Here is a 140,598-nt window from a genome sequence, read left to right on the forward strand (position 1 = left end):
TGAGAACTTTATGAAAGCTAGCGGCATTCATATCACAGTGGGTGGAGGAGGAATAAAGCTTTAGGAGAGGGTCCATGTGGAGACATTCCAACATGGTGCCAGGGCGGGCAGTGGGTGCAGAGGGTCCGTGTGAAGGCATCCCAATGTGGCCAGGGCGGGCAGTGGGTGCAGAGGGTCCTTGTGGAGACATTCTAACATGGCCAGGGTGGGCAGTGGGGCGCAGAGGGTCCACGTGGAGGCATCCCAACAGGGCGCCAGGGCGGGCAGTGGGCACAGAGGTTCCACGTGGAGGCATCCCAACAGGGCGCCAGGGCGGGCAGTGGGTGCAGAGAGAGTTGTCAGGATAGAGAAGTTGGAGCAGTAAAATGTAGCCTCTGTTTGGTACCTAGAGCCCCTGATGTTCCTGTGCACCCCACTGCTGGGATATGAAAAGGCTGAGTTGACCGGTGGACCAGCAGAAGACTGGGGCAAATGCAAAGAAGTTGGGACTTGGTGACAAGTTGGCAGTAGTCAGAACACCGATGACAGTGGAGGACCAGTCATGCTACAGCTGTCACTGGTCCAGACCCAGACTGGACCCGCTGCTGTACGGCAGAAACCAGTGAGGACCCTGATGACACCACGTGGACAGGAAGTGCCCGCCTCTACTGCTGCCTGACCTCTGCCAACTAGATGCCCGGCGTGCCTCCTAGGGCACAACAGCAGGAAAGCGGGGAAACTGGATTTGCTCAGGTGAGAGAGCACTTCCACCATCTGAGCAAGGCAGCCTGGAGAAGACCGGAGGGGCTTGGGATAATCAACAGCCTCCCGGGGAAAGTGTCTGGCATTCATGATAAAATAACAGCAATTTTCTTACAGACTTTGATGAGATTAAGAGCCCTCATGGGCTGTTAGATTTACTTGAACGGTCTTGTTATGAATCACCGAAATTGCTGACCAGACCAGCAGGCTTGTGCTGAACAGACAAGCCTTTCTTGAACCTAATGTTAACAGCATTATCTAGTCACCTTTCCTGCAATTGAAAGTTTCTATAAAACAGAAATATCTGGATTGGTTTTATTGGATGCCTTGTTCCCCTGCAGCAAGTTTAAAATAAAATTTCATGTGTGCTCATAATGAATTCATACTTGAGAAAGTTGTTTTCACATCGAAAAGAGATTGATTTAATCTAAAGCAGTAGGTTTCAAAGTGTGGGCCCTGGGTCAGCAGCATTAGTATTACCTGAGAACTCATTAAAATTTAAAATTCCCAGCTACACCTCAGGGTTAATGAATCAGAAACATAGCGGGAAGGAAACAGACTTCTGGGTAGGGCCAAGTGAAATGGTTAGCAAATCCTTTCCCCAGGAAGCAACTATAAAGCTAGATAAAATTGACATGAACAACATTAAGGGCTCTCGAAGGTGAACAAACAGGTATAATAGTCTGAGGCGTGTTTATGTTTGAAAACTGCTGAACTTTGGGTAAGGCTAGTGGATACCTGAGGCGTGCCTGTGAGGACTGCTTCCATCTCCTCCAGCCCACTGGGTGTGGAGGCCCTGCCAGTGCTGGCCAGGCCATGGGGACCGACACGGTGCTGTTATTGAAGGGGACTCAATTGATTTGGTGTAGTGGGTAATGCCCACCTCCAGAGGCACTGTTAATAGAAGGGATGACAGCCTTTCCTTTCAAGAAATACTACAGAAACCCCTTCAGATTGAAAGTTAGTGACATCAGATCACAATTTGAACGCACAGGAAGAAATGAAAAGTCCTGAAGATGGTAAATGTGTGGGTAAATATAAAAGACTCTATATTTTCCTCATTTCTTCTCCTGATGTCTTTAAAAGACATAAAATTGTATAAAGCAATAATTGTCACACTATATTGCTGGGTTTATACCACATATAAATGTATATTATATATAACTGCAATAACACAAAGGAGAGGGGAGAGAATGGAGCTACCCTGGAGCAAGGTTTCTGTATTTTACCAGAATTCGGTTCGGTTCAGTCACTCAGTCATGTCCGACTCTTTGCGACCCCATGAATTGCAGGATGCCAGGCTTCTCTGTCTATCACCAACTCCCGGAGTTCACTCAAACTCATGTCCATCGAGTTGGTGATGCCATCCAGCCATCTCATCCTCTGTTGTCCCCTTCTCCTCCTGCCCCGAATCCCTCCTAACATCAGAGTCTTTTCCAATAAGTCAACTCTTCACATGAGGTGGCCAAAGTACTGGAGTTTCAGCCTCAGCATCAGTGCTTCCAATGAACACCCAGAACTGATTTCCTTTAGGATAGACTGGTTGGATCTCCATGTAGTCCAAGGGACTCACAAGAGTCTTCTCCAGCACCACAGTTCAAAAGCATCAATTCTTTGGGGCTCAGCTTTTTTTATAGTCCAACTCTCACATCCATACATGACCACTGGAAAAACCATTGCCTTAACTAGGCAGAACTTTGTTGGCAAAGTAACATCTCTGCTTTTGAATATGCTATCTAGGTTGGTCATAACTTTCCTTCCAAGGAGTAAGCGTCTTTTAATTTCATGGCTGCATTCACCATCTGCAGTGATTTTGGATCAGTATTAATCACAACTGGATTTTGGTAAGTTAAGATGTTGCAGTCTACAGAGTAACCACTAATAAAATAAATTTTAAAATAGTAAAAAAAAATTAACAGAGGAATTTAAATGCTATACTAAAATTTTTTTAACATAAAAGAAAGCAGTAAAAGAAGGACAGAGAAACAAAGAAAATAGGAGACACAGAGGAAACAAATGGCAATTGTAAATCCAAACAGATATTAATTAAATTAAATGTGAACGGTCTACAATCCAATCAAAGAGCAGGGATATACAAAAAGACAAGACAAAAGCAAGAGTCAGTTATGTGCTGTCTGCAAGAGAACACCTTAGATTCTGAGACATAAATACACTGAAACTAAAAAGACTGAAAAAGATATGCCATGAAAACAGTACCATAAGAGAGTTGAAGTAGCTATATGGATAGCAGCTAAAATAGATGTTAAAGCAAAAAAATTCCCATAGACAAAGAGAGATGTTCTAAAATGATAAAAGAGTCACTATAACAGGAAAGCATAACAATTATAAATGTATATGCATCTACTCGCAGAGCCTCAGAGACATGAAACGAAAGGGACAGAATTAAAAGGAAACATAGACACGAATAATAAATGTGGTGAGGTTGTGAAGAAAAGGGAACCCTCCTGCACTGTTGGTGGGAACGTAAAATGCTGCAGCCACTGTGGAGAAAAGCATGGAGGTTCCTTAAAAAACCAAAAATAGAGTTACTGTATGATCCAACAATCCCGCTCCTGGGCCTATATCCAGAGAAAATGCCAATTTGAAAAAGATAAATGCACCTCAATGTTCACGGCAGCACTATTTGCAATACCTAAGACATGGAAGCAACCTAAATGCTCATTGACAGATGAATGGTAAAGATGTGATGTGTGTATGTGTGTGTGTGTATCAGTTCAGTTCAGTCGCTCAGTCGTGTCCGACTCTTTGTGACCCCATAAACCGCAGCACGCCAGGCCTCCCTGTCCATCACCAACTCCCAGAGTTCACCCAAACCCATGTCCATTGAGTTGGTGATGCCATCCAACCATCTCATCCTCTGTCATCCCCTTCTCCTCTCGCCTTCAATTTTTCCCAGCATCAGGGTCTTTTCAAATGAATCAGCTCTTCACATGAGGTGGCCAAAGTATTGGGGTTTCAGCTTCAACATCAGTCCTTCCAGTGAACACCCAGGACTGATCTCCTTTAGGATGGACTGGTTGGATCTCCTTGCAGTCCAAGGGACTCTCAAGAGTCTTCTGCAACACCACAGTTCAAAAGCATCAATTCTTCGGTGCTCAGCTTTCTTTATAGTCCAACTCTCACATCCATACATGACCACTGGACAAACTATAGCCTTGACTAGACGGACCTTATACACACAATGAAATATTACTCAGCCATGAAAAACTGAAATAATGCCATCCGCAGCAACATGGGTGGATCTAGAGATTATCATACTAAGTGAAGTAAGTCAGACAAAGACAAATATCATATGATACAGCTTATATATGGAATCTAAAACATGATACAAATGAACCTATTTATAAAACAGACACAGATTCACAGCCATAGGAAAAAAACTTACAGTTACCAAAGAGGAAAGGGCGAAAGGGCAAGGGTTTGGGGGCAGGGATAAAATAGGACTTTGGGATTAGCAGATATGAAATGCTATACATAAAACAGATAAAACAACAAGGTCATACTGTACAGCATAAGGAACTGCATTTAATATTTTGTAATAAACTATGAAAGAAATGAATCTGAATCACTTTGCCATACATCAGAAACTAACAGAACACTGTAAATCAACTATACTTCTATCATTTATAAAAGGAAATGTAGACAATACAGCAATAGTACTTGGAGATTTCAATATCCCACTCTCAATTACTTATAGAAAAACCAGACAGAAAATCAGCAAAGGTACAGAGAACTTAAGAAACACTATCAACCAATGAAACTTAGTGATATATGTAGAATGTTTCACCAAACAACTGCAGAATACACATTCATTTCAATAGCAGATAGAATATTCCCCAGAATAGATCATATTAGACCATAAAATAAATCTCGATATATTTGAAAGGAATGAAATCATACAAAGTGTATTCTTTCAATTTACTGTGGAATTAAACTAGGATGCAATAACAGAAGGAAATTTGGGGAACCCTAATATTTGGAAGGCAAGCACTATAAAGTAATGCCTGGGTGAAAAAAGAAGTCATGAGAGCAATTAGAGAATATTTCAAATTAAATGAAAATAAAAATGTGACATATCATGTTGTAGGCGTAGCTAACGCAAGGCTTAGAGGGAAATTTATAGTTTTACATAACCACACTAGAAAAGAACAAAGATCTCAAATCAATAAACAATGCTTTCACCTTAAGAAACTAGACAAAAGAAAAGCAAAATAAACCCAAGGTAAGCAGAAGGACAGACATAATAAAGATTAGATTGGAAATCAGTGAGACAGAAAACAGACAAACAGTAGAGAAAATCAATGAAACCGAAAGTCGGTACTTTGGGGGAATTCCTTGGCAGTCCAGTGGTTAGGACCCCACCTGGGGTTTGATTCCTGCCAGGGGAACTAAGATCCCGTAAGCCCTGTGACACAGCCAAGAAACAAAACAAAGACAGAAGCCAGTTCCTTCAAAATGAGTTAACAAAATTGACAACTGCTTAGTTAGACTGAAAAAGAAAATTAGAGAGACAAATAAATAGCCAAAATCAGTAATGAAAGAGGGGACACTATTACTAACCCTATAGAAATTTAAAATTTATAAGAAAATTTCATGAACAGCTCTGTATTAACAAACTACACAACTTAGATGAAGTGGACAAATTCCTTAGAAGACATAAATGACCAAAACTGAATCAAGAAGAAATAGAAAATCTGATGTGAATTCTAATAAGAACCTGAATTAGTAATTAACCATCTTCCCACAAAGAAAAGCCTAAATCGAGATGATTTGTCAACTCATTCAATGACACCAGTATTATCCTGATATCAAATAAAGACAGCACAAGAAAATAACATTATAGATATTAACAAATCAAGTTCAGCAACATATACAAAGGATTATACACTCCATTCAAATGGAATTTATTACAGGAATACACGGTCAATTAAACATCTGAAACTCAACGTAATACACTAGATATATAGAACAAAGGACAAAGACCACATGATCGTGTTAGCAGATGCAGAAACACCATCTGACAAAAGCTAACACCCTTCATGTCAACTAACTAGAAATAGATGGGAACCCACTCCAGTACTCTTGCCTGGAAAATCCCATGGACGGAGGAGCCTGGTAGGCTACAGTCCATGGGGTCGCTGGGAGTCGGACACGACTGAGCAACTTCACTTCACTTCCTCAACCTGGATAAAGGGCGTCTATGAAAAACCTACAACTAATATCACACTTAAGTGCAAGAGACTGAATTCTTCCCCCAGCTATGGAGAACAACCCAAAGATCTCCACCTATTACCACTTCTACAACACTGTGCTGGAGCTTCCAAACAGTGTTATAAGGCCAAAAATGGGAAAAGACCCACAGAGACAATTCATCAAAGAAGATAAACAGCTAATAAGCACATGAATAGATGCTCAGCATCATTAGCTGTTAGGGAGATGCAGATTAAAACCACAATAAGATACTACGTACTCACTGGAATGGCTGTAATTAAAAAAAAAATAATAGCAAGAGTTGGCAAGGATGTGGAGAAAGTGAAATCTTTGCGTCGCTGATGTAGCCCACTGAAATATTGTCTAGCACTTATTTTGAACCAAAGTTAAAAAGCAAATCAAAGAGAAATGAAATTGTATGTCCACAAAGATGTGTATACCAATATTCTCAGCAGCATTATTTATAACATTCAAAACTCGGAAATAATCTTGTATTGGTTTGCTAGGGCTTCTGTAACAAAGTAGCTTAAATAACAGAAATTGATTGGCTCACAGTTCTGGGGACCTGAAGTCTGAGATGAAGGTGTCAGCAGGATGGGTTCCTTCTGGGCTTTGAGAGAGAACTTGTCCCATGTCCCTCCTCTAGCTTCTGGCAATGTTGGGTTTTCCTTGGCTTTGTAGCCTGGTGGGCTGCCGTCTATGGGGTCACACAGAGTTGGACATGACTGAAGCGACTTAGCAGCAGCAGCAGCATCCTCCTGATCTCTGTCTTCATCTTCATATGGTGTTCTCTCTGCCCGTGTCCAAATTTCCTTTTTATAAGGTCACTAATCGTATTGGGTAAGGGGTCCACCCTACTCCATTATGATCTTATATTAACTAATTTAATTTCAAAAATCCTATTTCCAAACTAGGTGACATTTCATGGGGGTTAGGACTTGAACATATGTATTTTGGAGGTTCACAATTCAACAACACATAATAAATCCAAATGTCCACCAATTTGTGACTGGAAAACAACTTATGGTGTTTCCATGCCATGGAATACTCTTTAGACATAAAAAGGAACAAACTACCAACAAAGATTAAGCTCTGAAACATTATGCTGATAAGCCAGATGCAAAAGACTACATACTGTTTCCATTTATTAGAAATGTTCAGAAAAGCAAATTTACAGGGTAAAAAGCAGATTAGTAGTTGCCTAGGGCTTGGAGTGGGAGAAGGGCTTAAGCAAAAACCAGCATGATGAAACTTGCTGGGCTGATGGAAATGTTCTAAAACTGCATTTTGGGAAGGGTTGCTAATTACAAAAATTTACTAAAAATACTGCTGAAGTGTATACTTACAATGGGTGAATTTTTTATAGTACATGAATTATATAGTAATAAGGCTATTTTTTTTTTAAGTTAAAAAAAAAACCCAACAAACCTCTGCGGGTGGACCAGCAATCTGAATTTTAATAAGCCTTCTAGCCAGCTCTAAAGTATACTAACATCTGAGGGACTTCCCTGGCAGTATAGTCGTTAAGACACCATGCTTCCAATGCAGGGGGCACAAGTTCATCTCTGGTTGTGGAACTAAGATCCCACATGCCATGTGGCACGGCCAAAGAAAAAAAACAACCCAGGATATTAACATTTGAGAATCACTGCTCTAAAGAATGTTTTAACCAGATGAACTTGAGAAAATGTCAATGGTTCCTGTGTGTGTATGTGTGTGTGTGTGCTCGGTCCTGTCCAACTCTTTGTGACCCCCACGGACTGTAGCTGAATAGGCTTCTCTGTCCATAGGATTCTCCAGGCAAGAATACTGGAGTGGGTTGCCATTTCCTTCTCCAGGAGATCTTCCCTACTCAGGAACTGAACCTGAGTCTCCTGCATTGGTAGGAGGATTCTTTACCACTGAGCCACCTGGGAAGCTTAAGCCTCACCAGTTTCCTACCCAGTGTGGTAGAGAATCATGATGACAATTATATCCCCTAAAGGGAATAAATGGGCTTCCCCAATGGCTTTGCTAGTAAAGAATCCGCCTGCTAATGCAGAGATGCGAAAGACACGAGTTCAATCCCTGGGTCAGGAAGAACCCCTGGAGGAGGAAATGGCAACCCACTCCAGTATTCTTGTCTGGAGAATTCCATGGACAGAGGAGCCTGGTGGGCTATAGTCCATGAGGTTGCAAAGAGTCAGACATGACTGAGTGTGCACACACACAAAGGGAGTAGGTAACTACATTTTCAATACAAATCTGAATAGCATGTGTACTGGGTCTGATACAGAGCCCACACTTTGGGTGACCCCAAGGTTCACAGTTCAGTTCAGTGCAGTCGCTCAGTCGTGTCCGACTCTCTTTGTGACCCCATGGACTGCAGCCCACCAGGCTTCCCTGTCCATCACCAACTCCCGGAGTTTACTCAAACTCATGTCCATTGAGTTGGTGATCCGGTAGGACCGTGGGCACTGGAACGGCTGTGAGGAGATTCCCCACATCCAAGGGCAAAGGAGAAGCCCCAGCAAGATGGTAGAAGGGGTGAATTCGTGTTTAGAATCAAACCCCATTCCCGCAAGAGACGCTCAGAGCGCTCAAACAAACCTTGTGTGCACCAGGACCCAGGGACCCCACAGAGACAGACAGAACTGTGTGTGAGCGTCTGCTGTGGAGGTGCCGGTCGGCGGTGGTCTGCCGCAGGGCCAGGGGCTCTGGGTGCAGCAGACTTGGGTACGGCATAAGTCCTCTCGGAGGGGGTCATCATTAACCACATCACAGAGCAGCCAGAACTACATAGGACTGGGAAACGGACTCTGGGAGGGCACAAGCAGAACCTTGTGCACCTGGTCCAAGGAGAAAGGAGCAGTGACCCCACAGGAGACTGTCCTGGACTTGCCTCTGTGTATGGGAGTCTCCGGCAGAGGCGTGGGTTGGTGGTGGCCTGCTGCAAGGTTGGGAGCACTGAGTGTGGCAGTACATGCATGGGATCTTTAGAGGGAGGTCACCATTATCTTCATTACTTCCACCATAGTTTGGCCCCAGGTAAATAGCAGGGAAGGAACACAGCTCAACCCATCAACAGAAAATTGGATTAAAGATTTACTGAGCACGGCACCGACCATCAGAACAAGACCCAGTTTCCCCCTCAGTGAGTCTCTCCCATCAGGAAGCTTCCATAAGCCTCTTATCCTTCTCCATCAGAGGGCTGCTGCTGCTAAGTCGCTTCAGTTGTGTCCAACTCTATGCAACCCCTTAGACAGCACCCCACCAGGCTCCCCTGTCCCTGAGATTCTCCAGGCAAGAACAGTGGAGTGGGTTGCCATTTCCTTCTCCAATGCACGAAAGTGAAAAGTGAAAGTGAAGTCACTCAGTCATGTCCGGCTCTTCGCAACCCCATGGACTGCAGCCTACCAGGCTCCTCCGTCCATGGGATTCTCCAGGCAAGAGTACTGGAGTGGGGTGCCATTGCCTTCTCCAAGTAGACAGACTGAAAACCACAATGACAGAAAACTAACCAATCTAATCACATGGACCACAGCCTTGTCTAGCTCAATGAAACTATGAGCCATGCCATGTAGGGCCACCCTGAGGTTCACATCTGTGTTCAAAAGGATACATCCACCTCAGCACTTCCAGCTTCCTCAGGCACCCAGATGCACCCTTGTCCTGAATGAAGGTCTGAATCTGGACCTTTCTTTTCATGGTATCAATAAGTGGCAGCTCTATCCTCCACTCTGGCACCCAATCCCCACATCTGGGAGCTACCCTTTGCCCTGCTTCTCCCTCACGCTGCAGGTTTGGTCAGGTCCTGAGGCTGAAGGTTCCTTTTTCATTCTCTCTGCCCTGTTTTCTAGCAATGGCCTCCGACCAGGACCTTATATCACTACTCCCAAATAGCCTTTCTGCCCTCAGTTTCACTTTACTCTCTTCTGATCTACCCACATGAGTATCTAGGATCCATCTTACTCATGTACATAATCAAGTCCCTTCCTGATAAAACTCCCCTGGTGGCTTCTTCTCTCTTTCAGTTGGAACTTACTTTGAACTGCATGTAACAGAAGCCTGGTTATGCTTGTTTAACCAAATATAAGTTTTATTTATTCGTAGGATACAAAGTGCCAAGGTAAGCAGCCCATTTCCAATGAAGGCCATTACCAGTTTCTTATGTAACTTACAGCAATGTCAAATGCATCTACCATTTAAATAAACACAATTTAAAGATGTGAATGTAATCGGGCCCAAGCACACTGTTTTCAAAAATCTCCTGGGTCCATGGGGTCACAAAGAGCCAGACACAAATGAGCAACTAAGCACATACACAAAAACATATTTTTCATCAGCAAAAGTTTTGGTGATAATCCCTTTGTGATGTGTGATGTGAAGCAGATGAAAAGAAAACTACTTATTTATTAAGCACCATGAAGGTGTAAAGGAGGATCTGCCTTGGGATTTCAGGAGAAAAAAAATGATTTTGGGAAAAAAGGGAGATGAAATAAAGGAGTGCTGTGCTGTGCTTAGTGGCTCAGTTGTGTCTGACTCTTTGCAACCCATGGACTGCAGCCCGCCAGGCTCCTCTGTCCATGGGATTTTCCAGGCAAGAATACTGGAGTGGGCTGCCATGCTCTCCTCCAGGGGATCTTCCCAACCCATAGATCGAACGCAGGTCTCCCGCATTGCAGGCAGATTCTTTATTGTTGGAGCCACCGGGGAAGCCTGAAATAAGGGAGAAAAGGGAGAAATGAACCCTAAGAAAGGAAAAGAAGAGGAAAGGGGTGGAAATGCAAGACTGAACAGCTGGTCTACCTTCTCACTTACTTCTTAACCAAACATTGATCTTCATGCTCAGGAACACCAGAAGGACACACGGTAAACTGCTGAGTCATCTGCACATGAGGCAATCTGTTCCGAGGCACCCAGTCCTCTCCATTCCCTACAAAACTCAAGTCTCTCTGGGTCAACGTGCCTCATCCTGACTGTCAGAGGCCAGCCACATTCCTGGGCTCAAGACAACCCAACCTCCTTTTGGATTCCCTCAACTTCCTGGAGATAATGACTCTCAATGGGATTTGAACTTTTCAAAACCACCTGAGTTCTCTGATCACACACATGACCTTTGGGACTAGATTAGGGGGCAGGAGCACCCCAAAGCCACAGAATCGTGGAATCTCAAGGTTGAAATGAATAGGCCTGCCAAAGAATGCTCAAACTACCGCACAATTACACTCATCTCACATGCTAGTAAAGTAATGTTCAAAATTCTCCAAGCCAGGCTTCAGCAATATGTGAACCGTGAACTTCCTGATGTTCAAGCTGGTTTTAGAAGAGGCAGAGGAACTAGAGATCAAATTGCCAACATCCGCTGGATCATGGAAAAAGCAAGAGAGTTCCAGAAAAACATCTATTTCTGCTTTATTGACTATGCCAAAGCCTTTGACTGTGTGGATCACAATAAACTGTGGAAAATTCTGAAAGAGATGGGAATACCAGACCACCTGACCTGCCTCTTGAGAAACCTGTATGCAGGTCAGGAAGCAACAGTTAGAACTGGACATGGAACAACAGACTGGTTCCAAATAGGAAAAGGAGTATGTCAAGGCTGTATATTATCACCCTGCTTATTTAACTTATATGCAGAGTACATTATGAGAAATGCTGGACTGGAAGAAACACAAACTGGAATCAAGATTGCTGGGAGAAATATGAATAACCTCAGATATGCAGATGACACCACCCTTATGGCAGAAAGTGAAGAGGAACTCAAAAGCCTCTTGATGAAAGTGAAAGAGGAGAGTGTAAAAGTCGGCTTAAAGCTCAACATTCAGAAAATGAAGATCATGGCATCCGGTCCCATCACTTCATGGGAAATAGATGGGGAAACAGTGTCAGACTTTATTTTGGGGTGCTCCAAAATCACTGCAGATGGTGACTGCAGCCATGAAATTAAAAGACACTTACTCCTTGGAAGGAAAGTTATGACCAACCTAGATAGCATATTCAAAAGCAGAGACATTACTTTGCCAACAAAGGTCCATCTAGTCAAGGCTATGTTTTTTCCTGTGGTCATGTATGGATGTGAGAGTTGGACTGTGAAGAAAGCTGAGCACCGAAGAATTGATGCTTTTGAACTGTGGTGTTGGAGAAGACTCTTGAGAGTCCCTTGGACTGCAAGGAGATCCAACCAGTCCATTCTGAAGGAGATCAGCCCTGGGATTTCTTTGGAGGGAATGATGCTAAAGCTGAAAGTCCAGTACTTTGGCCACCTCATGCGAAGAGTTGACTCATTGGAAAAGACTCTGATGTTAGGAGGGATTGGGGGCAGGAGGAGAAGGGGACGACAAAGGATGAGATGGCTGGATGGCATCACTGACTCGATGGACGTGAGTCTGAGTGAACTGCGGGAGTTGGTGATGGACAGGGAGGCCTGGTGTGCTGTGATGCATGGGGTCACAAAGAGTCGGACACGACTGAGCGACTGAACTGAACTGAACTGAACACAGGACAGGGGCAAGGGCATAAAGGGAGGCCTTTGTACCACATGGATCTCCTTCCTACAAAACAACTTAGGAATGTGTGTCAGACATTCATCCTTCAGGGACCTGGGAGCTAGGTAACACTGCTTTGTGGCTGGCTTATGTCTAAATTGCTAGCAGTTCCTCGGTTCAACAGCTAGTCTTTGTTTTTCCATCTTCATGTTTCCTGGTCATTAACTCTTTGAAGTCAGTCCAACGTATTGCGTGGGCTTCCCTGGTGGCTCAGTGGTAAAGAATTCATCTGCTAATGCAGGAGATGGGTTCCATCACTGGGTCGGGAAGATTCCCCAAGAGGAGTGCATGGCAACCCACTCCAGTATTCTTGCCTGGAGAATCCCATGGACAGAGGAACCTGGAGGGCTATAGTCCTTGGGGTTACAAAGAGTCGGACATGACTGAGCGACTAACACACACAACCCTGTTCTAGAGGAAGGGGTAAGACTCTTGTGGGAGCATCTTCTCAGCTCCACACCTCTCCCCAGGGGAAATACTGCCTAACGAGGAACAGAACAGGGCCCTCTGCAGTGTGGAACCCCTTGCCTAGGTGTGAGGGTAGTTCTAGGAATGAACCTCAGGGGTCCTCGAACCCTGCATGACACAGCCCTGGCACTGACCCAGGCTTTGTCTACCTATCTCAAAAGAGGAGGAACTTGGATCCCAGCACCACTGCACATGGGGTAGATTGTTGGCATGTGAACTGAAATCTGATTCCAACTTCCTGGAAGCCAAAGAGACTTTGGCCTTGGGCAAAGGACCTTTGGCTGTGATTTGCACATTTATGCAACTTACAGGCTAACTAGAAAATGCTAGTTGAGTACAACAAGCAAAATTACAAATATGTATACTTTCAAGAGGATGATAAAAAAAAAGTGAACTGTGTACCTGTGATAGATGACGGTATGAGCCCAAAGGTAGAATTAAATAAGTCATGTGCAGCCAAGACGTGGCTGAAGTAGTTTCTGCCTTGTTTCACTCTGACCTTGAACTAGGTCTCACTCAGCATTTCACCATCCCCACAACTGTGTGTGTGTATTACGTCACTTCGGTTGTGTCCGACTCTTTGCTACCCCATGGACTGCAGCCCACCAGTCTCCTCGGTCCATGGGATTCTCCAGGCAAGAATACTGGAGTGGGTTGCCATATCCTTCTCCAGGGGATCTTCACCACCAGGGCATTGGACCCGGGTCTCTCACATCTCCGGCACTGGCAGGCTTTACCACTAGCGCCACAACTAAATCCTCCCTACATTAGACGGAAAGGCAGATTGTGTTGGGAGTTCACTGGGAGAAGCAGAGGATTTCAACAGAAATCCCTAGCAGCCAGATCTCTCCTCCCTTAGGTGTGTCCTTCATCGGCCCCTGTCTGGGTCTCCTTAACTCCCTGTTTCTTTTCAGTATACTTTCCCCATCTCCTCTTTTGAGTCAAGTAGGTCCAGCTCTTGCCCTCAACTTGCCTACTTCACTGGGCATGAAAAACAGCTGCAGGTCAGAATTTCTCAACCTGCCAACATGAAAGCTCCCTGGGAACAAGGGAGGAAGGTAAATTCCAGGTTCCCACCGCAGACCCACTGGGTCAGAAACACAGCAATCTGCAGTTTAACGAGCCTTCTAGATGAGTCGAAAGCGTGCTTCCTGATTGAATTAACCTCATCTCTGAAAACAGTTCACTCATCTTTGTTACTCAGGCAGCCCGCTGAGGAGGGAAGAGGAAGATTCTTCTCTTGATGCCCCCTGGCAATCCCGTGGTTATCAAACTATTTTGCCAAGAAAAGCATGTTTGTGGGGGTGGGGCCAGATGGTGGCGGTGGTGGGGATTCTCCTGAGCCAAACTGTTGCAGACAAATGCACAGTGAAAAGTGTAAAAGTGAAAGCGTCAGTCACTCAGTCCTGTCCGACTCTTTGCGGACCCCACTGGACTGCAGTTGGCCAGGCTCTTCTCTCCATGGAATTCTCCAGAGAAGAATACTGGAGTGGGTAGCCCTTCCCTTCTCCAGGGGATCCTTCTCACTCAGGGAGTGAACCCAGGTCTCCTGCATTGCAGGCAGATTTTTTACCATCTGAGTCAGGAGAGAAGCAAATGCATAGTCACTGTAAAAAAAAAAAATATTTTGAGAGAACATTAGTAAAAGTTAAATTTGCATTTCCCAAAGGAACCCACCCACAGTCTCCTGTACATCTTTCTAGAGATATCTGAGCACACAAGTAAACATGTTTATACTTTTAAATAAAAACCCACAGAAGAAACGCCTTCCTTGAAGGTTAAGAAATGTATGGAGGTATCATTCACCCATTCTCCCCCTCTCCTTGACTGTTGGGGCAGCAGACAAAACACAGAGGGATGTAGAAATCAATCAGTTGGCTTTTTTTTGGGGGGGGGCATTTTCAGGTTTGTGGCCTTGCCACACAGGAAATATTCGAAAAGACGTAATTCTGACAACCAAATACTTAAGTTTTATGGGTTTAGGACTAAGAATTGCGGAGAAGAAAAGGTGAGACCCGGGACGGAGATCCACCGTCTTTACAGACCCTCAGAAAGCCACAACGCAATTAAAAAAAATGGAAATTATCACAAACACCCAGCATGAGCGTCTCAACTTGTGAAACACAAAGGCGACAACGTCAGGACCAAAGTCAGTTATCACTCATTAACATTTGCGGACAAAGGGACTTCATATCTTCCAGGCGTGCCACGTATCTATCTCCCTGTCCCACTTTCGTGTACTGCAATCCGCAGATCACACCCTTTCGAGGAGAAAGCCTGGGTGGAGGTTGTTTTTTTTTTTTCCCACGGATCCAGGTTTTACTGCGCGTTTTCACACAGCCCCAGGGCGGAGGGGGCCGGCGGCGCTTGAGTGACGGGCTCCCCACACCGCCCCTAGGCTCCGCCCCTCCGTCAGGGCCCCCCCGAGGCCACCCCGTTGCGGGGGAGCGCGCTGAGAGCGCGGGCGGCGATTGGTTGAGGGCCAGGTTGGGCGGGGCGCGGCCGTCCGGCCCTATAAAAGTGCGGCGGCGCGCTTGTCTCGGTTTTGCGTCGGCGTGTGTTCTGCGGCGTCGTTTTCTCTACTTGGTTGGGGCGTCCCTAGCGGTCCGGGCCGGAGAGCCTTTCCCCCGAGTCATGGCGACGAAGGCCGTCTGCGTGCTGAAGGGCGACGGCCCGGTGCAAGGCACCATCCACTTCGAGGCAAAGGCAAGGGCTGCCGGGGACGAGAGGGGAGACAAGCGGCGAGCGCGTGAGCGCCAACCTGTGCCCTGGAGCGGGAGGCCGGCCCCGCCGGGCCTCGGGCCGCCCTCGCCACGCCTCCCTCCCCCGGCGCGCGGTTCGGCGGGTCCGCGGTCCACTCCCACCCCCGGGCCGCCCCGCGCGCCCGCAAAGTGCTGAGTCACCGGGCGAGCCCGGGGGCGATGCGAGGCGAGGCCTGGGCGGGGGTGCAGGAAGGGAACACCCGGTCGGCCCCTTTGTGTGTGTGGGGGTGGGGGCGGTGAGGCCGACAACCACGGGCCCGGGAGGGCGGAGAGAAAGCGAGGGAGGAGGAGAACCGGATGCCACGGCGCCCCTTCGACGTCCGCAGGCCCCGACGGACCAGCCCTGCTTTGAGGAGGCCGTGTGGCTATTCCCCCCACCCCCCTACCCCCTTCTTGGCGGGGTCAGTGTCTGGGTCCTGACATGCTGCGGATTCTTGAGTTGCGCAGTCCCGAGGCCTGGCCCGTCCTTGAGATCTCGGGGTTGGCGGGGTGCGGCCGGGCCTTCAGGAATCTCGTGGCATCCGTTATCCTTTTGGGGCTTCCTTTGCAGCTCCAGTGCTCCAGCTCAGGGATCTGCGAACCACGCGCACAGTCTGTGCCGGGTTTGGTGTTTGTACAGCCCTCGAGCTGAGTGGTTCTATCTGTTCAGGTCTTTGTATTTTTATTTTTGTTTTGTTTTAATGTTTGTGTTTAAAGGAAAACACTAGTACGCAACAGTGACCCTTTACAAAAAAGTTTGCTGACACACCCTGCTCTAGGTCATGGTCAGGCTCTGTGGGGACGGAGAAGACGGCCCTGGTCAGAGCTCCAAAAAAACCCAGAGATCTAACAGACTCCCTTGTTTGGGGGGTTTTCTAGAGAGCGATATTAATCCTGGGTTGCACGGCAGATTCAGACTCACCGCGTGCGTGCTAAGTCGCTTCAGTCGTGTCCAGCTCTTTGCGACCCCATGGACTGTAACCCGTTAGGATCCTCTGTCCATGGGATTCTCTAGGCAAGAGGAACCGGAGTGTGTTGACGTTTCCTCCTCCAGGGGATCGTCCCAGTCCAGGGATCGAACCCAGCTCTGCTGCATTGCAGGCAGATTCTTGACCCGCTGAGCCGTTAGGGAAGCCCCAGAGTCACTGGCAGAGCTTTTTAAAATAGAGATTCCAGGGCTCAACTCCGGATCAGTTACGTCAGAACTTGGTGCCGGTGCAGTCTGAGATTCGGTGTTTTTAAAGCCTCCAAAGTGATTCATGGCGGATTGAGAATTCTGTTGATAGAGGGCAGTGGATGAGGTTCGGGAGTCCAGGGAGAGGAGGGCTAGAGTAATTTCCTTTGCACGGAATTGTCATTTCTGTGCTTGGAGTATTCCTGTAAACATTTTCAGTCATGTGACTTTGAAATTTCTCTACCGGTAGGCCTGTTACTGAGAGGGTATTGGACAAACCTCTGCACGAATCATGTAAAACAAAGTGTACAGAAACACAGTGATAATACTGTGAAGCACAGAAGTTGTGAGGAGTGTGAAACATCTTTTCACAGATGTTGTGAAAAGACTGTCCCAGATCTTAGGTTGCCAGTGGGTGGAAAATTGTGCTGGCTTGTTAATCTTGAGGGAGTATTTAAGGTACCAATGAGATTTACAGTGGTTTATGGAAACATGAGAGGATATGCAAAGTGTCCTATGTGAGATTTATACAAGGAGAACTTAAATATTTGAGCTTAATTTTTTCCTTTTGGTGGTTTCCAAATTTTCCGTAAAGGCTTTTTGACATTAGACTAAACTTTGCTCTTTTCATTTGTCAGACTGTCTTGTCTCTCCTCTTGCCTCTCACTAGAGAACCTAAGAAGCCTCTGAGGAATTCTTTCCCTCCTCCACTGAGAGGCAGCTCCTGGTGTCACTTAGATTCAGAAGCCAAACTGTGGAACCTGACGCAACCCGGGCCCCCTTAGTTTTTACGCCTTCCCTGCGCAGCTTGTATGGCTCCCTCTTCTGGGTTCTGAACCTCCGCTTTGGTGGTGCTCTCTGCACCTGATAAAAGACCCTTGGGTATGCAGATGTATTAAACTGTCAGTAAACTATCACCTGTACTTCTTGGCTTATTGAGTGTTTAAAATTTTTGGATTAGTTTCCAGTTTTCAAAAATCGGAAATTTTCACCTTTTAAGTCCAGAGTCTAGCTTGTCTTGAAAATCATCTGGAGAAGGCCCCTGCTGAGCCTTCATTAGCCTAGAGTGACACTGCGGCCCGTTTCCCTTCCTCCTGCTTCCCTGACCTGTTTCACCCATTTGAGAGAATAGCCCAGTTCCCGCAGGATGTACCAGGCTGCTTACCCTTGAACTTCTCCTGTGCATTACCAGTTGAGTGGGCGTGTGGAAGAGCCTGCGTGTTTGCCTCTCTGTGCTCTTGATAACATGGTGCAGAGAGCACCACCAAAATGGAGGTTCAGAACCCAGAAGAGGGAGCCATACAAGCTGCGCAGGAAAGGTCTAAAAACTAAGGGGGCCCGGGTTTGGGGGATAACGGTCACATTTGGCTTTTTCCAGAATGTTCTATTAAATTTCGGATTTTTCTTTACCTAGAGGAATCATAGTGTGTCTGTCTTCAAAAAGAAATACAAGAGGCAGCAGTCGCCACGCTACTTTCCAGGAGCAGTGATACCTAGCCAGTGGAAAATCAGATCTTCAAGGCCTAACACGTCTTGTAACTGTCGGCCCTGTCTTTTTAAAAAAACAGAAACACCATCTGCTATTCCTGTATGGTGTGGTTGCTGTGTTAGGTTTATTTTAGTTGCTAAGATCTCTCTGTGGCTGTGGAAGTAACTTCTTTGACTTGTCTATGTAGCGTGCAGTACCATTACCCATCACCTTTGCTGGGATTGCAGTGTTTTGTTTTTCTTCACCTGCTTCGGTGTTTTATTGTCCCTTCTTTTTGATCTCAGGAGTGGAAAGGTTATCTAGGTTTCAATGCCTGAAAAGCCTCGAGAAAGCAGTACTTCTGGTTAGACTAGGATCAGCTTCCCAGTGGCAATGAGGAGGATATTCTCTGGCTACAAACCAAAAATATCCATGTGGGAAACTGATAAACGTCCCTCTCCTGGGAGGAGTGGAGAAGAGGGACCATGGGATAGCAAGTTGAGTATTTCCAGGAAACCTTTTTTTTTCTTTTTAAGACAATCTGTGTGTTTGATAATACAGCAGTGTCTGCATGAAGAAGATGCTGAAAAGTGTATGACGTGCAAGCAGTTGGGTTCACAAGTTTGATACGTGCACATATACTTAGCCACACACGAGCACAACCTGTTTGAAGTATTTACAAAATAAGCAAGAACTTACTCGTATTACACATGAGTGGTTAAGCAGCTACCTGGGGGTTCATTGCTAGAACGTGGTAGGCCTTTCTAGCCAAAAACCTTGGACACAGGCTTTTGACTCCCGAGTTGCTGTTCTTTTCACTTTTCCTGTGAGTGGTAAAGGTAATTCAGTCGTTTTCTTTGCTCAGAAGCATTTGCCCTCTTTTCAAACTTCTCTCACTTTCCTTTGACTAAAGGGAGATACAGTCGTGGTAACTGGATCCATTACAGGATTGACTGAAGGTGATCATGGATTCCACGTCCATCAGTTTGGAGACAATACACAAGGTGGGTGTTGTCCTGGTGACGAGCGATTCACAGTCACCTCACCTAGTGAGATAAACCTAGTAGTGTGTGTGTGTGTGTATGTGTGTGTGTGTGCTCGCGTGTGCTTAGACGCTCAGTTGTGTCTGATTCTGCAACCCGTGGACTGTAGCCCTCCAGGCTCTCTGTCCATGGGATTTTTCAGGCAAGAGTACTAGAGTGATTGCCATTTCCTTCTCCAGGGGATCTTCCCGACCCAGGGATTGAACCCAGTCTTCTGTGTCTCCTGCATTGCAGGTGGATTGTCTATCTGCTGAGCCATCCAGGAAGCCATCCCCACACATTAAAAACTTGCCAACAATTTTTTAAAAAGTCAATAGGACTACTCAAATCAGCCTCAGGGACAAAAATGACTGACTCATGGAATGGAAGGGGGAATTGATGTTTTTATCTTACTATTGGTTGATTATGTAAGAATCTCAGGTGTTTTTAACAATAGAAAACATTACTGCTACTTTCTGACCTTCTTGGCCTTTGGTCCTTGTGAGCTGGGGGTTGAGGGTGGGTGTGACAGGCAGGGGGTACATTTATCATTACCCTGGAAGAACAGCTCCACAGCTCCAACACAAGAGCCTTAGTTGGGACGGGGTTGGAGGGGAAGGAAGAGACAAACTGATGATGGCCTGTGAAGTGTTGGTGCTGTGGATTGAGTTTGATTTTCTCCATTTGGGATCAGAAGCAAGTTAACAAAATTTATGGATTAAGTTGCTGTATTTGAGTAAACTTAGTCTTTCAACCTTCTGTGATGAGAACTTAATTCATTTTGCTGGAACCTGTTTTTAATGTCCCATAATTTGGTTCCTTTAAATAGTGATTTAAGGGTCAGATGTGATCCACTTCAACAATTATAAAAATTCCTGGGACTAAGAGGTGGTCCAGTGGGTAAGACTCCACCTAGTTCCCAATGCAGGGGGCCTGGGTTGGATGCCTGGTCAGGGAGAGGAGTCCCCACATGCACGCCACAACCCAGAGGCCGCATGCTGCTGCCTAAGGACCCTGCGTGCCTCAACTAGAGACCACGTGTGCAGCAGCTGAGGCCTGGCGCAGCCAAAGGAAAAACATTCCCGCCTCCGGTGGGAGGCGACTGCTGTTTGGCTTCGACTTACTCTGCCACGTCTTGTAACCTGCGTGTCGTCTCCCTGAGTGGGGAGGGTGGGGGCTGTTCACAGCCTTTATCCATCCCCCACTCCACCTGACAGCCATCGAGTGAAGACCCATGTCCCGAAAGAGCCGCCTCCATAGTTGTGGAAATGCTCTTCCCCGGTGCTCAGGAGTGCCATTTTCACAGAGTACAACCTTAAGGCCCAGAGTCGTGCAGGGCAGCAGCCCTTGGACTAGGATGCTGCTTTATATTCCACAAGCACCAAGACCCTGACCGCAGCTGTCTGGCAGTGTGTTGCTGGGGAGACACGTTTTTTGTAGTTGAGGTAACCTGTCGTCTTAGGAAGTAGGATCATAATCATGGGATTTTAATAGAAGGACCATTGAAGTGCAAGTCAGGGCAGAACCACCCAAGCCCAGAGAATGGTGTTACCTTGACTAGTGTCACACAGTAGTTAGAATTTGTCTCTACTCCCTGCCCTCTGTTGCTGTTGTTACTAGCCCAGAAGTCACATTGTGGGTCAGTACTTTTCTCCAGTTGAGGCTTTTAGCAATGACCAGTTTCGTTTTTAGAATTTATTTTGGAATTTTGATTTATAATTCAGCTGCCGTTTTTTTTTTCTTTTGTAAACAGGCTGTACCAGTGCAGGTCCTCACTTTAATCCTCTGTCCAAAAAACACGGTGGGCCAAAAGATGAAGAGAGGTGAGTGACCTTAATTCTTTTTTGAAATATTAGTGCTGGCTTTGGGCAGGGGTGGTCAGTATGGTTTACTACTTGCAGATTGTATGCTAAGATAATTGCACTTCTGCTTTTGAATTTGTTGCTCCACGTAACGCCTTGCCCCCGAGTACTGGAATGGCATTACTCCCTGGGCTAAGGAATTGACAAATGGGGACACTGCAAACGATTTGGGTTTTGTAGCGTTTATTGAATAAAGAACTAATACAAGTGTCAAAGGGAACTAATACAGGAAATGTCATGAATAACAGTACTGTCAACTACTAGCAAAATTAAAACATCATTGTGAAACACTGGGAACTTTGTAGATGAAAATTTAATGTTGAAAATTCACTGAGACTCCCCTTGTATGTGTTCGTTTTCTGAAAGCCTTTCAGGAAAATACTAAATTTTAAGGACAAGGATTAATTTACGTTTATATCAAAGGGCTAGGGGCATAACTCTTTTAGCCATGCCAAGTATTAATAGGCATAACTCAGTAACTTAGAGTTTACCCTCTTAAGTTTACTTTACCTCTGAGGTTAGGGGTGCACCCCAAGTCTTTCCAGAGTGTTGCTTTATAGACTTGAAGCCTTGCTTGAAGAGCTGTGTGTCTGGAACATCTTGTTAGTTGTTTAATTTGTATGTTTTCAAAGTTTTGTCAGTATGGAAAAGTGGATTCTATTTGATAATACCGTATTGCTCTCTCAAGTCACCCTTATATATCTGACTCATCCATTTTTAATTTAGCTTATGAACTAAAGTTAGATAGACAGAAATCAGTCCTAATCCCTCTGCTTTTTCAATGTTAGGCATGTTGGAGACCTGGGCAATGTGACAGCTGACAAAAACGGTGTTGCCGTCGTGGATATTGTAGATTCTCTGATTTCACTCTCAGGAGAATATTCCATCATTGGCCGCACGATGGTGGTAAGTTTTCATATAATAAGGATATGCATGAAATTTCTTCTAACATATGATCATGTATGTTGTCATGACTTCACGATTGTTAATCCTGGCTTCTAAGCTTCCATATAAATTGTACGTTCTGTTCAGATTAGGAAAAGCAATTATTTTGTTGGACACTTAACAGTGAAGGTGAATTAATGGTCAAGGTCGGTTAAGACCAGTTTTGCTAAGATGCAGTAATAAAGCAGATTACCTTTGATCAACCCTGGGATTCTTGAGGCAAGAACACGAGTGGGTTGCCATTTTCTTCTCCAGGATATGAAAGTGGAAAGTGAAAGTGAAGTCGCTCAGTCGTGTCTGACTCTTTGTGATCCCATGGACTGCAGTCCACCAGGCTCCTCCGTCCATGGGATTTCCCAGGCAAGAGCACTGGAGTGGGGTGCCACCGCCTTGTCCAATGGAAACAGAAGCTGTCTTTGGTCTTCAAATGGCCAGGCTTTCTGTCACTACTGGGTTTCCCCCTTGCAGTTAACCAGAGCATTTGAAATCTAAAGTCTGGGGTGGACCTCGGTGCCAGTATTCATTCACGTCTGCAGGTTGTTGTCACTTGCGTAACGTGTGGGAGGCCGTTGCCCCAGGCTATGTAGCCCTGCATCTGGTTCCTACGGAATGCCTCCTGAAGGCTCCCAGAGGACAGCTAACTTTCAGTAGACGCTTCCTATCAGTTCACCCTTTTATCCTTAGAATTAATTTCCTTCTGTAGTTATGAAGCAGAAAAGTCACTTATCAATGTCTGATGTGCTGTGCTTAGTCACTCAGCTGTGTCCGACTCTGTGCCACTGCTGGACTTGCAGCACGCCAGGCTCTGTCCATGGCATTCTCCGGGCAAGAATACTGGGTTGGACTGCCATGCCCTCCTCCAGGGGATCCTCCCAACGCAGGGATCGAACCCAAGTGTCCTGCATTGCAGGCAGATTCTTTACCATCTGAGCCACCAAGTGGTGGCTTAATGTTTTATGAGCAAAATTTAAAAGGCTACTGCTTGAATATTCAAGATATTTTTAGGGCCTCCCTCATAGCTTCAGTTGGTAAAGAATCTGCCTGCAATGCAGGAGACCCGGGTTTGATTCCAGGGTCTGGAAGATCCTCTGGAGAAGGGCATGGCAACCCACTGCAGTATTCTGATTTGAATATTCAAGATATTTTTAGGTTTATCTCTTATTTATGGGTCTGTAGCTAATTAGGCAAAGTTTTTGTAAGTTTATAGTTTTTTTTGGTTCACCTTTCCCCTCAAACCAGTTTGTACTATGAAAGAATGTCTACTGTGATATTACTAAAATTTCTTACGGTAGATTTAGCATGTGGATACTTTGTAACCTAATTCTATGGGTTTCTCGTCTTTTTGAGATAGTACTGCTAACCTAGTGTTTTATGATGTCTGCATCATCAAGAAAAAGCTCTGAATAGTAGTTTCTACTTTTTACTACTAAATATTTATGTATTTTCCTGCTAGTAGGATTATTTTAACATGGTATTTTCTAATATTCAGTGGTTCTTAAAAGTCTTTTGGGTATTGTTGAGGAGATGGTAATTGCTTGATAGCCTGAGTTAATTTGTTGTTAAAACTTTTTAAAGGTCCATGAAAAACCAGATGACTTGGGCAGAGGTGGAAATGAAGAAAGTACAAAGACTGGAAACGCTGGAAGTCGTTTGGCCTGTGGTGTAATTGGAATTGCCAAGTAAACATTCCTTGGGACGTGGTCTGAGTCCTAGTAACTCATCTGTTATCTTGCTAGTTGTAGAAATTTAATTTGATAAGCATTTAACACTGTAAACTTAAAAAGTGTAATTTGTGTGACTTTTTAAAAATTGCTTTAAGTACCTGTAATGAGAACTGACTTATGATCACTTGAAAGATTTGTATAATTTTATAAAACTCATATGCAATTAAAATGTGTTTCATTGATCTCTGTATTTTGCCAGACTTAATCACATGTATATTATTTGTCTGAATTTCTTCGATTCTCTCAAGCCTGCAATAAACATTCTCTGTGGCACTGTATTTTGAGCCTGTTGAAGTATTTAAATTGAAATTCTAAATTAACTTGATATTCATACATAGAGCGTGAATTATTACTAAATCTCTTAGTAATATGTTGACAGGTATTAACTATCTTATAGAACTTTTTTTTGAAAGTGTTTTTAAATGAGATCATTCAAATGTTAAAATTTTAGCGATTGGTAAATTTAGCTAAGACTAAGCTGAACTTTAATCTGAGACAAATAGGCCATTCTTTGTTAGCTTTAGGGAAGTTAAGGTGGTAACTTTATTTTAAAAAGTAGCTGTTTACAATTTAAGAGAGCCCTTTGATAACTTAGTGAAATTGTAAATGGCAAGTTACAGCCTTAGCAGAGTAAGATTAATTTACCTACCTGTCAAAATGGCACATACTCCATTTTTATAGACCCATGGCCACTTATTTTTAATAACAGTCGAGTTTGGCACAACCTGCTTTCAGATATGCCCTTTAAAGAAATACATTATACCCACTGTAAGGTGGAAGCAAAGAAATGACTTAGTTGTGGGTTCTGCCTGTTTAAATACAAGAATTTCTACACCCAATTAGTAATTCAAGTCTGTTTCTCTTAAACACGTATGCCTATAGAAGAATGCTTTAAAATGAAGTGTTGATCTTAACACAGGTTTGACTGTGGGTTATAGTTTATTAATTGAAATTTATAGGATATTTGACAGAGAAGCCAGAAATAAGCAACTGTTTTGGTTGGACTTTAGCCAGTGAAGATCACTTGGAGAGGAAAAGCTAATTTAGAAAAATAAATGTAGTGTATTCAGTTTCAAGTTGGTGATAACAGTATGCTCACAAATTAACATTGGAATTTAAAAACCAACACGAACATTTCATAAGGTAGTTTGTTACATAAATGGACTTGCTTGGGTCTTTAAAGCCTCAAATGTAATTACTACCACTTAATACTTCTGGGGTTTTGTCATGAGCAAATAGGGTGACCTTAATACTTTCAATTGGAAATACTGGACTGTTTCCTTGAAACCCGAACACTAATCAGATGTGTATTTCCAGAAGCGGTTTCAGCTAGGCCTTTTGACACTCAGTGGGCCAACATACACCAGGGTAAGCTTATGACTCAGGTCTACATATGTGAAACGGGATTTTCTCTTTATTTTCCAAACGTTGCCCGGGTACATTTCCCCCCACCACCCATTAAGGATCTTGCTGCAGAAAATCAAAACCAAATAAAGCAGCTTGGCCTCGGGATGAGGGTGAAGAAGCTGTACCAGCACACAAACTAGGACAGTTTAGACACATAATTTAAGGAGAAAAGAGCTTCAAGGCCATAAATACTTGGGTTGTGTTAATGGTTGGTCTTTTCCTTGGCACTAGCTCAGCAGCTTTATGTAACCGCTTCTCTGTACTACTTCAGGTACAGGTTTTCCCTTTAAATATCTTCATGTAACAGTTCTTGGATAACTCACAACTGTTCTTCCTAGTTAATCCAATTATTTTAAAGAAGAGAGAGTACTTTGCAGGGGTGAAAAGCTCAGTTTACCTCTGCTCAGTAGGGGAAAAGAGAGGCAACAGGCAAGGGTTATAGAAACAGTGGGGGCTGCATTTAAGTTCTTAAACAGATGAGACAAAAAGCTATTAAAGCTGCAGACACTAACCTTGATTTTCTTTCACCTTTTTGAAAAATTTAATGGGATGGTAAGACAACCAGCCTTCTAAAGAAGTAATACCCAGGCAATAATTTATAGTACAATTGGCAATGTTGGGGTCCAATGTTCCCTTAGCAAAGAATTTTTTTTACCAATTATTTAGGGCAACATTTACCACAAAGCCAATGGGTGGCGGGTGGGGAGGAGAACACCTTGATTGAATCCCAAAACTCAAGCTTTTCAGTTAACATTAAAACCACTAACTTTTGCCTTAAGATTGAAATGCTAAAAATCAAAAATATTACAGATCAAGTGTTTGAAAATAACTACATAAAGATGTCTGTTTCCATCAAATCAACAAGTCTAATTTAGACTAATACAGCATTAACCACTCAAACTTTGATGAACAGTCCTTTTCCACAATGCAGTGTAGGAAGAATAGCACACATTAAAAGTTTGTTACGAAAATAGAGTTTATTAAAAACATCCCTATTGTTTTTTGAGGAGCTTTCACCGTTACCTTGTCTTAAATTAAAAAAAAAAAAAAAATAGAGAGCACTTCTAATTACGATTTGTAAACTTTTTAAAGTCAAAACTTTTAAAAAGTTACAGCAAAAAGGGTAATATTTATTCATATTTTCAGTATTTTTTTTGTTGTTATTTTGTGACTATTTTTAAATAGAAGGGAAGCAATCAAATTGCTTACAGCTCCCACCAACTACTGCGGGGCTGTGACATAGCAGGAGCAGGTATAATACAGCATCTGTACACCCCAAGCCCTACCCTCCTGTGTTGCTGTCATATCCGACAGATTCCAGTCTCTCTTAACGAGGAGCCTCTGCTGCTGAGCCGGGGTCCTTCTCGGGGTTGACGGATGAGGTAGCCTCAGCAGGTAACTCTTCAGAAGGCTTTGCGACTGCAGGCCCAGGCTCCCCCTTAGGAAGTTCTGAAACAGTGTCTACGTTTCCCGCTTGGCTAATGGGAGGTTCCACGGTCTTGTTACTGCCTGCCCTGTCTGCCACCTCGGGCTTCTCCTTGCCTCGGTTTTCTTCCTTCTCTCTACGAGACTCTCTATCTCTAGAATCTCTCTCTCTGTCTCGATGCCCACTAGAACGTCTATTCCTGTCTTCCAAGTCTCTGTGCCTGTCCCGGTCGGGGCTCCTCCTTCCCCACTCTCTCCTCTCACGGTTACTATTCTCTCGATCATCGTTACGGTTCCCGTACCGTTCCCGGTCATTCTCCACCCTATTTCCAAAGGATCTTCTTCCAAACCTTTCTTGGTCTCTACCTGAATTGAACTGCTGCTGCCTGCTGTCATTTCTGAACGGCTGTGGCTGCTGCTGAGCCGGCGGCGGCTGCTGGGCTGGCGGCGGCTGCTGCGGCGGCGGCTGTGCAGGTGGCTGCTGCTGTTGCTGCTGTTGCTGCTGTGGCGGCGGCTGCCTTCCGTCTCGGTCCTCAGGACCCCCCGGGCCCGGCCCCGGGCCCCCGAGCCCTGGCATCCCGCCAGGCCTGACGAAGGGGCCGTGGGGTGGGAATGGGCCTTTCATTCCATGAGGCGGAGGCATTCCGAAGCCCCCAGGGCCTGGTGGTGGGCCTCGGTGCATCATGTGTGGAGGCATGGGCCGAGGTGGCATCAAGGGAAACCGCTGTAAGTGAGGTGGAGGCATTCCTGGCGGGCGCTGGAGTGGGATCAGGCCAGGTCGGGCACCGAGGAGACCAGTGGACGGGGCCTGGAGCCCAATGACGGGACCTGGTGCAACTCCTTGGGTACCTGATGAGGCAATAAAAATGAGACTGTAAATAAAGCAACACAGAAGACGGCATATTCTATTTTCAGCTGTTTCCTGTGGTGCTTGGAGCAAAATGAAATTCACAATCTTCCAGTGTCATACTGTTTGACAGTCTACCCAGGAGAAACTCAATGTGAAGTCCCAGCAACAATCCATGGCAAGCAGTCCTAAAGATACATCATACAGTTATGTACACACACCTACCTAATACAGGTTGAGGTCCAAATATGTCACATAAGGAGACTAATATACCACATTTTGGAAAAAGTATATCAAAACGTCCTTCCGCACAGCCTTGATTAGCAGCTGTTTTACCACTCAAAATGCTTGAGAAACACAATGTACTATGTCCTAATGAGATAAAGAAATGAACTAGCTGAGCCAACTGAAACTTATTTCAGGTGTACTCTTAGAAATTTTTTACTCTAAGTCTTACTTTGACTTTCTATTAGGAAAAAAATGGGGTCAATGACCCAGAAAATCCAGTGAAGAGGGAGGTTTCTTTGAGTCTATGACACTAAAATGCTTTACGTAGTTAACGTGCAGTCATGTGCTCAGTTGCTCAGCCGCTTTGTGACCCCATGGACTATAGCCTGCCAGGCTCCTCTTAGAAGTTTTCAGGCAAGAATACTGGTGGTGGTCCATGAACTGTATAGCCCACTAGGCCCCTCTGTCCATGGGATTTTCCAGTCAAGAATACTGGAGTGGGTTGCCATATCCTTCTCCAGGGGATCTTCCGGACCCCGGAACTGAACCCCAGTCTCGTGCACTGCAGGCAGACTCTTTGTCAACTGGAGTGGGTTGCCATTTTCCTTCTCCAGGGGATCTTCCCAACCCATGGATCGAAAACACTAATGCTTGTAAAACAAAGATCAACACAAGAACGGAGAGTTTGTTTTCACAAGTCTCTTTTTAAAGCACAGCCTAACATGTAAACTGCTATGCCAAAATGACTGCTGAACTATGCTGAGTGCTCAGCTATTCACCTTCTATTCATTTTCCCAAAGATGGCAAGACTGATAAAAGTTAGTGCTGCTGAAAGTGACAATGACTACCAGTCTTATTTCCTACTTACAGGAGGCATTTTGTTTATGCTTTATTGTAACAGTCAAATTCAACCCATCATGTATGATACAGAAAAGGAGGATTTGTTTCACAACTTAATTAAGTAACAGGTATCATCACCTCTCTCATTTCTCTGCAAATATTAACAATACAACAAGTTACTCGAAAAAGGAAAACGTTCAGGTATTATCAGAAGGTGCCGTCTACTCACATACTGCAGAGATGTCTTTGGCAAGTTGTAGGTTATGACTATCAAGTGTCCATGGTGAGAGAAATGCTTGTGCAACACTGACAGAAAAATAACCTGGAAGCAAACCCAATACTTTTTCATCTTCCCCCCATCCCCAACATCATGTTATTTTATGTTTACAGTTTCAATCACTTCCTCCCACTCACTTTAGCAAACATTTAAGGAAGTCCTACTAAATCCTAACAATAGGTTTTCTGTATACACAAGTATTACTAATATGGAAGACAAGAATTTCTACTTCAGTTTTTGCTCCTCCGAACATATGGTCCAATACTACTCTGTCAGACTTGGGAACTAAAAAGAGTGGACTGAAAATGTACGTGTATCAGTTATAACTCTTAACATGAAGTTGTAACTCTTATCACTTTACTTAGAGTACCTTCTTTTAAATGCTTAAAGAGAAACATTTGGTGAAAAAAACCTCACACAGGAGTGACCCTGGACACATGCCTCAGAAATACGGATAATAATACCTGCTTTTTGCTGATATTAAATGGGATAAAACACTTAAGCATGAGCTCAGAGCTTGGCACATCGCTAAGTGCTGCAGTTATTATTCTACACATCTATTTTGACAAATGGTAAATATCTTAACACTAAGTATTTCACTTTGCAAAAACACTATGTTTTGTATTTCTGATCATTAAGATCTTATTAGCCTCTCCTGGTTCCCCAATATCCACCACAGTTTAGAGTCAAGCAGTTTGGTAATTGAAAGAAATTAAGCTTCCATATATCAGGCCTAAGAAAATGTTAATTACCATAATGAAAACCCACAAATGATGAACTGGATGAATGAGGCAAAGACCTCAGCCCTTCATACACTGTTCACACTCTTAAGAAAATCCCAGACAATGAGCATAACACAGAACTTATACTCTACCTCAGAATGATATGAAATTCACAGCAAACTTTCTTGATGCCACTTATTGTACATTTACTGAGACTGGACCATATAGTGAGACAACCTGGCATCTAAGGTTATTTCCTTGCTCCCACTTTTTAAAGAAATCATACAGTACCAACACTTGTGGACTTTAACTCAAAACAAGCAACATCAAGTGTATGTACCCATGTACAGTCTCTTTCAATAGTTAATCATATACAGAAGCACCTAAATAAAATTTTCATTTCCCACCAGCTTTTACTCAAGGATAAAAATGATAAATGTTTACTCTGTTAAAAGACTTGGTGTGGCACATTCTAGGACCTAACTATAAGCTCAAGGGGCCAATACCAAGTTTTAAATTACACTACAAAAAAATAAATAAATAAATTACACTACAGGGATGGGGAAGGGATTAAAAGTATCTTATTATAACAAAAGAATTAAGTTCAGATGAATCTTTAAGAGGAAACAGACCTTTGCAGGACAATGGGAATACTGACGGCTTCCTCAACTGCCAATTTGACAGCTGCCAAAAGCCAACCTCTATCTTTGTACAGAGATCACATGGGCAATGATTCTTTGTAAACCCATCTCTAGGAACGCATTTCTAAGTTCTTTGTAACATGCATCTGAGGGTACATACAGACGGACTTAACAGGGTTAACTTTTACAGTACATGCATATATATATATATATATTTATTTTGTCAAACCAGGTCTTTAGTTGTGGCATGTGGGATCTAGTACCCTGACCAGGGACTGAACCCCAAGCCCCTGCACTGGGAGAGTGAAGTCTTAGCCACTGGACCACCAGGGAAGTCCCATATAATGAAACCTCCTACAAACAAATTTTTATTTATTTTTAATTTTTGGCCACGACATGAAGCTTTTGGGATCTTAGTTCCCCAACAAGGTACTGAACCAGAGCCCATGGCAGTGAATGCAGGGTCCTAACAACTGGACCACCAGGGAATTCCCCAAAGCATATTTTTATAAAGAAAAAAACCCATTGCCTAATTTATCTATCTAACATATGTGGATATTTAGGATTTACTTAAAATATTATACACTCAAATAATTTTTCTCTTTCATAAATAAGCTGATTTCCCTTTAACCCTTTATGGGCCAACAAAGTACAGACTCCCCTGACAGTATTTCCATAGTTTCAAATGTTGGCCTTCAAAATACACAAGTGGTAGAATTACTGATTTTTTTGCTCCTCTGTTGTTCTGCAGTGAACAAAAAAGTACTGCTTTTAATTAAAGTTACATTTGATTAAAAAAATATATCAGGTGGTGTAAGTTCCTGGTAGGGATAACAGCTGAATTTCATTTTCATTAGGAAAGCTGATGTTACACACACACCAGTGGATATGTAGTGAGTTCCCCAGGTCTAAAGGACATTCAATGTAATTATTCATTTTATTTCAAAGTTTGATGTGCAATATACCATGGACAAGTTTTCCAGAGTTACAAACTTCAAAAAAAAAAAAAAAAAATTCACCCATACGTATGTTGAACATCGAAGCTTTTTTTTACATTGTTACCACATTTACTGTGCTGGGGATGTTGTTCTTTAGTGGCTGTGTCCCAACCTGTGTCTACCCTGTGGACTGTTGCCTGCCAGGCTCCTCTGTCCATGGGATTTCTCAGGCAAGAAAACTGGAGTGGGTTGCCATTTCGTTCTCCAGGGGAATTTTCCGACCCAGGGATCAAACCTGCATTGGCAGGTGGATTCTTTAACACTGAGCCACCAGGGAAGCATGTGCTGGGGATATAAGGACTAAAAATAATAATCTTTTCCTTCAAACAGAATACAGCCTAGTAGAAACAAATGTTAACTGCTCTAAGAGATGGCACACACTAGGATGATGACAAAAGTAAAACTGATACAAGTCGGTGTGTGTGAAAATGAGCAGGAGTCCCATGAGATGTCTGAATTAGGTGTCAGCAGAAGAGAAAAACATTCAGGCCAACATTAGGAATGAAGAATGTTACTATCAAGAGGATGGCACTGCTGAAAAGGCCTATTAGCAAGCTGAAGCAGTAAAGTGTGCTGTTACTGCAGCAGAATGTCTTTTGAATGAAAATCGAGGAGAGAAGGTGAGGTTTATTATTGAAGCAGCTACAATCTGTACAAATACAAATCGCTATCAATTACAAATTAGAAAAAGAAAAAAGATGAGATGTGTGAGGCTGAACAAGGTAGGTCGGGGCATCCAGGTCTTGCATGCGTGATAAGGAACTTGGACTGATCTAGAGAGGTGGGAAAACCACACAGGGATTTTTAGCAGGGATGGTCCTATGTTTGTTTTCAGAAGATCCCTCTTTCAGGAAAGCAAGACGGGGGGAGGAGGGAGGATACTAGAGAGTAGTGAGGCTCTTGTTTCAAGAATCCAGGGGACAGAGGTGAGAGACAACTGAAAGAGGTGCTAGAGAAGGAGGAACATTTAAGCTTTTCAACAGCAGGACTGGAAGAATCCAAGGCTGGAGGAACACAGCTCTCTGCTTTGAACGAGGATGGAGGCATCTGTGCAATGCAGAAATTTAATAACAGAAGCAATTTTTGGAGACAGACGACAAACTTCACATGGTAACACTGAGGGTTGGAGAGGCCTGGGCTACACCTGATGGAAATGTGCTCAAGAGATTGATTAAATGTATAGAGCTCAGAAGATTAAGAGTCATGGTGTTAACTTATCCAGAATATGGATGAAAACAAAAAAGGGAGGAATTCAGACCTGGGGAGACAGCACAGTAGATAGAAAACTCCAAATTTTCTAATGCAGCAAGATTTTAAGGCAGACAAATTATTTAAATTCAAGGAGTAGAAGAAACTTGTGCATGTGTGCTAAGTCACTTCAGTCATGTCGGACTCTTTGCGACCCCATGAATTGTAGCCCACCAGGCTCTCCTGTCCATGGAATTCTCCAGGCAAGAATACTGGAGTGGGTTGCCATACCCTCCTCCAGGGGGTCCTGCTGACCCAGAGATCAAACTTGGGTCTCCTGCATTGCAGGTGGATTCTTTACCGTCCAAGCCACTGGGCAAGAAACTCATTGGAGTTTAAATAGCCAAGGCTATTTCCTATGAGTCAAAAAGCCCTCAACTGTTCCACAACTAAAAAACAAGTATCAAGATTAGAGAGATGCCACTGCTTTCTATAGCAAAGATGTTGGTGATCATGGGAAATAAGAAACAAGTATGTTAAAAGGCTAAAGGGGTGGTGTGGGAGGGGAAGGTTGATATGGTTAGAGACCAGTGTGGACCTTGAAATCTCAGAAGAATAAAGCTTGACTTATTTACTGTGGTGGAGACCAGCTGAATGTGTTAGTTGTATTCTTTCACAGATGATGTAAATTTAAGTTGGATTTTTTTTTTTTTTAAAGCAAGGATCTGCTATGTGAAGAAGGAAAGGGGGGAAAGCAAGGGGAGGAAGGGCAGAGGGAACATCTGAAAAGGCCAATCAGCAGAAAGGATGGTTCTTCTGCCTCTTCTCCACCAATCATCATGTCTTTCATTCTACCACAGCCAATGCCTCTGGGAAGTCCTGGACTTTTCATCAGAAGCAACTTCGTTACTTCAAAATTCTCATTTTCAAGTGCCCCAAACAACTGTCAATCCCACTAGGATCATGTTCCCCATGCCCGCAACGTCTTTCCTTTCCTCCTTACCTGTTTTGGGAGTCCATGGTTCTCCCTCACCATGCTGCTCAGAAATTGGTTTTAAATGCAACACTTCTACCTAATCTGCACCTGAATACGGCTGGGCACCACCCCCAACATGCTGACTGGCCTCATTTTGTTTGTAACTACAACCACAAATTCTCCCTTAATCCTGGCCACCAATTCTAATTTCGTGAGTCAATTCACATTCATATGCTTCTAGGTATCTGTTTCAAATGTTCATTTTTCCTTAATTGTCTGCTCTTACCTGGTTGGTTTTATATAGCTTTTGAGAGGTAAAATTCATATAGCCTACAATTCACCCATGTAAAGGGTGTAGTTCAATGTTTTTAAATATATTCAGTTGGGCAACCATCAAAATAAATTTTAGAACAATTTTTATCATCTCAAAAAGAAACCCTGTATTCATTAACTACCATTCCCCATTTCCCCCCAACCTCCAGGCAACCATACATCCCATTTCCTGTCTCTATGGACTCGGCTATTCTGGACATTTCATGTAAGTGGAATCATACAATACACGACCCTCTGTGACTAGATTCTTTGACTTAGCGTATCCTTTCAAGGCCCATCCAAAGTACTTCATTTCATTACCAAGTAATGTTAAATGGAAGTAAGTTTTATTTATCCTAGTTGGTATAGCATTAAAAGAAGGCATTTATTAAGACTTTTTCATCCACCCACCTACCACCAAACCTACCCTTTACCTGCACCTGTATCCGTATTGCTCCTTCCGTCTGTGAACATCTGTTTGGAACATGTGTTCCAAAGGCTAAATGAAGCCCCACACTCAAACCCCAAATCTAGGCCCCCCTCTCATCTACCTAAGAATATCAACCTAGCAAATCTTTTTTGCTGCATCAAAAATTTCCCCTCTCCCGGGTTTTCCAGTAATAACATGCTGGAGTTTTGTCTATCTTTTAGAAATAAAAACAAAAAAACCCTCCCTCACTGTGGATCTTCCTTCAGCTCTCACCCCCATTTTATTGTTCCCCCATATGGCAAATCTCCTCAGAGTAGGATGTCCAGAATTACTGTACCATTGCCTCCTCTCTCTCATTCTCTCCTATATATATATATATATACACACACACACACACTTATACAGGCTTTTGAACCCATCACTCCAATAAAACCACGTTTCCCAAAGTCACCCAGAAGCTTTCATTTTGCTAAATCCAGTTGGCAAGTCTCAGCGCTCCTCTTTGACCCAACAATGGCCTCTGGTGGTTGCCGTCTCCCTCCTCCCTAGGAACTTTTCTTTACTCAGCTTCCAGAGTACCTCCCTCTACTGTTTCCTAGCTCCCTGGCTGCGCCTTTGCTGGATGGAACAGCACAGGACAGTGGCTAAAAGCATGGGTGTTGGAACGAGGATACCTTGAATTCTAGGCACTACCACTTGGAGCTGTGACCTTGGGCAGGTTATTTCATCTCTTTATGCCTCTTACACTCTATCTACAAAATGGGGATAACTGTGTCGACTTCAAAGAATTGTAAGGCTTAAATGATTGATATACACAAACTCTTAGTTCTCCATACTGTATTTTCAACTGCTAAGTGCTGCAGTATTCCTGGGCTCATCCCTCGCACTACATCCCCTCCCTAGGTAATTTCACGACTGGTGGCTGTAAATGTCGTTTATATTTGCTGACAACACCAGAACTTATCTTTACCAGATGTTTAGCTGACATCTGCACCTAAATGTCAAAACATCCAACATATTTAACTTGACATCCTCACCCTAAACCCACACCTCTTTGAGATTTTCCCATTTCAGGAATGGCGATTACACTACCAAATGCTCAGGTTAAAAAAAAAACAAACAACAAAACGTAGTCATTCTTGGCTCTTCTCTCACGTATGTAAGTTAGGAGAGTCACTTTGAAGGCTCTATCTTCATCCAAAATAGTCCCCTCATTCCACTCTTACCAACTCTTGCAGTTTGCTTTCTCCAGAACTGCCATATACAATCCTTTGAAAAATGGAAACTAGTTCACAACAGTGTTCAAATCTACACTTCCTGTTGCACTCCTGACTGACCCTTGGTAACTAGCTCTGAACTCATCACGGCTGCTCTTATGTTCACCTTGTTCCAGCCCTACAGCCCTCTGTAGTTTGTTCTCAGTCCAGGCTCCCCTTCTGTCTTCTCTAAATGAGATGTTCTTCCTCTGTATCTACACGACTCTTTCCTCTTATTATTTCTCTCTATATTACCTCCTCAGAAGCCTTCTCCAGCCATTTTATTCAAAACAGTACACTTTACACGACATTCCTCCAATCCCATTCTCTGCTTTACTCTCTTCACAGGAATATCTTCATGTGAAATTATTAGTTTACTTATTTATCTAAGTCCCTGCTAGAATGTAAGCTCCAGGAAGACAGGCCTTCTCTTGTCATTCAGGTATCTCTAGTACCCAGAACGCTGCCTGGTCCACAGTAGGTATTGGGAGTAAACATGTAGAACATATGAATGTATGGTGGTGGCATAAACCGACAACTAAACTCATAGACAAGATACCTCTCAGGGGGCAAAAACAGTCTCTCCCCAGGGTGGTCTCTTTCCTTACCTATGAAGACCTGAAATTTATTTTGAGAAAAGCTGCAATGTTCTTTCACAACCTCCTTTTCCGCTCCCAGTTGCAGTTCCACCTTTTTTGATTCCAAAAGAATGCCACTGTGGCACTGTGCATGAACCTAATTCGAAATCTGTTCACACAAGGAAAAAGATATACCAGCCACTCTTATCTCTCCCATCAACGCCCTGAGAGCCTCTAGGCATACAGATATATGGTTGTTGAACCATTGAAAGCTGTCTTTTTTCTTTTAAACTACAGACCTTCAGGAAATTGAAATAATAGTACAACCCAAACATGTATTTCCTTTGCCTAGATTCACCAATTAATAACAATTAGGGCATAATTATTCTGAAGAGACTCCCAGGTGATTCTTCTAGCAGGTACTGTGTTGGGAGCTGGGGAGAATGAAAAAAATGAGCTAGTTTTCAAAGAATGAGAGAGAGAGCACATGTTAGATTGCATTATACATTACTACACCAAAAAAAAAATGTATGTTAGCAAAAACTTAAAAGAAATTTGAGTTTCAATAATATAGTGTAAGTACACTAAGCCGTGTATCTATTTTTAGCATGGCATAGGACATGAAAACCCTAATTTTAAATGAAAAAAACAGAAACCATTATCTCTTAAAAATGACTTCTTGTTTTTTTTTTTTTGCAAAACAATCTACAATAAGGTTTGGTCAATTTTCCTATAGATCTTTTATAGTTGTTTTTTAGAATTTGAGTTTGTATACAGAGGCATAACAGGTGTGACTTGGAGTTAAGAGTTGTACTACTGGAGTCAAGAAGTCTGGGATATACTGGTAATCCATCACTGAATGAGATCATCCATAATTCTCAGTGTTATCTGGAAAAAATCTTACCTGCAGTTCTTCATAGCATTATACTTGTCTACCAAAAATCAATCTAGAGCCCAGAGTTTCTGTCCCTCCTACCTTCCTTAGGCCCCAAAAGCTGTCAGGTTTCAATTAAAAAGAGACTCTTTAGGCTGGAGTTCTGCAGCCTAGAAGGTGCAGACAGAGATGGAGACAATGTGATAAGCACCTTTCACGTTTTTGTGCAAGACTTTGCCAAGGTTTTGTTTGAAGTGCTTCACCTTCTGAGAAAATACAGTATATTCATGTATAAATTCATACCCAAAGTAAGTATTTGTTGTGGATTGATCACTATTAGTCATTCATTGAACAATGTTTTTTATACAAAGTTGAAAGAAGCACTGTGGTGAGTATTTTGGAAGCATTTCTAAGTATAAAACACTAGTGGAATAATAAAACGCAATATTTAGAGTACCAATTCAAATATTTTAAAGCTTTCAAAGAACACTTTTACAGGACAAAGGAACATTTGGTAGACCCCTCTAGGTTATAATTTAATATAACCAACATCACAACCAAGTCTACAATAAGAAAAAAATTAAAATGTAAGAAGTGTTTTAAAAATTAGACATTACCATTAAAAAAATATTGAGAATTTTCTTCAGAATTCCTTTAAATGTTATTCACACTATTAGATTGGTGCTCTAATGTTCTAATTTACAATATTAAAAATTATCAAAAAATCAAAATTCTGGGGAGAAAACTGTAAAGCTAAGTGAAATCACAACTTAAAATATCAATTTTAAAGCACAGTTGACCCTTGAAAAACAGATTTGAACTGTACAGACCCACTTACACAGACTGCTTTCCCAGTAAATACATACTACAGGGTATGTAGTTGGTTGAATCTACAGATGTGGGACCTCGGTTACTGAGGGCCAAGTATAAAATTAAAAGTGGATTTTCAACTGCACGGGAGTTGAAGCCCCTAATCCCAGCACTGTTCAAGAATCAAGTGGAATTACAGAAGTTGACAATAAAATTGTTCATCTTCAAGACAGTATTAAGGTCACAGCTATGGCATAAAAGCAAATATAACTGTTTAATTTACAAACCAATTTGGTCTACATAATTCTTGACATGTTCAAATTATGGAAAATCAAACGCCAGGCAAGGAAGTGTGAAAAATCAAGCTCGAAATACATCATACTACTGTCTAGCAATTCAGCTTGTAGGCCACTCATCTGTGACTTGTGCTTTAAATCTTTGGTAACAAATATTATCAAAAAGAAGCAATCTAACACATACCCAATTCTTACTTATGAAGTTTACCATCATTTATAGCACTGTGACAAAACCGGGGAGAATCTCTGTATAATAATAATTAATGAATGTATGTACCTGACAAGAGAAGAGACTTTAATTTTGCACAATAGGAATGAGTCTGACTTAGCTTAATTTCTTCCTTGAAAAGATATTTTGGATATGCTGGTAACACAATAGATATGTAACACAAACAAACATTTTTTTGTGTATTTTTTTATTGTTTGGAACACCAAAGTAACCCAAATTTCACATTACAATGAAATTTTAAATAAGAATATGTTGTACATTGTATTAGAGATACATGTTATACATAAATTTGGAAAAGTAATAAATACATACACTTACACAGTAAAGAGAATGTACTGAATTGCTATCATCTTTAATATTCCTTCTCTTCTAAATGGTCAACAACTATAAATTATTAACTTTAATGAAATGACCACTGCTCTAGCAAGCTACTTGGGAGTGTGAGGTATTAAGCACAGATTCCTTTAAAATCAAGTAATGAATTATTATTGTGCATCAAATAGTTTTTACGTTTTCAGATTATCGGTTACTAAAACAATAAAAATCTCTAGAAGATGGAGGTGGTTCTCTACAAATCTGGTGGTGTGGGCTACTTCAGCCCAATTCCAGAGAGTCATCACTTCCAAACTAACACCTAAACTTAAGTCTGATCATTCAGAAAACTCTTTAAACCAAACCATCCTTAAAGCACCCCACTGCCTCCTTCATAACCAAGGCCCACAACAGAATTTTGGAAGATCTGTTGAACATTTTACTGGCCCCTCTAGTTTAAAAATATCATTGCCACATTTCAGAAATTAAGATCCAAGAACTCAGTTAACTCTCAAGGATATATTTACCTTTCATTTTAAGAAAACAATTTGAGTATCACTAATAGGATAAATACAGATACCATATCATGCTATTTAAATGAAATGCCATTACTATATAACCAATACACATTTTATCACTAAGCCATGATGGAACTTCTATATATGTGAACTTATCACCTGGTTTAATATACTGTAAAAATATCTGAGGCAACCATGCCAAGATACATACTTTCCTAAAAAAGCTACTTCTACTGCTGACAATTAGAACAATTTAAAATAAATTATAGGTACAGTAATATAATTTTAGAATTTCCAAGTATAAATACTCTTTATTCTAAATATTGTCTATGATATTTCTTACCTGTAATAAGCACCCACTATTCACTGAGTGCCTACTTTGTGACAGGCCCCATGTCAGCTGTTTATATATGTTTATGTTAGTCCAACTGAATCACCCCAACACCCTGGTTTAACATTTTTATTTCTTGTCTCACAGATGAAGAAGCTGAAGTTTAAGTATCACCTCCTAGGCTTAAAATTTTCTGTATAGTGTAATGTTGGTTTTTATTATCTTAAGAGAAAACATTAGAGCACCAAGAGAAAACATGAAAGCATCTTAGCTCTAGTCTTCTGTTTCATGGTTGACATCAACAGTATCCAACCTACTTAATTGATCCTTTAGTACTACAATACTGCATGTGATTACTATATTCCTTTATCAAAATGATGGAATTGTGATCAGTCTTTTGGATAAATCCTCCTTTATTTGCATATACATTAAAAAGTCTCACTTCTATAAAAGGTCAAAATTCATGGGATACTCTTTTCAAGATTTCTAATCGAAGGGAAACAAGTGTATTTTTTTCATGATTCAAATAAAACTACTGCATTTTACTTAAAAGTGCTTATTTTAACAAAACTGTTCTTATTTTTATGCTATATCAGATTTTAATGTTTCCAGATCTGGAACAACCTTTATTCCCTAAATTTTTTGTTTTAAAAGTTAAGGACAAAGATCATCGTCAGAGGTGAAGTATAAACAGCCCTACACTGAAAAGCATCCATCCATCCACTTACATAATAAATGTTCCTCTCTCATGGAGCTTCCAGTCTGGTGGGTAGGAGGAGATGGACATCTAAGCAGGTATGTTACATAACAAAAAATGCTAAGACATTTGATTATTTTTCTAGCACTGACTAGCTTTGATATGTTTTGTTTCACATGTTGGCTGAGAGTTTAAATTATACATTTCAGTAGTGATGAGAAATTAAGGGCAGAGTTTCCAAAGCCTAAATGTTAAATAAAAGGTAGGCTGTTTATTCTTATTTGTTTTTGGCTGTGCCATGTGGCTTGCAGGATCTTGGTTCCCAGCCCAGGGACTGAACCTAAGCCACGGCAGTGAAAGCCTGGAATCCTAACCATCAGGCCACCAGGGGAACTCCCTGGGTTATTTATTCTTGAAGGTTGTTCAAAAGTAGTGGTTATCAAAGTCTTAGAGATGATGAAATCTTTTCACTGATTTAATGAATTTACTAAACCCAGAAAAAAAGCACAAATGCAAGCAAACAGTCTCAGGTGATTAATATCTATGGACACCAGAGTAGGAAATTTCATTTCAGTGAGAATTCATAATCAGGGGCATGGGTGTGGGGTAAAGGAAAGAGGGTGATCAGAAAATTCTACCCAACTTAGATTCACTATGATTCTTGTATAATCATCTTATTACAAATATTGGGGGGGAGGGGGTTTGTAACAAAACTGAGATCCAAAGATACTGAGGCTTCCTGGCTCCCAGTCTACTGCTGTTCCTTCTACTTTGACTTCCATCAGGGCATAGACCTCTTAAGCAACTTCCCCATCAAACAAATCATTTTGCATCATTACAATGACTACTGTACACTACTTGTGACAAATTTTAACCATAAATCCTCTTTTACTATTACTCAGTCTGTGTACTAAAATAAAAATCAAGTTTATTATTAACCTAACCTCAGTCTTGGAGAGGGCAGAAGACAGCATGCCATTTAAAAACAAATTAATTTTTATTATAAATGTAGTACACGCAACAAAGTAAAATTTCCAACAGTCCTGAAAACTGCAGGTGAAAAGTAAAAGTCCTACATCACAAACCAATGTCCCACAGCCCTATATCCCAGGAGTATAGGGCTCTTTCCTTAAAAAATCTAAGATTAGGAAAACAAACATTTGTGCACAAACACACACCTTTAAAAAATACAATGAGTTCACAGGATTGAAACATTACAATAGTAAGGATAAATTAACTACCCATTATCAGAATCAAGTGTTAATTATAGTTAGCAATACCACTTCAAATGTAATAATTTGTTATTAACACTTGAAACAAGTATATGGCATATCATTTAAATTCAAGCAAGCAAGGGTAAGGCCTCTTAAAGATGTGAACAATCTAAACCACACTTTCTTGGACCTTAGAAGTTGAGTTGTGGGTAAAGAATACAACAGGTTAAGTCTTATAAGAAACTGAGGGGTCAGTGGGAAAGCACTGCCTCAGGCTGTGCAACTGTCACTCAGGTAACAAAGCCATTTTATTGCAATGTATCAAAGATAGTCTCTTTGCCAGCCTACAGAGAATGGTATCAAAGTCCAGGAATTTTAAATATATAAAAATTCATCCAGACAGAAAAAAAACCTATGTTGCTTAAAAAAAAAGTCTGTATCTTACTATGCCAGGATGTCTGGGGTTCTGTTAATCATGGACTATGTACCAATTCCTGTTCATAGAGATTAGTCTGATCACTTTTTTATACCAAATTAAGATGTGCAAATCCAAAGTTTTATTTAAGACAGAAACAAATAAGATTTCATTTTTGAGGCTGTCTCTTAAGGGTAGACTTGGTGAAGACCATGTACACATATTTAAAAGAAAGGTCTTCCTCCAAGGAAAATAGCCTCAGAGAATAATTTACCAAAATGAACACTGTTTCTAAAAAGCCTAACTTGGGAAGGGGAAAGAAAACTAATGATAAAAAAAATGAACTTACCAAGAAGTGAAACAGGCTGGGTTACAGGAGGGGTAGGCAGATTCGTGGGTGCAGCAGGTGGCACAGCAGAGCCATACATTTTCACACTGTCACCAGACTCGGCGTTTCCTCTAGCCCCAGACACCACTGTTGGAATGGGATTTCCAATAGATAAGTCTTTTGTAGTGTCTTCATTTATACCAGCGATAGTAGCTAAGGAATATAATTACATCAACATGTGAAGCTGAATAATTAATTATCACCCCGGTTAACATGCTTTTGCCATACTACAGAACCTATTACTGGTCCATTCTCCCTCCTACTCCCAACTCCAAGAGGACAAGTGAACACAAAGGAAAAACATGCTTACAGTTTGGGATGCTTATTGGTGGAGTGTGAGGAGGAGGAATGGATACTGGTGGAGTTATAGGAGGTGGGGGTCCAGGGGGAAGAAAACCTAGAATAAGAAAAACAATGCCAACTTAAGTTGTGTCACTTTATTTCAGGCTCTTAAAAGAGAGTATCTTCTCAAATAACTTAGTGTACCTGGTGGCAGATGCATTGGGTTGAATCCTGGGCGCAAAAACGGTGGCGGAGGTGGAGGAGGAGGAACACCAGGCCCAAAGCCTGGAGGTGGAATTCCCAAAGGAGGCGTGAAAGCAGGTGGCTGGAGAGCACCAACTACAGGAGGTCCTGGCTGATGTGGTGGGACCTAGAAAGAAAGAAAGGAAAATGAAGCCACGTATCTAGCCACCCTCTCACTCATATAGTGGGTAGAGACAAAGAAAATACCTTGCTGAAAAAAACCAGTATCTCTAAATTGGGCTTATTATGTGAATACATTTATTAGATAACAGTGGTAATCTGTACCCACTCCAAAACAATGGAAACTACATACTTTTCCCCTTTTCTAAAAATTCTGGGCTGCTTGCTCCATGTGGCTTGCAGGATCTTTGTTCCCCCACCAGGGATTGAAGCTGCAACTCTGCAGTGGGAGCATGGAGTTCTAACCACTGAGCTACCAAGGAATTTCCAGAAATCAGTTTGCCCTATACTTATCAAAGCAAATACCACACTGTGATTCACCATCACCTACACTGGTGTTCTGCCAGAATATTGTTAAAAAAATGTCTCACGGTCAGGTCAATTAAGTTTGAGGAATACAACTCTAAGAAAAGCTACCAGGTAATTTGCACTTAACTGTGATTAAGATCACAGTTCCTGGGGTCAAACTGCCTGTTCCCCCTTTTAAGTCATTTTGTGACCCTGAGAAAGCGACTTACATTACACTCTGCAGACCTCAGTCTACTCATCTGTAAGATGAAAAAGTGCCAACCTCACATAATTATGGAGATTAGAGAATAAATAAATGTGGAGTGCTAATGCCTGACATTTAATACATACCCAACACTTTAGTTATTGCTTAAAAAAAAAAAAAGTATCAATCTTAACAGATTAGTCAAATTTCTTTAAGTGAGCGCTGACATACACTGAAACCTGCACTGGAAGTCATATCCAAAAGGTTGCGTAAGGAGTGCCAATTTGGGGAATCCATTTATAAAATGTCACCGCTAAGAATGTACCAAAGCATGTATTTTTCTCCTAACATTGAGGAAAATCAAGAAGCTAGGCAACCCAGCCCTGAGATAGCTTAGATTTACTTATTCAGTTTTAATGTGAGAAACTGAGGAAAGAAGGTACTGAAAGAAGAGAAAAATCTAGTGAATCACACATGAAAGTATGGATCAAGTACTTCTAATTCTTACCAACACGTTAGTTACTTAGCTCTTAACATGTAGCAGGAAAATCACATTTCAAGTCAAAAAGTTTATGAGGTAATAAGATACTGAATAATCTGGGCAGATGTAAGGCAAAATGAAATTTACTCTGGTTTTTGAAAGCATTTATAAATATTAGGTCTGACATACCAATATATAAGAAATTAATACGCACGTCTATGTACTCACATCTTTTGACTATGAATCTAGACATACATCACCAGTAAGATTTAGAAAGGTATCTTTTAGATGCTTGAAAGCTTCAACAATGCCCCAAGTACTCTTACCTGTGGAGGCGGTACTGTTATCGGTGCGGGAACAGGAATAGGAGGCACAGGCACAGGCAGAGGCTTAGGTGTGGGTGACACTGGCTCTGTGTGTGAGGTTTCAGCTCCTCCATTTTGAGCAACTTCGTTTTCATGCTTCTTGGGAATTCCCTTCCAATCTATGAAGAGTTAAAGAAATATAATCAGAAAGCTCTCTGATTTTAATATCATCAACATTAAAAAAAATCATTTCTGCGTTTAAAATTATAAACTGAAAATGTAAGCCTTTGTTACATACATACATACATACATATATACACAGATGTAATAGTTCTATTTATTATTATTCCCATTTTATGAGAGGAAAACAAAGTCACACACGCTTGGCAGAGGCAGAGATGGGATTCAACCCAGATACATCTGGCTCTTAAGTCTCTGTTCTTAACCACAATGGTGGAGGAGGATGTCTTTGGATCAAAGACCCTGGGAAGGAGGAGCAGAGTTCTTTTTATCCTGGACCAGAGACGCCCAGAACACCTAGAGCACAGACCTTCAACACCTGTCTGCCTGAACAGAAACGCCTAGCTCTATCCGTAAGTGAAGGCGCTGTGCACGCGCAGGGAGGAGGTGGTATGTGGGGCAAGTCCAGCTCCGCACTCCTGACTGAAGTTCTGTAATGTGTGAAATATTTACTCTATTTTGCCATGCCATCCTGTGCTCCTCTTTGTCCTGCTATCTCTCTTTCTCCAGGTCATGTCCCCACAGGCTGGCATTTTCCCCAATGAAAATTCCACTATCAACCTGGCATTTTTAATATCCAGGCTTCAAATAACTGCATCTCCTCATCTTACATGTTTACTTTTGATGGCTTCTCTGGACATTTAAACATTTTCAAAGAAATTATTATGAGGCAGTGGATCTTACTAACAATGTTCAGTTTAAGACTCATCTGATCTGTTAGTTTTTTACACTGAAAAAGTCTACTTAAGATCCACTTAATATTATAATGAATAACGAACCCCACAATCAGTAATTATTTGTGTCTGCATCTCTCCCACTAAATGTAAGTTGCATAAGGGCAAAGGCCACATTTGTCTTATTCACCATTGCTCCCTTAGTTTATAATGGAGAGACTAGCACCCACATATTGGGTATTTGAAAAATCTCAAAAAACAGTTCCTAAGGCAAAGAATAAACATTTGTCATAGTACTACCAAGGAAATAAATACATTAAAAAAAATTAAATACTACTTTACCTGGATTAAGTGTATCACTGTCCAACATTCCTCCTTCACAGAAACTCTCCAGTTCTTCAGGCTTGACTTTGTCCCATGGAATATAAGTAACACCAAGTTCTACATCCCAATACTGCTTATAATCTGCTTTTATTCCTTTGTTTAGGGCCCAGGCAATCTAGTTCAACATTTGTTAAAATATAAAAAGGAAAGGAGAAGAATGTCATAAACTGTTTCCCATGATTCCAATCACTCAGACTTGGTCAGCAAGGGAACAATCTGGCCTGGCTACCCATGGGGCTCACTCAAAGCATCTTTGGCGCCAGGAATCTGGTTACCCTTTCATCCCACTCTTGTTTGTCCTAGAAGGAAATCTGACTGTCAATGACCTTCTTTCTCACTCTTCCAATCACCCCTACTCAGACAGCATAAAACTAAGAGAAAAGGGAAAATTTTATCAGGGACTGGCTGATTGGGCATAAGAAAGTAGGGAACACTTTTAAAAGTCTTGGGTACATCAGAATTACTCAACATTAGACAAAATCCTTTTGCAGTGAAATCCAAGTGTGGAACAGGGTATTGGGACTTTAAGGAAACACTGACTCTGACCCCTCAGAGGAAGAACACCCATGTACCTATATCTTTCCCTCTATCTTTAGTGATTATTTTTCATAGTTCTGAGATGGCAAACTTAAAAAAAAAAAAAAAAAAAAAAAGACAAAATTCTACCATATACCTAGCGTTTAAAATTGTAACCCTTAGGAGATAACCTCTTAAAAAAAAGATGCACATGTAATAATACCCCAGTGTCCAAAACTACAGTTTTTAAAAGTCTCATAATATATGTTACATTTTTTAAAAAATGAATTATAAATGATAAAACAGTACCTTTATGGATTTCTGGTTCACTTTGTAGTTCCCTCGGCTCAGTTTTTGCAGGGCACGATAAGCATCTTGCCTATGAACCATAACAATATAGGCACAACCTCTGGGAGGAATCATCTGCTCAAAAAGATTTTAATATTATAAAACATGATAACAAAACCAAAAAGCAACAAGACATAATATTAAGCAGTCAGTTCCAACAACCTCAATTCCAATCCCCTACACACTCCAGAGCCCTGTGTTCTATAACTGGAGTTTAAAAAAATCTGAAAACTGGTGGCTCCAGTTTAGTCTCAACTGCCAATCATCAACAATCTACAGCCCCAAGCTTTGTTATATAAAGTCATTTTTAGAAAAAGATTTTAGATTAAATTTGGTTATCCAAAAAATGTACTTAAATGCTAAACAAAAACTTAGAACAAACACCTCAACTCCAGCCACATCTTCTACAAACCTAGACCAATTTTAACTTAGGTCTCAAGTCCTTAATTTCGCAAAATAACATTAACCACTTCTATCTACTGTGGTTAAGAAATTTAATAAATACTCACATTAATTGATTCAATTGGACCAAACTCTTCTAAAAGACTGGCAACATCCTGCTGAGTAGTCCTTTTGTCCAGCTGTCCCACCCAGAGTGTAGTACTACAAACTTAAAATAAAATTATAATCATAAAAATATACACATTCCATACTGAGCAGCTCTGTACTTTACATGAAAAAAATCATTACAGAAAACATGCATGAGTTACATTATGATATCCACAAGTTTAAGTATAAAGCACCATATGTGCTACGGCTCAATTGCTCAGTCCCGTACGACTCTTTTGGATCCCATGGACTGTTGCCCACCAGGCGCCTCTGTCTATGGAATTTCCCAGGCAGGAATACTGGAGTGGGTTGCCATTTCCTCCTCCAGCGGATCTTCATGACCCAGGTCTCTTGTGTCTCCTGAAACTACAGGCAGATTCTTTACCACTGAGCCACCTGGAAAGCCCAAAACCCCATATAAGTTTTAAAAATTCTAGAAAATTACAGTAGTACTTCCAGAAATGGAACCAGGATCAGATCAGATCAGATCCGTCACTCAGTTGTGTCTGACTCTTTGCGACCCCATGAATCGCAGAACGCCAGGCCTCCCTGTCCATCACCAACTCCCAGAGTTCACTGAGACTCACGTCCATCGAGTCAGTGATGCCATCCAGCCATCTCATCCTCTGTCGTCCCCTTCTCCTCTTGCCCCCAATCCCTCCCAGCATCAGAGTCTTTTCCAATGAGTCAACTCTTCGCCTGAGGTGGCCAAAGTACAGGAGTTTCAGCTTTAGCATCATTCCTTCCAAAGAAATCCCAGGGCTGATCTCCTTCAGAATGGACTGGCTGGATCTCCTTGCAGTCCAAGGGTCTTCTCAAGTCTCAAGAAGACTCTCAAGAGTCTTCTCCAACACCACAGTTCAAAAGCATCAATTCTTTGGCACTCAGCCTTCTTCACAGTCCAACTCTCACATCCATACATGACCACAGGAAAAACCACAGCCTTGACTAGACGAACCTCTGTTGGCAAAGTAATGTCTCTGCTTTTGAATATGCTATCTAGGTTGGACATAACTTTCCTTCCAAGGAGTAAGCATCTTTTAATTTCATGGCTGCAGTCACCATCTGTAGTGATTTTGGAACCCAGAAAAATAAAGTCTGACACCGTTTCCACTGTTTCCCCATCTATTTCCCATGAAGTGGTGGGACCGGATGCCATGATCTTTGTTTTCGGAATGTTGAGCTTTAAGCCAACTTTTTCACTCTCCACTTTCACTTTCATCAAGAGGCTTTTTTAGTTCCTCTTTCCTTTCTGCCATAAGGGTGGTGTCATCTGCATATCTGAGGTTATTGATATTTCTCCCGGCAATCTTGATTCCAGCTTGTGTTTCTTCCAGTCCAGCATTTCTCATGATGTACTCTGCATATAAGTTAAGTAAGCAGGGTGACAATATACAGCCTTGACATACTCCTTTTCCTATTTGGAACCAGTCTGTTGTTCCATGTCCAGTTCTAACTGTTGCTTCCTGACCTGCATACAAATTTCTCAAGAGGCAAGTCAGGTGGTCTGGTATTCCCATCTCTTTCAGAATTTTCCACAGTTTATTGTGATGCACACAGTCAAAGGCTTTGGCAGTCAATAAAGCAGAAATAGATGTTTTTCTGGAATTCTCTTGCTTTTTCCATGATCCAGTGGATGTTAGCAATTTGATCTCTGGTTCCTCTGCCTTTTCTAAAACCAGCTTGAACATCAGGAAGTTCACGGTTCACATACTGCTGAAGCCGCCTGGCTTGGAGAATTTTGAGCATTACTTTACTAGCATGTGACCTACTACCCAGGTCAGTAGGTGCCCAATATGCTACTGGACATCAGTGGAGAAATAACTCCAGAAAGAATGAAGGGATGGAGCCAAAGCAAAAAGAATACCCAGCTGTGGATGTGACTGGTGATAGAAGCAAGGTCTGATGCTGTAAAGATCAATACTGCATAGGAACCTGGAATGTCAGGTCCATGAATCAAGGTAAATTGGAAGTGGTCAAACAAGAGATGGCAAGAGTGAATGTCGACATTCTAGGAACCAGGACAGTGAAAGGTAAACCGATGAGGTGGGAAAAAACTGGTCTTTTGAAGACACATCTAAAGATTTCATCTATGTAAAGAGTCAGAGAAGCAGCATCTTGCCCAAGAATGCCCTTGGCAAGTGAACAAAGGAGTTAAAGCCTTGATCCCAAAGACCTTGATCACCAACCAATTCAGTGCTTTTGTTCACTGTAAGTAGCTGTCCCTTTTCAACTGTCGAGTGTAATGATTTTTGTTTCATGCTGTGTCCTAGATAATAAGCCCTGCAGAGTCAGAAGTTTTATATATGCCCAAGTCATATTATCAATTAAAATTTCATTAACAGCTATAGACTTATATCAAGAATATCTACTATATATTATTAAACATATTCTAAACATATCATGAAATTCAGGAGATAATGCAAGCTAACACACCCTATAAATTGTGTATCTTTATAAAGTAAGAGGGTATTAGTTGTTCTGGAGGAGCACCCCCACCTTTCCTCAGTGTGCAGAACTAGTTAACAACTATATTTTATACACTTGACTCAAGACACACTATTACGTATCACTGTTAGTTTGGCTCACTTCTCGTTGCTGATTCACAGCCAGCTATAGGTACAAAAGCAAATCTAAAGGTATACGCCAGAGTACAAACAGACAAGACCCAAGAAAGCAGTATTTTCCTAAGTGGTTACAAAGCATTTAAAACTTACGACATGAAAAAAAAAATGCAGGAAATGTGAATTATAAATGTTCACTTACCACTTGCGGTTTCTGCTTTGATCTGAGGAAGGCCTTTCTGTCGGCGTTCTCTTTCCTTTTCTCGATCTCGTCTTTCTTGGGATCGAGACCGAGGAGAATGTCGGCGTCTATCTCTGGACCTAGATCGAGAACGTCGATGCCGAGACCTTCGAGATCTAGAACCAGATCGAGATCGTCTCCTTTTCGGTGACCTAATATTTTCAGGACAAAGGAGAATGGATTAATATACGGAAATAAAGAAAACTTCAGCATGTGTTAATCGCAAGAAGAAAAAAATACAACTAGGGAATTTAATGTAAGATACGTAAGAATTTGTAAGATGTGTAAGAATTTGACAGTAGGGAATTCATTTTAAGGATTTTTAATATGCACAAAGTTAGAAAGCACATATATATTATAAACAAGTTTGCTAACTTATAAAAAAGTATCTCTCATCTTTGATACCTCTAGTATTATTTTAAATGACATCTTTGTAATGAAAAAGCTAATGTCATCACAGAGATATACTGTGATTGCTATTCTCTATCTTCTCAGAAAAGTCTTTTTTTCTGTAGCAATTAAAAATATGTGATCTGATTATAGTATTCCTTACTTTCTTTCCACTTTTTTTTTTTGGCTTGATAAATTGGTAAAGGAACTTTGAATACATAAATCTTACAATTCCATGCATATCTGTAAACAGGCATTACAGAAACTCAGAGGGAAAAAATACTGGCTAAGATGACTTAGTTTTTTAAAACTAATATGTCTCCTGCCCCCATTCTACTCATGCATACAAACATACCAAGTGTTATTTTATTAATCCCATACATCTAAAAACAATTAAATACTAAGTCTCTCAAAACATGAACATCTGGATTAACATTTTCTATAAACTACCTGGATGCTGATCTAGATCTTGACTTTCTGTGATCAGATATGTGCCGCTTAGGCTCTTGAATACAAGGTTGTTCTACTTCCATTTCCTTTAAAAAGAAAAACAAAATACAAAACCCATCATTAAAGGAGAAAATGGAAATTATAAATAGAAAAAAAGAGGCCAAAAACTTACAAAATGCTAAATTACAAATCTCTTGCCCAGAAAGTTCTCTTATGATTACTTGAGACCTAATTACTAGCTTAATGATGACTGGGCATGAGTGGGAAAAGTTTTTTTCACATGGCTCACAAACAAAGAAGAAATACTTATCTACTTCTGGAAATTATTTTGTGAAAGTTAACATACTGTGTTAACAAACCATCACCTAAAGCAATGAATTAGGCACTGTTTAAGCATTCCATACTCTATCTCAATCCTCATGAACCCTATGAAAATTTATAGTATTATTATGTCCGCTTCCCAAAAGAATAAGTTAGGTCACAGAAAAGGTGAATATATTCCCACAGTTAATAGTTTTTCTTCATATTCAAAACTGAAGATAGAAAGCCAACAAACAGGCAGGAATCTGCTTGTAAATCAAGGGAACCAAAAAATAACCAGCAACCGGAGAATGAAGCTTTACCTGATGTGCCTTCTGTGTAAGTGGCTCATTTTGTGCCTGAAAGGAAGTTTGGAAGGGCTGCTGCACAGGTGGAGTTGGAGGAATCACGGGCTGAGCCATGGGAGGAAACGGAGGTGTAGGAAGAAGGCCAAAGCCTGGCATCTGTCCATTAGGAGGAAGTGGAACCTTGTTTGTTTTAAAACAAAAAAAAATTGTATGAGTAGATTTTAAGTAACTGCTACCAAAAATAATTTTTAAAAAATTTTAGTTAACTTTATATAAAACTAAAACATCTTCAATAAATTTTGATCAAGGAAAAACTATGACATTCAACCATGACCAACAATTTCTACATATACAATTTTTATCCAAAGAAACTGCTTATATCCAAGAACACAGCTTAAAAATCCTACAACTCATTTTAAAATTAACACAAATGTCAGGTTTTATAATTTAAAAACATACCTTCATTTATAAAAACATACCTTCATTTATATGAGAAAGCAATGTGACAGACTAAACTTAAAATCAGAGGTACTCTACTGCAAATATTCTCTCTTCAACTTTAAAGGCAATTAAGCTTTAGGGGAGGAAAAGTATTTAGAAGCACTGACTTCTAAGTTTGTTTTAAGTTTTACTCCAAGGGGAGTTTCAGCCAACATGCCTACGGCTGAATTTATTTAGGGTTTGAAATATCATTATAATGAGAGTACTATGTTCACAATCTAACAATTTTATACACTTAACATTCTAATGCCAATACAATTATACAATACAATTATAGTGTAATATCACTATAATATAAAAAAGCAGTCTCTCTAAATTATTAATAAACTATCAATAATTGTTAAACATTTGGAATTAAGTTCATAGGTTTCATTTGTATTTTAAACAGGATATTTTTTAAATTTCATCTATCAACAAGTCATAGAGTTTTGTCAAGAGAACACATTGCTCATAGCAAATACCCTCTTCCAACAAAACAAGAGAAGACTCTACATGGACATCACCAGATGGTCAACACTGAAATCAGACTGATTATATTCTTTGCAGCCAAAGATGGAGAAGCTCTATACAGTCAGCAAAAACCAGACCGGGAGCTGACTGTAGCTCAGATCATGAACTCCTTTATTACCAAATTCAGACTTAAATTGAAGAAAGAAGGGAAAATCACTAGACCATTCAGGTATGACCTAAATTAAATCAATCCCTAATGATTATACAGTGGAAGTGAGAAATAGATTTAAGGGACTAGATCTGATAGAGTGCCTGAGGAACTATGGACAGAGGTTCATGACATTGTACAGGAGACAGGTAGCAAGACCATCCCCAAGAAAAAGAAATGCAAAAAGGCAAAATGGCTGTCTGAGGAGATCTTACAAATAGCTGTGAAAAGAAGAGAAGCAAAAAGCAAAGGAGAAAAGGAAAGATATACCCATTTAAATGCAGAGTTCCAAAGAATAGCAAGGAGAGATAAGAAAGCCTTCCTCAGTGATCAGTGCAAAGAAATAGAGGAAAACAATAGAATGGGAAAGAATAGAGATCTCTTCAAGAAAATTAAGAGGTACCAAGGGAACATTTCATGCAAAGATGGGCTCAATAAGGGACAGAAATCGTATGGACCTAACAGAAGCAGAAGATATTAAGAAGAGATGGCAAAAATACACAGAAGAACTGTACAAAAAAGATCTTCATGATCCAGATAATCACGATACTGTGATCACTCACCTAGAGCCAGACATTCTGGAATGTGAAGTCAAGTGGGCCTTAGGAAGCATCACTACGAACAAAGCTAGTGGAGGTGATGGAATTCCAGTTGAGCTATTTCAAATCCTGAAAGATGATGCTGTGAAAGTGCTCAATATGCCAGCAAATTTGGAAAACTCAGCAGTGGCCATAGGACTGGAAAAGGTCAGTTTTCAATCCAATCCCAAAGAAAGGCAATGCCAAAGAATGCCCAAACTACCGCACAATTGCACTCATCTCATGTGCTAGTAAAGTAATGCTCAAAATTCTCCAAGCCAGGCTTCAGCAATACGTGAACTGTGAACTTCCTGATGTTCAAGCTGGTTTTAGAAAAGGCAGAGGAACCAGAGATCAAATTGCCAACATCTGCTGGATCATGGAAAAAGCAAGAGAGTTCCAGAAAAACATCTATTTCTGCTTTATTGACCATGCCAAAGCCTTTGACTGCGTGGATGACAATAAACTGGAAAATTCTGAAAGAGATGGGAATACCAGACCACCTGACCTGTCTCTTGAGAAATCTGTATGTAGGTCAGGAGGCAACAGTTAGAACTGGACATGGAACAACAGACAGGTTCCAAATAGGAAAAGGAGTATGTCAAGGCTGTATATTGTCACCCTGCTTATTGAACTTACATGCAGAGTACTTCATGAGAAACGCTGGGCTGGAGGAAGCACAAGCTGGACTCAAGATTGCCAGGAGAAACATCAATAACCTCAGATATGCAGATGACACCACCTTTATGGCAGAAAGTGAAGGGGAATTAAAGAGCCTCTTGATGAAAGTGAAAGAGGAGAGTGAAAAAGTTGGTTTAAGCTCAAGATTCAGAAAACTAAGATCATGGCATCTGGTCACATCACTTCATGGCAAATAGATGGGGAAACAGTGGCTGACTTTATTTTTTGGGGCTCCAGAATCACTGCAGATGGTGACTGCAGCCATGAAATTAAAAGACGCTTACTCCTTGGAAGGAAAGTTATGACCAACCTAGACAGCATATTAAAAAGTAGAGACATTACTTTGCCAACAAAGGTCCATCTAGTCGAGGCTATGGTTTTTCCAGTAGTCACGTATGGATGTGAGAGTTGGACTATGAAGAAAGCTAAGTGCCAAAGAACTGATGCTTTTGAACTGTGGTGTTGGAGAAGACTCTTGAGAGTCCCTTGGACTGCAAGGAGATCCAACCCGTCCATCCTAAAGGAGATCAGTCCTGGGTGTTCATTGGAAGGACTGATGTTGAAGCTGGAACTCCCATACTCTGGCCACCTGATGCGAAGAACTGACTCATTTGAAAAGACCCTGATGCTGGGAAAGATTGAGGGCACGAGGAGAAGGAGACGACAGAGGATGAGGTGGTTGGATGGCATCACCGACTCAAAAGACATGAGTTTGGATAAACTCCAGGAGTTGCCGATGGACAGGGAAGCCTGGCGTGCTGCAGTTCATGGGGTCACAAAGAGTCAGACACGACTGAGCGATTGAACTGAACTGATCAACAAGTCACTAAATCACAATGTCAGTTTCATATGACCAAATACAGCATATCTCAAAATATGATGGATTTGATTGCAGACCACTGTAATAAAATGAATACTGCAATAAAGTGAGTCACATGAATATTTTGGTTTTCACAGCATTTAAAACTTATGCTCACACTTACTGCAGTTCAGTAAGTGTGCAATATATCCAAATAAAACAATGTATATGCTTTAACTAAAAAGTACTATCTTGCTAAAAAAAATGCCAATAATCATTTGACAACCCATGGTTGCCATAAACCTTCAATTTGTTTAAAAAAAAAAAAAAAGTGCAGGATCTGTGAAAAATAAAAAAACAAGGTATGCCTTTATATATAATGGATTGAACATGATACAGATAAGAAAATGAATATATTCTAAAAGGTTTCTTAGAGCACTTTCTAAAGTAAGTCTAAAAGGAGCATTTCCCAAAGGCTGGTGGTACAACAGAATCATCACGTAATTAAAATAAATAAAGATTCTCTAAGATTGACTATAGCACCAGAAGTCTAGGATATGTATTTTGTAGTATGTTCCTCCAACTGAGATGTACGGACAAGTTTAGAAAACTCTGAATTAGAGAATTTATTAAAATAGATCCAACGAACAAACACAGTCTAACTTCCTGAAATTCTCCAGTATGATGTCCTCCTTACCTTATATTGCAGATTTCAAACTATATTCCTGACTGCTGAAGAGCTGAAAGCCCTCTAAAGCAACAAGTCACACAACATTAATAAAGAAAAAAGGGAGACCTCCCTGGCAGTCCAGTGGTTAAGACTCTGTGCTCCCAATGCAGGCAGCACAGGTTCAACCCATGGCTGGGGAACTAAGATCCTGCAAAACACAGTGTACCACAAAAATTAATAAATAAAAGTGAAAAGCGGGGGAAAAAAAGGCTTCTCAGAAGGGGAAAAGGTGTATAACTAAATAGCTCAGTTCCTTAAAATAGAACCAACAATCTCTCTCTAAACTATTTAAATAAAAATACCTATTAAATTATTAGCATGAATATTTAGCATCCTTGTTTTAATTAAAGCAAAAAAGCAACTCAAATCAGTTATGTGCTTGACAGCTTTTAGTACAGCTTAAGGACTATTCAGCCACCCACACAGCTAAATACTACTACTCTGGCAAGTGCAACCCAGACGCGCTAATGAACACGTCTTAGGTAATTAGAAATGCCTCTACCTGATGGTGCACTGGATCCTGCTGCACTGCCATCATTCGAGGCGGAAACTGATCCATGTTCTGATGTTGGGCATATGTTGGTTGCGGCATGCCATCTCCAGGAAACCCACTAAAAGAGATGAGCAGTCTTCTTTTTACCCATTCAAAAACACATCATTCTTGGCCACATTTACGCTACACAAACTTACAGATTGCTGTTCAGGAGTTGTTAACAATCAACATTTTACTTAATCATTTATTTACCTATATTAACTTAAAAACTCAGCATTATTCCCAAAATAAAAGTCATTTTTTATTGTAAATCTGACAGGATCCCCTCCCCATTCAGAAGAAATCCCCAAATACCACAATTTTTAAAAGAATTTTAGAAGACGCTATATGAAAAATGACTATTAAGTGTTACTTGCATTATGCCTTGTAATGACTACCAAAGTTCTATCTGCTGAGGAATCAAAAGAAAGTGACGTACAAGGGTGCCTGTGGAGGAGAGGCAGTGGGCGCAGCCACAGAAGGTGCGGCGGCGGTGGCCGGCGTAGTGGGCACAACAGCGGCAGGAGCAGGTGTTGTGGTGGCCGAGGCGGCAACAGCATCTTCTTTCTTGGATTCTTCCACTGCTTCTGGCTCATCATCATAATCAAATCTATCAAGTAGCTTCTGCAAGAGGTATGCCAATATTCCGTTTTAAAATTCAGGTTGTGATTCACTGCACAAAAAAAACTTTATAAAAACAGACATTCACCATCATCTATAACCCTGCTATGCTGTGATGTACAATTTCATTTTCCCACATGCTTCTAAGGGACTTTGGCGCACAGACAATTTTTGCACACACAAAAAAGGTACTACCATTGCTTTTTTACAGAGGTATACAGTGAATATTTAAGTAACTCAACATTAATAGAGTCAATGACAGGAGCCAAAATTAAAACTCGGGTCTAGGGCTTCCCTGATGATCGGCTCAGGGGTGAAGACTCTGCCTGCCAGTGCAAGAGACACAGGTTTGATCCCTGGTCTGGGAAGATTCCATATGCCGTGGAGCAGCTAAGCCTGTGTGCCACAACTAACGCGCCTGTGCTCGAGAGCCCGAGAGCCGCAGCTCCTGCAGCCTGCGTGTCCTAGCGCCTGTGCTCCACAACAAGAAAAGCCAACACAAGGAGACTAGAGAGTAGCCCCCGCTTGCTGCAGCTAGAAAAAGTCTGCACAGCAACGAAGACTTGGCACAGCCAAAAATAAATAAAATATAAAAAACAAAACAAAAAAACTTAGGTTTAAACACTCTACAAAAACAACAAAAGAACTCTCTGCAGTTTATCACATATAGACATGTTCCTCAAAAGTTTTACGATTCAAACCTATTGCTTGGGGAAAACATCTGAAGCAATTAAAAAATTTAACTGAGCCCTACTATCTAAAAAGATATTTCTGCTGCTTTTAAGGAAACTGAACATCTACAAAGAGGCTGAAACAGACAAGCTGTTCCCAGTCAGCTGTTTGACTAGCTTAAAATAGACCTTCTCAGTCAAAAGCAAAGCACAATTCCTTTTTCTAAACTTAATGTAAAGAACAAACATTGATCAATCCACTTAAGATAAAACACTAGAGGAATTAGTTGCAATTCAAATGAACAACAAAATACGAATGCCACTGCTAGCACTGCTATTACTCAACATTTTATTTTTCTGGAAGTCCTAGCCATCAAGACAGTAAAAAAAAAAAAAAGAAACAGGTCTAGATGTTGAAGGGGAAAAGTCAAATTTAGCAGCCTACAAAATGTGAGAGAACCAACTAGAGAAAACAAGATAATTTACAAGATAACATAAAAATTCAATAGTTTCCCTCAATAGCATCAATTGGGCTTCCAGGGTGGCTCAGAAGTAAAGAATCTGCCTGGAATACAGGGGCCATAGGAGGTGCCGGTTTGATCCCTGGGTTGGGAAGATCCCTTGGAGGAGGAAATGGCAACTCACTCCAGTATTCTTGCCTGGAAAATCCTATGGACAGAGGAGCCTAGTGGGCTACAGTCCATAGGATTGCAAAGATTTGGACATGGAAGTGTTATGAAACACTAAACATGAAAAATGAGTAAATTATCTAAGAATAAATGAAACAAATATAAAAAAAATCAGAAACCTAGTAAATTGAGATTCTATATAAGAAATTATCAGTACTTCTTAAATTAACTTGTAAATTCATAAAAATTTATGCTAACACTCAGCTCATCTGGAAAAGCATGCTGTGATGGTCAACTGTATACGTGCCAACTTGGCTAGGTTATGATGTCCAGTTGTTTGGTCAAATATTAACCTAGATGTTGCTCTGATGGTATTTTAAAAATGTGATTAACAGGGAATTCCCTGGTGATCCAGTGGTTAGTACTCTGCACTTTCACCACCATGAGCCTAAGGTTCAATCCCTGGTTGCGGAACTAAAATCCTTTAAGCTGCATGGAGCAGCAAAGAAAAAGCAAAGTGACTAACATTTAAATTAGTGGACTGTGAATAAACAAACACCTTCCACAATATGGGTGTGCCTCAATCAATCAGTCAAAGGCCTTATAGCAGGGTTTCCCAAAGACAGCATTCTCAAGACAGCAACAGGAAAACCTTTTGCTTTGCAGAATTTAGACTCAAGACTGCAGCATTAACTCTTACCTGGATTTCCAGCCTGACACTCTAACTTACACTTGACAACTACATGAACCAATCCCTTAAAAAAAAATACCCCCCTTCTCCCCTTTGTGTGTCTGTGCCTGTAACTGGTCCTGTTTCTCTGGAACATACCAATTCACATGCCCAAGAATAGGCAAGGAATGTCTGAAAAAGAATAAAGGCAGAAAACACATCCAGAAATGAACTGTAAGTTGCAAGTGTTTAAACTACTATGATGCCAAAACAAACACAGATACTAGTGGGACAAAATGGTATCTAGAGACAGACATAGAAAAAAGTGTATGACAAAAATTGTGAGGGAGAATTGGCTATTTCCAAAAATATAAAGGTTTAACTATCTTGAACTGTATGCTAATATAAGTTCTTGATACATTGAGACAAACATAAAAAACAGAAATGTAAAACTACTAGGAGAAATAGAGAATTTTTAATACAAGTGGGGAGGATTTTCCCAATCACAACATAGAACAGAAGACTAAAAAACAAAACCATAGCACTTAACAATTTATGTTCACATATGCAGAGGAAACAGGTCTGAAAAACCATACACAAATCAGTGGAACTGATTTCCCTTTTCACTTCAGAACTTTCTGTATTATCTGCATTTCTTTCCCCTAAAAGCATGTACTTCTTTTGTACTCAAAAATTTTAATCCAACCTTCTTTTAATCAGTAGTCACTCATAAATCATATAGATAGAATAACAAGCAGTAATTTCCATATAGATTCTTAATATTAACTACTAGCAACAGTTATTGTATCTTAGAATGCTAGAAAGAAACAGATATTTAGAGATGATTAAATTAAAAGTTCTTTCTAGGATTATCAAACTTTTGTGTTTTTTTGTACTGCAACTTGTAAAATGAAATTAAATTTTATATTGTCATATATAGACAAGACACAAACAGGTAAGAGTGGAGTTGTTTAGGCAAACATTTCAACAGGAAGCTCTGAGCTGTGCATTTTCAACACACCTATACCCTTAGTGCGGAGAAGGCAAGCCACTCCAGTACTCTTGCCTAGAAAATCCCATGGATGGAAGAGCCTGGTAGGCTGCAGTCCATGGGGTCGCTACAAGTCGGAAGCGACTGAGCGACTTCACTTTCACTTTTCACCTTCACACAATGGAGAAAGCAGTGGCAACCCACTCCAGTGTTCTTGCCTGGAGAATCCCAGGGACGGCAGAGCCTGGTGGGCTGCCGTCTATGGGGTCGCAGAGTCGGACACGACTGAAGCGACTTAGCAGCAGCAGCAGCATACCCTTAGTGGGAGCTCCTTAAACATAACTAAGGCCCAAAAGAGAAGTTTGAAGACACTAAACCAACCCAAACTTTCATATTATAGATAAGGTAACTAATGTTTTCAACAACAGAAAACAGAAAGCAACTTAAATGTCTTTCAACAGGGGAAATGGTTAAACTGATGTGTCCATGTAATGGAATAATCCTAATGAGCACTCAGTACATAGTAGATTTGTATCTATTAACCTTAACAACCACCCAGAGACATGAGGATTAAGATGAAAAATAAACCAGTTAAAAACAATGTGTATATATATTTATGTATATAGATTAAAAATACCTATTTTTATGTATGTATGTACACACACATACACACAAACACACAGATACATAATGACCAAAAAAGAAAAGACTATATCCACAGGAAATCAATTCTGAAAAGATATATAGCAGAATGTTACAGTAGTTATCCTTGAGTAAGGGGGTTAATGATGAATGCTCTGTTTCCTTTATACTGTTTACTTTTCTCTTATATTGAAAATTCTGCAATGAATATATATCACATTTATAACCAAGAATAAGAGTCAATGTTTTGATGCTGAGGGGGAAAATCCCTCAAATAACTAAATGAACAATCCAAGTAAGTCAGAAAAGGGTTAACTTCTACAGAGCGATATAAACAATGGGATGGGTTATGTGAGAGAAGCATACCTTGTCAAATGCAGTTTTTTGTTCAGGTGGGGGGAAAGCAGCTTTTTGTTCAGGTGGTTGTGTAGGAGCTGTCTTTAACTGAGCTGTGATAGCCTGAACCTGAGCCATCACGGCATTGTCAATGGCGGGAGACTGTGGTTTTGGAGGCTGTTGAAAAGTCTGAAGGATCTGCTGAAGCTTAAAGAATGGGAAAACTGATAAACCACACAACAAAGGATAATCACAGTATCAAAAGTTAATTTACTTAAAAAAAAAAAAAATGGTGAATCAAAATAGCACAGGCACAGAGGAACTTGGAAAAAGGAACCAACCTTTTAGTAATGGTTAAGTTTATCCTGAATAAATATATCAGGGATACAATGTGTGTCACTTAAGGTTAAAAGTATATGCTGATGACGCCAATGGTAGACAATGATGGTCAGAGAGAAGAGAAAATACACTGAATTGTGAACAATGTATATATGTTTTCTAAAAAAGTATAAAAAAATCGTCTGCATTAATCCATATAATTTTGTAACTAGCACTGTGAGCAACTCCACCACCCTGAGAGCTCTGCAGCTCTCTCCAAAGGGGCACACCATTCCTCAGTGTGCTGCTCCCTTGCTTACCTCTCCCACATGTCCCCTAGTATCCTTCCTCACAAAGACTTTTCCAGTAGATATATTCCCTCCTCACAATGTGCTCGGTAACCAGGAATGTAAAATAAGAACTGACAACAGTACCTAACTGCAAACTATTTAATCTTTGGATAGACAGTTTACCTGTTGACCTTGAGTTGTCTGAAACAGTTGGGCCACAGCAGCAAAAGCATCAGAGCTGGGCAACTGCGGTACAGTTGGTACAGAGTTTGTAGTGGCTTGTGGAGGTTCAGAAGAAACTTTAACTGGAGGTGGAGGTGAACCTAAAAAAGAAAAGATCATTAAGGCCTCAAAAACTTTTAACTCATAAATATTTCCTTTAAACTCCATTAAGCTTCTTTACTAAAACAATACTCTATTCAGTTTAACATACAGTAAAAAATATAGATTATGGTATTACAGCCTATACTGCAACACGCACTGAATACTTTTATTAGAAATAATGATGGGAAGAAAACTTTATCTTCCAAGATGTAAACTCAAGTTTCCTTCTTATAGAAAAATTCCATCACTATAAATAGATTCCAAACATATCATGTACAAAAAATGACACAATTCTCTAAGTGCACAGACACACCTGACCTTACCTTCATTATTAGTAACATTTTCTGTTACTGGAGCAGCATTACTGGTTCCTGCTGCCATGTCCAAAAGAGGCTGAATAATTTCAATTTTGAATACTCCATTTTTTTGCCAAAGGTTCAATACACGAACTATTTTACTCTGTTATGTGAAAAAACATGAATATATAATAAGTATTAGCATAAATAATTATACCTCTTATGAAAAGAGAGATCAAAACACCACAGGCTAACATTTCCATGCTATATCTGTTAGAAAACAATCTATCAGCAGAATTACAGCCTCATTAAACTACTCTAACTGGCCTTCCTTCAGTAGTGTAATCCAGGGTAAGAAACAGGGAGAGAAAAAAAACAAAAAATTAACCTAGAGAGTCAAAAGAAATGCATTAGAATTACTTGAAATTTTCATATTTATGATTACAAAGAAACCAAAAAATTCAGTTATCTAAGAAGAGTAAAATCCAGGATGATTTTAATAGTTAAAATATTTAACACAATTAACTGGCCTCTAATTGCTAGGTAAGTTGTTTTGTGGGTTACCAAATTTGAAGGAGATCCAGAGAAAATGTGTTATTCATGGTTACAACTCTTATCTCCTCCTCTAGGAATGAACTTTTCTCTTGTATATCTTTCCCACAAGAGCATTCCTCCAAGAATACAGAGAATCCATAACATGCAAATTCATATGTCCTTTATTATACAGGCTCTAGTCTTTGTTATTCTGAGCTTACCAGTGTATCTCTCCTATCTATTAGAGTCTAGTTTTTTGTCTATGTTTTTCTATCTTTTTATAGTACAGAGTAAAACCAGCTATAAATGTGAGGAATTAAATACAGTAGTCTGATTGCTAATGAATATCATTTATACTTCAACATCTCTATATGATGGGGAAAGTCAATGATTGGTCCCTTCCTTCTGGAATAAACAATTTGAGATAAGCATTGTCCTCCTCTACTGCAGAATTTCTTTACCATTCAGTCACAAGAAATCTTTCTAATAATGTTTTCTTTAAAGAAAGATGATGCTCCTTTTTTTTGTCCAGTGGTCATGTATGGATGTGAGAGTTGGACTGTGAAGAAAGCTGAGTGCTGAAGAATTGATGCTTTTGAACTGTGGTGTTGGAGAAGACTCTTGAGAGTCCCTTGAACTGCAAGGAGATCCAACCAGTCCATTCTAAAGGCGATCAGTCCTGGGTGTTCTTTGGAAGGACTGATGCTAAAGCTGAAACTCCAATACTTTGGCCACCTCATGTGAAGAGTTGACTCATTGGAAAAGACTCTGATGCTGGGAGGGATTGGGTGCAGGAGAAGGGGATGACAAAGGATGAGATGGCTGGACGGCATCGCCGACTCGATGGACGTTGAGTTTGGGTGAACTCCGGGAGTTGGTGATGGACAGGGAGGCCTGGTGTGCTGCGACTCATGGGGTTTCAAAGAGTCAGACACGACTGAGCGACTGAACTGAACTGATGCTCCTTTTGTATTTCAAAAGTACAACATTTCTGAAGGACTTCACAAGAAAATAGATATGACTACTATAGAAAAAAACTGGGTTTTGTTTCAAGTTCACAGAGATCACTATGTGATTACCTTTCTAATAATACAGTAGGCTTTAAATACCTAATATACATTTAAGAATAGAGTAAGAATACAAGTTTAATTTAAAAATTATAAACTATACCTTATCTTCAGATGGACAAAGATACAGATATTGGAATGTGGCAGTTATGTTTTTAGAGAATCTTGGCCCAAAAACATCTTTATCAGTTCCAAACTGATGACGAGACTGTCGCACAATTGAGTCGATTACATATAATCCTGGAACCTTGTATTCTGGTTTACACTACAAAGATTAAAGATGTAAAGTCAATACAAGAAAAGTAAATCACAATTTGACACCCATTAATCTCACTTTTATGAAACTATATATTCAAGGTTATTTCTACAGAAATAACTAAAGTTATTAATTTAAGTAATTAACTACTTAAATGTTAAATTCTCTTATTGGCTAGCCTGTCAAGATTCCCACAGGTCTGTAGAGAACTACCATTCTCTTGATGTTTCAGACTCCCAATATTTTACTTTTTTCTGATCCCTCTGTCCTCCCCCACTTCCAACTTCCTAGAATCAGCATTACTTTATCAATGCCTAAGCCACCTCCATACAGATCTACTTATGGAAAAATCTACTCTCATTCATCCTGCTCAAAAAATAACTTTTAACTTTTAAAATTATCAAAAAGCCAATTTAAACCAAAATATTAATTTCAATTCTATTAAAGTACAGTATCAGAGAAACAAAACCCAAAAGGCAAAGTCATTCTTGGCCTTACAAACTGACAAGATAAAATGAATAGATAGACACCTGCAAACATTTCTGGTGGTACAACCTTTATGAAAAATAATTTAGCAATAAACACAAAGCCTTGTTTGATCCAACAACCCTATTTCTAGAAATTTATACTAAGGAAAACAGACTCCATATTTCCAATGCAGGGGGCACAGCTTGATCCCTGGTCAGGGAACTAAGATTCTGCAAGCCACGTGGCATGGCCAAAACAGTTTAAAAAAAAAAAAAAAAAAAAAAGGTACAGCTCTAGGTTGGGGGAGAAGACAATGATGTCTAAGTCTCCTTTCTCAGTCCTTTACTGACATAGACATGTGCTAATGTTACATATGTTATCAAAAACATATAACTGTAGAAGTGAAAAGTGGTTTAATTATGATGGGAGAAAGGGAAGCTGAAAACACCACAGTGATTTCATTTGAAGTACTACAAGGTAAGTTAAAAGTCAAAAGAGTCATCAGGGCAATGGGGAGAGAAGGCTCGAGCAGACAAAAAACTATTTCGAATCCTGACTCATAGTAAGTACTCAATCAACAGTACTGCTATATATTTTCGTTTTGTTATGAAACAAAAAAACAAGACTTCCAGTGACAACTTTTCTGTAGAGTGACTTTAGAAGTAATTATTCAAATTACAACTCACAAAGTACATTACAATACTGATCATAACTAAAATGAGGTAATAATAAAATGGATAGTTACCTTTTTGATGAACTTTTCTACTATTTGAACCACATGCTTATAAAGCTGAAAAGAACAAAAAGAATATCATTATCCAGCTAACACACTTTTCTTTTCAATACATTTCCTATAATTAGAAAATACCTAAAACCTTAAAATTTGTACAATTTGAATAATTCTCAAGGTAATACTGAACGAACCCTAGTAAATAATCCATAGTCAACAACTCAAAAAATTCTTAACCACACATAAACAAGGTAATTACGTGAGGTGATGGATGTGTCAATTAGTATAAGGTAATCATTTCACAACGTACATGTGCATCAAACCGTGCTCTATTACCTACTACTAAATCTGTCAACTATACCTCAATAAAGTTAAAAAATATAAAGAGGAAATACAACGTAACAGATTTTGAAATATGTTACAATGTAGACACATCATACAGTTGTTATTATGTACTTTCAGCAAAACCTGGTTAGTGCTCTTTGACTTAGGCCTGAACTACTTCACAATATGAAACCTCAAATTTAACAATAATATTTTCAACATTTTAAAAAACACCTTCCAAATTAATATATTTCTTTTACTCTTACCTTTATAGCTTTAATAGCAGCTTTCGTGATGAGAATCATCTTGGCTCGAGAGATGGGAGGTTTCATATCCATAAGTGAAAAGAGCTTTAAAAAAAAAAAAGGAAAAAAGTTTTAATTAAAAGTAAAATTAGAGGTTTACCCTTCATTTCAACAAATATATTTGTAACTAAAAGAATAATAAAATTTCTAAAACTAGGTTTAATAATTTGTCTGGTAAAGAAAAACCAAGAGCTTTCTTACATACTAGCATCACCACTTTGAAAACAGAATGGGAAAAGATTATGCTAAAATCAGCAAAAAAGGGGGAAAAGGTAAAAAAAAATTGACAAAATCTATAACAAAATTTACAAAACCCTACTGAAGAACTCAAAACTGGTTTGAATGGAAACAAACACACCATGTTCCTATACTGAAAATGGCAACACTGTGACTCAATATTTAATATTTCAAATCCAACCTCACTGAGATTTTGCAGGACTTCAAATAATTCTGATGTTCATTTGGAGATACACATGTATTACATCAGGTAAGAAACTTTACACGTCATTATAAAACTTGAATTCACAATTTCTTGATTAGTCAGGAATAAAAATGACACCGTATTTAACAAATTTCACTACAGTAAATCCAACAATCAGGGAGTCCCAGGAGATGAAACCACACAGGCACACTCCTTTCCCCTAAAATTTAAACCCAACCAAAATATAATGAGAGCCCATAAAGAGTAATAAAGATAAAATTCTGACATTAAGAAGAAGCTTATATCTAGTTTCTTAAAATCTTGTTTTTGTTTTAACCATAAGCATACATATTCTTCTAAAAATACATTCTGAAATAAGTTTCAGGGCCTTCTAAGCATTATCAGTCTTACATGAATCATATTTCCATTTCTCTCCAACCAATGCTGGAATTTCAAATATGGAACCCCTAAGACACAGACTATCTTTACTGGACACCTACTAAAAAGGTACCCTAAAGAACAAGTCTCCTTTTCCAGAATAAATAGCCCTACCTGTCAACAAAATACTCTGGCAACAGAGTTTTTGCAGTTTTTCAAAACTACAGACACAATGGGACTATAGATAGTGGTAACAGTAATTTTTTTAAAAAGTATGCAATGCAAGGTATGATCAATATAAGAACTAAAAACGTACTTTGTTTAAGCAGAGAAAGGTAGAATTTTTTGATAAATGATACTAAGATGAATTTGAGTAAACTCCGGGAGATCGTGAAGGACAGGGAAGCCTGGCATGCTGCAGCTCATGGGGTCACAAAGAGTTGGACATGACTTAGGACTGAACAAGAACAACAATACTAAAACACAGAGAATGGGAAAAACAAAGATACTAACACAAAGACTGATTTTTTTTAAAAGGCATTATCTAATTCGGGTCATTATTCTTTATTTCCAACAAAATAAAAATTCTCCGTGAAAATAAATGCTCACTAATTGAAAAACAACTAGAGACAGTAATCTTTAAAACTATATAAACCAATGAGAAACTAAGAAACGATTTAAAGTATTTCAACTCCAATACAAACTGAAAAATGTATGCAGCACACAGTTTATAAAAGGGCATATTCTGCCCATTTCTAAGTTACAAAAGCTATTGAAACAGTTATTTATTACTACAGTTCTATTTCCTTTTCTGGATCTTAAAGCAGAGAAACTGGATACAAAAAGAGTTTATACACGATCTCAAGAATGAGTAACAGCGAGAACTACTTTTCTGGCCATTAAAAGCTTAGAGAATCATATTTCTCTGAAGCCTAAGCCAGCACGAATATTCATTTAATGTCCCACATTCTTGATTATTTCTACAGTAAGGAACTCCCCATATTAAAAAACAACAACAACACACACAAAAAACCCCAGCCAACTGAGGAGACAAGACAGATTAGTGCTATCTTCTGATGAAATGCTCTACAGTTTATATTTAAATCATTTATCTTAAAAAATTAAAGTACAGACTATACCATATAGCAGTATAACTATCACTCAGGCAATAAACCAGCAAGAGAGCATTTAAGTGCTACCATTTAAGAGACAGACAGAGGAAGGGTATTTATTCCACTAAAGAAGGCACAACTCAAGACAAGAGGAAGTTGATTTTGAATCAACACTAAGTGCCTAAGTATAAGGTGGTACATCATCTTATTTAATCATATTAACAATTAACATAGATTGTCACAGCTGTTTTGAGCCGATACCAAAAAGGATTACATCTGCTTTCAAATGATTCCCAGGGAATGTGTCTGGACTAGAATTTGTTGATTGTAAAGCTCACAATCCTTAAGATTATCAGTTCAGTTCAGTCGCTCAGTCGTATCCAACTCTGCGACCCCATGACTGCAGCATGCCAGGCCTCCCTGTCCATCACCAACTCCCGGAGCTTGCTCAAACTCATGTCCATTGAGTCAGTGATGCCATCCAACCATCTCATTCTCTGTTGTCCTCTTCTCCTTCTGCCTTCAATCTTTCCCAGTATTAGGGTCTTTTCCAGTGAGTCAGTTCTTTGCATCAGGTGGCCAAAGTACTGGAGTTTCAGCTTCAGCATCAGTCCTTCCCATGATTACTCAGGACTGATTTCCTTTAGGATGGACTGGTTGGATCTCCTTGCAGTCCAAGGGACTCTCAGGAGTATTCTCCCAACACCACAGTTCAAAAGCATCAATTCTTCGGCACTCAGCTTTCTTTATAGTCCAACTCTCACATCCATACATGACTACTGGATAAACCATATAGTCAACTCCTTATACAATGCTGCTTGTTGTAAATACATGCAAAGACCATTAACTCTGATGGAGAATGCAGGCAAAATACCAAGTAGGCATCTGTGCTCATCTCTCTCTCTATATATTGCATTGGTTCAGGGATAACGATGAGACATACTGAATTTAACTTGGGATGCCTACTGAAAATCCAGGCAGAGATTTCAGCAGACTGGAATATGGATCTTGAAAAAGCAGAGGTCCTTCTAGAAACTGAGAGGTTACAGAATCAAAACCAGGAAGACGAGTAAGAAGGGAACAAAGATACAACTAACTACAGTATACCAAATATTTCAATGTAGCACAGAAAAGGGGGCGACACAAAGGAACACCAGGACAAACACCAGAAACTAAACCTTTACTGCTTTAGTTTTTTTCATATGGCTTGACTAACATTCCATCATGTAAAATGCCAGGCTGGATGAAGCACAAACTGGAATCAAGACTGCCGGGAGAAATATCAATAACCTCAGATATACAGATGATACCACCCTTATGGCAGAAAGCAAAGAGGACCCGAAGAGCCTCTTGATGAAAGTGAAAGTCGCTCAGTAGTATCCAACTCTTTGCGACCCCATGGACTGTAGCCTGCCAGGCTCCTCTGTCCATGGAATTCTCCAGGCCAGAATACTGGAGTGTGTAGCCTTTCCCTCCTCCAGGGGATCTTCCCAACCCAGGGATCAAACCCAGGTCCACCACATTGTAGGCAGATTCTTTACCAGCTGAGCCACAAGGGAAGCCCAAAAGTGAAAGAGGAAGAGTGAAAAAGCTGGCTTAACACTTAACATTGAAAAACCTCAGATTATGGCATCCAGGCCCATCAATTCATGACAAACAGATGGAGAAATAATGGAAACAGTGAGAGACTTTCTTTTCTTGTACTCCAAAATCACTGCAAATGGTGACTGCAGCCATGAAATTAAAAGACGCTTGCTCCTTTGAAGAAAAGTTATGACCAACCTAGACAGCATATTAAAAAGCAAAGATATTATTTTGCCAACAAAGGTCCACTTAGTCAAGGCTATGGTTTTTCCAGTAGTCATGTATGGATGTGAGGGTTGGACTGTGAAGAAAGCTGAGTGCTGAAGAATTGATGCTTTTGAACTGTGGTGTTGGAGAAGACTCTTGAGAGTCCCTTGGACTGCAAGGAAATCCAACCAGTCCATCCTAAAGGAAATCAGTCCTGAGTGTTCACTGGAAAGACTGATACTGAAGCTGAAACTCCAATACTTTGGCCACCTCATGCGAAGAACTGACTCATCTGAAAAGACCCTGATGCTGGGAAAGATTGAAGGCAGAAGGAGAAGGGGATGACAGAGGATGAGCTGGTTGAATGGCATCACCGATGCCATTCAATGGCATGGACATGAGTTTGAGCAAGCTCCGGGTGTTGGTGACAGACAGGGAAGCCTAGCATGCTGCAGTCCATGGGGTTGCAAAGAGTCAGACACGACTGAGCGACTAAACTGAATGACTAGTACTATCATCTGCAACTGGGCAAATGCTCAATAAACATCACTAGGTGCAGCGCTCTCTTTGCTACTACACATCTGCATTCAGAATTAATGTGATCTGTCCAAAAACAAAAAGTGTCAACGCACCCACAGAAAATGATGCAATTCTGTTATAGAGGATAATAGCAGCAGTAGGCCCCAAAAGGTACAAAACCTCCTTAGAAAGCCTTAGTAAGAAAAACATATTTGCTAGCAATAGACACAAGTTTGTTTTTTTTGGTTGTCATCAGTTGAATAACTATTAGAAAAACTAAACATGAACACTGTTCTGCTGGGTGCCTGATATACAAAGTATTCTAAAAATTATGAAAAAAAAATCACTCACAATGATTCCTATTATCAATAAAGAACAATTTTAAATTTGGCCCATCACACTTATAGAAGTCACAGGGTTTGAGGGTTAGTCAAAATAACATGATACTCTACTATTTATTGACTGCATAAACTTTGACAAGTTTAGTTAAAACTTTTCTGAATTTCAATGATGTATGAAAAAGAGGATTAGTAATATTCAATTCACTTCATAAAACTGTTGGGCTTCCCTGGTGGCTCAGAGGTTAAAGCATCTGCCTGCAATGCGGGAGACCTGGGCTCGATCCCAGGGTCGGGAAGATGGCAGGAAATGGCAACCCACTCCAGTATTCTTGCCTGGAGAATCCCATGGGCGGAGGAGCCTGGTGGGCTGCAGTCCATGGCACTGCAAAGAGTCGGACACAACTGAGCGACTTCACTTTCATAAAACTGTTAGGATTAAATGAGATAATGTATATATAAATCTCTTGGCCTAGATCTGACACATAAATGGCTCGGTAAAAAGAAGTACATAATGCCCTGGGAATCTTAACACAGATCTCAAGTTTAAGTTTTTGTCGTGAAACTGAAGGCGTTAGTGGTTCAGTTGTGTCCAACTCTTACTGACCCATGAACTGTAGCCTGCCAGGCTTCTCTGTCCATGGAATTCTTCAGGCAAGAATACCGGGGTGGGTATCCATTCCTTTCAGGGGATCTTTCCGACCCAGGGATTGAACCTAGGTCTCCTGCATTTGCAGGTGGATTCTTTACCATGTGAGCCACCAGGGAAGCCCAATTTTTTATTATGGCTTAGCATAAAAACTTTATTGTGTTACATCTACTATTCAACTGCTGCATTTGGAGAAATTTTCTCTATACTGAAAACACAGCAGTATCAAAGACTTCTGCAGCTGTATAGCACCTACTACCTAATCTAGTATTCATACTAAATTCAGAACTGCTTTCACAATATATCTGGCAGGTCCCATATTAGTTCACAGGGTTACTAACTCATAACTAATCAGCTCCAACGGTTACAGCTGTCATCTTTGTACTGACCCCAAATCTCCCTTCTGATAACCTTCCCTCCCTTTTCCTGCTCTAGTTCTGCCTCTGGAGCACAGAACAATAGTGATCTTTCTCATGTGAGAAAATAAACATAACTAAGCATGTTTTCTTATCGGCTTCAACTATTAGCCAAATGATATGATTTCTAGATCTGACTATACTGGCTAATTCCTTTTAAAAGTATGATAAAACAAAATAAAGAGGGCCTGGATATATTCCTGTGGAATCTAGTGGGTTGTCTTTTGTATCAGTTTCCTCTTCTTGCAGGAACACATTACCACAAACTCAGTAGCTTAAAACAACACTTGTGGAATTCACAACCTCATTAGTCTGAAATCAAGGCATTGGTAGGGCCGCCTTCCTTCTGGGCACTCTAGGTCAAAATCTATTTCTTTCCTTTTCTAGCCAAAGGGTGCCTAAATTCCTTTGGCTCTTCCATCTTCAAAGCTGGCAGCATAGCATCGTCTGTCCTTCCTTAGCCTCTGCTTTCACTGTACCTCACTTTCTCTGACTTTCATGTCTCTCATTTTAAGGACCCCTGGGGTTACACTGGGTTCATCCAGATAACATGGGACAATTAACTCAACTCAAACCCTTATTCACATCTGCAAAGTCTCTTTGCCAAGTAAGGTAACACATTCTCAGGTTCTAGGATTCAGAACATGGTCACTCTAGGGTAGGGGAGATCATCTATTATTATTAAATTTTAAAATACTGCTTCAGTTCAGTTCAGTTCAGTTCAGTCGCTCAGTCGTGTCCGACTCTGCGACCCCATGAATCGCAGCACACCAGGCCTCCCTGTCCATCACCAACTTCCAGAGTTCACTCAGACTCACGTCCATCGAGTCGGTGATACCTTCCAGCCATCTCATCTTCTGTTGCCCCCTTTTCCTCCTGCCCCCAATCCCTCCCAACATCAGTCTTTTCCAATGAGTCAACTCTTCACATGAGGTGGCCAAAGTACAGGAGTTTCAGCTTTAGCATCAGTCCTTCCAAAGAAATCCCAGGGCTGATCTCCTTCAGAATGGACTGGTTGGATTTCCTTGCAGTCCAAGGGACTCTCAAGAGTCTTCTCCAACACCACAGTTCAAAAGCATCAATTCTTCGGCGCTCAGCTTTCTTCACAGTCCAACTCTCACATCCATACATGACCACAGGAAAAACCATAGTCTTGACTAGACGGACCTTTGTTGGCAAAGTACTGTCTCTGCTTTTGAATATGCTATCTAGGTTGGTCATAACTTTCCTTCCAAGGAGTAAGTGTCTTTTAATTTCATGGCTGCAGTCACCATCTGCAGTGATTTTGGAGCGCCCCAAAATAAAGTCTGACACTGTTTCCACTGTTTCCCCATCTATTTGCCATGAAGTGATGGGACCAGATGCCATCTTCGTTTTCTGAATGTTGAGCTTTAAGCCAACTTTTCCACTCTCCTCTTTCACTTTCATCAAGAGGCTTTTTAGTTCCTCTTCACTTTCTGCCCTAAGGGTGGTGTCATTTGCATATCTGAGGTTATTGATATTTCTCCCGGCAATTTTGATTCCAGCTTGTGTTTCTTCCAGCCCAGCGTTTCTCATGATGTACTCTGCATATAAGTTAAATAGTTGGGGCTTTCCTGGTGGTCCAGTGGATAGGAGTCTCCCTACCAATGGAGGGGTCATGGGCTCAATCCCTGGTCTTGAAAGATCCCAAAAGCCTGTGCTCCACAACAAGAGAAGCCATTGCAATGAGAGGCCCACGTTCCGCAATAAACAGTAGCCCTCCCTCACCACAACTAGGGAAAGCCAATGAAGCAATGAAGATCCAGTGCAGTTTAAATATATAGTGCTCAATTCATTATTAACTCATATTTATAACCAATTAAAACCCTCAGACTGTTTCACTGCAATCTTCATCAGAACTAGAACTTCATGTTGATTTTATGTTGGTTTCTGACAGTCCTTCAATCTACTTAGGTAGTCTAGAAATCACTTTCTGTTTTCAACGTAGCAGCTATTCCAATTAGTTTGTAACTTTCATGAATCTGCTATATAGATGGCTTTTTTCAACACCACGGTTTTTTAAAAATTAGAAAGACCTATACTTGAAACTACCACCTGACCTGCATCTTGAGAAACCTGTATGCAGGTCAGGAAGCAACAGTTAGAACTGGACATGGAACAACAGACTGGTTCCAAATAGGAAAAGGAGTACGTCAAGGCTGTATATTGTCACCCTGCTTATTTAACTTATCTGCAGAGTACATCATGAGAAACACTGGACTGGAAGAAGCAAAAGCTGGAATCAAGATTGCGAAGAGTTGACTCATTGGAAAAGACTCTGATGCTGGGAGGGATTGGGGGCAGGAGGAAAAGGGGACAACAGAGGATGAGATGGCTGGAAGGTATCACCGACTCGATGGACGTGAGTCTGAGTGAACTCCGGGAGTTGGTGATGGACAGGGAGGCCTGGCGTGCTGCAATTCATGGGGTCGCAAAGAGTCGGACGCGACTGAGAGACTGAACTGAACTGATACTTGCAACTTGTAGGAAGACTTTATCTAATATTCTGTGGACCCTGCCAGTTAGATAAAATTCACTTAACAATACTCTCAACTTATCAATATTTTTTCTAATTTATTCAAGATGAAATCATGACAAATATCTGAAATATATGCAGTCCTCACTAGATGAAACACATTTTCTTTCTTATGAAAGAAAAATGTTTAATTGGTCTGTGAGAATCTGTTCTAGCTCCAAGTGACTAGAAATCTCTAGGCAGAATCTCTTTCAATGGTGTACTTATCCCATCTTATCCTCTTAAACTTACTATAATGAATCATACTTTAAGATATCTAGTATTCCTTTCCTTTGCTATTATGATCTCCGTGATGACAAATTCTGCCTTAAGCTCCTATTATTAATAATTAATTACAAAGTTTAAAAAAAAAATTTGGATGCTTCCAAAAATACATACACATACTCACAGTAACAGGCTGGTACTCAAATCTCCCTTCTGACAGATCAAGTTATCAAAGTGTTCAAGTCTACAATCTCCCTCCCTCTTTTGTTCATCTGTCTCATCAAATCTGATACATTGGCTTCAACCAAATCAAGAGTTAAAGCCAACTTAACTTAAATGTTTACTGATAAAATATACTTTATAAAAGCACACATTAAATTTAACAAAAGAAAACGTAGGGGGAAAATCTTAAAATCATCTCCACAAAGATGCTTTGTCCCTCTAATTATAGCCTGAAGACAGCTCTATAAAATAGTGCTAGAACAATCAGGTAAGAGATAGTTTAGTCTCTTCTCAACTGGCATTTCATTTTATGCCTTTACCAAAACTTTGTCTGAGCTAATTCTTTAATACTGGGCACTTAATGTGACCGTGTGAATGTATGTGAGACAAAGAGACTGAGAGAGAGAGCGGGGGGCGGCGGCGGCGGGGGGGTGCAGCGCAGGGAAGGAAAGAAGAGCTGCAAGCCAAGCATGTTAGACAAGTACCATTATACCACTCTACCCTAAAGCAGAATACTGTGCATGAGTTACTAACAAACACTAAGAAAAACAATAAAACTGGAAACTGTACAAAGTATAACAAATAGAGCCAGAAACTAATTAATAAACATGGAAAAAAATGTTCAGTCTTACCAATAGTCAAAAAAGTACAAATTAAGACAATGAGATAACAGTTCACTTAGGTATCTAATGGGCATGAGTGTAGATTAGCAAAAAGCAAAGAAAGCACTCTGCTGATGAGAACTAACGGTCAAGTTTCAATTTCAGAGAGAAATCTAAAGCTATATATATCAAGAACTCAAAAAGTCCATATCTTTTAAACCAACAATTCCATTTTTAGAAATTTATCTAAATCAGATGTTCCCCAAATTCCCAAGATGGCTTTTAAAATCAGAAAGTAATTCATGTTATCAAAAAGATCTGGTAACCATATCCAAACACAAGTGGAAGGGGAAAAAAAGACTGACATACTCTAAAATGTTAAAGATATTTGGTGGGATATCTTCTTACTTAAATTTACCTAATTTGCATTAGTTCAAAAATAAATAAATTAAAATCATGGGTTAAAAATGGAAAACTTTACATTTGTGTCTGAGACACAGAAATGCATTTCTCCAACTTGACTGTAAATGTATAGGACCATCATTATCAAGTACAAATTGTCTGTGGAGTAAACCATATCTTTGAAGTTAACACATATGTTTAAATTAATGCCTTATAAATCTTTAATTTAACTTTTCAAACTGCTAAAACAAAATTTTTAAAATAAACATAAAATCTGCCATTTAAAATCTTTATATCTGAAGTCTTTGTGCATAAAACCCAAAACTGAAAAATCACTTAAGTATATTTTTTGACCTCTGTGCATTAAAGAAAGCATCCCTTTAACTACTGATATATGATTTTTGTTGTTTTGTTTTAGTCACTAACTTGTGTCTGACTCTTATGACCCCATGTACTGTAGCCCTCCAGGCTCTTCTGCCCATGGGATTTCCAAAGCAAGAACACTGGAGTGGGTTGCCATTTCCTTCTCCACAGGATCTTCCCAACCCAGGAATTTACTCCCATGTAAGTTATATTTACTTTCCAGAGAGTCAAATCCTTTGAAACCCAAATATTTAATCAATTTTCCACCTGGTTAAAGGAATGTATGGAGATAAGACAGGTCTGGCACTAATATACAGTATGTCTAATAACAGGGCAAATTTACATGGCTCTTTAGATGGGAAAAAAGAAACTACACAGTTCCTCTGCTCCTATGGAGCAGGGTCTTTACTTAAACACTACAAATCAGTTCTACTTATTTCCCCATAAGGTTATAAACCAGGTATTTTTACAAACAGCAAAGATGCATATACTATTCTCAAGTTTAAAGAGTCTTAAAATTTTTCATACTTACTCCTTTCTACACTTCTTTACCTTACTACACTTACCCACAAACTCACCAAATTTTCTCCTGGTTCCAGAACCAAGGGAAATGCTTTACAAAATACACACAAATAAACGCAAACATACATTGTTAAATTATGTATGAAACCACTTTCAAGTTAACTATTTATGTTTCTGTGTGCATTATGAAAATAGAATATAGTAATATAGCAAACAGTAGTTTAAACTTCCTCCCTATTTAATTATATCACCAATCCCTAATTCTGTTACCATTTGCCGCTGCCAGAACTAATTTTCTAAGCAGTTAATTTCTGATGACTCACTCCACAAAGTATGCCCTAATTTATTCTTCATGTAAGACTAACTCCCTTACAATTTACAAGGGTCTACCTTTCAATTAAACTTTTTACTTTAGAACCAAGGCTGCTGCACCCCCGCTGTCAGGCCTTTTAACCCCCTCAGTTCCACTTACTAGGTCATTCTTTATTCCTTACCTCCATTTTGATTCACTGAACTGCAATCAATCCTTAACTCCTTTGTCTTCACTTGCTCACGAAATAGGCCAGGATTTGATCTTTGCAACTGCCAAATATTCTACCCATACCATTACTCCCCATTTTACTAGCATAGCTGCCAGGTTTCAAAATTGCTTTTATTGTGCCTCACTAAGTAAACTTTGTGTTTACCCAAAGCTGGCTATCAAACATTTTAATGAATTAAACAGTTCCTTCCAGACTAATTGAACAAATAAAAACTGGTTCCAGGATATAAAATCATTTGATTAGAAGAAAAACATTATCCTATACATTGTATGTTTTATCCATATCTACTTTTCTCCCTACCAAGTTGTAATGACTAGATCTACACACAAGCATGGGATCAAAACTGAAAAAGTTAACATTTATAAAATCCCCAATTAATTAAAAATTTTAATTGTGACTATAAATTAGCAAATGAAATATAACATCTAAAAAGCAAATCTTCAGTTTAAAACACTGACTGCATCTACTGCATTACTGTAGATGACTTAAAAACTCCCAAACTTCATCATTCTTAAACTCTGGCAAATCCTCCCACAAATATACATTACAGTGCCCTTGCTACTTTGAGTCAAACATACAACAGTTGTTCAGGAAGCCCTCTCCCTTCATTAACAATACAACAGACAGAGATGAGCTGCTCAAAAAACTTCAGAGCAGTATTGTGGGGCTGTGGACTGGACTCAAGCAGCCTCTTAAGAGTTCTCGGTCAAATAACACCATCCTTTCCAGCTTCCTTACTTCTAAAATAGAAAGAAAGGTATATATAAGAAATACATAGAATATATAAAATAGAAAGAAAGGTATATATAAAATATAAAGAAAGGTATATATAAGACACCTAACCCATATGCTAGTATCTAGTTGGGAATAAGCAAATGCAAGATTCATTTACTGCCCTTCCCTTGAACTGTCTCTGCTGGATTACTTCTTAAAATAGCATGTAAAAACTAAAGATATCCTTTCAACAAACTTATGATTCAGGATCAACAAAACAACTTGCAGAGCCACTCAGCAGCTAATAGATATTGTTTTCAATCTGTCAATCAAATCAAGCAATAAAATAATGAAAACGGTGTTAAAACATAACTTTTCTGTGTTATTTTTAAAAGAGCTCTGAGATATAATTCATATACCATAAAACTCACCTCTTTAAAGTGTACATCTCAGTGGCTTTTGCTATATTCAGAGTTACAACCATCAACACTATGTAATTTTAGAATTATTTTCATTATACTTCAAAGAAATCCCATACCCATTAGTAGTCATCCCCATTCTTCCTCCATCCCCTCATGAATAACCTACTTTCTCTCTATATAGATTTGCCCATTTTGGACTACTATATTAAAACAAAACTCCAAACTTTATAAAATATGCTCTTATATTAGTCAACAATGTTTAAGGTCTTCATAAAGATTTGAACATATCTCCAACTGAACCCCAAACTCGGCTGTCCTTGATAAAGTGATTTATATCATTCAGCAACTTGTAATTACAGTGGACCAGGTCATATGTGACTGTTTATTTAAAGAATAGTTTATGTTTTCTGAAAACTTAAAAGGGTATTACCATAAATTTCCCTATTATAGGCTTTCTATAGGGTATTCTAATTCTACAGCAGCTAAGACTAAACTCTGACAAAAGAAGGATTAAAGTGGAGTATTCATGATAAAAGGCATAAAGATATACAGGGGATACTGCAGAAGATTTACAGACTATAGCATTAGATACTTACTGCTCTCCAGAGTAATAACACACCTAGAGTGGAACAATGGGAGAAGTCCACCCAGGGGCAGGCAAAAAGTGGGTGAATTGTCTTTAAAGACTTACAAAATAATAAAACTGTTTGAAAACTGTTTTATCATCAGCAAATACTAGCAATTCTAAATGATATAAGGGATAAAATATTCCTTTCCCTAAAATATTTGGTTGACCGAGATTGTTTTTCAGGATAGCCTGTACTCTCCTCAGGCTCATTTTACATCTCCAATTCTGCAGTTCCTAAGTGTATATATTCAAATATTTAAACAGTACATTTAAAGTATGATAGCTGCAGTTCTTCATTCCTGATATATCTTTTTTTTTTTTTTTGTGGTATAAATATTTATAAACAGCAGAGTGAGTCTTAAAGAAAACACAAAGCTTAATGATCCATGAATAAAAATTATGGAGAATGCCATTACACATAATCTTAAAGAGGTTCATCAATTACAATAGAGACCTATATAGAAACTGTGGGTGAAAATATTTTAGTGAAATTTTTTTGACTGACAGTACATTTGGAAGTCACTAGTTGTTTAGCAGAGAAGTCATATCCAACTCTTTGCGACCCCATGGACTAAAGCCTGCTAGGCTTCTCTGTCCGTGGGATTTCCCAGCCAAGATACTGGAATGGATTACCATTTCCTTCTTCAGGCGATCATCCTGACCCAGGGATCGAACACATGTCAGGATGCCAGGATGCAGGATGCATTGGCAGATGGATTCATTACCACTGAGTCGCCAGGCAAAGTCACTAGAATTGATGTCAAAAAAGACATGGGTAGCATTTTGATTTCCAGAATTTATTGTGAAGTGAGCTTTTCTTAAATTTCTGCCAAAGGTAACTTTATGTTTAAGATTTCCCAACTATTGTGTATCTGCCGCTACACATACAACCTTTAGTAAATAGAATTAATGAGAAGTGTTCTTCAACCACTTAGAGGTGGAGATAACACTGCTAAATCTGACTACAATTTGCTGCTGCTGCTGCTGTTGCTGAGTCGCTTCAGTCGTGTCCGACTCTGTGCGACCCCACAGACGGCAGCCCACCAGGCTTCCCCGTCCCCGGGATTCTCCAGGCAAGAACACTGGAGTGGGTTGCCATTTCCTTCTCCAATGCATGAAAGTGAAAAGTGAAAGTGAAGTCGCTCAGTCGTGTCGGACTCTTAGCGACCCAATGGACTACAGCCTACCAGGCTCCTCTGTCCATGGGATTTTCCAGGCAAGAGTACTGGAGTGGGGTGCCATTGCCTTCTCCATACAATTGTCTACTGAACTCAAATACTGTGAAGATCAACACTGACAATCATTTAATAAATATGCAGAAGTTAAGACTTAAAAGAGCCTGAATATTATTATTCATTACTGTTATAGAGCAGTACGTAAGTAAGATTTTCTACATATAACAGAAAGAAGTATTAATGAAAATTTAAAACATTAATCAATTATTTCTTTGTTGTAATATTTACTTGTAAGTGACATGAAGTTCAAATTTCTTTCCTGGCTAATTTCATGATTATATTTGAAAATAATTTTGTTGTAAAAGAGGAATTAAGCTAAAAAAAAAAGTTCTCAGGATGTCAAATATGTTAGGTATGCTACTGTCTACAATCTCCTCCACATGACCCACTTGGATTTATACCAAAAATCATGAATTATCCAAACACCAATTATAACTTTTAAGGGGTACCTGTATGGCCCTCCACTTTTCAAGAGCCCTGGTATTTCCCCCATCCCATCTGAACCTTGGCTTCTAATTCTTAAATCCCCTTCAGAGTGTCACTGGATTTCTTGCTGAATTCACTACTAACCTATACAATGCTTTCTCAATATTATCAAAGTTTCTATAAATACCTATGGCTTCACAAGCACCAATAGAGTCCTAACACAATAAAATGTTAATTGATAAGCCATGCAAATATTGAAAAGGATGAAGGTGACTGAAGCATAATAAATTATAATACCGTTTCAGCAATTAATCTTCTAGTTTGCAAAAAAAAAAAAAAAAATCATGAACAGTACATTGTTAATTACACTTAATATTAACACAGAAATGTTAACATGTCTCTTCTAGACTAAGCTCACAACGGAACTTGGTAAAACCTAACCAAATTTAACTATTACCAACTCTATCAAAACTTATATTGTTAATAGCTGCTTATCCTATACACTACCTAATAACATAGTACAGCTTGTTTTTAGCTTATTGTTAAAAAGTTGTATGGTGTCGCTCTGAAATGATTCTGTATATTATCTTAACAAACGTTATCACAAACTTCTAAAGGTTGACCATTTATGTAACAATGTTTTCCCTGTGTTATCAAAGTATATTTGAAATGAGTTTTAAACACATGCAGATTATCTACAGAAAAATTACCTGTCATACAACCAAAAAAAAAAAAAAATCCCCAATCAAAAAATGGGCAAAAGACTTAAATAGATGTTTTTCCGAAGAAGATAAACAGATGGCTAATTGGCATATGGAAAGATGCTTAACATCGCTAATGATCAGAGATATGCAAATAAAAACTATTACAATTAAGTATCACCTCACATCATTCAAAATGGCCATCATCAGAGTCTACAAATAATAAGTACTGAAAAAGGTTTTGAGAAAAGGGAACCCTCTTATATACTGTTGGTGGGAATGTAAATTGGTGCAGCCACTATGGAAAACAGTATGGAGGTTCCTTAAAATACTAAAATAGAACTACCACATGATTTAGCAATTCTATTCCTGGGTATATATCTAGGGAAAAAAAACACCCCTCTAATTTGAAAAGATATATGCACCCCAATGTTCCACAGCAGCACTAAGTGCCCACCAACAGATGACTGGCTTAAGAACACGTGGTAAATATACACAGTGGACCTTTGTTGTTGTTGTTCAGTCACCCAGTTGTGTCTGACTCTTTCCGTAACGGAACATTACATGGACATAAAAACTGAAATATTGTCATTGACAGCAATGTGGATGAATCTGGAGAGTGCTTAGTGAAATAATAGAAAAGTATTGATATCACATATATGTAATCCAAAAAATAATACAAAGGAATTTATATACAAAACAGAAACAGACTCACATAGCAAACAAACTTATGGTTAACAGAAAAGGAGCTGGAGAGGGGAAGGGACAATTGATACTACAAGATAACAAGGTATCTCTGTAATAACATAATAATAATGGAATAGAATTTGAAAAAAAAATAAAAGCCTGGAATCACTATGCTGCACACCTGAAACTAACACAATATTGTTAATCAACTATACACCTGCAATGGAGGAGACCCCAGTTCGACTCCTAGGTCAAGAAGTTCCACTGGAGAAGGGATAGGCTAACCACTTCAGTATTCTTGGGCTTTCCTGGTGGCTCAGATAGTAAAGAATCTGTGCATAATGCAGGAGACGTGGGTTCGATCCATGGGTTGGGAAAATCCCCTGGAGGGTATGGCAACACACTCCAGTATTCTTGCCTGGAGAATCCCCATGGACAGAGGAGCCTGGCGCGCTACAGTCCTTGGGGTTGAAAAGAGTTGGACGTGACTGAGCACATAAAAAACAAAAACAAAACTCTCCCCAAAAAACCAACGGCCATCTTGTCAACTTTTTATCAGGTACTCCCCCCACCCTGCGAATTCTGTTCCACAAGATTTACAAGCCAACTTTTCCATTATTCCCATTATTCTCTGAATCAGTTCCTTATCATATGTCCACGTATTTTTTTCTTCTGAAACAAAATTCTAAACAAAATGATAGACTAGGGAGTGGGCTGTTTTCAACAAGAACATCAGTGATAAATTCTGCTACAGAAAGCTCTGAAGAGCCAGCTTTATTCCACTCATCATAAAGCCAGACTTCTACTATTGTCAGAGATAAGTAAATCTCTGCAAGTCCAGAGGAACAAAATTACAACTAACTTTTAATATTCCAACCCCTGTTATAAATAGTGTAACAGTCAGATGAGTCATGAGAAACCTCAAAATTTACTTCTGTTGCCCCAGTCCGATACGTCTCTTCCATACAGTTAAGAACTTGTTTCAAATCCTGGTCCGTTTCTTTAGACAGACCTCTCAGAGAACAAGGGAATAATCAAAAACAACCAGATTAACATTACAGGTTAAAAAAAAAAGTTAACAAGGTACTGTCATCATATGATCTCAAGTCTAGAAGACAATCATACTAGTAATTTTAAGAGGTAAAATACAGAACAGTTTATATAGAACAATTTCCACTGGGACTAGGAAGCTCCCTAATGAGATGTGGAACTCAATTCTTCTTCAGAGTAACATGGTTCAAGACTGACAACTAAGTGGTTAAGGGCAGTAATGTCAACTCATATGTTAAAAGTACTCATAAAGTTTAATTTGTCTGATTTTAAAGATAAACAAAAGAGACTTTCTTAGTGGTCCAATGGCTAAGAGTCCGTGCTCTCACTGCAGGGGGCCCAGTTTGAATCCCTTGTCAGGTAACCAGATCTCACATAATGCAACTAAGAATTCACATGCTGAAACTAAAAGATCCCATTTGTCACTAACATCAGGAGCAGCCAAAAAAAAAAGATAAACACAAATGTAAAAGTACTCCTGTTTTCTTCCTGCACTTTAAAGTATCATTACATGCATACCATCTCTATGTTGTAGTTCTTAAAAAGACACTCTAGGATGGAGGGAGGTGGGCAGGGGTGTCTGACTTTCTTTCAGTGGTCTGTGAGGTAAAAACTGTTTTCATATTAATGCTAAGACATTCCTTATCCTTAATCTCACAAGTATACAGTGGAGTTTTCCAAAGGCTACCTGACTTGTGTAACAGCTGGAAACTGAATGAAGTATATACAAGAATTCAAGTTTTATTAAACGTAAGTTTAAATGAGATCTGCAAACAGATAAAACCATGTCATTTTCTCACTAGGTTTTTTTGGTCTTGGAAATATTATTTTTCATTAGAAATGTTATTTATGATAATATGTAACAGGTTTATTATTTTTAATAAATCTTGGTTTGAATTTCTCATACAGCAAATATCAAGATATAATCCATAGATACAAAAAGTCTCTGTGGTCCTTAACTTCTAGAGCTTGAAGGAGTCAAAATCCAAAGTTTGAGAACAGCTGTCCGAGAGAAACTCTTACACAGAGACACGTCTGAGAAAGTTCATTGATTGCAGTGTCTATCAGTAACAAATGAGAAACAAACGTTCATCAACTGGGGAACCAGATAAAATTCGGTTTATTCAAATGATAGAATACTACACAATGGTCAGAATGAACTATACAGTTCTTAACATACAGCATTAGTAATTTTTACACACAAAACACTGGGGAATATGTTATCAAAACAGATTTTATACACACACACACATACACACACACAGTTTAGGGACCACAGAGATTGATACTAAATTCATTACCTGATTGCTTCTGATTTGGGGGTTGGTGGGGGGGTAGAGGGGTGGGAAAGGGAGGAAACGAAGACATCATAATATTTTATTTTTAAATTAAAAACACCTAATAACAACTGTCAATTTTTGTTATATCCTCTGCACTTTTTTTGTACTTTAATTAAAGATCTTAAAATCACAGATGCTGCAAAAAGAAAAGCGAGGATGAGGGAAGAGTTATTCTTTTTGATTTAGAGAAGACTGATTAAAGGCTAAAAATGCAATCAATGGATTAAAAAATTCCAATCTATAATCTTTATCCATGTAACCAACCGTCACAATATATATAGAACACAATTAAGAGATCACTGATTTTTAAACTCATCTTTCCATTCTTTACAACACTTCACAGTGTCTTGCCATGAAAGTTCTCTCAAAAAGTCTTTAACCATATCTTTATCTTCCTCTTTTTCTGTATCACAGATACATACTTTTACCTGTGCTTCTGATCCGTCCCCTTCCTTTCATCCACAATTTTGTTCTAAGTTAACCAATCCCTCTAGCCACTTGAACTACGCTTTTTTGCACATCCCCTCCCTCAACATGCTCTAGCATCTACACCCATCTGATAAAGACCAGGGCTTGAACACCACTTACTTAGGTTAAGACCTTATATATACACTATATATATAAACATATCAAAGGGCTAGCACCAGCGTCTACTACATTGTCAATTGCTCTTTCTTCCCTTCATCCTTGAAGAGACTTTTCCCCAGAACACCTTACAACCAAACTTCTAAAACAACAATAAATCCCAAAACACCCAACTACTTTATATTTGCTACCTCTTATCCATATCTCTCCCATCACCATTCAATCTTAAACTACAGATCCCATGTGCTCAAAAAATTTTGTGGCCTTTGTATTACTTAACCTATGACCATTCCCTTGGTATTATGTAAAATATTATTTTCAGGCAGTAATTAAGATGGGACCATCTGTATTTAAACTTCAGCTCTGCCATGAACTAGTAGTATGCCCCTGGGTGAATTACTATTTGATTTCTTTGAAACTGAAAATCAGCTTTCGTGTACGCAAGGTTGAAGGAGGATTAACTTCGATATGTATATACAAAGCACCTCACATGCTATAGATGCTTATTATTAATTCATTTTGTCTCCCCCTCTCAATTTTCTCTAAGGCAATCTGAGAGTGACTCTTTGATGTCTTCCTCCAACTCTTTGTTGCTTCCGAGTCCAATATGATCAACTGCTAGCCAAAAACTTCCACATGACTGTTTCACTCAAACATAAACTGTTCAAAATCAAACATATTTCCCCCTCCACTAAATATACTTTTGATGACTGCTTGATGTGTCACCCCTCTCCCAGAGCTTAGATGTCCAGGGCAAAAGGTGCCTATAAATCTATCAGATGTCAAATCCACAGATTCTTCAGGTCCACATCCTTCCCCTCCTCTCTAGTCCCTTTATAGATATGCCAAGCTCAGATTCTACTTTCTTCTCCCACCTCAGTCCCCAACCCGCCATGTTTCCCCAAACCTTTGCCTTCTACAATACATACTATAAATCAAGCAGTATTTTGACTATATTACTCCCCTGCCTAAAACCTTCAATTTATCCACAGACTGGGAAAAAAAGAAAAAGGAATTCAAACATATTAGACAGACTTGAAACTTGTCAGGCCCCAAACTACCTTAACCACCCTTTCAGTAGCCTCAGGAGTCAAACTACTGTTCCTTATTTCTCACCAATGTTGCCTTTGAATTACTTTTCCTACACCTTTGGAAATTCTGAGACTGACACTCTCTTCTCCCAGGTCTAATGCCCCATGGCCACCCCACAGTACTTTAAAAAGACCCCAAAGGAAATTGTTCCAGCACACATTAAAGTTACTTGTCTAAGTTTTGTGTCCTCTATTAGTTTAGGCTCCTAGGGGGCAGAGATCCTTAGTGGCAGTGCCATCCTAATTAGGACACAGCTTTACAGCTAGGCAGGCTCTCAAATATTTGTAAAATGAACATTTCGGAGATTTAAGGTTACATGCAACTAACCACTAACATTTTATGAATGGGGAGAATTAACTGAGAAGCACTACGTCAAGCAGGGACAAGGAGATGGATTTCAAAGTCAGACTAATTTCTCCGGAAGAAAGTTTTTGGGGAAGAAAGTTTGGCAGAAAAGAGCTGGAATTGGTAACATACACCTAACATAATGCAGTTAATAAAGACTAGGAACGGAAATAAAAATTATTTAAAGAGGAAAATGATCGATGATAGGAAAACTCTTACTTTGTACATTTTAAAAGGTCAAAATGCTGTTTTCCTTTTTCAAGAAGACACTATCATTCCTAATCTTGGTTTTCAAAGTAAAAACTACTGATCACATTTTCCCAGAATTAACGTGATACTTAATAACGTGCTTAATGTCCATAATGCCTCAATCATAATTAAATAATTCTGGTCTTAAGAATAGGCTAAAACCCTTCCTCTTTGTTCACTGAAAACATCCAGAAAGTTTTCATCTTGAGAAAGAAATGCACCTATCTTTTAAAACACTGTGTCATTTATATAAGTTATGTACCTATCTTTTAAAACACTGTGTCATTTGTATAAGTTCTCATTCATTCAACAAGTTTTTTCCAAGCATGTGCTATGAGGAAGCAAAGGACAGAAACTCTCCACCCTCATGAAGCCAACATTCCAGTATATTTTGCCTTCAGGAAACAAAGTCAACTTCCAATCCTGAAATCTTTGGGGCATTATCACAAACGCCCTAGCCATCAAAAAAAATCAGGAAATACTATTTCATCATTTTGAAAATAGGCAATATAGAACTTTAAAAGACACTGTCCAACTTTCTGTATTCATCAGTTAAAGACAAATCATGTCTAGGATAACTGACAAGGCAATGAACGGTCCTAACTGCAGTGTTACTGGAGGCGCTACAAAGTGAAAGTTACTGCACCCTAATTGTTACAAGTGAAACTACAAAATCACGTTGTGCAGGGTGCACCAAGTCATCAACGTGGTCCCAAGGCATCTAACACTGCTACATCTGTTTTTTTCAGTGTTGGGTTGATCGGCGGTATTTGGAAAAGGAAGATAATCCAACTCAACATATGCCAATTGTTTCCATTTTGTAGGTACGTTTGCTATCAATGGTCAAGACCCCTCTCCCTGAAATGGATTCTGAAAAATAGAATCTGTGGACTCGACACTTCAAAAACAGCACCTGGAAGGTTTTGAGATAAAACCAGAGAGCTTTAGGGCGGCAGGCAGCTTTGTAACCGGTTTTGGGAGGTTTTTCACATGTAAATGTTCCCAAAGAAGGGAGCCAAGGATTAACCAACCGCGAGGAGGGTGCGAGGGTGGGAGGACTGGAGGCCAAAGCCGGCTTTCTAGCGGTCTAAGGCGGAGCAGATGCTGTCCTCTCCCATTCAACTTTTTAGGTGTCACGTTGGGGCCACGGAGCCCGTAACAGGGTTGAGTTCACGACTCTGGAGGGTAAAGAGCCCCGTCTATTAACTCCATTTCCCAAGTGCAGGAATCCCGAAGGGAGGGGGGATGAATACCCTCACCAACTCCTCCCCGACCCGAGATCAGAGTCCAGCAGCCGGCGCGCCGCGCGGCCTGAGCAACAGGAGAAGCCCAGGCCACCGCTCTGCCGGCCCCGCGACCGGCAGATGCTCCCGGCTTCCCCACCCACCCCCCCGACCCAGGCCCGCCCGCGTTTCTTTCTTAGCCCCTTGCGGGCTCCCGGCACCGCGAAGCCAATAACGGGAGCAGAGGGCGAGAGCGCCCAGACCTGAAAAGGGTGGGGGGCTAAGTTAAAGGCACCGGAGACCGTCGCTGGGCTGGACGAGGCCGGAAGGGGGCGAGAGGGGGCAGCCTGAGGTCGCCGCCCGGGGGTGGGCGGTGGGGGAGGGGTGTGGGGGTCGGCGACCGGGCCGCCGCGACCTCCCCGGGCCACACAGGCCCGCTCCGCGCAGGCCCGCCGCCCCGGAACCGGGGCAGGAAGCGTCCCCACCCCGACCTAAGCTTTAAACCTCAGGCGGCGGGAGAAACGACGGCCCAGCTCCCCCTGGTAGGCCCCCGGCACCCCCTTGTCCCGATCACCCCTCACCTCTTGGTTGAAGGCGTTGACGGCGTCCATGTTCGCGCTGCGGCGGCGACGGCGGCTGCTCCGGGCCCGCCGGTCACATAAGACCTCGCGCCGCGGCGGAGAGGAGCTGAGGAACCGGCCGGGCCTTGAAGGGCCGGCGGAGGCAACAAGCGGCGTAGCCGGAGGCCGGGCAGGAAGAGGCTCGGCCGAGGCGGCGGGGCAGGCGGCTGAGGCTGAGGAGGCAGAGGGGTGGCGGGCCCCCTCTCAGTCCCGTTCGGAGGATGAGGAAAAAGAGGCGGCGGCGGCGGCGCTAGGCTCCAACATGTCCGTTCGGTGGCGGCGGCTGCGCTCTGCGTCTCGCTGACACGGCCCCCAGCGCCCTCACGCACTGGCCCACACTGGCCCGACCGGCAAGCGGGCGGGCCTCTCCTCTGCCTCTCGCCAGCGGGATGGCGGCAGCGACCCGAGTCCACGCCGCGCGGGGCACACTGGGACGGCTCCGGCCTCCCAGCGCTTCCTGTGCCTGGCTCCCGCCCCGCCCCGCCCCGCCCACGCCGGCCACGCCCCCGCGCCCGCCCCGCCCCGCGCGCGCGTGCGCGCGCCGCTCGGCCAGCCGCTGGCGCGTGACGCCTGAACGCCGAGCCCTTTCCCGCCTGCTGCCGCCTCAGGCCGGGGAGACCGCCAGGCACTTACACCGGGTCCCCGCGAGGGGCGCTGGAGAGTTCGGGGAAATCTCAGGGCCGGGAAGGGGGCACGGAGAAGGCCCGCGGACAAGCGCGCCCCTACCGGACGCGGCGGTGCCCGGTGCGTTTTTGTGTGCCATCCTGCCCAGGCAGGCCCTGCACCCGTCGGAGGACTCGGAGCCGCTTACCCTCCGCCGCCTGGAACAAAGGGCTCAGGATTTTTTTTTTTTTTTTTTTACCTCAGCCCGCTAGGCATGCATTTGCGGGCTCCTCGCGCAGCCTCTGCCGATGCTGTACCCCGTCTGCCCTGATGGTGCGGGTTACATCTGCTCAAGCTGAAGCCCCGAGAAGGACTTGCAGGCCCTGGACGTCCACGCAGGCCTAAAGGGAGCCCTGTATTGCCGGCCGCGGGAGGAGTGGATTCGCTTACAACCGCGTTGTTTCCTTTTTCGGTGGCCACACTGTTGTGATTCACTTCCCTCGCAACCTTACTGTCAGCCGGGCGCTGTGCTGGGTTCTGGGAATATGGAAATTAAAGGATAATTTCTCTTTCCGCAGACAGCTCGTTTTAGTGGGAGAGGACAGGCAAATGAACAGGTAATAACGATGGGATGGTAAGTGTTAGGGTAGGGACCCTGGGGAATAAAGATACTCGTCTGACTGGAAGTCCAGGAAGGCTTCTTAGAGGAAGTGGCATCTTCCTGTATCTGGAAGAAGCGGCCAGAGTGGTTGAAGAAGGCACTCTGGCCTGACTGAGCTTGCTGAGCACGGTGGCGTTAACTCAAGGAGAACCAGCTGGAGTTTAGAGAGTGCCAAGGACTGTGACCAGGCCCTGAGCAGTCTGTGCCCTTCCAAGGAGTCTGGGTTTTGTCCCCAAGGGCGGCATTGAAAGGTTTTTAAAAGGAGGATGGTGTCCAGTGCGCTCTTTCAAGACTACTGTGTATAGTAGGAGAGTGGGGTCAGGGAAAGAATAGCCCTAGCCCCATGGGATGCTGAGGGTTTAAGGCAATGGAGTAGAGAGACAAGGTCAGATACCTTATGAAGGGGGAATGGATGGGCTGGGACAGAACAATTGACGTTAAGGTAGAGGGAGACATCAAGGAGGATGCTGTAGGTTCTGGCTCAATGAAGTGCATGGGTTTATTTTTTAATTTATTATATATATGTGTATATATAAATTTATTTATTGGCATTCAGGGTCTTCATTCCAGCATGCAGGCTTAGTTGTGCTGCAGCATGTGGGACCGTAGTTCCCAACCAGGGATCGAACCTGTGTCCCCTGCATTGGAAGGTGGATTCTAGTCTTTATTGTTTATCTTTCACGTATGTATGCCTGAATGCTAAGTCGATTCAGTCCTGTCCCACTCTTTATGACCCTTTGAACCATAGCCCTCCAGGCTCCTCTGTCCATGGGATTCTCCAGGCAGGAATACTGGAGTGGGTTTCCATGCCCTCCTCTAGGGGATCTTCCCATCCCAGGTATTGTGTGATATAATTAGAAGGCGTATGTGAGCTAAGTCACTTCAGTTGTGTCCAACTTTTTGTGACGCTATGGACTGTAGCCCACCAGGGTCCTCTGGTCCATGGGATTCTCCAGGCAAGAATACTGGAGTGTGTTGCCATTTCCTATTCCAAGGGATCTTCCTGACCCAAGGATTGAACCCGTGTCACTTATGTCTCCTGCATTGGCAGGTGGGTTCTTTTCCTCTAGCACGACCTGGGAAGCCCTATCTGACATGCTAGTCTGTGTTATTTCATTTAATCTGCATAATGGGCTTCTGTATGATGTGACTATAGGTAATTCCCCTGTTTTAGAGTTGAGGCAGTGAGGCCCAGTTAACTACCAGGCCCAAGGCCAGATGATTTCCTTACAGGGCGTGTGGAGTTTGAGCTGCCACTTGGGGCAAATAAGTGAAGATGTCTAAGAGGCAGTTGGGTAAACAGTGGAGTCAGGACAGATGCTGAGAGGAGGTGGAGATCTGGGAGTCATTAGTGTACATAGTGATGGGAGGAGCTGAAACTGACAACTCACTGAAACAGACAAGGGGAAAGGAGGCTGGGAACTGAGCTGTGTGAGAGGAGAAAAGCTAGAGTTAGAAAAGGCCGAGGAAGAATACTGCAGGAGAGGTCAGCCTCCTCTGATGCTGGAGTTGGAGGTCAGCAAGGTACAGATTGGAAAGTACCTGAGAGCATCGGGGACCTCCGCAGGAATGTGGGTGAGAGTGTAGAACCGAAGCCAAACTGGCATGCACTCAGCGGAAGGCAGCAGGAGGTATTCGACAGTCTTGACTATGAAAGCAAGTTTGTAAGGGCCCCAGGGAAGAGCTGTAGAATGAAGGAAGACTGTGCTCCTTTCTTTTAGGTTGTGAGAAGTGCACTCTTAATTTTGTTGAAGGAACAAGCAGAATATTCTTTCAGGGCCCATATGGCCTCTACTTCATTACACTCCCTTTTTTCTCTCTCAGTTGAACTACCATTATGTTTTTTAAAACCCATTTGGCTTCTGTAGAAGTAGTTACCCATAGGGCCATTGCGTTAGAAAATACAGTTCTTAGAAGATCTTCCTCTTGGCTTTTCTGGATATTCCATAGTCTGCCAAAGACTATCCAAGACTCCCACACCATGTTTCCAGCCTACGGCCAGGGGCCCAACCCAAGTTTGGTCATTCCCTGGACACACCTTTGCGCTTATGTAAAACCCCTCCCTGCGTCTCTGTGTAGGCAGGCCGATTTAGCACCTGGTTGATGTTCAGACATTGTGTATGTGTGTGTTACTCACTCAGTCATGTCTGACTCTTCGTAACCCCATGAACTGTAGCCTGCTAGGCTCCTCTGTCCACGGAATTCTCCAGGCTCCAGGCAAGAATACTGGTGTGGGTTGCCATTCCCTTCAGGGGAATCTTCCCAACCCAGGGATCAAACCCAGGTCTCCTGCAGGTGAATCCCAGGCAGGTGGATTCTTTACTGTGTGAGCCACCAGGGAAGCCCATTCAGACGATACTTCCTTTCAATTATTAATCACTTCTCAGATACCTACTTTGCGTCAGGCACTGTGCTGAACAGCTTCTCTCTTCTCCTCCCAGCCAGACTCAACATCTCCCACCATATGCTTCCATGACCCCAGTACCTCTTACCTTATATTGCTATTATCTGAAAAGGGGGCGGGAGAAGGTCTGTTGAGCCCTTGGCCTTCTTCTACCTCTTTCTGTGAACAGCAGCAGAATTTTAAAAGGGATCTATAAAGTCTAATGGAGTTCCTTCTCCCTCAATTCATAACTGCAGTCTTCTTTCCTCCTGTAATTCAGGGAAGTAGATTTGGCCAAGGAAGTTTGAAGTCTTGAGCTGGGGGGAAGGTGGTGACTTCAGCTTTAGATATTTGGCATTTGGGACTCAGCAATGGCACCCCACTCCAGTACTCTTGCCTGGAAAATCCCATGGACGGAGGAGCCTAGTAGGCTGCAGTCCATGGGATCTCGAAGAGTTGGACACGACTGAGCGACTTCCCTTTCACTTTTCACTTCCATGCATTGGAGAAGGCAATGGCAACCCACTTCAGCGTTCTTGCCTGGAGAATCCCGGGGACGAGGGAGCCTGGTGGGCTGCCGTCTATGGGGTCATACAGAGTTGGACACGACTGAAGTGACTTAGCAGCAGCAGCTATTTTTAAAAAATATTTCTTTATTTGACTGCTGGGTCTTAAGATGCGGCATATGGGATCTAGTTCCCTGACCAGAAATGCCTGGAGTCTTAGCCACTGGACCACCAGGGAAGTCTGCATGAGAACTGAGGGAATGATGGCCCAGAGGAAAACATTTTCTGTGTACCGTTCTATTGAGATTTGAATGTATAAGGAACAAGATTTGACATCTGATATCCTTATGTTTTACAGCAACTTCCCACTAGCTATCCCAGGTGGCGCAGTGGTAAAGAATCCACCTGCCAATGCAGGAGACGCAAGAGATACAAGTCCGATCCCTGGTGGAGGGGATGGCCACCCACTCCAGTATTCTTGCCTGGAGAATCCCATAGACAGAGGAGCCTGGCAGGGTACAGTCCATGGGGTTGAAAAGAGTCGGACACATCTGAGCACCCCGCACCATCCTTAAGTTTGAGGGCTTTTTAAGTGGCGCAGACAGCAAGAGATGTGATTCAATCCCTGGGTCAGGAAGATTTCTTAGAGAAGGAAATGGCAACCCACTCCAGTATTCTTGCCTGGAGAATTCCATGGGCAAAGGAGCCTGGCAGGGTACAGTCCATGGGGTTGCAAAGAATCGGATGAGACTGAACACACATCCTTCTGTTTGAAGTAGATAATTAGATGCAGGGGGTGCTATTCTGAATAGGGTTGTTTGGTTTATATGTTGATAGTATTTGGGAGGTCTTTTAGACAAGTTGTTTAGGGAATATGTGTTATCAGCTAGGCTTTGGGTGCCTTGGCAGCATTTACTACAAATTTTCGGTTCAGAAGATGGCAGCACCTCTATTTGCTTTGGGATATCTGACAACCGTTTGCAGAACTACTGCTGGATTTCCATCTGTCTCTCCAGGCATACAAATCAAACCCTCCAATAGGAAGTGAAAATGTTAGTTGCTCAGTCGTGTCTGACTCTGCGACATCATGGACTGTAGCCTGCCAGGCTCCTCAGTCCATGGAATCCTCCAGGCAAGAATACTGGAGTGGGTTGCCATGCCCTTCTCCAGGGAATCTTCCTAACCCAGGGATCACACCTGGGTCTCCTTCATGGCAGGCAGATTCTTGATCATCTCAGCCACCAGGGAAGCCTGGCAACCATTTGCAGAGCTACTGCCAGACTTCCATCTCTGACTCTCCAGGCACACAAATCAAATCCTCCAATAGGAAATTTTGGGCAAATAACAAAAATTCATGAGGACTATCCTTTGTGAGCAGACCTTGAAGCAGTAGGAACGCAGCCTGTTAGAAAGATGGCTGGTGAATCGTAAATACATGTGGCAGAAGTCAGCAAGACATTTTATCCACCTGCAGACTTTCCTTTGCTCAAAGAACATTGACTTAGATTCATGTGTTCATAATGTGGGTGTGGAAATAGTTCTTAAAAGCCATTCCAAACAAACATGTTTTTAAAAAGAGTAGATGAAATCAATTCAGAGGAAAGAAAAGATGACATTCAGAAAGCAATATTCCTGTTAATTCTGTGCCCTTCACATGTCAACACATTCTGTTGAATGCTGGCTACAGTCTGTAGGGGTGGAAACCAGAAAGCAGCTCACTCCTGAAGAGCTCAGAAAAACATTCATAGATAAAGAGTTCAAGAGGAAACAGCATTGTTTCTAATGCTTTAGACTGTATGCTTTCCGGAGCAAGTATAAACTAATGATACTGTACAAGACTCTTCTTTCTTCTTGGTCTGCTTTCCTTCTCTGGCCAGCGTCCTCCCCTTCCTGAGATTTCACCTGACATCTCAGTGATTGCTGTCCCTCCCCACTTACAGGTCTGAAATCTCCCCTGGTTGGCAACTGTATTTCCAGCTACCGACTAGAAAATTCCACGTGGACATCCTCCTTTGTCCCCAAGGGACCCACCTGGTTCGTTTTTGTGTCAGCCTCTGTCTCTGAGCTCTTTATGTGGTTGGCACCAAAATAGTGGAATGAGCTCTGAGGAAAGGAAAGTGGAAGAAGGAAGAGCTCATGCATAGCAATGAAGACCCAGCACAACCAAAACTTTAAAAAAAAATGATAATTATTAGAAAAGAAGAAGAAGGTGCAGAGACTTCCCTGGTGGTCCAGTGGTTTAAGATATCACCTTCCAATGCAGGGAATGTGGGTTCAGTCCCTGGCTGGGAGCTAAGATCGCACATGCCTTGCAGCCAAAAAAACAAAACATGAAACACAAGCAATATTGTAACAGATTGATTGAGGACCTTAAAAATGGTCCACATTTTTTAAAAAAAACTTAAAAAAAAGAAGGGTGAGGAAGAGCCCTAAGGTATGGCTGTTGAATGAACAACAAAGATTGACTGCCATCTAAAGACACTTGGTGTGTGAATGTGTGCTGTATGCAGGATATATGGAAGGGTATATGTACAGTTGTTGGCACATGATCCATCACAGTTGGGAAAGGGGCCCTAATATGGATGAAGCAGGAGAGGAAGAAAGCGCACACACACACACAAATGTTCTAAAAATACATAAGAGTATTTATATAAATGAATATTTGTATTTATATGTATTTACATGAAATTATGTACGTCTGTGAGTACTCAACACATTCTCTTGAATGCTGGCTACAGTCTGTAGGGGTGGAAACTAGAAAGCAGCTCACTCCTGAAGAGCGCAGAAAAACATTCATAGATAAAGAGTACTCACAGATGTACATAAATCAATTGGAAGATTAAAAAAGCGGCTCCAACCCCATCCAAAACAAAGGTCATTTGAGGGGTGGAATGGCAAAATATCAGCAATATGGCTGAGCACCTGCATTCAACCAAAAGATAAGTAAATGAAGGGCAAGTGAATGAATAATGTCTGGAAGCAGCCCCAATAGATATTCCAGCTAAACAAACACAAGTCTTCAAACAACCAAAATAGATGTCTTATTGTCCACATATAAAGATCATACCTGCTACCGACTGGACAGTCACTCAGCCCTCACTCTTACGGTTATCCAACAATTATAATACCTTGAGTCTTTTAAGTCCAAGCACATTAAAAGCACTGAAATAGGGAAGGAGGCTGCTGGAGAACGGTAAACACAGCAACACCAAGCGGCTGCCGGCAGGGCTTATAGTGAGGAAGGAGACAGAAAAATCTGTAGAAAGCAGACACAAGAACTCATCAAGACAAAACTGTCAGGGCCATTCATTTTAAAAGAAACTGGTTCTAGGCACTTCCATAACCACCACCCCCAACCCCTGCTGGCATCCTTTTCACAGTAAGTCACAAAAAGGTTGCTGTGATGTCAGACCCCAGCTAACAAGGAAATTGAGGGTGTGTGCCACATTCTTTTAGAAAGCAAGACAGCATATATTAGAATAGCTATGCCTTTCTTGAGAAAGGAACTCTGCCCAGCTCATTGTGACTTTCAAGGCGCAACCTTCGGCTGTCTACTGGACGCACCAGCTGGAGTCTGCAGCCACTTCCAGCTCAGTGCATCTGAAACATTTCCCGCCTCATTTTCAATTAAGGTGCCAGTTTGATATCAATTACCAAAGTGATTGTGAAGCAAGTCCATGTATGAACATTTTCAAGGGAAATGTCTGAGAAAGTGTTTGTTAAACTCTTAAACACCCTCCCCCACTTTGAGGTGATAAAAGTGGTCAGGGTACCAAGAGAGAGGGTTTGTTGTAAGGACTGGAAATAAGAAAGCGGCTGTTGGGGCTTCCCTGGTGGTCCAGTGGCTAACATTCTGCTCCCAGTGCAGGGTGCCCAAGTTTAACCAGGTCTAGTCTGCCACAACTAAGACCTGGCATGGCCAAATAAATAAATAGATAAAGAAATTAATATATTTTTTTCAGTGACTGTCTTTCTCGGGCTTCCACCCCATCTGTTTGGGAAGTGAAATGAAGAATGGAGGAATGCTACCTCTAACCTAGGGATCGGCAAGCTTTTGCCTGCAGGCCAAACCTGGTTGTTGTTGTTGTTGTTTGGTTGCTAAGTCATATTCGACTCTTTGCAATCCTATGGACTGCAGCATGCCAGGCTTCCCTGTCCTTCACTATCTCCTGGAGTTTGTCCATCAAGTCAGTGACGCAGTCTAACCATCTCATCCCGTTTCCCCCTTCTCCTCCTGCCCTCAGTCTTTCCCAGCGTCAGGGTCTTTTCCAATGAGTCGGCTCTTTGCATCAGGTGGCCAAAGTATTGGAGCTTCAGCATCACCTTTTCATAAATAAAGTTTCACTGGGACGCAGTCATGCTGATTGGGTTATGTTTTGTCTCTATGCTGTGTTTCAAGCTACAATGCAGAATTGAGTAGTTATGACACAGAGCTGGAGGCTACAAAGTCTAAAATATACTACTCAGCTCTCTTCAGGAAAAGTTTGCTTACCTCCCTTCTAATCTCATGCCTCATGAGGAAGACTTCAGGGGTCAGTGGAAGAGTATTGAAAAGATCTGTGGACGTTGGAGACAGGTATAAACCATGTCTCAGGCAACGAAGGTAACCCATGGGCTGGGATCTGACTCCTAGGAAATCTAGAGGGTGAGCCTTTTTCTGGTGGCAGAAACAATCCTGTGATGCCTGGATCCAGGATGGGTAGGGGAAATGACTCTGAGTGTTTCCTGAGGACCAGTCAGGACTGAATGGGAGGCAGAAAGTGGTGATAAGGTTGATTTGGGGTCTTACTGGATAGGCCACCTGGAGACCTAGGCAGAGCTGACCAGGTGTTGCTTGCCCAGAGATTAAAGAAGATCATATAAGAGACCACACAGAATAGGTACATCCTTTGTGGTCAAAGGGAGAAGGGGAGAAAAGGGTCCAGAAGAAAACCTTTAAAGAGTCCACAAATGAACCCATGAGAGAGAGCCAGAACCAACCATCTGTCAGCCCAGAGACTCAGTGTGAAGGCACCAACTGAATGAGAGCTGGTCTAGACCCCTGTTTCCTCCTCGCCCACCCCTGCTTTGCCCCAGTGGCACCACAGCAACGACTGGCGATCTGGGGAGGACGTGAGCAGGGGAAGAGGGGAGCAGAAGCTTCCAGCCAAGAAGTCAAGGGAGGGTAAAGGCTTAACACTGTCAAGTTGAGTTTTCTGACATTCTAACTAATAAAACCGTGACTTAACATGACTCATGTATTACCTAGAAATGAGTAGAAAAGCTATGGGACTTCCTAGAATTTCATCTAGGCTCTTTTGATGAGAAGATAAATTCCACTGAGAAGAGCTTGAAGGATTGAGGGGAAACCCACAACTAAGGTTTTGTTTGTGGCACGGTCCATGCTTGTTCAACATACTGGATGTGATAACTAATACTTATGGAGCACTCACGTGTGGCTGGATACCATGCCAGGCACTTCTCATGCATGAGCATACTTAATCCTCTCAACAAGTCCCTACTGTTAAGCCAGCTTTATTGGTGGGGAACTGAGACAAAAGGAAGATAAGCTGTGGTCCACAGTCTCACAGCTAGTAAGTGACAGAGATGAGATTCAAACTCTGGCAGCCTGGAGCCAGGCGAGCTTCCGCTCACTCACTACGTCATGTTGCCTTGTAGCATATTAACCCTAGAGCCGGCTCTCTAAAGGTTTGCTATTTGCTCAGGGTTCTTAGCTTTTCTTAGATCCATATGGTTGTCTGCTTTGGTTCTTCTATCAGGGCCTGCCACAAACTTGTTGTTGTTCGGTCCCTAAGTTGTGTCCGACTGTTTGCAAGCCCATGAACGGCAGCACGCCAGGCTTCCTTGTCCTTCATTGTCTCTTGGAGTTTGCTCAAACTCATGTCCATTCAGTCGGTGATGCCATCCATCTCATCCTAGACTCTATTGCATCCCAATTGGCCAGAGACATGTCAGGCCTCATTGGATCAGCTGGATCACAAGTGCTAAATGGCAGAGTAGCTGGTACTATAGCCTGGACCAGCTCTGGACCATCTCATTGTCCAAACTGAGAGTTGAGTCACCCATGGAGTCAGATGGCAATGTATTGTACAAATCTAAAGTCCACAAACATGGAACCTGATTCCTAGTGATAGGGCTTTCAAGGTATAACAACTTACTCTTCATTTTGGAGATAGAGCCCTATATGTCCTCCATTATTAGACCCTTTCCCCCACCTCTTCCTAAAATCCACTGCCCTAAATCCAGTGTAGTTTTTTTGAGACTTATGTCTCACCCTTTGATATAAATTGTCTAATCCAATCATCCTGGGTATCTGCTGCTTCAGCTTCCTAGATTCTGTCAACTTGATGTCCTTTGGACAATTGAGGTTGCTTCAGACCCAACTGTGACACAAAACCAGAGAAGTAACGTAATGGGATAAGATAATAAAAGTGTACTATTGTCCTTGCCAGGTAAAACAAGCAAGCAAACACTTGCTTCTGGTTCTCTTTGTGTGCTGGGATAGAGAAAAAACACTTTGGCAAATCCATAGATGCATACCAAGTGCCAGGGTCTCTGTATGTTTGCTTCTGTCAAATGAAGCCTGCTGAGATGTAGATGTAATTAAATAAGATTATAATAATCTATTGTCACTCTCTAAGACCCACCTGGTTTTCTTCACTGACCAATCTAGAAAGTTAAATCGGAATGTGGTAGCAATCATCATCTTTGGTCTTTCAGACCTTTTAATCTCTGAAATTCTTCTAGGGATGTGATATCACTTATGATGTGCTATTTTATGTATGGAGAGTTTGCACTTGACCATTCCTATCATAATAGCCCTTAATTCATGGACTAGAGAGCCAATGTGGAGAATTGCTCTTTGCTGTATGTATCAGTTCCAGTTATAACTCCATAAGCTGAGGAAATGAACACAGATTTGGGGGCTCATTGAGCCTAATGAAGACAAACAAATCAATTTATTACCTTATTGCCCATAATCTTCTCTCTGGTAGACAACAGTGGCATTCTGTTTCCGTAGGAATTAGCATTAATAATGGACCAGTTTGTAATAATCCTCTGAAGATCTAGGTACTTCCCCTTCTTTAGTACACGTTTACCCTGACTAATGATGATAACTGTTTTAGAGGAAGATCAGGATGAGGATTTTCAATACATATTTATGATCTTATTGTAGATCTGGGCTTCCCAGGTGGTACAGTGGTAAAGAATCTGCCTGTCAATGCAGGAGACTAAGGTTCAATCCCTGGGTTGGGAAGATCCCTTGGAGAAGGAAATGGCAATCCACTCCAGTATTCTTGTCTGGGAAATCCCATGGACAAAGGAGCCCCGAGGGGCTACAGTCCATGGGGTGGCAAAAGAATCGGACATGACTTAGCGACTAAAATGACAACAATGAAAGTGTAGTTATTCATCAGTAGTTCCTTCATTCAAAAGGCTCTGAGTCTATAAACTACTTCAGGTCTAAGATTTGAGACTCTCTATTGAAATTCCTCTGATTTGTCAGACATGAGTGGGCTCCTTATGATTTTGGACCTTAGAAATTCCATGGTCAGTTAGCCATGACGAAAGAGCCCTGCTAGTCAGACCATTCAGATTCTATTCTGGCCCTGCTTCTTTGGGTCACTTGCTCCTGATTCGCTCTCTGGGGATGGCTGAAGGAAGGGAAAGGGTCCAGTTGGCTAAATCTAGGTCATTTGCCCACCTCCTAGCTACATAAGCATCTGAGGAGTGACAAAATCTGTTTTTCACTTTTAATGATGGGACTTAGAATCTGCTCTCCACTAGGATTTATAATCTGGAGAAATAAATCCAGATTCTTATCCCCAATATATGAAGGAGGTTCAGAGCTGCTCAGCCAAAAACAGCAACAAATGCTTTTCCTGATCCATTTCATCCCTCTGTTGTCTAACAACTATGAAGTTAAGAAGATTAATCTCAACTCCAAAGGTAACCTGTGCTTTATCCAGACAAATTCAACAATGTAATTCCCCTTGCTAGTGATTTGTTCAGAAATACAGGAGAAGCGGGCATCACCGAATCATGGACATGAGTTTGAGCCAACTCTGGGAGGTGGTGAAGGACAGGGAAGCCTGGAGTGCTGCAGTCCATGCAGTCACAAAGAGTTGGAGATGACTGAGCAACTGAACAACAGCAAAACCAGTTAGCACAGGGTGGTTCCTCTGACCTCAAAGATTGGCTGAGGAATAGGCATCTGACAGATTTTAGTCTAAAGAGATGCAAGATGACATGTTCTAGGTGATTCTAGGGGAAAGTTTCTCATGATCCAGAAAGTGACAGAAAGACAGTAGCATCTTTTGTATTTGGTCTGTATGCAACCATCTTGATAACAGCCTGAGAATGAAGCTGCCATAGGCTGAGGAGCAGAACCAAGAGAATCCCAGGAAAACTGAACAGGATGCTGGATTAAACCAACCCTGAATCTACTTCTGGACTTGGAATTATGAAAACCAATATATTCCCTTATTATGGAAGCCAGTTTGTGTTGGGTTTTCTGTTATTTGTGATTGAAAATATCCTAATTTATTCAATATACAATCTGTGTTTATAGCTCTTAATCACATCCTCCAGAATGAACTATTAAACATTTAAGAAAATGCTTAAACAAGTAAAACAATAAACCCAACTTAGGCCTCACTGTGCCATTTCCCTCACTTTGAACTACTTTATTATTATGAAGCCTTGGAAAGAATCCAAGGAACTGGTTTTTATTTTTATTTTTTTAAAATTTAATTTAATTTTTAAAATTTACAATATTGTATTAGTTTTGCCAAATATCGAAATGAATCCGCCACAGGTGTACCCGCGTTCCCCATCCTGAACCCTCCTCCCTCCTCCCTCCCCTACCCTCCCTCTGGGTCGTCCCAGTGCACCAGCCCCAAGCATCCAGTACCGTGCATCGAACCTGGACTGGCGACTCGTTTCATACATGATATTATACATGTTTCAATGCTATTCTCCCAAATCTCCCCACCCTCTCCCTCTCCCACAGAGTCCATAAGACTGATCTATACATCGGTGTCTTTTGCAGTCTTGTACACAGGGTTATTGTTACCATCTTTCTAAATTCCATATATATGCGTTAGTATACTGTATTGGTGTTTTTCTTTCTGGCTTACTTCACTCTGTATAATAGGTTCCAGTTTCATCCATCTCATTAGAACTGATTCAAATGTATTCTTTTTAATGGCTGAGTAATACTCCATTGTGTATATGTACCACAGCTTTCTTATCCATTCATCTGCTGATGGGCATCTAGGTTGCTTCCATGTCCTGGCTATTATAAACAGTGCTGCAATGAACATTGGGGTACACTTGTCTCTTTCCCTTCTGGTTTCCTCAGTGTGTATGCCCAGCAGTGGGATTGCTGGATCATAAGGCAGTTCTATTTCCAGTTTTTTAAGGAATCTCCACACTGTTCTCCATAGTGGCTGTACTAGTTTGCATTCCCACCAACAGTGTAAGAGAGTTCCCTTTTCTCCACACCCTCTCCAGCATTTATTGCTTGTAGACTTTTGGATCGCAGCCATTCTGACTGGTGTGAAATGGTACCTCATAGTGGTTTTGATTTGCATTTCTCTGATAATGAGTGATGTTGAGCATCTTTTCATGTGTTTGTTAGCCATCTGTATGTCTTCTTTGGAGAAATGTCTATTTAGTTCTTTGGCCCATTTTTTGATTGGGTCATTTATTTTTCTGGAGTTGAGCTGTAGGAGTTGCTTGTATATTTTTGAGATTAGTTGTTTGTCAGTTGCTTCATTTGCTATTATTTTCTCCCATTCTGAAGGCTGCCTTTTCACCTTGCTAATAGTTTCCTTTGATGTGCAGAAGCTTTTAAGTTTAATTAGGTCCCATTTGTTTATTTTTGCTTTTATTTCCAATATTCTGGGAGGTGGGTCATAGAGGATCCTGCTGTGATGTATGTCGGAGAGTGTTTTGCCTATGTTCTCCTCTAGGAGTTTTATAGTTTCTGGTCTTATGTTTAGATCTTTAATCCATTTTGAGTTTATTTTTGTGTAAGGTGTTAGAAAGTGTTCTAGTTTCATTCTTTTACAAGTGGTTGACCAGTTTTCCCAGCACCACTTGTTAAAGAGATTGTCTTTAATCCATTGTATATTCTTGCCTCCTTTGTCAAAGATAAGGTGTCCATAGGTGTGTGGATTTATCTCTGGGCTTTCTATTTTGTTCCATTGATCAATATTTCTGTCTTTGTGCCAGTACCATACTGTCTTGATAACTGTGGCTTTGTAATAGAGCCTGAAGTCAGGTAGGTTGATTCCTCCAGTTCCATTCTTCTTTCTCAAGATAGCTTTGGCTATTCGAGGTTTTTTGTATTTCCATACAAATTGTGAAATTATTTGTTCTAGCTCTGTGAAGAATACCGTTGGTAGCTTGATAGGGATTGCATTGAATCTATAAATTGCTTTGGGTAGTATACTCATTTTCACTATATTTATTCTTCCAATCCATGAACATGGTATATTTCTCCATCTATTAGTGTCCTCTTTGATTTCTTTCACCAGTGTTTTATAGTTTTCTATATATAGGTCTTTAGTTTCTTTAGGTAGATATATTCCTAAGTATTTTATTCTTTCTGTTGCAATGGTGAATGGAATTGTTTCCTTAATTTCTCTTTCAGTTTTCTCATTATTAGTGTATAGGAATGCAAGGGATTTTTGTGTGCTGATTTTATATCCTGCAACTTTACTATAATCATTGATTAGTCCTAGTAATTTTCTGGTGGAGTCTTTAGGGTTTTCTATGTAAAGGATCATGTCATCTGCAAACAGTGAGAGTTTTACTTCTTCTTTTCCAATTTGGATTCCTTTTTTTCTTTTTCTGCTCTGATTGCTGTGGCCAAAACTTCCAAAACTATGTTGAATAGTAATGGTGAAAGTGGGCACCCTTGTCTTGTTCCTGACTTTAGAGGAAATGCTTTCAATTTTTCACCATTGAGGATAATGTTTGCTGTGGGTTTGTCATATATAGCTTTTATTATGTTGAGGTATGTTCCTTCTATTCCTGCTTTCTGGAGAGTTCTTATCATAAATGGATGTTGAATTTTGTCAAAGGCTTTCTCTGTATCTATTGAGATAATCATATGCTTTTTGTTTTTCAATTTGTTAATGTGGTGTATAACATTGATTGATTTGCAGATATTGAAGAATCCTTGCATCCCTGGGATAAAGCCCACTTGGTCATGGTGTATGATCTTTTTAATGTGTTGTTGGATTCTGATTGCTAGAATTTTGTTAAGGATTTTTGCATCTATGTTCATCAGTGATATTGGCCTGTAGTTTTCTTTTTTGTGGGATCTTTGTCAGGTTTTGGTATTAGGGTGATGGTGGCCTCATAGAATGAGTTTGGAAGTTTACCTTCCTCTGCAATTTTCTGGAAGAGTTTGAGCAGGTGTTAGCTCTTCTCTAAATTTTTGGTAGAATTCAGCTGTGAAGCCTTCTGGACCTGGACTTTTGTTTGCTGGAAGATTTTTGATTACAGTTTCAATTTCCGTGCTTGTGATGGGTCTGTTAAGATTTTCTATTTCTTCCTGGTTCAGTTTTGGAAAGTTGTACTTTTCTAAGAATTTGTCCATTTCTTCCACGTTGTCCATTTTATTGGCATATAATTGTTGATAGTAGTCTCTTATGATCCTTTGTATTTCTGTGTTGTCTGTTGTGATCTCTCCATTTTCATTTCTAATTTTATTGATTTGATTTTTCTCCCTTTATTTCTTGATGAGTCTGGCTAATGGTTTGTCAATTTTATTTATCCTTTCAAAGAACCAGCTTTTGGCTTTGTTGATTTTTGCTATGGTCTCTTTTGTTTCTTTTGCATTTATTTCTGCCCTAATTTTTAAGATTTCTTTCCTTCTACTAACCCTGGGGTTCTTCATTTTTTCCTTTTCTAGTTGCTTTACGTGTAGGGTTAGATTATTTATTTGACTTTTTTCTTGTTTCTTTAGGAATGCCTGTATTGCTATGAACTTTCCCCTTAGGACTGCTTTTAAAGTGTCCCACAGGTTTTGAGTTGTTGTGTTTTCATTTTCATTAGTTTCTATGCAAATTTTGATTTCTTTTTTGATTTCTTCTGTGACTTGTTGGTTATTCAGCAGGGTGTTGTTCAGCCTCCATATGTTGGAATTTTTAATAGTTTTTCTCCTGTAATTGAGATCTAATCTTACTGCATTGTGGTCAGAAAAGATGCTTGGAATGATTTCTATTTTTTTGAATTTACCAAGGCTAGATTTATGGCCCAGGATGTGATCTATCCTGGAGAAGGTTCCATGTGCGCTTGAGGAAAAGGTGTAATTCATTGTTTTGGGATGAAATGTCCTATAGATATCAATTAGGTCTAACCGGTCTATTGTATTGTTTAACGTTTGTGTTTCCTTGTTAATTTTCTGTTTAGTTGATCTATCCATAGGTGTGAGTGGGGTATTAAAGTCTCCCACTATTATTGTGTTATTGTTAATTTCTCCAAGGAACTGGTTTTTAATATGAACTTATACTGGTGAATTTAATTCTCTAAATTTTAGATTTCTATTCTGCAAAACAATTGTTGTCAGTATCAGATTTATGCATATATGTGAAAAATCATTATAGAGCCCAGGACAGTGAAGAGACGAGTTTTATGCTTGTCTGAATTCTGCAAGGTTGAGAATAGTCCCACTGGTCATTCATGAATTTTAGTTCTAGTATAAATACTAGATGTCCTATTTTGGTTGTTGATTTTCAGATCTGAAAAAATAATAAATTGTATCTTCTAGTATCAGTTGTTGAATAATAAATAGACATGCTTTTTTCTTGCTTTCTTATTACCTTCATCATCACCATTGTTATTTTGAGTATTTCTCCTCAAATACTATTATTTTATTTTTAATTTTTTTACAGATACTTTAATTTGTAGTCTTAATATTAACCACATGAAAAAATGTTTTATGTGAAAGTGTGTTATTTGTTACTTCTTTAACAATGTTTTAGATTGGGATAGGCATACTGTGGACCAAATCTGGCCCACTGCTTGTTTTTACAAATAAAGTTTTATTGAAACATAGCCTCACCCATTCATTTGCATATCACCTATGGCTGCTTCACACTATAATGGGAGAGTTTTGAAGTTATAACAGAGAATTTATAGCCCACAAAGCCTAAAATATTTATTATCTGACGTTTTACAAAAAATGTTTGTTGACTTCTGTTTTAGATGCATCTTCTTTAGATTCATACTTGGAGTTTTAAGATCTTTAAGAGAGAGTAAATCTCACACTTTTTATATTCAAAAAAGATAACTGTTTCCTTCTTGTTTCTTTTGGTTTACAAATATAAATGATCCCTATAAAACTGTTCACCTACCTTTCCTATGTCGCAAAAGACAATTATTAATATTATTTTTATTATTACATTAAGTGCAGATTGTCTTTGCCTACCCTCTGCTGCCAAGAAGTTGTGGATTTTGCTTTTCTGTATTTGAGGAGATTCATTTCCTTCTTCAAACATGTCTTATGATCTGAGGTTCCCCTTTCAATCAAAGGAGTGATTCATCTCCCCTGAGATCAGATTAAAGCAGAGTGGGAGGCTAGGTCTTGCAAGGGCTGTCCCCTGCCCCTCCCCCCCATCTAACATACACTTCCTGAAGCAGAGCAGTTCTCATTTATGATTGCCTGTCATCCTCTTAATCTCAGATATTCGTCTTCTACATCTGTTCCTACAAGAGATTTAGGGAAAATTTGAATGAATCAGATCAAATTCATTATGATTTCTCCCTTGGAAAAATAGTTTCAGGCCCATGACATATGTCTTCTGCATAAACAGATCCAGTTTTCATGGCCGGATGTCCTGATGTTTTTTGCAGCTTAAAGTCATCTATTAGACAGTGACTGTGTGAGAGTTATCTCATATCTGGGTCTTTGAGTGGAATTGCTTTTCACAGATCAGTTTTGGCAATTTGTCTTTAAAGCGTCTGAAAATTTCCCCATGTTCTCCTATAATACCTGCCACTCTAAGAATCTGTCTCCCCTAGACATAACTCCTGTCATTGTATAATTCAAGGACATCACTTCCTAAATCTTTAAAGTATGTTACTGTTCAGATTGACAGATTTTGTACTTATATCTATGACATTTTCATTGATTTCTTTGCAAAGTGACATTATTCCCATCCCAGTCTGGGTAAAACTTAATACCTTATCTTCCCTCCATCCATTTATCAAAATCACTCATAAGTCTTTCTTTCTTTCCCCTACCCCTATGCAAAGTATAAATTCAAAAAGTTTTCTGTTTATCCTATATATCTTTGGATATTTTTCTTTGCTTATTACTTTGGTAAAGAAATATTATTACCTAAAAGACAGTAGCTGTCTCAATCTCTGTCTGAATTCTCATTTATTGAGATAGATTATGGGCTTTTTATACAAAACTCCTAAGGAAGTGTCCAAATACACTGCTAATGACAAGGGACCATGGTTTTATTATTTCCTTATAAACATTCTTGATAATGTCCTTATTGGAGACATTATAAGTTATTTCTAAGTTACCTCTAAAGTTTAATAAATATGAAAATTTAAAACATTAAAGTCTATTTATTAAAAATAATTATTTATTATAAATATCTATTAAATTATAATACATATTTAATATCTTTGAAAGCAATGATCTTCCATTTTCATGACAAATTGATAAATCTGAAATACTAATTTATTTCTTAATCCAAAGGCAGTGGAGACACAGATCTGAATAGACATAGATCTGAACGGTGTCTTTGTAAACAGGGTTTACAATTTCAGGTGAGAGTCTGACAAGTTAACAAAAAGTCTTATAATGTGGAAAGTGCTAAGGGAGCTACTATTGTGGTGGGTTGTGTGAGTTTTACTGGAGCCCATGCAATGTCTTCAGGGAGGACTTCCTGTAAGAGGTGAACTAAGTTTTTAAAGGAAGCACAGTATGTCGCTTGGTTGGGAAAGTTCTTCCAGGATGAACAGGTTGTGCAAAGTAAAGTAGTTCTGCTTGGATAATTTCCAGCAGGTCCGTGTGAACATGGAGTTGAGATTATCTAACTATGCTAATAAATATATGTGCTCAGGGAAAAACTAGACTAAACCTAAGTGCTAACAGGCTTTCTCCGGGAGATACAACAAGGTCTAGAAACAGCTTGAAGTGACGTGAAAGTCATTCAGGCATGTCTGACTCTTTGCAACCCCGTGGACTATACAGTCCATGGAGTTCTCCAGGCCAGGATACTGGAATGCGTAGCTGTTCCCTTCTCCAGGGAATCTTCCCAACTCAGGGATCGAACCCATGTTTCCCATATTGCTGGCGGATTCTTAACCAGCTGAGCCACTACGGAAGCCCAGGTTAGGGGTATGTGAAAGACATCAAGTAACTTTGACATAAGAGAGTATAGCTGCAAATAAAAGAAGTTTTGAGTTGGGAACTATATTCAATATCTTATAATAACCTATAATTGAAAAGTATATATACATATATTTATACATATATGTGTGTATGTATAACTGAATCACTTTGTTATACACTAGAAACTAACACAAGATTGTAAATCAATTGTACTTCAATTTAAAAAAAATAAAAGAAACTTAGAGCAATGAATTATAATTACATAGGTAATTCTTTTTCCCCCCTCAATCCCCCACACCCACTCTTTTCTTCTTTCTTTTTTTTGGGGGGAGGGGTAATTCTTTAAAATAACACTTTGTAGGGTCCGAACAGGGAAATACTTTTTTTTTCTGATTTTCTTTCATGGTTCTTATTGAGTAAGACTCCGTGTGCAGGTTGTAGTCTGAAGGGAGCAAACTGAGGGATATATGGTTTCCTTTCTCTGGACTAGCTATAATTTTGCTGCTGCTGCTGCTAAGTCGCTTCAGTCGTGTCCGACTCCGTGCGACCCTATAGACGGCAGCCCACCAGGCTTCCCCGTCCCTGGGATTCTCCAGGCAAGAACACTGGAGTGGGTTGCCATTTCCTTCTCCAATGCATGAAAGTGAAAAGTGAAAGTGAAGTCGTTCAGTCGTGTCCGACTCTAGCGACCCCATGGACTGCAGCCTACCAGGCTCCTCCATCCATTGGATTTTCTAGGCAAAAGTACTGGAGTGGGGTGCCATTGCCTTCTCCGAGCTCTAATTTTAGGAAGTGACAAAACAGATACTCAATAAAATAAGATGTTTCTAAGCAGACTGTACGTTAGAACATTTTCCCTTCTGGCCTCAGCAATATCAGAAAAATGGAATGAGCAAATTGATACTTTGATGTTATTATTATTATTATTATTTTTTGATGATATTATTTTTATATCTAGCACATGGGCATGGCAGGTTGGTTTCTGATCTTACTCCCAAAACCAAGGTATTGGCTTAAAGACACTACTGTAGTGATTTTGAGCAAACACTGGAGCTAGGCTGGGTTCAAATCCCGGCACTACCCTAGCTATGTATCAGCTAGGGTGAGTAGGTGAGTAGCACAGATGACTCAGCATTGTCATCTGTAGAATGGAAGTAATATTAATAATGCCAACTTCAAGAGAGTTCTGAGGATTAAATGATAGACACAGACAGGTACTCGGAAGCACTGGCCAGCATCACCTCTCAAACAGCATCTAGGGTTATACACCAGGGACCAAGAACGCTTGTCCTCAGTACCCGCTCTCTTCCTTCCAACTTAGTCGCCATGCAGTGTCCCCCCAGTCTTCACCCTAGTTTGCTCCCAGCTTGTTCAGAGGACAGAGACCTGGCCAGTGTCAGTCACTGATACCAATGAGATCCGTTATATTTTAACTGAGTCTCCCCGGCACTGAGGAAGAACTTGATAAAGAATCAGAAAATTTGGGGTCTATTGCTTCACCACTGCTTGTGCTGTGCTGTGCTGGGTCGCTCAGTTGTGTCCGATTCTTTCCGACTCCACAGACTGCAGCCTGCCAGGCTCCTCTGTCCATGGGGATTCTCCAGGCAAGAACACTAGAGAGGGTTGCCATGCCCTCCTCCAGGGGATCTTCCCAACCCAGGGATCAAACCAAGGTCTTCCTCATTGCAGGTGGATTCTTTACCAGCTGAGCTATCCCTGTATCTTTGCGTGCTCCGTCACTTCAGTCGTGTCTGACTCTGTGCGACCCCATGGGCTGTAGCCTGCCAGGCTCCTCTGTCCATGGGATTCTCCAAGTAAGAATACTGGAGTGACTTGCCATGCCTCTCTCCAGGGGATCTTCCCGACCCAAGGATCGAACCGAGTCTCATGTCTCCTGCATTGGCAAGCGGGTTCTTTACCACTAGCGCCACCTGGCCCATATCTTTAGGGAAATCTCAAAATGCCATGACTCTCAGGATCCTTGTCCTGGGATGATCCTTAAAGCTGGGATGACAATCCTTGTCCTCATCTCACCTGGACTTTGTCAGGGTCACAGGAGATAGCGTCTATGGAACTCTTTTATAAACTGTAAAATGCAAACAGATACTGAGGATTGTTTCCATTGACTCAAAGGAAAGACTTGTCAGTGAATGGTGTTCATGTTTCCTGGTCTTGATGTATTATTTAGTACCTGCAGCACAACGCTGAAGAGGAAACTTGTCTTATCTCTGACTTTTTATGGGTGGGATTTGTGATATTTGACCCACAAAATAGTACTTACTTAGGTTACTAACACACTTTGTCAGGATTAAGACATTTCTTCTCCTGGTTTGCTGTCAAGAATGAGTGCTGAATTTTAACAAAGGCCTCTGAAACATTTGTTAATACAATCATCTGGTTTCTCTAATCTCTTTGATTATTTTAAAAAATATTTATTTTTATTTATTTATTTGGCTCTACCAGGTCTTAGTTGCTACTTGGGGGATCTTCAATCTTCATTGCAGCATAAGGAATCTTTAGTTGTGGCATGTGGACTTGAGCTTACTGATCAAGGATGGATCCTGAAAGAAAGTGAAGTCGTTCAGTTGTATCTGACTCTTTTCGACCCAATAGACTATAGCCTGCCAGGCTCCTCTGTCCATGGGATTTTCCAGGCAAGAGTATTGGAGTGGGTTGCCATTTCCTTCTCCAGGGAATCTTCTTCCCGACCCAGGGATCGAACCCAGGTCTCCTGCATTGCAGGCAAGCTCTTTACCATCTGAGCCACCAGAGGTCTTAGGTCCTGGGCCTCCTGCATTAGGAGCACACAGTCTTAGCCACTCGACCACCAGGGAAATCCTTAGATTCTTAATATTGAAACACCTTCTCATTCCTAGAATGATCCTTTTCTAATTATTCCTTCAATACACTGTTGGATATGGAATTTTCTATCTTTTAAAAAGGTTTTATATATATATATACACATGTTATATATATGTGTGTGTGTGTGTATACCATATGTATTCCATATATACATGTGGAGAGAGAAATAGAGGTATCAGTGTTATACTGAACTTATAAAATGATTACAGAGCTTCTCATCTTTTCCTAGGCCCTGGAAACAGTTTTTATAGAATTTTCTCTAAAGGTCTGGTAGTATCTACCTGAAAAGCCCTCTGAATAGATGCCTATTTTAGGTAGATCTCTGAATAGCTCTTCACTTTCTTTTATGGTTGATGTTCTATTCAAGTTTCCTACCTTTCTTTGGATGAACTTTTATAATGTTATTTCCATAGGAATTTAATCATTTTATCTATAGATTTTTCGGAATGCTTGCCATGAGGGTAACATTTTTACAATTTTTGACTTAATATTTTGTCTTTTTTCTGTCTTTAGACAAGTATGTCAAAAGTTTGTCTTTCCATTAATTCTTCCAAAGAACAAGTTAATTCTATTGTCTTTGTTTTTTTTTTTTTTGTATTTATTATTGTCTACTTTTATCTTCCCCGGTTTTTTTCTTCAACTTTCTTCAGATTTATTTTCTATCTCTCTTCTCCTCACCTCTCCTCCCAGCTTCTTGAGTTGAAAACTTGATCGATTCATTCATTTTCAACCTTTCTGGTTTTCTATTATATGTATTTAAGGTTACATATTTTCCCTCAGAATGCTGCCTTGTCAAAGCCATGGCTTTGATTTGTATATAGTGCTCCTGTGATTCTAAATTTCCAGTTTTTTTCCCAGGACTTAGTTGGCAGAGTATTGTAAAATATCCAGTAGGATGAATTTTTGTTGGTTTCCTTTCTGTTATTATTTTCTAATTTATTTCCTTATAGTTCATGAATAGGGACTGTCAGAGTTTTCCTTTTGGGGTTTTGTTATGGGTTCTTTTGTGAACTGATGTACCTGGAGAATGTCTCAAGAGATTTTGAAAAACTGTGTAATCTCTGTTGGGCAAAAACCTATTCCTCTACAGGTATCTATTAAAGGATCATTGTTAATTGTATTAGTTAGAACTTCTCAAGCCTTATTTGTTTTTGTAATAATTGGCCAGCGATTTCTGAAGATGTGTTTAAAGTCACCCTTTATAAGAACTTGTCAGTGTCTCCTCACATTACTATTAGGGTTTACTTTATCTATTTTGAGGCTAAAATTTTTAGGTTCAGAAAGGTTTATGAGATATTTGGTAGGTGGTGTTTTTCTAACTATGATACATTCTTAGTGATTTTCATTCTGAATTTCTTTCTGTGCAAAATGATTATGAATGTGTACCTGGCATGCCTTTTCTGCTTTTTTTCTCCCATAGCTTTATATTTGACTTTCCTGGGTCCTTTTCCTTAGGTGTTATCAGTTCAGTTCAGTTCAGTTCAGTTGCTCAGTCATGTCCGACTCTTTGCAACCCCATGAATTGCAGCACACCAGGCCTCCCTGTCCATCACCAGCTCCCGGAGTTCACTCAGACTCACGTCCATCGAGTCAGTGATGCCATCCAGCCATCTCATCCTCTGTTGTCCCCTTCTCCTCCTGCCCCCAATCCCTCCCAGCATCAGAGTTTTTTCCAATGAGTCAACTCTTCACATGAGGTGGCCAAAGTACTGGAGTTTCAGCTTTAGCATCAGTCCTTCCCAAAAAAACCCAGGGCTGATCTCCTTCAGAATGGACTGGTTGGATCTCCTTGCAGTCCAAGGGACTCTCAAGAGTCTTCTCCAGCACCACAGTTCAAAGGCATCAATTCTTCAGCACTCAGCTTTCTTCACAGTCCAACTCTCACATCCATACATGACCACTGGAAAAACCGTAGCCTTGACTAGACGGACCTTTGTTGGCAAAGTAACGTCTCTGCTTTTCAATATGCTGTCTAGGTTGGTCATAACTTTCCTTCCAAGGAGTAAGCATCTTATAATTTCATGGCTGCAGTCACCATCTGCAGTGATTTTGGAGCCCCCAAAAATAAAGTCTGACACTGTTTCCACTGTTTCCCCATCTATTTCCCACGAAGTGATGGGACCAGATGCTATGATCTTAGTTTTCTGAATGTTGAGCTTTAAGCCAACTTTTACACTCTCCTCTTTCACTTTCATCAAGAGGCTCTTTAGTTCCTCTTCACTTTCTGCCATAATGGTGGTGTCATCTGCATATCTGAGGTGATTGATATTTCTCCCAGCAATCTTGATTCCAGCTTGTGCTTCTTTCAGCCCAGCGTTTCTCATGATGTACTCTGCATATAAGTTAAATAAGCAGGGGGACAATATACAGCCTTGACATACTTCTTTTCCTATTTGGAACAAGTCTGTTGTTCCATGTCCAGTTCTAACTGTTGCTTCCTGACCTGCATATAGGTTTCTCGAGAGGCAGATCAGGTGGTCTGGTATTCCCATCTTTTTCAGAATTTTCCACAGTTTATTGTGATCCACACAGTCAAAGGCTTTGGCATAGTCAATAAAGCAGAAGTAGATGTTTTTCTGGAACTCTCTTGCTTTTTCTATGATCCAGTGGATGTTGTAATAACTGATATATTTGCTTTTTTCTGGTAGTGACAGAGGTGACCAGTTGACCACATGCTCCTCCCTCCCCACTGTGGAAGGTGACTGCCCAGTAAAGGGCTACATCCTGGTCGAGTCATGTGATTAGTTCTCAGCAGTGGCATGTGAGTGGCAATGATGGGAATCACTGAGGACTTAAATTATTTTCTCAACTTTCTGACTTATTGGAAAAGACCCTGATGCTGAGAAAGATTGAAGGCAGGAGGAGAAGGGGGCGTCAGAGGATGAGGTGGTTGGATGGCATCATTAACTCAATGGACATGAGTTTGAACAATCTTCAGGAGATGGTGAAGGCCAGGGAAGCCTGGCAACCTGCAGTCCATGGGGTTGCAAAGAGTTGGACATGACTGAGCAACTGAAACAAATTTGTGTCTTTAATCATGTGTTATCCAAAGAGTGACTAGAAAAGCTGTAAATTGAGATTAATGGAAAGAAGCTGTAAATAATAGCAAAGATCTGCATTGTGTCAGGCTCTGAGCTGGTGCTTTTTATACAGTTATTCATTTAATTCTCACAATAGCTACCATGTAGGTATTATTCTCCCTGTTTTACAGATGAGTCCATAGGGTTGCAGGGTCGGACATGACTGAAGTAACTTGGTAGGCATGTACGCAACTGAAACTTCTACCGCTTATGAAAAGAATTCAGTGGCCTGATGTTCAAGGCATAGCTGATTGGTTTTAGGAAGTCATTTAATTTCTCTGAGCCTCAGTCTCCTCAGTTTTAGAATGGGGATAACGACTATACTGATTTTCACCTCCTTGCAGGATTATCGCAAAGACTAAATGAGGGGATGTTTAGGATGACTGTGTTTTAAGCGACTGAACTGAACTGAACTGAAGCTCTACAAATATTGTTTATTTTGTAGTCTACAGGAGAAACTTGAGCTTCCCTGGTGGCTCAGCAGTAAAGAACCTGCCTGCCAATGCAGGGGACACGATCCCTGGGTCAGGAAGATCCCCTAGAGAAAGAAATGGCAATCCACTCCAGTATTTCTGCCTAGGAAATCCAAGGACAGAGGAGATTAGAGGACTAAAGTCCACGGGTCGCTAAGAGTCGGACATGACTTAGTGACTAAACAACAACGACAACAACACTGGAGAAACTTAACGTCAGATTTTGAAGTTTCTCAATTTGGGTAGAAGCTCTTTCACACGCAACTTCTCAGTTATTCAGAGCAGAAATAATGCTCCCAGTCCCCTGAGAGACCATTTTCTTCTTTTTTAAGTATTCAACTTTCTCTGCGGTGCTGTTTGCAGGTAGGCAAGCCTTAACCAAGTTTCTGTTCCTCAAATCAGTTTCTTAATTTGCATTGGGGGAAGTGTTGCATAAGCTCATTTTAGTGTTGCCCAGCCTTTCATAAATCTTTCATAGTGTTGTTGAAAGAGGCCTTGGTTGGTTGTCACGAGCCCAGCCTGGAGCTGAGCCTTGACACTCAGCAGCCTTGTGATGATGGTCAGAAGCTACTGCAAGCTCCCCATCTGTAAGGCAATGAATGGGTGGGGCTCTTTCCCTAAGGGTACCTTGCTGTACAGCTTAAGAGTGACTGCAAAGGGTCTTAAGCAAAACTGCACATTGTCTGTAAAAGTTTGCATCTCAGCAACATGATCTGCAGTGGAATCTATATTTAGTTACAATGGGATCATTCCTCCCCCCTCCCACCCTTTTTTTTTGGTAGCTTTAGAACTTCCTACCTCGAACTATTTTTTATTACAGTTGTGCCCCCTTTTTGCTCTACTGATGCAGGTGAGATGCAAATATGCTTCTCGCAATTTTTGCTGGGGCTCCTGGCCGGAAATTGACAAATATAAAGATAGAACTGTTGTAGAAGTGCATATTGGAGCTGGCAGGCTATGGGGGCAAGACGTGTGAATCACCTCACAAGAAAAAATGGGGCAAATAGCTGGACAAGGAGGAAAGAAGATTTGAATTTTGAAGGAGGGCTGAGAAATGGGTTAGTTTCAGAGATCTCTGGCTCTGGGACTCAAAGACAGCACTGCTGACTTGAGTGTGGCCAAGTTAGGACTATATTTTAAAAGAAAAGTTAGATTATGACACCCCCCCCACCACGTAAAACTCTTCAATGGATTACTGTCTCACTTAAACATAAAAGAATCCGTCCTTATACTGGCTGGCAAAGGCTCCCTGGTCTAAGCTTTGCTGTTTCTTCATCTTGTTTTCTGCCAGTCTTGCCTGTGCTCCCTGTGGGCCAACAACACTGGTTTCTCAGGGTTCCTTAGCAGGGTGCTGCCACAGGGCCTTGGCTCATGCTGTTTCCTCTGCCTGGAACACCCTCTCCCTTATCCAAGTGGCCATGTCACCTTCTTAGGGACATTTCCTGACCACCCACACTGAAAGAGCCAGTCTCACTCCCAGCTTTCTTTGTCCCCCTGCTCAAATTTATTTTGCTTTGTGGCGCTTACCACCACTTGACCTTGTACTATAAATGGGGCTGTTTGACGTCTGTCTCCTCCACTGGCCTGTGAGCATCTCAAGGAGCAGGAGCTTTGTGAGTTTCTCCATGGTGCCCTTGGGACGTAGTTCAGAGCCTGACACATTTGTAGAGTGAATGAATGAATGAGCAAATGAATGAATGAAGAGATGGATGGGGGAAAGGATGCTAGGCTTATCAGAAGGTCCATCTAGTCAAAGCTGTCGTTTTTCCAGTGGTCATGTATGGATATGAGAGTTGGACTATAAAGAAAGCTGAGCACCAAAGAATTGATGATTTTGAACTGTGGTGTTGGAGAAGACTCTTGAGAGTCCCTTGGACTGCAAGGAGATCCAACCAGCCCGTCCTAAAGGAGATTAGTCATGAATATTCAGAGGAAGGACTGATGCTATAGCTGAAACTCCAATACTGTGGCCACCTGATGCGAAGAACTGACTCATCTGAAAAGACCCTGATGCTGGGAAAGATTGAAGGCAGGAGGAGAAGGGGATGACAGAGGATGAGATGGTTGGATGGCATCACCGACCCAATGGACATGAGTATGAGTAAGCTCCTGGAGTTGGTGATGGACAGGGAGGCCTGATGTGCTGCAATCCAGGGGTTGCAGAGTCGGACACAACTGAGCGACTGAACTGAACTGAACTGACTGAAGATTTGGGATCCACTTCTGGTTCCTCAGATTCCCCTCTGTCATCTTTGGCCTCTTATTTCCAAGTGTTTCTTTTTCTTTTTGTAATTGGAATATAATTGTTGTACAGTGTTGCATTCGTTTCTGCTATACAATAAAGGGAATCAGCTGTATGTATACATGTATCCCCTCCCTTTTGTACCTTCTCCTACACCTGCCCCCCCCCATCTCACCCATCTAGGTCATCACAAGCTGAGCTTCCTGTGCTTTACAGCAGGTTCTCACTAGCTAGCTATTTTATGCAGGGTAGTATATATACTAAGATGTCGATCCTAACCTCTCAGTTTGTCCCACCCTTCCCTCACCTCCCCCCCACCCCGCTCCCGAGTCTACATGTCCATTCTCTACATCTGCATCTCTCTTCTTGCCTTGGAAGTAGGTTCATCTTTACCATTTTTCTTGATTCTTCATATATGCATTAACATATGAGATTTGTTTTTTTTTTCTGATTTACTTTACTTTGTATGACAGAATCTAGGTCCATCCACATCTCTCTAAATGACCTTAATTCGTTCCTTTTCCTTGTATTTCTGGGTTCTGCTTTTTCCTCTGTTTTTTTTTTTTCTTTTTTTTTTGCTTACCTAGTCTTGGTGAGAAATTTCCTTACCCCATCCTGGTTCCATGGCTCCTCCCTGGTCAAGTGGTGGCCGTGAGGAGGAAGTAGAGCAATTCAGGTGCAGGCAGAGGTTCAGGGTCCAGCAGACAGGATGCTATAGCTAAGGCTAAGTCACCAGAGGCCTCAGGATATCAGAGGCGAAGCATTAACTGATCGGCTCTTTAATCCAGCTGCCCCAGGTCTGAGTCAGAGCCGTGAGAACAGTGGGACAGGCACCCAGTGTCAGTGGAAAGGACATGGTCCAGAGCCCAGAGGCCTCTGGTCGTATTCTGACCCTCATTTAATTTCTACAAAGCTTATAAAGGTATGACTCTTATAGATCATCTACTGTATGTTGTTGTCTTCAAAATACGACAGTTTGAAGTGAAATCAAGTGGAGGCACTCAGTCGTGCTCGACTCTCTGTGACCCCATGGACTGTAGCCTACCAGGTTCTTCCATCCATGGGATTTTCCAGGCAAGAGTACTGGAGTAGGTTGCCATTTCCTTCTCCAGGGGATCTTTCCAACCCAGGGATTGAACCTAGGTCTCCCGCATGGTAGGCAGACGCTTTACCCTCTGAGCCACCAGGGCAGCCACCAAGTAGTAAGACAGTCCCAGTCACCAAAAATCATACCAACATAACTCAAGTTTGTTTCATCTATTTCTTGAACTCCAGGAAACCCATAATCACCGTAGCTCTCAAAATCCTCCTTTCCTCTCCTGTTCACTGTAGATATACAACACAGGTGCAGTTTTTAACAACACCCCACCTGAAATACTCCCCTGGTCCCGCCCCTGCACACCTCCTGTATTCCTTCTCCCTTCCCCAATCCTCTAGCTCAAAAGACTTGTCTTGGAGGAAAAGGAAGGGAAAAGATGGAACTTTTCCTTAGGGATCATAGGGACGAAGTCCAGTTTCCTCACCTGGAAATAATAGCAAAACCCACCTCCCAGAAGTGTGGAAGCATCAACTGAGCGAACGCGCAGGGAGCAGGGATCTGCATCAAAACAGAGAAAACAGTTTTCTATGTATTTTCCTTCCTCTCTGCTGCAGTTGCCCCCAGGATGCATAGAAGCAGAAAGGGATACCGCTGACGCCAATGAAAGAATGATCTGGATGCTTAAGATCTTGAAGGATGTTAGGGCAAGGTGTGGGGGAAAGCAGAGTCCCTGGAACAGAGCATGGGTGGTGGGGAGCAGGAAGGACCCACCTCTTTAGCCTCCCACAGTCCCAACAACGTGGGACAAACACTTGAGACTCGGGCTCTTTTAATGAGAAGAGATGGGCGGAATGGGAAGAGACCACCCTCTCGTGACCAAGGTTGAGCTCAACTGAGGGAATCTCCCTCCGCGCCGGGTTAGTGGACCCAGCCACACATGTGACCCCCGCGTGTGACGCAAAGGCTACAGTTTGCCCTGGGTCTGATAATCCAGGTTTATCTCTTTTCTTTTCTATTGGTAAAATGTCAGCTTTTATTATCTCGCGCTCCCAGGAAGGGGCGTGGCCCCGGCCTTCGGGACATGTCTGTCTGTCCTGCGACGTCGCTCCCCGCCCCCGGCTGGCACCACAGGTGTCCCTGCTCCAAGGCTGGCTGGCGTCTGTGGCCTCGAGGAGGGAGATGGTAGAAACCAGGCTTTTCAGCCAGTGCAGAAATGGAGTGGAAGCTGCGTCGAGCATCCCGCCTGGGTGTTAGGCAGGGAGGCCGTGGGGTAGGGAGCGCAGGTTCCTCTTCCTTCACAGGGCAGCGGGGAGGGTAGGAAGGGGCTCCTTGTGGTTTGTTTGCCAAACGAAAGTGGTTGACTCCTTATTCCTGTCTCTCCTTCGCCTGCGCCTCTTCTCTCACCATCAGGATGAACTATGGTTAACTATAACTTATTTGCCTGGTTTTATATATATATACGTATATATGGTGCTTCCTGGGGTTTCCCTGGAGGCTCAGATGGTAAAACTTCTGCCTACAATGCGGGAGACCTGGGTTTGATCCCTGGGTTGGGAAGATCCTCTGGAAATGGCAACCTACTCCAGTACTCTTGCCTGGAAAATTCCATGGATGGAGGAGCCTGGTAGGCTACAGTCCATGGGGTCGCAGAGAGTCGGACACGACTGAGTGACTTCACTTTGACTATGGTGCTTTCCATGGACAGAGGAGCCTGGAGGGCTACAGTCCATAGGGTTGCAAAGAGTTGGACACACAACTGAAGTGACTTAGGATGCATGCATGCACGCATGCATGGGGCTTCCCTGGTGGCACTAGTGGTAAAGAACCCGCCTGCCAATGCAGGAGTCGTCAGAACTGTGAGTTCGACCCCTGGGTCTGGAAGATCCCCTGGAGGAGGACATGACAACCCACTCTGGTATTCTTTCCTGGAGAAGCCTATGGACAGAAGAGCTTGGTGGGCTACAGTCCACAGGGTCACAAAGAGTCAGACACGACTGAAGCAACTTAGTGTACACACACACACACACACACATATATATATATCAAAGAAACAAAATTTTGCAGGTTGAATAGAGGTCCCATTGATCCGTCACCAGTCCCTGCATCCTCTCCTCTTTCTAAGATAATCTGTGGTATAAATTTGCCAAGTATCCTCTGGCCCATTAAAAATATGTATTGTATACTTTTATATATGTTCTCCATGAACAAAATATAACATTATTTTATATGTTTATAAAACATAATATACTATATTGGATGTTCATTTAGAAATGTGCTTTCACTCAATACTAAATTTTTTTATATAATTTTATTTATATATGATAGCTCAGTTGGTAAAGAATCTGCCTGCAATTCAGAAGACCCTGGTTGGATTCCTGGGTCAGGAAGATCCGCAGGAGAAGGGATAGGCTACCCACTCCAGTATTCTTGGGCTTCCCTTGTGGCTCAGCTCGTAAAGAATCTGCCTGCAATGCAGGAGACCTGGTTCGATGTCTGGGTTGGGAAGATCCCCTGGAGAAGGGAAAGGCTACCCACTCCATATTCTGGCCTGGAGAATTCCATGCACTGTATAGTCCACGGGGTTGCAAAGAGTCGGACACGACTGAATGACTTTCACTTTCACTTTGGCTGTGCTGGGTCTTTGTTGCCGCGTGGGCTTCTCTCTAGTTGTGGTGAGCAGGGGCTACTCTCTAGTTTGGTGTGTGGACTTCTCACTGTGGTGGCTTCTCCTGTTTCGGAGCTCCGGCTCTAGGGCACACTAGCTTCAGTAGTGGTGGCACATAGGCTCAGTAGTGGTGGCTCCCAGGCTCTAGGGCACAGAATCAGTAGTTGTGGCACTCAGGTTCAGTTGCTCTGCGGCATGTGGGATCTTCCTGGATCAGGGATCGAACCCGTGTCTCCTGCATTGGCAAGCGGATTCTTTACCACTGAACCACCAGGGAAGCCCCAATACTACATTTTTGAGAGCCAACCACGGAGAGAGAGAGAGAGAGAGAGAGAGAGAAAGAAGGATCTAGCTAATGTCTTTCTATTGCTTTCTAGAATTCTGTCCTATGGACATACCAAAAATTTTTTTTTCTGTTCTGTACTGATGTTTAGATTGTTCCTGGTGGTTTTGAACATACAAACACCACTGCAGTGAGCCTCCTGGTCCAGCTTTCCTTGAGCATGCAGTCACAATCTTGGTCCTCATTTTTGCTCTGCAGTGGTTCACAAATGAAAGGTTCACTGCAGCTCCAAAAGCAACAGCCAGGTGTTCTGGCTGTGTCAGAACATCTACCTGCCTCAGTTTTCTGCATCTGGACCCCTCATGATTTATAAGAATGGCTTTGCAGCACATTTTATTTTCTGATGAGAAGAGGGTTACTGTTACAATTCTTTCAGTCACCTAGGGCAGAGGCTCAGGACTTTTTTTCAACACGGGAGGCAGAAGGCAGCCAGAGGGATACATTTTGGTCTTGTGGGTCCTGGGTTAAGCAAGATTAGAAGACTGATGAAGATGAGACCTTGGCTTTCCTGTTGCAGGGCTGACCTACCCAGGAAGATGTGACCTCTCAGGAAACCTGCCTACCTCTTGGGACTATCCTGTTTATTTGTGCAGGAGGCCAAGGAAACTAATGGTTTGGGGAAAGTCCTGTTGAGACAAACCTAACTTGTTTACAATTTAGTGAGAGTCATGCTGGGAAGCACTATTTGGAGCAATCATGTTCAATCTCACTTCTAACCTAATGAATGTCAATGTCATGGCATCACCTGTTTCTACTACTAAACTCACTGACATCTGGATTGATAGGTGCCAAGAGCTCTTTGCCATTCACTAGTTCTTATGCCTTGTGACAATTCTCCAGGGCAGATAAAGACGTCCAGTTTAGAGACGAGGAGGATGAGATCTGAAGATGCAAAGTCTCTTCCCTGGGGCCAGATGCTTTTTTAAAAAATTATTTACTTATTTATTTTTGGCTGCACTGAGTCTTCGTTGCTGTGCATAGGCTTTCTGTTGTTGCGGCGAGTGGGGACTTTGCTGTGATGTGCAGGCTTCTCACGATCGTGGCTTCTCTTGTTGCAAAGCACAGGTGCTAGGTGCTCGGGCTACAGTAGTTGTGGCTCATGGGCTTCGTTGCTCCATGGCATGTGGACTCTTCCTGGACCAAGGATCGAACCTATGTCCCCTGCATGGGCAGGTGAACTCCCATCCACTGTACCACCAGGGAAGTCTTGGGGCCGGATGCTTTTCACCAGAGCCAGGGAAATATATTAGAATTTCCAGTTTTTAATTATTTGCTTTTTCTACAGGCCATGCAGACAGTTAGGCACATTTAAGGGTCATGAGCTTTTCAGTGGATACCAACTCACACACACACACACACACACACACAGTATAGGCATTCTGCCCCCTGAAAAGCCTGCTTCTTGCTAGGTCCATGATGCATCTTTGACATCTCTGCTTTCGTATTCATTGTACCAAGGGCTTCTCCCCCTGCCCCCTCTTGTCACTGCCAGACAAAGTTCCTAAACACAGTTTTGTGTGGTCAGACCCATGCCCAAAGTCTGCAGGATAAGTGATGTGAAGAAAAGGAATTTGTATATTCAACTGGCAGGGGGGCAGGGCAGGGAGTCCATTTCATTATTTCAGAAAGCAATTTGGGATCATCTAGAAAAGTTAGAGGCATATTGCCATCCAGATGCTCTCACACAGGTCCGACAGGAAACAGGCATAAGAATGCCCTTGTCAACATTTTTGTTAGGGGAAAAAATAGGTATTAACCCAAATGTTCATTAAGAAGAGAATGGATGGAAAAGTGCAGGCTATGTTCATTCAATGGACCACGGCAGGAAAGAGCAGCAAAGATACATGAACTTGAGCTGATGTATCATTATGGATGGATCTTCGAAACATGAAGTTGAATGAAAAAAGAATGTCACAGAAAAATAAGTACAACCTGGTTACATTGATATAATGTTCACTAATCAGTAAACTAAGCAATATATAGAGAGGAACATGCCTGTAGTTAAACTTCCAAATCAGATTGGTGGTTCCCTTCGATGGGGAGGGAACGAGAGAGACTGGGGAGAGGTTGGTGAGGGTTTCCACTACATGGGTGATGTTCAATTTCTTAAGTTGTTTGAATCTTTAAATCTTGCATCTGCTGTGCACACACACACCCGACATATACATAACATGTATTCTTTATTTTGTACGAAATATTTATTAATAGTAATAGAAAAATATACAAATAAACTACCTCGATGAGACTATCATTTCCATAGCATCTACTTTTCTCTGTCCAATTTAAAGGCCATTCACAGTTTGACCCCTCCAGCCTTATTACATCAGCGTACAATACCATCACTTTAAGCCAGGGAGAATCCCAAGTGCTTTCCATTGTTTTACTATGTTTAATCCTGACAAGAATTCTACAAGACAAATGCTGTGATCAACCACAGTTTCTGTGTGAGGAAGCTGAGGCCCAGAGAGATGAAGTAACGTGCTGAAGTTCAGGTGGCTAGGAGATGCCAGAGGTTAGAAGCTTTACAGTCTGATGTCAGAGTTTAAATGTCGCTGATTCCACACCCCCACCTCCAGCCCCTCACCCCCACCCCCAGCTTTCCCCTCCTTGTTGCTTGTGCCCATCTTCTCACTGTTTCATATGTGGCCCCTTTCCCACCCGTGCCTTCACATGTCGGGTGCTTTGATGTTTTCCGAGAACATGCAATGGACCCGGGACCATGAAATCCTCGCTTTAAAAAAAGAGAGAGAGAGTGTGCCACGGTCAAATAAATGGAGCAAACTTTGAAGAGGAAAGCCCACTCTCAGGGAATTACAGCAGTTATCAGTTATTAGACAATCTAAGGGGTCCTGGCTGATTAACTTTGCTCAGCCTAGCAATTTCCAAACTTTTAAAACCCCAGAACCTTTTTTCTCCCAGTAACAATATTTGCTATTCCATTGGATCAGTGCTCCAAGGAACCGACTTTGGGAAATATAGACGAGCACTAATCTAATCATCCCTCTGCTTTTCCAGCTTTTATTTTGTCCTTTCTTCTCTGAACCTTACAATCCTGGTTTGTATTAGGAACCTTAGCTCTGTTTTATATACAGATACACACCAAGCCAGTTTGCTTTAAGAATTTCTCTTGTAGGCTAGCCTTTTATTCCTCAGTGGAGTATTAAATTCTTGTGGGCAGGGACTACATTTTGGGCTTGTTTCTGTTACTGTTTAGTCAGTAAGTCATGTCCAACCCTTTGCGACCCCATAGACTGAAGTCTGCCAGGCTTCCATGGAATTTCCCAGACAAGAATACGAAGTGGGTTGCCATTTCCTTCTCCAGGGGTTGAACCTGCATCTCCTGCATTGCAGGCAGATTCTTTACCGCTGAGCCAGTGCGGTTATTGTGGGTTATCTTTCTGCTTGTCTAGGCCACCAGCTGTGACTACAGTGCTAGGCACTTGGTAACTTCTCAAAATACAGAGAAAGAAGGTAGTGACTAGAGTGATTTTTTTTTTCTCTTTTTGACCTTTATTTTTTTTTAATTTAATTTTATTTTTAAACTTTACAATATTGTATTAGTTTTGCCAAATATCGAAATGAATCCGCCACTGGTATACCCGCGTTCCCCATCCTGAACCCTCCTCCCTCCTCCCTCCCCATACCCTCCCTCTGGGTCGTCCCAGTGCACCAGCCCCGAGCATCCAGTACCGTGCATCGAACCTGGACTGGCGACTCGTTTCATACATGATATTATACATGTTTCAATGCTATTCTCCCAAATCTCCCCACCCTCTCCCTCTCCCACAGAGTCCATAAGACTGATCTATACATCGGTGTCTTTTGCAGTCTCGTACACAGGGTTATTGTTACCATCTTTCTAAATTCCATATATATGCGTTAGTATACTGTATTGGTGTTTTTCTTTCTGGCTTACTTCACTCTGTATAATAGGTTCCAGTTTCATCCATCTCATTAGAACTGATTCAAATGTATTCTTTTTAATGGCTGAGTAATACTCCATTGTGTATATGTACCATAGCTTTCTTATCCATTCATCTGCTGATGGGCATCTAGGTTGCTTCCATGTCCTGGCTATTATAAACAGTGCTGTGATGAACATTGGGGTACACGTGTCTCTTTCCCTTCTGGTTTCCTCAGTGTGTATGCCCAGCAGTGGGATTGCTGGAGAAAAGGGAACTCTTTTACACTGTTGGTGGGAATGCAAACTAGTACAGCCACTATGGAGAACAGTGTGGAGATTCCTTAAAAAACTGGAAATAGAGTGATTTTGGGAGAATATCAAATGTTTATAACAGGAATTGGGTGTTAAAGCTTTGTGTTCAGAGGTCTCTGGATACGTCCCATCTTCTGAGAGATGCTCCAGAGAACACAGCACATGCCTGTTCATCAAACTGAGATTCAGCAGTGGGGGTGGCGTGGCAGTGTTTCTCAGTGATGGGACTACTGGATTACACATGGGTCAACTCTGTATAGCGCAGGCCTTCCTTGAATATTTCAGGATGTTTAACATCTCCTATTCCTAAATGTCAGTAACCACCCTAGGTCATTTCATGAATTAATAATGTTCTCATGCATTTTCAAATGTTCCCTGACAGGGTGGTAATGCTCTCAGTTGATAGTTCAATAGGCTCAGTGTAGGGTTAGACTAGGTCTTGGGGTCCTAGGACTAGGGACAGCTGTGAGCCTGGGAAAACAAGCCAGTTAGCCCTAGGAGTGAGAAGATGGAGTCTATAGAGGTAGACCTGAGAAGGACATGATATTTGTTGTTGTTGATAAAAATGGAAACTATTTTCTAAGTCTTTTTTGTAATAGTTTATACAATGTTCTTCCATTCTCCCAACCATCTTTTCTCTTTTTTCCTTCCTTCATCTCAATTTTATTCTGCTTCCTTTTTCCCATTATCACTACCCTGGCTAAGGAGCTTGTGATTTCTTTGATTTTTTTTTTTTTTTTCCTCTTGGCCCACAGCACAGCACGCAGGGATCTCAGTTCCTGGACCAAGGATGGAACTCGCGCCCCCAGCAGTGAGAGCTCAGTGTTAACCACTGGACCTCCATGGAAGTTCCTGATAGCTTCAAGAGCTGCCCAAAGGGCTGTTTTTAATCCTGCCTTTTCCTGCCTCTGAATGCCTTACATGCATCTTTCAAAACCTCTGTTAAAGCTCAAACCTGATCATGAATGTCACTGTCCAGCTAATGAGCATTCTGGGGTCCCTACCGTCAACTCCTGGAAATAGTGCAGGACAGGGAAGCCTGGCATGCTGCAGTCCATGGGGTCGCGAAGAGGAGGACATGACTGAGTGACTGAACAGCAACAACCATCAACTCAGGGAAGGTCAAACCCAGGTGATGCTGAAGACCCTCAGTCAGCCCAGCTGGGGTTCTTGTCCAGTTTTATGTCCCAGCCCAAGCGTCTAACATTCTCTTGGTTTCAGGGTATTTCTTCTGTTCACCACTTGTTTCTGCAACCTCCAACCTCACCAAGGAGAATTCATACCCTTCTGTTTATACTGGGCTGGCCAAAACATTTATTCAGGTTTTCCGTACCATCTTATAGCAAAACCCGAATGAACGTTTTGGCCAATCCTATACATCTACATCCTTTAGATGCCACTCTACCCATGTATTGATAAAATATACAGGTAAATATGACCAGATTTCTCTTTTTTTTTTTTGAAATATGCAATTACTGATTTCATGTGGCAGTCCTATGTAGCAGATATTCTAAAGGTTTTGGTGCTTTTCATTCCTCTTTTAGCCATGAAATTGCTGCTTTTATTCTAGAACAGTACCTGGATTTGGGTAACTGGCAGTGGAAAAAAATTTGTCTCAAACATAAAGCTTTTTGTTTCTCTCATTCAACATTGCTTTCTTGAAAAATAAAATATGGGGTTTTATACCACAGGGATATTATTAGCTATGACAATTTAAATTGTTTTAAACATTGTTAATGGTCATCATGTGGGGTTTTTGTCCCAAGAGCATATTACAAAAATAAGAGAGAACTCTGATTCAATAATGGACTTCCAGTCCATTCAGCTGAAAAAAATCAGTCTAGTGGATATGCCCAGTCTGAACAGCAGAGGGCTCTCATGTCCATCACAAAAAACTAACTGCTTTTTTAAAGAGGCTTCGCATAGGTGTCTCTTGGACAGCAAGGAGATCAAACCAGTCAACACTAAATATTCATTGAAAGAATTGATGCTGAAGCTGAAGCTCCAATACTTTGACCACCTGATGCAAAGAGCCCATTCATTGGAAAAGACCCTAATGCTGGGAAAGATTGAGGGCCGAAGGAGACAGGGGCAACAGAGGATGAGATGGTTGGATGACATTATCGACTCAAGGGACGTGAGTTTGAGCAAACTCCAGGAGATAGTGAAGGACCGGGAAGCCTGGCGAGCTGCCTGCAGTTCACAGGGTCACAAAGAGTCGGACAGGATTTAGCCACTGAACGAAACAACACACAGGTGTGCACACCCTATGACATCACCTGTTGCCTCTGCAGGTATAAGTTCCGACAGGTGTAATTCCTGTCTTTACAGCCACCATTGCCCAGGCCTTCTATTTCCCAGTGTGATTAATAGGAGCAAAGTGTGACAGGGACAGTCTATGGGGAAGTGTTTAGGAAACTCTCAAGGAAGATATACAGGCCAGGTATTATTATTAATCAGTAAAGTTCCAGAAGTAATAACCTTGTCATGAGACAGCTATGAGGTTAAAAGCTAATAACACACAGAGGCTCTGAGAGCTGGCAGATGTTGTGCAGATGTGCGTGTGTTACTGACACGCATGGGGTGCTCCACTGCTTCTCTGGGCCTGACCCCTCGCCAGAATTCCAGGCCTGAATCTCCAAAGTCCTGCCTGGAATTCCTCCCCGATGTCAAATAGGCATTTTAAAATTAATGGGGCTGAAATAAACTCTTGATCCTTCTCCACTTCCAAAAGAAAAATAACCAATTACTCCATCCCCGGTCTTCCCATTTCCATGAACAACACCATTATCATTTGGCCTGAGCTGATCAGGCCAAAAATCAAATCCTTGAGCCTGTTCTGTCTCCTCTTCCTCTAATCCCAGAAAAGGTCCTGCCCACTTTCCTGGGGAACGTCCCCACCATGCCCTCCTTCTTTCACCCTCTCTGCTTCTGACCTAGCGAAGCCGCCATGATTGCTGGCCTGGACTTCTGCCAGGAACCTTCCTTATGGTTCCCCTGCTCCCTAGCTCATCCTTTTCAACCAATTCCTCAAACACAGCCAGTGTTCTTTAAAAACAGTCGCATTGTGAAAGTGAAAGTGATGTCGCTCAGTCGTGTCCGACTCTTTGTGACCCCATGGGCTGTAGCCTGCCAGGCCCCTCTGTCCACTGGATTCTCCAAGCAAGAATACTGGAGTGGATTGCCAGTCCCTTCTCCAGGGGATCTTCCTGACCCAGGGATTGAACCCAAGTCTCCCACATTGCAGGCAGACTCTTTACTGTCTGAACCACCAGGGAAGCAACATCACATCATGCCACTCCCTTAATCCACCATCACCCACCTAAACTTTCCCACAGCCCTTAAAACAAAAGCCAAGATCCCTTCCCTGGCTTAGAAGTTCCCACCTGATGCCTCTCCTACCTTTGCAGACTCATCTTCTTATATATTCCTTCTCATACTCCAGGCCACACCTTCTTCCTGTAAATACTGCACAAGTAGGCTCCTCATCTTCATCATCTCCTTGATGCACCCGATTCTCAACTTAAATGGCATCTGCTCAAAGAAGCCCTTTGGATCTCCCAATCTGAAGCCGTGAGCCAGGCACTCTTTCACCCTGCCTGAACTCTCTATGAATGACTTATCACCAGCTGATATTACCTACAAATCACACCGTGCCCCTAATAAAGCATCTACTTTCAAATCCCACCCATTGATATTAACCATATCAGAGCAATAGTCATATGTGATTGCACAATGGAAATGTCATCCACAAACCCTTAGTATTGCTGATCCACTCAGAGATGCAATGATTTCAGAATGGGGTGAGGAATCCATGCAAAATATGACTATAAATGTTTTATCCAGGGAAACTGGAAGAGGCTGACAGTGACATCACCAACGTACAACCAGACTTCTTACTTTAGAAATATCCCTGGTATGTTTCATTGTTCATTGTTGTTGTTTAGCCACTAAGTTGTGTCTGATTCTTTTGTGACCCCATGGACTATAGCCCACCAGGCTCCTCTGTCCATGGAATTTTCTAGTCAAGCATATTGGAGTGGATTGCCATTTCCTTCTCCAGGAGATCTTCCTGACCCAGGGATTGAATCCAAGTCTCCTGCATTGGCAGGCAAATCCTTTACCACTGAGCCACCTGGGAAACCCTTCATGTGTTTATTCCTTTAATTAATTGTCAGAAAGCATTCATTGCACATGTGTGCATATGCTCAGCCACTGTGTCATGTCCGACTCTTTGCAATACCTGTAGCCTTCAGAATTCTTTAGAAGTATCTCTGGTATATTTCATGTACTCGTTGTTTAGCCACTAAGATGTGTCTGACTCTTTTGTGACCCCATGGACTGTAGCGTGCCAGACTCTGTCTATGGCATTTCCCAGGCAAGAATACTGGAGTGGGTTGCCACTTCTTACTCCATGGGATCTTCCTGACCCAGAAATTGAACCCGAGTCTCTTGCATTGGCAGGAGGATTTTTAACTACTGTGCCACTTAGCACGCCTCCACTGAACATCTACACTATGCCAAATTCTGAGAAAATCATGACAAATCAACTCCCCCAAGGGCAACTTTACAGTATTCTCTACCCTCCCAACTCCACCCCTCTCCCTTTTATTAAGAACATAGTAGGTGAATACATAAACTCACATAAACACTTCTAAGCCTGTTCCTAAATATGTGTATTTGTTATTTGGGAGCCTGCTACAATTACTAGGCAGTTGAAACCTTCATGGTAATTATTTCTAGTGACAACTTTAACCAATATGTAGTCTTTGTAGTGGTAAAGAATCCCCCTACTGATGCAGGAAATGTGGGTTCAATCCCAGGGTTGGGAAGATCCCCTGGAGAAGGAAATGGCAACCCACTCTAGAATCCTTGCCTGGAGAATCCCCTGGATGGAGGAGCCTGGCGGGCTGCAGCGCATGGGGTCACAAAGAGTCGGACATGACTGAGTGACTAGGAACGTGTGCACATTAGGAGCCTCTAAGCTTCTTTCTGCTTATTAGCTGTGTTGCTTCAGCAAGTGACATGACCTCTCTATGTTTCAGTTTCCTCACGTGTTAGTAGGTAACACAAAGTACCGGCCCCATAAGATCGTTGTAATGATGAAACTAGTGAACGTTATGTAACGCATTTGCAATAGAACCAGGCATAGAGAAATAGTATACATAGATTAGAGCCTCCAGAAGGTGGCTCAGAGGGTAAAGAACCTGCCTGCAATGCAGGAGGCCTGGGTTCGATCCCTGGGTCGGGAAGATCCCCTGGAGAAGGGAATGTCTACCTGCTCCAGTTTTCTTGCCTGGGAAATTACATAGACAGAGGAGCCTGGTGGGCTATAGTCCAAAGAACTGGACACACTCTGGGAGCAAGTCCTGGTGGCTCAGTCAGTAAAGAATCTGCCTACAATTCAGGAGACTGGGTTTGATCCGTGGGTCAGGAAAATCCTCTGGAATAGGAAATGGCAACCCACTCCAGTATATTTGCCTGGGAAATCCCATGGACAAGAGGATCCTGGCAGCCTACAGCCTGTGGGAGTACAAGAGTTGGATGGGACTGAGCAACTAAATTCTCACCTTGTATAAAGATTAGGTATTAATGCCATCACCACCACCACTGTCACCACCAGCATCGTCACCAGCATTGGCAGCAGGAGCAGCCATGGAATTTTCCCTCTGTCGTGAGAAGATCTTCAAGCAGAATTTGATTAGTTTCTCCTTACCCTCCCCGTTTCCCTCAGTCAATTCAATCTCAGATGAGTTCGCTGCCTAGTAACATCACCAGAGGGCAGACTACGGAAGGAAAATGTGATCAAAGTTAATACGGGGAAGAATTTTACTAGATGTTTTAAATTTTGGAGTTGCCTGAGTATAAATGCCTCTAGACAGCTCCCCAAACCATGCTTTATAGACTGCTAAAGCAGTTCTTTTTTTTTTTTTCTTATTTCTTGGTCACAGTGAGTTTCTCTCATTGAGTTAAATACATATGGTTTGGAATACAGTTAAGTCCCCTACATACAAATGAGTTCCATTTTGAGAGTGCGTTCGTAAAGCCAATTTTTTCGCAAGTCCAACAAAGTTAGCCTAGGTACCTACTCAACTAACACAGTCGTGCATATAGGACTGTACTATGACAGGTTTATAATACTTTTCACCCAAATAATACATGAAAAACAAGCAAAGTATAAAGAAACCTTAAAAAATATATTTATTTATTCATTTGTCTGCACTGGGTCTTTAGTTGTAGCGTGTGAACTCTTGCTGCCTGTGAGATCTAGTTCCCTGACCAGGATTTGAAACCAGGGGACCTGCATTGGGAGCGCAGAGTCTTAGCCACTGGGCCACTAGGGAAGTCCCAAGAAAACATTTTTAATCTTACAGTCCAGTACTTTGAAATGTACAGTAGTATTGGGCTTCCCTGATGGCTCAGAGGCAAAGACTCTGGCTGCCAGTGCAGGAGACTCAGATTCGATCCCTGGGTTGGGAAGATCCCCTGGAGAAGGAAATGAAAATCCACTCCAGGATTCTTGCCCAGAGAATCCCATGGACAGAGGGGCCCGGTGTGCTACAGTCCATGAAGAGTCTGACATGACTTGGGGCTAAAATAACAACACTGCCACAACTGGCACACTACACAGGGGCCCGAGCTCACCTTGAAAGCTTGCGACTTGGAGGTTTCTATGGAGGAGACTTACTGTATTTGAACCCAATGTTTCCCTCTTTGCTGTAGATTCTGAAATGTTTTACAAAATATGGGGAAATGGAATTTGATATGTCAATTGCACTTTTTTCCTGCCAAAAAGCTATTTTGATTTAGTTGCAGGCAGAAGAAATCCAGAGCAAGAGGGTTTACGTTTCTCAGCCTGCACACATGTGACACGGGGCCACCCTTGTCCCCGTCTCTTGCCCTCGGAAGGCACAGCTCATAGACTGAGGTGCTCTTCCTTGCTGAGTTCAGAGGCAGGCTGGATGCCTTCTCAACACAGCACTTCAGTCAACTTCCAGCAATCAATGGCACTTGAGAGAAAACCAATTTGGTATCCCTGAAATGTTCTCCACACTTTTATCACTCCCTGTTCAAAGTATGGCGTTTGGGCCTCTATTTTAAGAAGCATGTTTGTGCAGTGATGCTTAACAGGGCAGTTCCACTCTTGCAGTGTTTTGAAAATCTGCAAGACTTTTTTTTTCCACTGTTATTTTATTTTTTTTCTGTCATCACTGTCTTTTGTCTTTCGTTTTTATGTGTGTGGTAAAACACACGTTCTACAAAATTTACGAACAAAGCTAGTGGAGGAGATGGAATTCCAGTTGAGCTATGCCATTATTTTGGATATATATTCAGAAGTACAATTGCTGGTGCATATGGTAATTCTAAGTTTTGTTTTGTTTTCCAAGCAACTGCTCTTGTAAGTGTACAGTTCAGCAGCACTAAGTACTCAGTGTGGTACAACCGTCACCACTATCATCTCCAGAACTTTTATCTTCTCAAACTGAAGGTCTGTGTCCATTAAACTTTAACCCCGCGATCTGCTCCCACAGTCTTTGCCTACTTTAGATGCCTCATGGACGTGGAGTCATACAGTACCTGTCATTTTGTGAATGGCTTGTTGCCCTTAGCATGATTTTTTCAAGGTTCACCCATGCTGTAGCTTGGATCAGAATTTCATTCCTTTTTAAAAGCAGGGTAAATGCATGTTCACTGCAGGTACATACCACGTGTTGTTTATCTGTTCCTCAGTAGGTAGACACTTAGATTATTTCCACTTTTTGACTGTTGTGAATGCTGCTGCTATGAATGTGGCCATATAAATATGTTTGAGATTCTACTTTCAGTTACTTTGGATATATATTCAGAAGTACAATTGCTAGTGCATATGGTAATTCTATGTTTTGTTTTGTTTTCCAAGCAACTGCCATGGTGCTTTCTCACTAGCAATGCACAATGGTTCCAATTTCTTCATATCTTTGTGGGAATTTGTAGTCACAATGACTAAGGACATACCTGGCACTTAGTAGGTAGATGCCTGGATTGCTAGCCACCCTGCAAAGAGTGAGGTGTCCTTCAAAATGAAGAATTGGCCCCCAGCCTGCATTATTTTTGAATATCTTGTTGATCATTCACATAGGCGAAAAATTTGTGGATAGTGATCAAGTCATAGACCTGAATTCCACATTATATGCAATGCAAATTATTTTTTACACACTTTTAATATATAAAAAAGATCTTCACCACCCAGATAATCACTATGGTGTGATCACTGACCTAGAGCCAGACATCCTGGAATGTGAAGTCAAGTGGGCCTTAGGAAGCATCACTATGAACGAAGCGAGTGGAGGTGATGGAATTCCAGTTGAGCCATTTCAAATCCTGAAAGATGACGCTGTGAAAGTGCTGCACTCAATATACCAGCAAATTTGGAAAACTCAGCAGTGGCCACAGGACTGGAAAAGGTGTTTTCATTCCAGTCCCAAAGAAAGGCAATGCCAAAGAATGCTCAGACTACCACACAATTGCACTCATCTCACATGCTAGTCAAGTAATGCTTAAAATTCTCCAAGCCAGGCTTCAGCAATACGTGAACCGTGAACTTCCAGATGTTCAAGCTGGTTTTAGAAAAGGCAGAGGAACCAGAGATCAAATTGCCAACATCCACTGGATCATCGAAAAAGCAAGAGAGTTCCAGAAAAACACCTATTTCTGCTTTATTGACTATGACAAGGCCTTTGACTGTGTGGATCACACTAAACTGTGGAAAATTCTGAAAGAGATGGGAATACCAGACCACCTGACCTGCCTCTTAAGAAACCTTTTATGCAGGTCAGGAAGCAACAGTTAGAACTGAACATGGAACAACAGACTGGTTCCAAATAGGAAAAGGAGTACATTGAGGCTGTATATTGTCCGCATGGTTATTTAACTTATATGCAGAGTACTTCATGAGAAACGCTGGGCTGGAGGAAGCACAAGCTGGACTCAAAATTGCTGGGAGAAATATCAATAACCTCAGATATGCAGATGACACCACCCTTATGGCAGAAAGTGAAGAAGAACTATACAGCCTCTTGATGAAAGTGAAAGAGGAGAGTGGAAAAATTGGCTTAAAGCTCAAGATTCAGAAAACTAAGATCATGGCATCTGGTCCCATCACTTCATGGCAAATAGATGGGGAAATAGTGGAAACAGTGTCAGACTTTATTTTTGAGGGCTCCAAAATCACTGCAGATGGTGACTGCAGCCATGAAATTAAAAGATGCTTCCTCCTTGGAAGAAAAGTTATAACCAACCTAGATAGCATATTCAAAAGCAGAGACATTACTTTGCCAACAAAGGTCTGTCTAGTCAAGGCTATGGTTTTTCCTGTGGTCATGTATGGATGTGAGAGTTGGACTATAAAGAAAGCTGAGTGCCGAAGAATTGATGCTTTTGAACTGTGGTGTTGGAGAAGACTCTTGAGAGTCCTTTGGACTGCAAGGAGATCCAACCAGTCCATCCTAAAGGAGATCAGTCCTAGGTGTTCATTGGAAGGACTGATGCTGAAGCTGAAACTCCAACACTTTGGCCACCTGATGCGAAGAGCTGACTCATCTGAAAAGACCCTGATACTGGGAAAGATTGAGAGCAGGAGGAGAAGGGGACAACAGAGGATGAGATGGTTGGATGGCATCACCGACTTGAGGGACATGAGTTTGGGTGGACCTTGGGAGTTGGTGATGGACGGGGAGGCCTGGCATGCTGCAGTTCATGGGGTCGCAAAGAATCAGACACGACTGAGCGACTGAACTGAACTGAGTATGCAATGAATCCTATTTGGGTAACCATGTAAATTGAAAAAACATCACATTCTCTTGTGAGAGCATTACCAACAACTGTCACCATTTCTGAGAATCCCATCACTGATGGCAACAGTCTCATGGGATTTAAGTTGCCAGTGCAACACACCCATTTCATTTATTTATTTATTTGGCTGCAAAGCAAAGCCTGCAGGATCTTAGTTCTCCGACCAGGGACTGAACCCGTGCGCCCTGCAGTGGAGGTGCTGAGTCGTCTCTGGATGGCCAGAGAAGTCCCAACACACCCATTTTAGTCTGCAGTATTAACTGTCCTGTTCCTGGAGTTTTAATACATGGAAGGCAAGCATCTTCACATCAGATTTACTGATGTCTTCTATTGTAGGCAAGCATGAGCATTTATGAAGATGTGGGTTGCCCGTGCTATCTGCGGCTTTCAGGACAGTGAAATAGATGAGTGGAATATTTAATATGAGGATAACTTACTGGTATAGACAAAGAGTTGCTTTTCTTATCTCTGTTGAAGAGGGGGTTGCAATGAGTTAAATGTGCCACCCAAGAATTCATATGTTAAAACCTAATCCTCGTATGATGGCATTAGAAAGCAGATCCTTTGGGAGGTATTTAGGTCACAAGGGTAGAGCCCCCATGATGGTGTTAGTGTTCCTATAAAAGGGACCCCACAGAGCTCTCTCACTTTTCAAGTCCTGTGAGGTTACAGTGGAAAGATAGCTAGAAAGCAGGTTCACCAGACACTGCATCAGCGGGCACTTTGGGCTTGGAGTTTTCACCCTCCGGAACTGTGGGGAACATTTCTATCATGTATAAGCCACTCAGTCTATGGTGTTTCGTTACAGCAGCCTGAACGGGCTTCGCCGAGGCATTACGTGCTGGCCTTGCAGTAAGCTGAGCTTGGGTGGGGTGCGTATGCATATGTGTATGTGTTTGTAGCTTATTGGTTTTTTTCTAATTGTGACAACTGATTTGAGCCCATACATTTCCACTCTTTCCAAGTCCATACCTTGCCAAAAGAATAGATTTTTGAGAACATCCCCTAGGAGAGATGTTTCTCTGGCTCAGATGCCAGCTAAGACTCCCCGATGAGTTTGAAGGCACCGATGGACCCTCATTTCTACCAGTCTCTGACCAGCCGTGAATTCTGGGTCTTTAAACAACTTTTAATTTTATAGAATCTCAAAATATATGTATTTACTTATTTTTAAAAATTAATTTATTTTAATTGGAGGATAATTACTTTACAATATTGTGGTGGTTTTTGCCAGACATAGACATGAATCATCCTGGAATCTTAAAAGAGTTAGAAATGGGAAAGTGTTCAAAAACTCCTGTGTTAGCTAACAGGCTTCTGAATGTATTGCTGTGGTCCACAGAGGAGGCTGGACAAGGTAGCAAGGAGATGATGTATCAGCTACTGCAGCCTTAAAACAAAGCTGGTGTCTCTTTGGACTTTAAAATTGTTCCTATGCAGCTTATTTTATTTTTGTTTAATCAAATAAACAAGAGGGTTTTTTCCATGGAAACAAAAAAAAAGAAAAAAAAAGAAATGGCATGTCAAGAGTGAATCTACTTTGTTTGGCAAAATTAATTAATTCAACATATATTGATTTGCCTGTATTTTGTGCTGAGCCTTGTTTGAGGTATGGGGGATAAGGCGGAGAACAAAATGAATTCCTTAAAAAAAGTATCAAAAGTCTGGAAAACAGGACTTTGCTGTTGGTCCAGTGGGAAGGCTCCAAACACCCAATGCAGGGGGCCCAGGTTTGATTCCGGGTCAGGGAACTAGATCCCCCACGTCACAACGAAGACCTGTCACAGCCAAATGAAGAAATATTAAAAAATTCTAAAACAGGCAAAAACTAAAAAAAAAGTCTGAAAACTTTATTCCTTTTTGATACAACTATCCCCTAGCTATTTATCCTATGGGAACCAACAGGAAAATGCAAAGATGGCTGAACAGGTATGCACCATTTATCAGATGAGAGTCAGTTCAGTTCAGTTCAGTCACTTATTCGTGTCTGATTCTTTGCGACCCCATGAATCACAGCACACCAGGCCTCCCTGTCCATCACCAGCTCCCGGAGTTCACTCAGACTCGTGTCCATCGAGTCGGTGATGCCATCCAGCCATCTCATCCTCTGTCGTCCCCTTCTCCTCCTGCCCTCAATCCCTCCCAGCATTAGGGTCTTTCCCAATGAGTCAGCTCTTCACATGAGGTGGCCAAAGTACTGGAGTTTCAGCTTTAGCATCAGTCCTTCCAAAGAAATCCCAGGGCTGATCTCCTTCAGAATAGACTGGTTGGATCTCCTTGCAGTCCAAGGGACTCTCAAGAGTCTTCTCCAACACCACAGTTCAAAAGCATCAATTCTTTGGCACTCAGATTTCTTCACAGTCCAACTCTCACATCCATACATGACCACTGGAAAAACCGTAGCCTTGACTAGACGGACCTTTGTTGGCAAAGTAATGTCTCTGCTTTTGAATATGCTGTCTAGGTTGGACATAACTTTCCTTCCAAGGAGTAAGCGTCTTTTAATTTCATGGCTGCAGTCACCATCTGCAGTGATTTTGGAGCCCCCCAAAATAAAGTCTGACACTGTTTCCACTGTTTCCCCATCTATTTCCCATGAAGTGATGGGACCAGATGCCATGATCTTCGTTTTCTGAATCTTGAGCTTTAAGCCAACTTTTTAACTCTCCTCTTTCACTTTCATCAAGAGGCTCTTTAGTTCTTCTTCACTTTCTGCCATTAGGGTGGTGTCATCTGCATATCTGACGTTACTGATATTTCTCCCAGCAATCTTGATTCCAGCTTGTGCTTCTTGCAGCCCAGCGTTTCTCATGATGTACTCTGCATATAAGTTAAATAATCAGGGGGACAATATACAGCCTCAATGTACTCCTTTTCCTATTTGGAACCAGTCTGTTGTTCCATGTCCAGTTCTAACTGTTGCTTCCTGACCTGCATAAGAGGTTTCTCAAGAGGCAGGTCAGGTGGTCTGGTATTCCCATCTCTTTCAGAATTTTCCACAGTTTAGTGCGATCCACACAGTCAAAGGCTTTGGCATAGTCAATAAAGCAGAAATAGGTGTTTTTCTGGAACTCTCTTGCTTTTTCGATGATCCAGTGGATGTTGGCAATTTGATCTCTGGTTCCTCTGCCTTTTCTAAAACCAGCTTGAACATCTGGAAGTTCACGGTTCACGTATTGCTGAAGCCTGGCTTGGAGAATTTTAAGCATTACTTGACTAGCGTGTGAGATAAGTGCAATTGTGCTGTAGTTTGAGCATTCTTTGGCAGTCTGTAATCAACTTTTACTCTCAGTAAAACCTGGGGAAAAGTCTAGCTGGTTTTTACTCTAAACCAAGAAAAAAAGTCTAGCTGGTTTTTACTCTCATCAGATGAGATCATCAGATGAGAGTAAAAACCAGGAAAAAGTCTAGCTGTTAAGCAACAGAGGCCTGCTTGAGTTATGATACACCCTTGTATATTGGCGAACTACACAAGCATTAAAGTTAAGTTTATATTTATTAAAATGGTAGAGCAAAAGTGACATATATTTTGTGAAAAAGTTGGTTATAGACTGTGTATTATCCACTTCAAAAACTTTTATATATTTATATGTGTATGTTTTTCTTTTTTAAGAAGCTTTGGAAGGATATGCACCAGTGGGGGGGAGGGTGAAACTGAAGTTTCATCAAATTCCCATTCTCTTTTCTGTTTCCAAAACTTTTTACAACAATCAGGTATTAAGTATGCAATTTCAAAGTGAATATACTTTCCACAAACATCTAAAATAAACAAAATTCATCTGTATACTTGCTATATTCGATTGCTAGGGTTGCCGTAAAAATGTACCACAGACTTGTAGCTTGATAGAAATTAATTTTCTCACAGTCCTGGAGGCTGGAAGTCTGAGATCAAGGTATCAGCAAGGTTGGTTTTTTCTGAGTCTTTTCTCCTCGGCTTATAGAAGCCTGTCTTCTCCCTGTGTCTTCACGTGGTCCTGCCTCCGTATGTGTCTGTGTCCTAATCTCATCTTCCTGTGAAGACACCGCTCATACTGAGTTAGGGCCACTCTAATGATCTGATTTCAACTTAACTACCTCTTTAAAGACCTTGTATCTAAGTACAGTCACACTTTGAGGTCCTGGGGATCAGGCCTTCAGCACATGAATTTGTTCAGTCACTAAGTCAAGTCTGACTCTTTGTGACCCCATGGACTGCAGCACGCAACGCCCCTCTGTCCTCTGCTAGTTCCCAGAGTTTTTTCAGTTTCACATCTATTGAGTCAGTGCTACTAACTATCTCATCCTTTGTGGTCCCTCTCTCTTTTTGCCTTCAATCTTTCCCAGGACCAGGGTCTTTTCCAATGAGTCAGTTCTTCGCATCAGGTGGCCAAAGTACTGGAGCTTCAGCTTCAGCATCAGTCCTTCCAAGTCATACTGTCCGTGGGGTTTTTGTGGTAAGAATATAGGAGTGGTTTTCCATTTCCTCCTCCAGTGGACCACGTTTTGTCAGAACTCTCCACTATGACACGTCCATCATGTGTGGCCCTGCATAGCATGGCTCAGCTTCGCTGAGCTACACAAGCCCCTTCGCCATGACAATGCTGTGATCCATGAAGCTAAGCTAAGCTAAGTCGCTTCAGTCGTGTCCGACACTGCGACCCCATAGATGGCAGCCCACCAGGCTCCCCCATCCCTGGGATTCTCTAGGCAAGAACACTCGAGTGGGTTGCTGTTTCCTTCTCCAATGCATGAAAGTGAAAAGTAAAAATGAAGTTGCTCAGCCGTGTCCGACTCTTAGCAACCCCATGGACTGCAGCCCACCAGGCTCCTCCATCCATGGGATTTTCCAGGCAAGAGTACTGGAGTGGGGTGCCATTTCCTTCTCCGGTGATCCATGAAGAAGCGGTCACAATTTAGCCCATAACCCTTGCCTTCTAAATAAAATAAGGTCTAATTTTCACACGTGAAATACTTTCTGTTATAAAAACGTAATTACAGCCCGAAGCTACAATGATGCTAATAATTATTTTATAGCATGCTAAAAGTTGTTTTACACATTTAGACATAGATTCCCAAAATGTCACTGGTGATGTGAAGAAGATCCAAATGCATGCCCACAGAGCAGTTTCCTTTCCTAAAAGGTTCAGGATTTGCAGTATTTGAATTGAGTCATACTTTCTTCCTTTGAGGCCAGCAGTCAATCAACCCACATTTACTGGACTCTCACAGGGTGTGGCACATTTTACTAGCTGTGGAGCTGAATTAAAAATAAATAGAAGCTCAAATAATGCCCCGAAGGAACTTTTAATTTCTGGGGGACTCAGAACATTCCCACTGAATGTAAACACACCCATAATGACACATTTCATGTGGGGTTTAGAGACCAGCAATCTAATTTATTTGGTGAAGAGTGACATATTTTGTAATTAAGAGACCACAGAATAATGGTGTGAGCCGGGACTAGCCTGTAGCCCCTTGACTCCATGCCCAGTACTTTCCCCATCAGATCAGCCCTCCACCAACTCTAGCAAGTGCCCCCAACTGCAGTACTAAGTTGTGCACTAAATGCCTGGGGAGTTTAAGCAAATTAAAAAAAAAATCAGATCCTGGTGTTTAAGGAAGAGCATGTCAAGTGCATCTTGGAGGAGGGAGGAGTCAGGGAGGAGAGGAGCAGGGAGAGTGCTATACACCAGTCTTATGACTGGTTATCCTCATAATCTAACAGTTTGCTGTGCTGAGTGGTACAGAAAGTAGGGAACTGATTTCAGGCCCAGAGAGGGAGATTGGTAAGGCAGGGCTGGGAGGTGGTGAAGTTGGGAGTGGGGCTGGAGTGGAAGTCGGAGGAAAGAGAGTTTCCCCCTGGGAAGTGTGGGTTGGGCCGTGTATAGTCACCAAGAGTGAGGCTGGTGGAAATAAGGGTTGCCAGAACCCCTCAAGTCCCATAGCTTGTTTCACTGCAAGTTATTTCTTGTATGGTTAAAAGGGCTTCCCTAGTGGCTCAGGCAGTAAAGAATCTGCCTGCAAAGCAGGAGACATGGGTTCGATCCCTGGGTCAGGAAGATCCCCTGGAGAAGGAAATGGCAACCCACCCCAGCGTTCTTGCCTGGAGAATTCCATGAACAGAAGAGCCTATTGGGCTACAGTCCATGGGATTGCAAATAATGGGACATGACTGAGTGACTAACACATTGCATGGTTAAAAAAATGCAGGAGTTTCGGGTTCGATCCCTGGGTCAGCAAGATTCCTTGGAGAAGGAAATGGCAACCCACTCCAGTATTCTTGCCTTGGAAATCGCATGGACAGAGGAGCCCAGCGGGCTTTGGTCCATGGGGTCGAAAAGAGTCAGACATGGTTAACTGATGGAGCACAAGCAAATGAACACGATGGTTAAGAGAAATTAAAATGTTCTCCTGGGGACACTGAAAAGTCCACAGGTGTTATTCCAGAGAGTCCAGGGCAGTTGAATGAATTCATTCTTCAGGACAAGTGTGTGAGTATGTGTGTGAATGAGTGTGTATTTGTGAGACAGCATGTGTGAGGGAGTGTGTTTGTGAGGAGTTAGGGTATATGTGCATGAGTGTGTGAGTGACTGAGTAGTGCATGGGGGTGTGTGGAATGTGAGTGTGTGTCAGCGTGTGTGAGCGTGTGAGAGAGTGTACATGAGTGTGTGTATGAGAGAGAGTGTGGGTTGGTGGGAATACGTATGTGAGTGTGACCACGTGTGTGTGTGTGAATGTGTGTGAGAGTGTGTGTTTCTATGTGAGAGTGAGTGTACGTGTCTGCACTTGGCCCTAGAGGTCCCTGTAACTGTTGTGCCTTGCAGGTGTAACAAGATGAGTTGCATGCAGTGGCTTGAAACAACACAAATGTATTCTCTTCTATTTCTGAAGGTCAGCGCTCCTAAGTGAGTTCTCAAATGACCTAAAATCAAGGTGTTCCTTCAGGAGACTCTAGGAGGGGGACTCCACCCCTTGCCT

General features: G+C 41.5%; 2 protein-coding genes across 3 annotated transcripts; one reads left to right on the plus strand and one right to left on the minus strand.

Annotated features, from left to right (window-relative positions):
- Positions 1–15,510: 15,510 nt before the first annotated feature.
- On the plus strand, positions 15,511–24,182 carry SOD1 (superoxide dismutase 1). The gene is made up of 5 exons (XM_086413121.1): positions 15,511–15,674; positions 19,265–19,355; positions 21,127–21,196; positions 22,024–22,141; positions 23,756–24,182. Exons 1-5 carry the CDS (start codon positions 15,603–15,605, stop codon positions 23,861–23,863), a joined length of 459 nt encoding a protein of 152 aa, XP_086269247.1. The 5' UTR covers positions 15,511–15,602; the 3' UTR covers positions 23,864–24,182.
- A 2,087-nt stretch (positions 24,183–26,269) lies between these two features.
- On the minus strand, positions 26,270–87,867 carry SCAF4 (SR-related CTD associated factor 4). Of its 2 annotated transcripts, none has more exons than XM_086413105.1 (20): positions 87,329–87,867; positions 64,974–65,057; positions 64,399–64,443; positions 63,033–63,194; positions 61,356–61,491; positions 60,892–61,031; positions 60,131–60,307; positions 55,980–56,164; positions 55,511–55,619; positions 51,077–51,241; positions 50,454–50,539; positions 49,575–49,765; positions 46,769–46,869; positions 46,221–46,334; positions 45,354–45,510; positions 44,119–44,276; positions 42,600–42,765; positions 42,424–42,510; positions 42,075–42,200; positions 26,270–27,585 (listed from the first exon to the last, which is right to left on the minus strand). In XM_086413105.1, the coding sequence occupies exons 1-20, from the start codon at positions 87,356–87,358 to the stop codon at positions 26,639–26,641; spliced, it is 3,366 nt and encodes a 1,121-aa protein (XP_086269231.1). In that variant the 5' UTR covers positions 87,359–87,867; the 3' UTR covers positions 26,270–26,638. The 2 variants fall into 2 exon arrangements, with proteins under 2 accessions (XP_086269231.1, XP_086269222.1); XM_086413096.1 differs by having other exon boundaries at positions 42,075–42,266; positions 87,329–87,853.
- Positions 87,868–140,598: the final 52,731 nt, after the last annotated feature.

The sequence above is a fragment of the Bos grunniens genome, chromosome 1 (assembly GCF_055505025.1).
Source record: "Bos grunniens cultivar Pamir isolate PY7600 chromosome 1, Bosgru_T2T1.0, whole genome shotgun sequence".
NCBI classification, from domain to species: domain Eukaryota; kingdom Metazoa; phylum Chordata; class Mammalia; order Artiodactyla; family Bovidae; genus Bos; species Bos grunniens.

What these genes read in the sequence shown, in the direction of transcription:
- SCAF4 (XM_086413096.1), bottom strand. Translation starts at nt 87,358, where the DNA reads ATGGACGCCGTCAACGCCTTCAACCAAGAG. An exon ending in GTCCAATTGAATCAATTAAT is followed by an intron (nt 46,335 to 46,768) that starts GTGAGTATTTAT and finishes CTTTTTGAGCAG; the next exon opens with ATGATTCCTCCCAGAGGTTG. An exon ending in CCCAATGCATCTGCCACCAG is followed by an intron (nt 42,511 to 42,599) that starts GTACACTAAGTT and finishes TTCTTATTCTAG; the next exon opens with GTTTTCTTCCCCCTGGACCC.
- SOD1 (XM_086413121.1), top strand. Translation starts at nt 15,603, where the DNA reads ATGGCGACGAAGGCCGTCTGCGTGCTGAAGGGCGACGGCCCGGTGCAA. An exon ending in GTTTGGAGACAATACACAAG is followed by an intron (nt 19,356 to 21,126) that starts GTGGGTGTTGTC and finishes TTTTGTAAACAG; the next exon opens with GCTGTACCAGTGCAGGTCCT. An exon ending in GGGCCAAAAGATGAAGAGAG is followed by an intron (nt 21,197 to 22,023) that starts GTGAGTGACCTT and finishes TTTCAATGTTAG; the next exon opens with GCATGTTGGAGACCTGGGCA.